Here is a 108226-nt window from a genome sequence, read left to right on the forward strand (position 1 = left end):
TTTTTTTTTTTTTTTTTTTTACTTTGTTAAAATGAGTAAGTAGGTAACCTACATAGATGATAGACCTATTTTGACAATTATATACATAAATAAATACATATACATATGCGCGCGCATATATATATATATATATATATATATATATATATATATATATATATATATATATATATTAAAAGCGCTTATAAATGTTATTAATTCCAGTAAAATTTTAGACTGTCATGCATTCATTATTGTAACTGTAATCACTTAAAATAAAGCAATTATATCAGAGTGAGTTCCCATGGCAATTTCATGTTATAGACATGAAACCTATCATTCCAAGGACAAAAAGTAAAATCTGCAAAGTTAATGTATGAGAATAAATAATTAAGCATTTTAATGCTAAGTGGTAGTAATAATTTATGATGTCGCCGCCCGGCTCCGACTAGCCAGCCGGACATTAGACTCATTTTGTTGTCTCATATCACTAATCACTATGTCGCACAACTCGCACGCGACAATTTTGTGGTATATCATTTTCTTACATGACAAAAAAATCCTTCTTCCTTCTGTTTTTTTTAGTACTACTGACTCAGTTATAATGTAGTAACTTTCTCAACCTACTGAAGCACAAAGAGTCAGCAGTTACCTCCACTGAGGCTCAAACCAATTCCGATCATCCATGTGAGAGTGTTAACTGGGATACCGGGTGCCACTAGACCACAAGGTCATTAGCATAAATTCTTATCTTATGATTCTAGACAATTAAAAATCACAATAAACAAACATAAATTATTCAAAACTGACAAATTCAATTAAAAAAGTTAATTAACTCTCTCTGTCAGAAAATAAATTTATAACTTTGTGATTACTCAGACTAAAGATTGTATTGTATGATTGTGTCACGAGGTAGCAATGAGAGTCATGCCATGTTTCAACTCTCCCACGTCGGCTGCAGACTTGGTCAAACCCAACAGTGGTTAGAATTCATCAATCATCACTCCTCTACTTTCTACATTTGGAATGCTAGCTAGCAAGCAAGCAAGCAAACGCAATCCCCATTTCTTCATCTTCAAGATTAATTTGTGCACCCAACACATACAAAACCTTCAAGTTTTCTTCATCATCATATCCCATCTCCCGCTTTTTCGCTGCCATCCATGATGTTTCGTCTGCTGTGTCGTTTCTATAAATCCATCGCACCCCGTTGTTGAATTCAAAAAGCACTTTGAATTTTCAATGGTCGTGTTTGAGTGGTGAAATTTCAGTTTTTTTTTGGTTGGAATGGCGGTTGAGCTCTGTTCGGAAGATTCGAGGTCGATAATCATGAGTCCGAGAATATCGTTTTCCGGGGATGTGTCGCCGGCCGAGGATGTTCCTGTGAATCAACGGAACATGCGAGTGAGTTCTTCATCGTCGAGCATAGATTTCGATTTTTGTGTTTTAGACTATGAATCCTCGTCGGCGGATGAGCTTTTCTTGGACGGCAAAATTCTCCCCATTGAGATCAAGAGAAGAAATTTAAGGCCGCCACCACCGCCGCCGACGGCGCCGGCGCCACCGCATCCTCATCCTCCGCTGCCGCAAGACGACGGCGCTGAAAGGAAGCAGAGTTCGAAGCCATGGAGATTCCGGCGGAGTTCCAGTTTGAGTTGTGGGAGTGGAGCTCTGTGCCCTTTGCCTCTCTTATCACGAAGCAATTCCACCGGATCTTCTTCTCCGATCACAAAGGAGAGTTTCAATTCAAAACCGCATTACAAGAAATTTTCTTCTTCCTCGATCAAACAGTCGCACTCTGTGATCTCTGCTACTCATTATCAAAAGCCTCCGGTGAAGAAATTCATGAGTAACGGTGGGATCAGGATAAACCCTGTCTTGAATATCCCGCCGGCGAGCCTCTTCGGTTTAAGCTCCATCTTTTCCGGTGGCAAGGATAAGAACAAGAAGAAGTTCTCATTGTTTCATTAATTTTTCTTTTTTCTTGCCCAGGGTTTGTCCAATTTTTGTTTCTTCAAGTGAGTTCTATCTCAAATTGCTGTATATATAAATTTGCATTGCACAAATTTTGCTTACAATATCAACAATCATCCTGAAAATTACAATAAAACACAAATACGACAATCCTTCTTCAAATTAGTCAGGACTGTTAACTTAGGTTTCAAATGTGAGCCAATCAGTTATAGGCATTGACAAATATAATGTAAACTAATTTACCTTTTTGTGATCCTTTGCAGGCTAGGGTTACAATAAGAAATTGTCCTGTATACATGTTCGAGTAATAGTTAAAGGTTTCCCTGTCACCCAAAATAATAATAATACACAAATTTAAAAATGTAAAGAAGAAAGAGACTTTACATCCATTCAATAATGTGACATTGAATGACAAAAAGAAAACAGAATCCATTTAATAGGCAATCAACATCAATGGTGAATAAACTACATAGAAATGGAAGGGGACAGGGGTTCATCTTTCAATGCTGATGTCTTCATCTTCTTGTCCACCAAACAAGATATTATAGCCCACCGCTTTACAGTAATGTATCCCCCCATCATTTTGGCTACCAAGTGCTCAGCAGTTACCCAAATGCTATAACCCATTAACCCTTGTTCAGGTAGGCCAGACTGTGCAAATGATGGGTGGTTCAGACACATGTTGTGACCACATATAATAAGTAGCAGTGGCTGAGGTTCATGATTAATTCCTTAAAAAATGCGTCGATAACATGCTGTGCTGATTTCTCTACATGTTGGATTTTCTTTCCCACCTCTCTTTCACATCAAGGCTGCAATTTTAGATACTCAAAAGATTAACAACAAAAAGATAAACCTAAGATAAATGCAGTAACTGTAAAAGCTCAATAATGGGAAAATGATCTGAAAGCAAGCAGCATATATAAGTCAACCGGAACCCTGCACCCCCACCCCGGGCCTCTATTTTGTTTCTCCTTTCCTACTACAAAAGGTATTTTCTTGATAGTACTGTCTAGTAGTTGATATCAAATACGCATTTCACTTTCTGGAGATTAGGTAATAACAAAATGAGCCAAGTCAATCTCGCAGGACTTCTATTTAGTGACCAGCAGTGAAATTTTGATGCAATGAAATCCAGACTTTCTGCAATTCTAGGGCTATATGCAATCGGAAAAGAATAGTTAAAGGAAATGATACCCCCAGTGCAATTTCTGGCGCTTGTTAGACTCGTTGTGTGACACTGTATTGTCTTGTTGTGAGGATGAAATATCAGCTGAACTGCTTGGAACCGCTAAATCTTCTGTTGGACCATCAACTTCTTCATTCATATGTTCTATACATTCTTTAGCATTGCCGTCTTTACCATGAGATTTGCCATGCCCATTCACATTTCCTGCCAAGATCATTCAGCATCTATAAGAATGAAACAGGCATACGTCTCCACTTTTACATAATCATAAATACAACCACAGTACAAACCTTTCCTTGAGTAATTTTTAGTTTTTGACCTTGATTTTATCTGTAAACGCCTTCGATGCAATTCCTAACAAATACAAGTACCACAGAACATAATGTCACTATAAACAAGTAAACAAAACAACAAAGGAAGCAGTAAACTACGAAACAGTGCAGCCAGGCAAAGCAGTGTTACTGTAGCATATGCACCCTTTGCACACAAATGACAATGCAATCAGTTTCTTCTTAAATAATTCCTCTTGAAAATTTTTAATTCTTTCTACAATATACATTTTTAATGAAAAATTAATGAAATAATTGCTATATTTTTATTTTTATTGTTACTATGCTATCTTTGATTGATGCACCAGAAACAAAAAGACCTGCAATGTCATTGAACAAGGAATTCCAGAAAAAAAGCTCAGTAATACACCTCTCAGTAAAATAAACTGACAAATATTCGATCAAATTCACAATCAAAAACAAATGTTTTTAAGTTATGCTTCTGACGTTAGATCAATTCTTAGGATTTACTAGTCCATAACACGTATATTTAGGTTAGATAGCAGAGGCACTTTGAGGATGAGAAGAAAGACATACTTGAAACTTAGAGAGCTGGTCGGAGGTGATGCCGGCAGTAGGCCTGAAATTGGGGCGTAGAGACGGTGCGGATGCTATCGCTGCCTCTCTTCTTTCGTCGTCTTCCTCCATTGCCCCCTCCCTCCGGTCGGAGAAATATTTATGCCCTAAATCCCAGTACTTCCCATTATTATCGTTCAGACCTTTGACGTGAATACGTGACCAATTGTATATTCCCGCGATATCACTTATTTTTTTTTTAATACTTAGGTGATCCAATTTTGCCATATTAATTCTAAATTAATAGTATTTCGCCCTCAAATTATTTTGTGAATCCCGATTTACTTTGCTAGGTGAATTCAGGTTCAAAATACACTAATTTACCTACTAAATGTTTACAATTTATATATTAAATGTTCACAATTTACATATTGAATTGTGAACATTCAGTATATAAAAAGTGAAAATTGTGATGGGCCTATTTTGCAATGTAGGCTCGGGTTTATGGGATAACTATTGGACTCCGCTCTTAAAGGTATTATTATAGAGGTGAATTGTGAATCGCACAATCAACCTATTGACCCACTAGTTAGACATTGGTCTTCATACACCCACAAATGATCCAATCTACACCTTTCATCATTCTAAGCTTTCATTTTCTTTTTCTTTTTTTTCAGTTCATATTTATAGTTGGATTCGAACCCTACATTGCCACCTTCAGTCGTGACACCAAGTTAAGCGAAGAACCAATACGCTAAAACTTGATTAATCCTACACTCTCAAAACTCTTATCCAAGAGCCACTAGGTAATAGCAAATCACTCTGATTGTCCCTAAGTTTCCACCCGTGCTTGTATACTTTGTACATAACGAGTCTTAGGGGTTGTGTGGTCATTCCCTGATTAGTCAATTTTTAAAAAAAGTATGAAATAAATAAAAATGGAGCATGATTATTGATTGGATATCTCAAGTCGTAATCACAGCCCATAAACAGACCATGCAAAAAGATTGGACATGTTGGCTTTGTTAAAAATGTTATTGGTTTAAGTAGGGCCAAGCCCATGTTGCATTTCTTCATTTATTTATTTATTTATTTTATTATTAGGATGGAAATAGGTCAGAGTGAGTCGGACTTTAAAAAAAAAATAGTTTTTTTTTTGAATACTACTAACTCTATTACAATACAATATCTGTTCATAACTACTAGCACAAAAGTGTGTATTGACTCCACTGAGGCTCGAACCCACCACCTCCCGTATAAAGGGAAGAGTTTGATGCCACTGGACCACAAGGTCCTTGGCAAAAAAAAAAAAAAAGAAGCTTTGGACTGCTATGAAAATTTAAATCTTGAATTTGTATATATGCTGTTGCTTGGAATCAAACTCTAGTGAATGGGTTAGAGGTTAGGACCATAACACCTTAACTAGGGGAATTTAGTGAACTCAAGGATGATGTCTTAAAAGGGAAGGAAGGGTGCCTATATAGTGCAGAGGGCCTGATGGAGTGATGGTTGACAAATGTATGGCATAAGTAGAACTTCCCGCTATCTTGAGCTCTTGGTACCTATTACTTTGCTTCCAGCGCACTTCCCATGCACAAATAGAGCTTCCCACTCTCTTGTATGCAAGAGATAGAGTGACTTTGTGGGTTGATACTTATTCTGTTATGTTAGGAAGGAGGACAACTGTCCCTACTGTAGATCTGCCCTATATATAATGAAAATTAAACAATTGAAGGTGGAGTCAAAACACAAATATTTAAAAGAGTGAAACAAACATAAGTTAATGTGTTGAGTAGTGTAGTGTAACACAGAAGGAAAGCAATTTAATCTTTTAATAAAGTGGTATAAATTAAGAATCTAAAATCCAAGCAGGCAGGCATCGTCAAAAAGTAAGTAAATGAGACAGATGAGATGAGAATAGTGGTCAACTTTTCATGTCTTTTTCCAACTGGCCTTCTCATCACAACCTTTCAAACTCCATCTCTTCTTTGCCCCCACCATTTCCATAAATTAAAGCAATGCTTTCATTTCAATTTTAATTAAAGTGCCCACCGCCATGTCTGTCTATATATATACAAAGATGACCAAGAATTCAAAATTAAGAAAAATGCAGTCACATTTTTGTAATTACAAAGATGCATTCGAAATGCTTATAGTGTATTCGTGGATATATAACTGATAGTGCAATCATGTGTGTACTATTAGTTATTCACAGATGCATTATTAAACGTTTTCAAATGTATCATCGTAATTATGGAAATAAATCTAACCACATTTTTTTCATTTCTTATTTAATTTTTAGTACTTGATAATTCTTAATGGACGGATGTCTACATGTTTTCCCAAAGCTACTAGTTCTCATGGAAATTATATATATGCGCGTGCGCGTGCTCTCACATGTATGGATCGTCATTTTTTTTATGTATCAGTCAATATTAGTGACATTTGTATTAAGTATAATTATGCATAATATGTTTGATTGCACCAGGTATTATGAAAATAAGTATTGACAATCCAAATAAACAAAACATGTCATATTAAGTATTAATATATAAAATATAAATCTACAATTCAATTATGAGTTTAAATTTTTAATTATGTCAAAACACATCTTTCAATGCATCAAATAACACTTTAGAAATTTCCATGCATGTATAGTGTGTGTGTTTTTGCCTTCTAGGTCGAAAAAACCTTACTATTCTTCTTCTTTGTTTTTGTAAGCATCATTACGTACATTTATAGATATGGTCTTCCATCTTTAATTTCTTGATAAAAATGTTCACTTTTTACCTTTAAAAAAAACGTATTATTAAGAAATTGGTCTGCATAATTAATAAAGAAATAAAAAGAAAAAATAGAAAAGAATATTTAGGTTTGAATAATGTAAATAATTAAGAACATGAAATTTAGTGCTAACAGCAAAGAGTAAAAACGAAGGCAAAGTGATTAGTGGTGATGTGATCCCCACCGCCGCTTAATATAATGCTTCCAGGAAACCACTGTCAAAATTCACGTCATGATTTCCTTTATTATTATTTTAAATTTTAGGCTTGTAATAATTATAAAATTGACTATTTTTTTTATACTAAAATCATTCATCATTGATAAATTTAATAAATGACTAAGATAATAAAATTCACAAACATGCTTTATTTTTTATACTAAAAGTAATACATTTAATTGGTTCTTTGTAATCACTGTTAGTTATTTAACGTAACAAGAAAAATGAGATACTATTAATTTGCTAAAGTGATAATATTTTGGATCTGAAGATCTATTATTGTCGCGATAAGGTAGATAAATATTAAAGTGGTCTTTCTTCTAAAGTAAAAATTTTTCTTCTTCTTTTTTTTTTCCATTGAATTTGAAAATTTTAAATTTGCAATACGGTGTAGCATGCCGCCAGTCTTAGATTATCCAAATTAATGATTATGAGTATACTACAAGTCTTTCTAAATATAGTATACATTAACACATTGCTAAGTCATTAATATTTAAAATAATAATTATTTACCATAATAGGCATGATTTTTTTTACCTTATAAAATTTTTAAATAATGGTTGAATTAGTTTTTTTCTTTGAACCAAGCACACAAAAACGTAATTGGATCCTTAAAATTTAATAAAATGTAATTGACACACTGAACAAGTCAAAATAGTGAAATTGAGTCATAAATGACATTCTCTCTAAGTTAACCTGTTGACGTAACGATTAAAGAAATTATTTTATTGATTTATTTTAGTATTTTTGAATACACAAAATTAAAAAGAAAAAAAAAAAGAGGAAAAACTCGAACCCTACCTCTTTCTTTAGTCTCCGCTAGAGATGAAATATGTAATTTGTTACATCTTGAAGATAAAGTATGCATTTCATCTCCAACCATAAACGAAAAGCAATTCAACAATTCAATAGTGAACATGTTACTCATTAATTAGCGGTAAATTTGTTATATTTTATTATTTAAAATTAGTTTAAAAAATTAAAAAATGGCAACGGTTAACATGTTACTCAGTAATTATTTTGACTAATTCAGTGAGTCAATTGTAATTATTTTCTAATTAGACATGTTACTCTATAATTATTTTGGCTAATACAATGAGTCAATTGTAATTCTTTTGAATTGAATAGCCCAATTACATTTTTGTGTACCGTTCTAATGTGATCCCTATTCTATAAATTTTAATAGTTATTATTATTATTATATATGATAGAACCAACTTGTCCGCAAATTAATCCTAAAAATTTCCAAGAAATTGAAGAAAATGTATGAGAATGAAATAAATAATGGCATATAAATAAATAATATATTAGTATTCCAAAAGTAATTTTGAAAGGTGGAATATATGTTTCCAGCGAGTGGGAAAAAAGCAAAAGAAGGAATATACGCAGTAATTAAATAAAATTTTTCAAATAAAAAATCTAAAAATACATTATTTTCTAAATATCCGTACAACTGTAGATTACTCAGGAATGGCCATGAGCACCGGCCGCCAAGCTCGCCTGAGCAATCGTTGCCGAAACGTCGCCGAAAGCGGCCGAAGCGAGCGGCTTCCGATTCGTCGCAACGACGACGCGCCGCCGCCGCCGCCGATGTTTCCGGACGGCTTTTCATCGGGGGACGGCGGAGAAGAAACGAACAAATCCTTCAGCTTATGCCTAACCGCCAGCTCCTTCCCCTCCCCTTGCGAATCGCTATCGGCGTCAAGCCGATCCGGCGAGCCGTTATCCCGGCGCGGGAGGCGGCGGCCGCTGCCGCCGCGACTGAGCAGCATGCGGAGCGTTTTCCGGCGACGGAGGTGGATTACCGGGCTGGTCGTAGGGCTCCGAGTCGGGCTTCCGGCGACTGCGCATTGAGTCGCTAACAGCTTGAATTTCTGGAGAGTCGCCATTTTGTTCGATCCGAGTTATGCGGCGTTGTTTACAATCGTTGAAATCGCGAACTCTCAGAGTATGAAGAAAATGATGAATTTGATTTTTCTCAGAAGCGAGATCTAGGCTTGAGTTGCGCCATGGAATTTCTCGGAGTAATACTGCAGTGGAAGAAGTGGAAATGTTATGAAGTTGAAAAAAAATGGAGAGAAAAGAGGGAAAAAGTGGAAGTTGAGAAAACGGGCCGTTCGGGTCTTATTGGGCTTTCATCCACCCCCTCACGCCTGACGCACCATTTCTACACGTGGCAACTGTACCCACTTTGAAATCAGTGCATATACTTTATTTTTTGAGTAATATACTTTATTTATTTATTTATTTTTATAATTCCGATTTCTCGACTTCATCATATTAATTTTGTCTTATAGCTAAAAATAAGCATCAATCAAATTCAAAGAGTAGTTCAAATAGCAGCGGAGGAAAAAACATCAGGATAATTCGAATTTAATTCCCACAAGTGACCATTCTTCTTGGACTAGTTTTTACTGGCCGTGATTAGACAGGAATTAAAACTTAAAGTTTGTCTTATAATCACAAGTATTCTTCTCTCTTGTATGTATTGTTTGTAGGGGTGTACATATGTCAAGATTTGATAGAAATTTTACTTATTCAAAGTACATTAATTATATTTGGAATGAAAAATGAGAGAATGTAAGCACGGGGAGGCGGAGAATAGGGGGAGGTGGGACCAAGATGGTGTACAACAAGGAAGTATTCAAATAACCATGAATTGTTATGTCTATGTTTGGTTAACAGGAAAGAATAATTGTACTCGAGAGGTTTTTTATTTATTAATTTATTATAATTTAAATTACGAGATAAACTTACAGAATTCAATCGATAATATATTAATAAAAATTAAATTCAAAATCTCCTGAAACAAGAATGATACAAAGTTCTGACTTTCAAATTTTGAAAATGCAGGTGTATGACTTTCATGATTTAACCCTAACATAAATGTCCGCGTATGTAAACCTATATTATTACACCTGTCACTTCCCACACTTTGATGATGACTTTCGCCTCACTATTTCCAATTTTAGAAAAAAAATTCTGTAAAACTATCAATAAACATGTCTGAAAGGTGGTGGAGCGGGTGGAAGATTATTCTTATATTCAAAATTTATGTGTTTATTTAATATCTTTTGGTCGTGTTCGTCACGTAAAATTTTTTTAGTATAATTTATTTCTTCTGTGTTTTGTGAGGTTATATAGATGAGGATTATCTGGTACACAATGCTTTGCATATCATTAAGACTTTTTTTTTTTGACAAAAAAAGTAAATATATTAATTCAAATCCGATGATATAGTATTACAAATGATGAGGGGAAGGTTCGTAAGCCATTTCAAGCAACCAGACAAAGAAATAGACTATCTAACTAACAGATAGGTCGCCTGATTTGTAGATCGCTTAGTGAACACTAGCAAAAAAAACTCATTAAATTTTTAATTTACAGGTTTTCTATGGTGGAGCAATTCCTTGCTCTGATTCATGCCTCTCCCTATTTTTCTGACAAAAAAAATGTTCAATCATATTTACATACAGAATTTATATTGTAAAAGCTCCAAATTTCAATAGCCTATCTATTATCTACGTATATAAAATGAGCCAAAAACAATACACATCATCGAGTAATGATAGTGGACCTAAAAAAGAATGAACCAAAAATAACATAACATATTACATATTGGGTTTAGATCCTAGCCGGCAAAGGACCACAGGGAGGTTAACCAGCCTATGGCAGACGGTTTCGAACTCAGGACCTCACGGCCGCGAGCGTCTTGGTCTTGCCACTCAGGCTGCCCTTACGGGCCATAACATATTACATATATATATATATATGGATAAAGACCTATTCACTGCCATTACCTTTGGGAGAACTGTCCCGAATAAGTCGATAAAAACTCGCCTGAATTAGTCTCGTCTTGCAATGGAAAATAAAGCAAAGTAGGGAAAAGATCCCTCACCAACTACAGCTTGTTGTAGAGCTGCCAATCCCTTTATCAGTAACACTTGAATCAGAAGAAGGGGGAGTAGTGGCATTACTCTTCAAACCAACATCACCACCCTGCACCACAACATCCAATACCTCCACCTTCTCTGGATTAAACTCTTCATCCTGTAGCCCCTTCAAAGCATCCACCACTTCTTGCATTGAAGGCCTCATGTCTCTATCACCTAGCAGGCATCTAAAGGCTAACTGTGCGACTTGCGTGATCATCCTCCTCACAGAACGGTTAGTCGTGAATCCGAGATTTTGATCAACGAGCTCGTGCAATGTGTCGTTTTGGACCTTGTTGACGGCCATGTTAGCCAAATTGATGTCGTGGCGATGCCTGCTAGTGTCCACAGCTTGTAACGATGAGATAAGCTCTACCAGGACCACCCCAAAGCTGTACACGTCGCTCTTTTCTGTTAGCTGGTAGACTTGATAGTACTCGGGGTCGACATAACCAGGGGTGCCCTGTGGGGCTGTTGACACATGTGTAACACCAATTGGGAATAACCTGGACAGCCCAAAATCCGCGACTTTCACATGAAAATCGTTGTCTAGGAGAATGTTATTGGTTTTAACATCGCGGTGTATGATATCAGATCTATGGAGATATGCCAATGCTTCAGCTGTCTCGATGGCAATATTCAACCGGATAGACCATGATAACACACCAGACTTTGCCCGTTTCCCATGGAGATGATCAGCCACTGTTCCATTAGGAATGTATTCATAAACAAGCAAAAGGTCCCGGCTTTGTCTCGATGTGCATCCATACAGTGTTACAAGGTTCTTATGGCGCAACCTGGTCAGGATCTCCACTTCATTCATGAACTGCTCCACACGTCTGAAATTGTTCTCGTACAAACGCTTCACTGCAACCTCCCGACCATCTTGGAGCTCTCCTAATTATTTTTATAAACAAGAGGGTTATATATCAGAGCTAAGATGAGAGCATCGAAAAGACAAGGAAGGTTTAGTGCTTATACCATAGTATACAGTTCCAAAGCCACCATCTCCTAGTTCTCTAGATTGGTCGAAGTTATTAGTAGCATCTTGCAGTTCAGCATAACTGAAGAGTTGAGCCCCAAAATAAAAGCTCTCAGTTCCAAAAACTGTCTGAGACCTTGAAGAATGATATGAAGGATCAGAGGGGCCATTGCTTGAAGGAGTTGGAAGATCAGTAGGGGGTGGTTGGTGTGCCTGTGCACCCCGCTGTTTTCTTCTCTGTCTATACAAGAACATTATCCATCCAATCCCGATGCCTGCAAGTACAGCACCGGCTATGCCAAGGCCTGAAAATGGAGCAAGAAAGAATTAGGTTTAGGCACTAACTAAGTCATAAATGTATCAGTTTGATTTGTCAATGCCAAGAATAAGGCAATACCTATACCCAGTGTTGTTTGTCTGCTATTATTGTTATCTGCAAGACAACAACCAAAATGATATGTCAGGAAATCTAAATATCAAAGCTAAGAAACATCGAAATTGCAACCATGCCAAAAAAAAAAAGAAAGAGAGACAAGTAAGAAAATTTAACAGAATTATAAAGACTTACTGTTTTTGTCGTTACAGGAGATTGAATGAGATCCATCAACACAATAGCATGCAAAGCGTGTTGATGATTGATTTGAACTCGAGCCACATCGCCCTCCAGATTGGGTGCACCTGTCACAGAAGGCATTATAAGCTGTCCATTGCAGTGAAAACCCGCTAGCAAGAGTTTCTCTAAGAACTTCACGAGGATCACCAGTAGGGCTGGCCAAGACCTGAGCACCTGTTTGATTAACTGTGGCCATGATACGGCTATCACATGTTATGCCTAGAGGGATGTCCACAACTCCAACCAGATAAAAACCAAAAGTTTTGGCACTGCTGCTGCAATTGAATTGATTGAGAAGTGGAATAACGTTTGGTACAGAGGAGCAATCATGAAAGATAGTGATGTTTTTATCGTCGGACACATAATTGAAGAGGTTAAAATCCAAATTGCTGTTTTGGGGATTTGTCAGACAGATATCTCTGTCTAAATCCTGCCTAGCAACTGTAATTCTCCTCTCAGAACTATCGATGCAGACAACTTTGTATTTTGTTGATTGAATACTGATAACCGGGGCGTCTTCACTATTGCAATCCAGTTCAAAACCAGGATAACCACAATATTCAGGCCGATCGCCTCCCCAGAAGGGATAGCTTATGTTTTCAATATTGGCACAGCGGAATGCCTTGCCACAGGCTACATATCTGTGATCATCTTCACAGAAGTACACAGGTATGTGGAGTAAAATGAAGCCTACAACAATCAAAATAAATGAATCTGTGGGAGTGTTTCGAGCCATCTTCTATCGGGAACGAGAGATAGACAGAGATGGCAGATAACTTAAAGGGTTTTATCAAATAGGAGATGTGAGCTTCAAAGAGACAGGCCAGTAGGTGCAGTTAGGCTCTCTTTTGTACATTTGTAAACACATAAGAAAAAATCTAGCAACCCTTGACTAAGGAGAGCCTCTTCATATTGGAAGCTTCTATTAGAAATAAGGGATTGTTGGCTTATGATCACACTATAAAAAATGGCCATGTCTTGTATTACACTTTATGGAACAAGAAAATGGGAGTTATAATCATTTACTAGCTAGGGTCACATTCACAAGGCAAGGCTGGCTCTGTTTACAAGGTGGGGTTTACCTTGTGCACAACCTTGAGTAGTGACTGTTGATTTCTCTCGTCACCCCAAAAAAAGGGACTTATGGATAATGGAATTTTAGGTCAGTCAAAGGATGTGGAATATGTATTTGGTTAGTCCACCAACCACTGTCACTTCTACCCAATAAACTTGGCACAAGAGGCACCGGCTATTGACTGCTATCAACTGATTACTTCAAATTAATCTAGAAAGCTCAATATGGTCCGAATCAATAAAATAGAGAGCAAAAATATCATAAATATGGCATTATGTATGACTTTGAGACCAACAAGGCAACAAATTTCCTGGCATTAGAGTCAATAGAGTAAAGAACCAAAATGGCATTGAGCATGACTGCAAAACCAACAAATTTCCTGGAATTTGACAGTCAAAAACAGGGAAAACCGAAACCCAATATTCACAATATTGTAAGAAAATAAATAGCTTCTTTAGTTTTTAATATGCAGGTTGAATATTCATTGTTGTGATACCTCACGAAATTCTACTCCAGCCTCTGAATGGGATTCTTCAGATGGATGACTTTGCATATGTTCCTGGCGAGAGACAAGTCTCGACTCTGATTATTATCATTTTTTTTCTTCCATTTTTTCTTCATTTCCTGATTAAGCTTTAGAGGTTAGGGTATATTTGTTGAACTAGCAAACAACTTTCCTCACAAATTGCTGCAAATTTATAAATAATGAATCGCAATAAACTCCTCAGCTGGAGTTTGAGAAAGTGAAATTTGCTAAAGAAATTACCTCCGGAAAATGATATTCATCACAGTCAGCTCGCCTCATTCGGCTGAGATAAAATTAGTGACAGAAAGCCGCAATATGAATTTTATCGTTGTGAATGTCCAGATTATAAAACCTTTCAAAAATGTTTGTTACTTATAAAAAAAATTAAGAAAAAAAATGTAACATTTTATGTTTTGATTGAAAGGTATTCAAAAAAAAAAAAAAACCTTTCAATCAAAACATAAAATGTTACATTTTTTTCTTAATTTTTTTTAAATAACAAACATTTTATTTCTAATTAGTATTATACTTTCAGCATAAAGATTACATTTTTAGATGTGCATATTAACTAAAAAAAAACCTCAAAATATATGGGGTTGGTTTTATTTGAGAGGGCCCAACATGAAATCAAATGATAAAATTAAATATAATAGATTGAAAATAAATGAAGAGAAAATAAAATAGATATTATTTTTCAAGTGAAGATCATAAGATGAAAATTGTTATTATTATTTTTTTGTAGTCGGTATTCTTTTCTCTTATTTTTAGTAATTGGCGTATATTTTTTTCTATCTTAATTTGCTGATCGGTATTTTTCTCTTCCACATTTCGGTGGTCGGTATATATTTTCTCCCACCTCTAGATAGTGGAATTTCTTGCAAAATTGGTCAACTTTCTTGCAAAGTGTGGTCGAATTTCTTGTAAAAGGCGTTTGAAATTATTGTAGAAGTCTTCAACTTCATAACATGCTTGCGCTAGGTGTTTTATTTTCTACTTTCTTACGTCGTTGACTTCGTGAGCCACAAGAAAGTAAGAGACTGAATGATAGATGAAGTACTAAGGCCTAGTCAGTCAGCTTGGAAGTGGTTGGTCGATCTTCATTCCTGGGAACTGATCAGACGGCTGGCCCTTGGCTGCAGCCTGCAGTTCAACGCGGGTGGCCTTCGAGGGCCCAAAAGCCATACAAATAATGTGAAAATCTACAATCAACTGTTCTAATGTCCGTGAGAATATGTTACTGGAATTTATTATCTATTGTAATTCTACTTACATATTCACACTGTAAAAAGGTTCATTGCTTGTGCTAGACACTTTAAGATTAGTTTCCTATCAAACACCTAGTCTTGTTGTATTACAAGATCGCAATCAGAGTTTACATAAAATGTTAATTTGTAGTGAATTATTTTTTAATTTTCATAAAATGTTAATTTGTAGTGAATTATTTTTGAATTTTTTTGTTTTATGAAGACTTGAATGGATCTCAGAAATATTTTTAAGGTACCAAGTTACCAACATAATACAATAATATTTCGTTATAAAAATACACGAAACGAACTCACTCTTTATTCAATGATCAAAAGAGCCAAACAAGGCATATTATTTCATACTCCGTATTATTCTATATTCATATATATGAACCGTACTGTATGTACAACACAATACATACAGTATTGGTATATATATAGAGAGATCAAATTAACAGGAGGGGACAGAGACGCCGCAAGAACTAGCGACCTTTCTAGCATTAGGAGAGTTTACATAGCGCGCCACTCTCGGATCTCGCGCGTAGCCGCACAGGCACCCCGTCTGCTGCTTCAGCTTGCTGCAACACGCCGCCGACGGCGCTTGGCCGGAGTTGATCGCGGCGGCGCAGGGGCGCAGCTCCGTCGCGGAGCACTGAGCCGCCTCCGTCACGCGCAGCTGCCCGATCAGCATCGCCGTCACGATCAAGTAGAGCGATAGGAAAGACCTTTCCCCCCTCTTCAGCATTTTAAATTAATTTTTTCCGATCGAAATCTAAAAGCCAGAGAGAAGATTATTGTTGAGATTTGTAGAATGAAATGTGTGTTGTGAGAAGTGAAATTTATAGGAGGAGGAAGAGGGAGAGATTGCGAGGTTCGGTCGATCGGTGGATGCACGAAGCAAAGTGGTTAGGAGAATCAAAATTTGCTAAAAATGGAAAGTGCCAAAATGGGATACTGATTGGCAGTAGTAGTTGGAAATTATTTTTGCGTTGGTGGTTGGTCACGGATGGGTCAACAGTGTGAACCGACAAAATTCAGTTAATAACATAACTTAATTAACCGAACTAAAATTTAACTCGTAATCAGTTAGTTAATTTATTAACATCTTTCTACAATCAACTAATGTTATAAACTAGTCAAACTTATTAACTCAATCAACTAACATCTTTTTACAATTAAATAGTCAAACCTACTAATCCAATCAGCTAATAGCTATTTAACATGATATAATAATTCTTTCAACTTCAAATTAATTCAATTACTCCATAATGTAATTATTTAAAGTTGTGTTAGTTCTTTCCAATGTTTCAAAAAAGATTATTTGGAACATGATTTCTACCAGGAACTGGATGCTGAGTAACCATTAAAAGGGCACGTGGCTCTTGGCAACATAAGACAGCACACAGACTCTAAAGAAGCTAACTTTGCCATGGATTCTACAACCTAATTTCTTAATAATTTGTCATTATCTCTTCTAATAACTCTCTGTGACTTAGAATTAGTCTTGCTTAAACTTGATAAATCTAGTAAAAGAAAGAGTGAAGACGACTCTTAGGGCTTTAATTCTTCATTATACTGTTTGAAGTGCGTGCAGAAGATGAGAGCAGAATGAGGGAAATCCAGGTTGAGCAGCAGACTGTGAGGTCTCATGGAGTTATAGTGGCAAGGTCACACATCACTGACTGGCTCATCTTAGTGCTACTTGTGGTGATTTTAGTTGTTCTCAATGTTATTCATCCCTTTTACCGTTTTGTTGGGAGGGATATGGTGGGTGATTTCAAGTACCCATTGAAGAACAACACTGTTCCTATCTGGGCTGTGCCTGTGAGTATAATATTACACAATATTTTACTGCCTCTCTGCTTCTACAATAAGTTTATGGCACTGATGAATTGAAGCTTTAATTTTGGGTATAGATTTATGCAGTTTTGCTGCCTATATTCATCTTTCTGCTGTTTTATTGTCACCGAAAAGATGTCTACGATCTTCACCATGCTGTACTAGGTAATGAAAACATGAAATCATTGTTGGAAAATTTCATTCTTAGTGGCTAATTTTTGTGGTACAAATATTTGTGGGTCAAATATTTTACACGCACAAAATGTGTAATAGGTGAATGAGAAATTGATTCTCAAAATATACCTATTTAATTGTACTGAATAGTGAAATTTGGCTGGCATAAAATCCGGTTATAGTGGTAATTAAATGCTATTGGAGTTATGTGCACCCATATTATAATATTGGTGTGCTTCTCAATGGATGGAACAAAGCTCTATGGAGGCTGCATTTAATTCCCACGCCGTTACTATTCTAAAGCCACCAAAGTTTGTTTATTAGAAAGAGCAAACCCTTGTTTGAATCTTTTGTCTTGGTGGAGAAAGTCTAAGCCTCTTAATTATGGCTTTTGTCTTATTATATTTGTTTAGTGGTGTACCCATTATGTATGTGTGGTATTTAATACCTCCCTTTGCTATCTGAAATGCAATACACAGAACACACTTACCTTTGTTTTTTCTCTCTGCTCAAAATTAATCCATTTTTCTTTCCTTCTTCTTCCTGAAAGAAAAACCAGAGTGCGAAAGAAAAAAATAGAGTGTTGTTCTTCTACCTCTTCTTACTCTAAGTGTTCAACCTTGTTGTTCTAGTTCGCCGGAAATAGTATAGGTTGAGTGCTCAACTATACTATTGTAATCCATTTTATCTTGGGAGACCGACACTACAACGCTTCTAGCACCCGTGGGAGGTAGCGAATCGGTTTTAAGGAAAGTGTGTAATACACGACTTGGATTTTTCTACTCTGTATTGTTATTTTCAGAATTTATTTCTTACGAATTTAACAGTGTTATTATTGTTATTATTGATGTACTGATTTATTGTATTGTTTTCTCTCACTTATTGTACTCTTCCTCTTCTACCTTTCTGTAGTCAGTAGATATTTTATTAACAATCATAACATGGACTTATGATTGTCTTAGCAGTTTTTAAGGTTGTGCTGTTGCAGGGGTGTTGTTCTCTGTTCTGGTGACTGGGGTGATTACAGATGCCGTAAAAGACGCGGTTGGTCGGCCCAGGCCGGACTTCTTTTGGCGTTGCTTTCCAGATGGGAATGACGTAAGTTTCCGGCCATCATCTATCTTATTCTTGCATTTCCAGATTAGTCACTGTTGTGATGCTTTAATTCCTAGGTTTATGATCGATGGGGAAACGTTGTATGCCATGGTGACGAGAATGTTGTCAGGGAAGGCCACAAGAGTTTTCCTAGCGCCCACACTTCCTGTAAGTTAAATCATAGTCTCTAAGTTGTGTACTGATTAAATTTGGTCTTGTGATTCTAGAAGGACATAAATTAGTTTAGATTGTTTATAAATTATCAGTTCAAATTAAGAAAGTCAATAAGTTACTCTACTCGAACTCTTGGAGCAATTGAATTTATAACTGTATGATTATCAAATCAATAAGTTGACCAACTTCATATGAATGCAGGGTCTTTCGCTGGTCTTGGGTTTCTGTCACTGTATTTAGCAGGGAAGATATGCGCATTTGACCGTAGGGGTCATGTGGCAAAACTCTGTGTAGTATGGCTTCCTCTTCTTTTTGCATCTCTGGTTGGGATTTCTCGGGTTGATGACTATTGGCACCACTGGCAAGATGTGTTTGCTGGAGGTTTACTAGGTTAGTTCGTCCTTTAATTTTGTAATATCACTTTGTAAGACAGAACACATCTTTCAATTTAGTCTATCTTTGCAGGTTTCGTAGTTGCCACATTTTGCTATTTGCAGTTCTTCCCGCCGCCATATCACGTTCAAGGTGTGTTGAATTGGTTGGTTCAACAATATTCTTGATCTTCATCGTATGATGTTTTATGAAACGGACATTTATTGGGAGGTTTTGTTTTGATTTGTTGTATATGTGAAGGTTGGGCAACTTATGCGAGATTTGGGGTGCGGGAGGACTCCCGTGGAACGAATACTGTGGCTAATGTTGCACTAAGCTCAGACAATAATGGTGTTGAGAATCAGCAGCAGAATGGTGCATTCATTGGGATGTGTTTGTCTACTAATAATTCTGGCACAAGAGTGGATGATGATGTGGAGTCTGGCAGGCGCTAGTTTTCACAATTTGTTTCTACTGCGCCAATCTTTGGTTTGTAGAGGACTAGAGGGGGGTATGGTGGGCTTAGCTTAGATTTTCATGTCTTAGAAGAGTTTGTACTTTGTACATATGATAATGTTACTTTTTAGTTTCATAAATACTTGTTGTAAAGTGACCAAAAAATCTGCTGTTGTGCACTAAAACCTTTTATCTTATTATTACTCTACCCCGTAAACGATCACAACAAGAAGGTAACTAGTCTGACTTTTATTTATTAAGAGTGGAATTGATAAAATTATAATTACTAAGTCAATAATATGATCAACTTGACTTGTCCTTGTTTTGAAAATACTTTGACTTATGAAAAAAGTTAAGTCAATAAGTGGAGCTGATTTAAATAAAAAAGATTAATAGACAATTTGTACACAAAGTCAAACTTAAAATTTTATAATTATTCAATCAACTACCTGAAAATTTTATAATTATTCAATCAACTACCTGATCAAAGACTAAGGCCTTACCAATGTTAGATTCAAATATGATTGTCAAATTTTAATTTCTAGTATTTTTAATTTTGCATCGAATAGTCCTATGTCGGAATAATGACTGTTTTCGCCTTCTTCAGTCCTTTAGTTAGTTGTGTGTTTTGTTACATTCATAGATCGAACTAATAATCTGCAGGTTGTTTATGCTTTAGCAGTTGTGTGTTTTGTTACATTCATAGATCGAACTAATAATCTGCAGGTTGTTTATACTTTAGCCAAAATTAAGAGAATCGGTCTATTTCTCTATGAGGTATGGTGATGTATCCCTACTTTTCTGAGCTCATTAATCTAAAATATGAATTCTTTTGCTTTAAAAAAAAAACGTAAAATATATTAGAATGGAAGATTAACAGCAATATCAATCCAAAAGTTCTTTAAAAATCTTTAAAAGAACAAAGCACGTTTTGTTAGTTTAGTTGACGCTTGACATGAGGCCTAACACGAATAAGATTCATACTTATGTCGTGGACTCGTGGGTTAATATAATCCACTTTGCAAGGAAATTATGATTCAAAAATTTACTTATTTAAATTTTTTTATAAATAAAATTAATGGTTAAAAATTACCGAGTATATTATTAAAAAAATTTAATTGGGATTTTTTAAATGACACTTATATTAATTTTTTTTTTACTATTTTAAAATGAATAAAATTATTACTTTAGATATGAAAATTAGGTACAACATAAATTCACCATATATGGTACAATGGTACGTGAATTCATTATTATAAATACGTAGATTTATTATTGTTGGTGTCATTTTCTACATATCTGCAATATTATTTTTATGTACTTACAATTTTATGTACCTAGAATATTATTTTTATGTAGTTAACTCGTCTATGATATAATTTGTGAATAAGATAGTATTGTGGTTATTATATTTGTTTATTTATAAGTAGGTCCAAGATGAAGAAAAATGTGGGCGTCGGCCAGGAGGAAACGTGGTTCTTAGGGAAAGAAGAAGCTAAGCGGCGGGCCCCTGGAGTTAGTTAAAGTTGTGACAGGGAAGCAACTTATTACCAAAAGCATGATGACAAACTTAACATAATCCATTCCCTCAAATCCCAATTTTCATCATCATTACTCCTCACTTAACCAGTCTAACCACATGCATTCTTCACTTCAATTCCAAACCTTCACCTTATTATCATCTATCCTTGTATCCCACGCTACTTTTTGCAGCCTCACCTGCAACCTAGCTTCCCATTTCCATACCTCACAAAATACACTATAGGCTGCGCCGTGACCACTTAGATGGTCGAGTTCAGTATCCTACCATCAAAACACAGTAGTGTTTACTGTTGTATAAGTAATACAAGGAAATAAAGTTACGTGAAAACAACTCCAATGAAGTTGGTCGAATAGTTGATTTGGTAATTAACTATGAGATTCCAAGTTTGAGTCCTCGTCGAGTTATTTATTGGCTTTCTTAGTTTGAGCTAGTCAATTATGTGCAATCTAGGCTGATTTATTTCCTTATGGTCTGTGTGTCATAAGGTGGACTTCACACAGAGTACACTTAAGTAGCAGATTGCACATAAGTTATAACTTTTAACATAATGATAAATGTTTGACATGCACATTCATCTAAGAAGTAACACATTACCAATTCAATTAATCTAATAATATAAATTATGAGCAATATTTTTATTTTCTCTTATTCATTAAATTATTTTGATTTTTGATTTTTGGTCGTATTTGTTGGAAATGTATATAAATTTTAAATATGAGAGAGGGGAAGGGACAAGTCCAAAAAAACGAAAAACTAAATTAATTGTCACGGGAACTCGGTACTCCCGTCACATCTTTTAGAAGAAGTCCAACCAACTCCTCGAGAGGATAAGGGAGGTATTGCACCTAAAACAAAGATCGAAAACATGTATAATGGCACAATAAAGATATGCCATGCAATGTAACTAAAATGGATACTATGTATTTTGTTTTGGCACATTAGAAAGCTAAGGGCTAAAGGAGGCCAAAAAAAAAAATGCATACTATACGTGTATAATACTCCGTATATAGTACATGCAGATGAGTGTAACCTACGATTATGTAGTAGAGTTTGTTAGGCGTAGAACATAACGGTTTTTGGATCCCAAACCCGAAAATTGAAAACCGGAAAGCAAGTTTCCCCGCCAAAAGAATTTTTTCAAACACTTGAGAAGTAAGCAAGTCTTCCCCACCGCACTCATCATATCATTTCTCAGGAATTCTATAAGAAGGTGATTGGATGTGTTTGCCGTAGACTCTGATTTGATCGTGTGGTTTTTGGCAATTCAAGCATCTTATCTTAATATTCCTCTCCTTTTAGGTTCACTCAGGAGATCGAGAATTTGAAGGAACTTCATCACAAAACTGAGTTTGCAGGTACAGTATGAATTCTCAGCTCAGATCCTTTATTGGTAACCGTGTGTTTATCAGATTCCATTTGTTGATTTTTTTCGATTGAATGAATTCATCGTCAATGCTTGCTTGCTTGATTGCTGCTTCAGTTTTGGTTGATTTTACTGTTGCGTATAGTATAATCGATTGCATTGAGTTTCTGTTCTGATCTCCTGTGCTTACATAATGCATGATTAGGTTTGGTGAATGTGTAGCGATGCTGATCTGATCTGCTCGATTTTAAGGCTACTGATTATCTGATTTTACTTTGATATTGATGTTTGTTCAAGTTTAGAATTCCTTGATTCGCATTGACGATAATTTTCGGATTTTCATTGATTAATTAGCTTCTTCAAATAGTTGGATCGAAATGCTGAAAGAGAGTTCTTCATCTAATGGCGTTAGAGCCAGCTCGAACTCCAGGTCCGCTGTTGGCCCCAACAACTTCTCCTCCGGCGGATCCTCATCACCGCACTACAATTGCAACCCGTTTCTATCACCCTCATCTCCGCGCCAGCTCGACTTAACCGACTATTCAACAAACTGTTACTCCTCGCTCTTCGCTCACAGCTGTAAATCTCCATCCGATACCTCATTCGACGACGCAGAAGCTATGGCCACTGAACGCCGACTTTTTCACGCCAGTTTCGTCCTGGAGTACCAGCAGCTCTACAATCGGTATACTCTGTGTCTCGCTCACCTTCAGGAGTCCCTCAAGGAAGTCAATGCTCTTCGCCAGGAGAACGAGTCTATCCGTCTCGCAAACGCCGATTTGGTCCAGCGTCTGAGTCTCCTTTCTCAGGCGACGATACAGAACTGTCTTCTCTCCGATTTCAGTCACCTAGGTATCGGAGTCCGAGCCTCCCCTATCCGTGACACTCTCACCACGGAATCAAAACCTCCGAACGTGAGGCCACCGCCGGGAGTCATGGAGCAACACCGGCTCGAAAGAAGGAATCAAGAGCAAATCCCGATTCCAAAGAGCATTTCCGTGCGCTCCAGCGGCTACCTGAAGATGAAAGCACAAGATGGATCCGCTGGTGGCCAGAGTAGCCACCGACTCAATACTCAACCTCTTGGCCAATCGGTGAGTCCAAATCAATCAATTTTCTATCCGATTCCCTATCTGCATTTCTCCACAGTTACGCCTGTTCAAAACAGTCCTCAAGTATCTCAAATTTTGGTTGAATTTTTATACTATCAGATCAATTATCCCTAATTTCTGCGTTTTTGTTAATCTGTTTGAGAAGCAGCAAAGAGTATATGTTCCTGGCGTAAAGAGGGAAGAGGAAGCACTGGAGTTCGAGGTGTACAACCAGGGGATGCTCAAGACAGAGCTATGCAACAAATGGCAAGAGACCGGCGAGTGTCCTTACGGTGAGAACTGCCAGTTTGCGCACGGCATAAAAGAACTCCGTCCGGTGATCAGGCATCCACGCTATAAAACAGAGGTCTGCCGCATGGTGCTCGCCGGCGACAACTGCCCTTACGGCCACCGTTGCCATTTCCGCCATTCTATCGCCGCCGACCAGGATCGACCCTCCTCAAACCATCTCCGTTGAGCCTACTTTCAAAAATGTTAGTGCCATAAATAGTCACTCCATTAATAAAAATCTCACGACGTGTTACAATCAATTGTTAAACTTATTGGTTTCATCACAAACGTCATAGTGAGATTTTTATTAATGAAAACAATCTTATTATCCTTTTACGTGCGTAATTCACCATTTCACCCCAGAATATAAATTCCAAGATGAACAGTGCAAAAGAAACAAAGGAAAAAATATGGGTATAAAGTTTCCTTTTTCAACAACCGTTTGTTGAATGCCAGCCAACCTTGAATTTCAGCTACACGCCAAGGAGTATTAGCGGCCCATACAAACTGTAAGCTGTTACATGTATAGACCTAGGAAATTTTTTATTCCATGTCATATTTTGTGAAATTTCACAGTACATTTTAATTATTAATACACCATATCCTGCATTACTGAAACAAGAAAAAAAAATGTACTTAGTAGTCCGTATTCCGTAATAACATAATGCATAACAATTACTGAATTTTCTGGACAAGATAGCTATAATTTATACAATTTTACGGCCCATTACAAATTTCAAAGGCCTATGAGTCTCTATAATGCAGGCCTTTCTTTTAAAAAATGGCTCTCCGCTCTGGCCCATAGCCACACCCCCAAACCCTCATGGTCGAAAAAATACATTCAGTGAACGTATCCAATGTGAATAGATTCAATTGTCCATTAATATTCATGGTTGTTCACAAACTCAACTAAAATAGTACGGTTGTCTTGACGACAATCATAGTTGCTCAAATTTTAATTTTGGACATTTGTATATAATAGAAAATTTTCAAATAAAAAAAAAGGTATTTGTATATATAGATCCACATAACGACTACTTGTTTGCCAAATTAGTGGCAACCTATTAAATATATAAGTTTGGATTCAATTATACCATTTCGTAAATTTAAAGGGTCGTTGTAATACAGGTCCAGTGAGGCTCGAACCCTCTCCCATCAACCATGTGGGAATGTAAACTAGAACACTGGGTGCCACTAGACCATAAGTTCTTTCACACATATTTACTTGATTTAAGAGATTTATTTTATCCTTCTTTTCATTAGGTTTTTTTTTAAAATCCAATTATTGCAGAAAATAATAAGTATATTTTTTTTAAACACCCATAATTTTTTACAAGGTACTATCTATTAGAAGTGTTTTCACATTACATATTTATAGGGGTGTGTAATCGGTTAACCGAATCGAACTTTGTATTACCGAATTAACCGTTTAAGTTAAAGTTGTAAATCTTTAAAAAAATACCTATAATAATAAATTCAATAAAAATAATACCTATAATAATAAATCTATAAGAAAATATACAAACACAATATCATATCAATACTACAAACATAAAAGCACAAATTATAAAGTTCAAACATCCATATATAAGCACTTATATATAGTATTTCGGTTAATTGTTCGATTAATTCGGTTAACTAACAGTTTCGAATCGAATTAACCGTTAATCGAAATTTTGCAAATTCTTTAACCATTAACCGAACCGAAGTTTTCAGTTAGAGAACGGTTACAGAAATTTTTTAGTTCGGTCGATTAACCAAACTTTAACCGAAGTTTGCACACCCCTACATATTTACATAGTAATTAGCCATAATAAGTATATTTCAAAGAGAAAATATTATAATGTGTCCTGATTTTGCTGATAGAAGAAAAGGAAATAAATAAATAAAAAATTGCGAATCACTTTCTTTTCTAAAACAATCCAAACATATCACATTACTAAAGCGAAAATAAAAAGAAAAAGGTGAAAATTCATATTTGGAGAACTTATGACATCTCGTAATTAATTTCTTACCTCAATTTTTTTTTATAAAAAAAAAAAAAAACGCACAACTCTTTACAAATATTTATAATGGTAACATATGTGCTATCACAATACATAGTAGTTGACTATAATATCAAATCTTTTAAAAATAGATCAGTCTCAGTATTGAGGTACCACCATACAATTTTGTTTTATCGATTAGATGCTTGGGAAATATTACTTCTACTTCTAAATTTTATTCCCAACTTTTACTCTTTCTTTCAAAATTTTACAATTAACATTTTTATTGAAACTTACTAGAAAAAAATAACTTATACCCAAGAGTAAAATTGAAAGAATATAAATAAAAAGTACATAGAGTAGAAATCCATATGAATAGTGATTCTCGTGATGCATCCTCTGACACGATTTGTTTGAAATTGACGTCTTAACAAAAACGTACTAATCAAGCATATTAATGTAGGCAAAAAACAAAAAAAGGGGACATTTTTCCAATACATTTGGCATCATGAGTTCATCAGTCATCACTTGAATACGACAATTTTTTTTAATCGGAAAATGACAAAATAAGTTGCATCTCTAAAGTCTAAATTGTCAAAAATCAGGCAAATAATTAATTCAGTTATTCAATTAATAGTGACCATCATATTGGGCTTGTTAGTGATGTGAGCATAAATATAATATGTGCAGTCCAACTATTAGTTTAGGCTTTTAGTTGAGATGGAGCACATGATTCAATTTGGTATCAGAGCCATGCAAAAGATTATGGGTCCGAATCTCCTCAAAAAGAGACTTCCACGTGTTGCGCTTGGAATCCACACACGTTGTTGGAATCCACACACGTTGAGGGAGTGTGTGACACTGTGCGTTGGAATCCACACACGTTGTTGGAATCCACACACGTTGAGGGAGTGTGTGACACTGTGCGTCCAACTATTAGCTTAGGCATTCAATTAGTGACTGATCTATCAAAATTGATTTGCTTCTTTTATTATTACTACTACTGTTGTCGTCATTATTGTCTTGTTATAAATTATTATTATTATTACTACTCTGATCTTATGGTTGCCATCATGATAGCTGCTATTTTTAAATAGCTGTTATTTTTAACATTTTGACAATGTCAAAGTGTCAAAATTTCCGTTTAATAATTCAACAGTGTGGTACAACAATCCACTGAATTTTCAAACATCTGGGATTAGCATTGGCCCTTGCTTTTTTACATTTCCCATCCGATGTGGGAACACATCATATGGGGAAGGGTTGGAAAGATGGGGAGTTCGACCCCCTCTTTCCTTTACACTTTTGATGTGAGATCAAATTAATATCACATTCGTATACTTTTTTTTTTGTTTTTTTTTAATAAAATAACGTTAGGCTCCTTTTTACTTTCCCATGCGATGTGAGAGGAAGGGTTGGAAAGATGGGGAGTTGAACTCCTTTTATAGAGGAGTTCAATCCCCTCGTTGCTTTACACTTTTGATGTGGGATCAAAATTGACCTCACGTCCATTTAATTTTTTTGTTTGTTTGTTTTTGTTTGTTTTTTAATAAAAGAGCATTAGGCACATTTTTACATTCTCCCACCGATGTAGGAACACATCAAAAGGGAAGGATTAGAAAGATAGGGAGTTCAATTCGCTCTTTATAAGCGATCTGCTAAAATGATGGGATGTAAAAAGACATCGGTAGGGGGAGCGTTCCACCTTAGTGAGAAACCTTTTCACTTTTGATGTGGGATCAAAATTGATTCCACGTTCGTTTGTTTATTATTATTATTATTGTCATTATTTTCTTGTTATAATTAATATTATTTTTATCTTGTTATGGAGTATTATTTATTTTTATTTTATTTACATAATTAAGTTAATAATAGTAGTATTATAGTTATAAATGTTTTTTTACATGTTAATCGTTAATCTAAACAGCTAATTTTATTGAGCATCTTTTTACAAATAACTGATACAATTCGCTGGTCAAACCTCTTAATACAATCCTTTATCTGTGAACCGCTTTTAGTGTACTCTCATTTCTTACTCTTTATTTCTCGATACAACAATTTATTATTACTTATTAGTCAGATGATCTACCTTTAGCTCACAAATGCTCCGTAAGGTCGGAATGTGAAAGACTTTTCGGTTGAGATCCAACTTTTTGAAGTAATAATAAAGGTAATGTGATGCCTCAAAAAGAATAATCCAATGGGGAAGCATAATTCACGTATTAGAAGGTAACAAATTCAACTCTTGCCAACATTCTCGAATAATGACTGTAAATTTCGCTCGTCAACCAAAAAGTAAAGATGATGTGAAAAAAATATATACTTTTCTGTTCTTAGTACACAATAAAAATTTTCTCTTTCTTTTAAATGATGAATGTAGTTGTAGTCAAACTCGAATCCTGCACTCACAATGACTACTCAAACTCGATTCCTGTGTAATACTAAAAAGAATTCTACCATTGTGGACCAAATTCAAACACGCAACGCATTCTCAAGAAACAAGGGGTTAGTAGCTTTCACCGCATCAAAAAATGGATATTTCATTACAATATATATTTATATATATATATATTAAATTAAAGAAAAGAAAAAAAAATGTGGACAAAATTCAACACACGACATTAGGTGTCAGTACAAAACCACCCATGCATTTATTTTCCGATCACCGGAGTCAGCAACTTCCGTTTTCCACCGCCGGCGAATCGCTCCCATTTAATAGCCTCTCCTGCGCCTTAGATTCCTGACACATACACACCAACAACAATTAATGAATATAACATAAATAAGACAATAATGGAGTGAAATAAAATTTATGAACCCATTCAATGTCTCTCATAAATTCATAATTTCTGACCTGTTTTTTCCAGTCGGTGAAGATGGTGATGAGTGCCAACACAACATTCTGAACCAACGACGCCAAATTCAACCCCATCCACAGCCCCATCCCTCTCAGATTCGTCATAAAACCCAGCATTCCAGCCGCCGGAGCTCCGACAAGATAATATGCACCGAGATTTACATATGCTCCCAAATGCTGCCACCCGCTCCCTCTGGCGACGCCGGAGAGCAGCCCCGATATGCCGTCGGAGACCAGCATGAGGCTGACCAGAGGAGTCATTCTTTTTATGTAATTCACCACCTCTGTTTCGTTGCTGAACGCATATCCCACCACACTCCTCAGGGACATGAGAACCACCGCCGCAATCGCCAGCTCTATCATCCCGATTATGGTCACCCCCCACACCGCCATTCTCGCTAATTCCGTGTTCCCCGCCCCCAGCTCATTCGAGATCCTGGTGCTGCAGATGAAAGTAATGATGGTTGATTGCTCTGATACCAAATTAAAAATGATTTACATACCATTCCTCGGATCTTTATCTATGAGACGAGTCAGGTCAAACTGAAATGTAATATTTTATTCATGATTTAATATTGCATTTGATATTATAAATATTATATTTTATCTCGACATGACCCGTCTCACCGATAAACAGCTCGTAAAATGGTTTCACACAATATTTTTACCATTGAAAATAGATACTGTTGGGTGCAGGGCGATTAAAGGCCAAATAGCACCAAGTGATTTCGAATTGTTTGGCGAAAGTTAGCAAACATTAAAAGGCCAAGTCCAGCAACTAGTGTCTCTAGAATGTGGTAGTCTATAACGAAATAAAATTGTGCCTTTGACACTAGCTATAACTTTTGGTGCAGCAATAACATTTAAGATTGGTTAGTGCTCGGAGGGGAACTGTTGGGCACCCAATGTTTCGAAAATATGTAGTGTGGCATACCAAATTAAAACAAAAACACCTTATTCATGGAATCATTTGTAGTTTATTATTGATTGCTCTGATACCAAATTGAAGACAAAAAACACTAGGAATTCATTTGTAGCTTACCTAGCACCAGCTCCAATCGAAAACGGGATGTAGAAGTGCAGTGAACAGATCATGAGGCTGCAGATACAGATTGTGAAAAGCCATGAGCAACTATGTGTATGTGTTCTTATTAATGGATGAAAGAATGGAAGTATTAGAGGGGGTTGAAGAAGAATACCATATGGAGAGCACAGAGGTCTCAACTTGAGGATTTGGCAAGAGACCACCAAGCAAGATGACAATTTCAAAAGTCCACCATTCAAGGCTGCAATCAATCATGTTCCAAACACATTAATCCCAAGGCCAAATCAACAAAACCGCGAGTTAAAATTTGGAAAACAAAAATTTCTTTTGGAGTTACCAAGCCATGCTCGCAGAAGGGACGGCCAAGCGGAAGAATTCCCCGACACGAGCAAACGAATCGTTCCACAAGCACACCCGAGACTTCTCACAGGCCGAAGAATACTTCACATACACAACAAGAAGAATCACATTGAACCAGTAGGACAACCCGATTGCCAGGGCTGGCCCTGCACTTCCCAAACCCGACCTGAACGATAACGCCCAGCAAACGGGAATATGGAAGCACAAAGACAACGCCGAGCTTAGCAGCATTGGAACAATCAAGCTCTGCATCTGCAAATAGCGCACCAGGCACTGGAGAATTGCATAAGGGAAAATGGCAGAAATGAGCCAAACTGAATATCTGCCAGCTTCTGCAGATATCAGGGGATCTTGGCCTACAAGGATTAGAAGTTTGTCCATGAAAACCCATAGAATTGAGATTGGAATTGCCACTACTGTGAGAGACATGATGGCCCCATAGGTATAAGTCCCTAGCTTGTGGTATTGCCCAGCCCCATATGCTTGCCCACACAGAGTTTCCAGGGCACTTGCCATTCCAAACTGTTCACCAAAACACCAAGAACCATTCAGTCATCACACATATCTTCTATGGATCAATTTTGATCATCTAAGAAAAACCATATTTTATAAGGTTGGTCAAGGCAAGTGGGCAAGTTGGGTCATGGCTGAAACAAAATCCAAACAAGATGCAAATATTTGGATAAATTCATAATCACTATTCGAGGGAATGCAAAAAAAACTCAATTTTGTGATTCTAGTCATCAAAGTACCGCAATAAAGTAAATCAATCTAGGACCACAATAAAGTAAACCAGTTTAGGTTGTACACAAGCTCAAACCATATTTCTAAGGTTGGTCAAGGCGATCATGACTTGTTTTTAGGACATGGTACTATGGTAGCAAGGTGGGTCATGTTTGAAACTAAACTCAAACAAGATGCAAATGTTTGGAGAAACTCGTAATCACTATTCGAGAGTGTACACGAGTAAACTTGATCCTGATCCGGTAATTCTAATCGACAAAGGATCACAAAAATGTAAATTAGTTTAGATTGTTCATAGCGGTTCCTCTCAAAACCTTTCCCTGAAGCCAAGAGGGTGGAACAAAGCATGGGCACTGGCCAGTTTCCCAGATTTAGAAACCTTTTTGTAACAAAAGCATAAATAAAGGCAAAAAAGTGAACCAAATGCAGCAAGAATGATGGCGATGGATTAAGAATGCTGAGAGGTGGGGAAGGCAAAATTAGTAGAGAGATAGAGGGGGGTTTACTTACAATGAGGCTGAAGCCGGTGACGTTGGTGAAAGAGGTGGCGACGGCGCCGCCGGAGAGGGAAAGCTCGCTGATATGCCCCAACATCATCGTCGACACAAATATAACCATTTGCTGGCAAACCGTAACCACCAACATGGGTATGGCTATGCGCGCCAGCTTCTTAAGCTCCGCGAAAAAAACATCCTTGGTCGTCACCGCCGACGGCCTCTTCTCCGACAACAATGGCACCTCCGCATCCATCTCCGGCAACAAAAAAAAAATTGAGTCTCTTCTCCCCCACCCGCTCTCTTTGACGAGAAGGGATGCGGAAAACAACGAGATATATAGGCGGAAAGGGCAGAGGACTATCACTTTCGAGGATTATTTTAATGGGGGATTTGTAATAAAAATTTTCTAGAAATTCTGCTCGAAAGTTGAAACTGTTGAATGATTGACTCGCCGTAGGAAATGGATCCAGACCCACTTATTATTAACCCTTTTCAAACACATTTGTTTTATAAATGTCCCCCGAGGCCGGCGTAGGCGTGATAGCGTGTCATTTGCGTGCTTTTGTGCCTGGACCCTGCACCCCCCATTTTCAACTCATATTCAATGTAACAACAATAAATTAGTATCATCCCGAACAGATTGTATTGAGCATAAATAATATATAAACATAAATGTGCAGTCTTGCTTGGGGTGCATCAAAGTAAATTGGTTTGCATACGTGAGGGGTGCCTTAAGCATAAATAATATATAAGTCTTGCTTGGAGTGCATCAAAGTAAATTGGTTTGCATACGTGAGGGGTGTCTTAAGCATAAATAATATATAAACATAAATGTGCAGTCTTGCTTGGAGTGCATCAAAGTAAATCCGTCCGCACACGTGAGGGGCGTCTTGAGCATAAATAATATATAAACATAAATGCAATCCAATTATCAGCTTAGCTAGTTGGACGAGTGGATAGAATAACAAATTTTTTTAATCAATTAAAAAAAATTCACCAACATAGGCAATTCAATTGATTATATAGGTGAAGTTTGGAAAGAAAGATCAAGATCCAAATCTCAACAACAGTAATGTGGGAGCAATCTCTCAAAATGAGGATCTCCCCTTCTAGAAAGATACTAAAAAAGAACAAATTTGTATCCCATATTAATTACTCCGTATAAGGTAAAAAACCGAATTTGTATCCCATATTAATTATAAGGTTTCTATCTTTATTATCTATCCATAATCAGCTATATTATCTATAACTACTTATATATATCTGGTCCCACTTATATCTATATGGACCCACATGGTAGCTCAGCTCATTTCCAAATGGAAGATTGCACCAAAAAACGGATAGAGTTTCAAACTTTTGTGTGGGTAATTGCATCCAAACATAATGCATTGGCTCTTCTACTTAAGAAATCATTGAGTCACCGTGATAATGAAGTAACTCCGCAATACTGGAATATCAGAGTGGGTGCCTTAGAAGGCTGAGAAGACATCTTGCCAATCAAAATTTCAAAAAAAATATAATAATAATAATTTAGAAATGTAATATCAAATTAAAATTATATGTTTGCAAGTTGTATTAGAAAATGTAGGAAAACCCCAACTTATTCTTGTGATATTAAAATTATATGCTTGTAAGTTGTATTAGAAAATGTAGGAAACCCCCAACTTATTCTTGTGATATTAAAATTATACGCTTGTAAGTTGTATTAGAAATTGTAGAAAAACCCCAACTTATTCTTGTTGAGATGCCTATAGTTAGTAGCTAGAAACTATTTATCAGATATATTGTGATAAAAATAATAAATTTATTAGTATAATTACAGATAATTATCAATTATATTCTGTACAACTTGTTATATCCATATATAGAGAAGCGTTCTAAGCTCGAGATAAACGTAACTACAAATCTAATTGATTTGTTTGAATACATCAATAGTTGATGGTTGTTGAAAAATAAAGACAAACAAAGCAGTGTCACTTTATATAAATATTACGAACTTCTAAATTTGTAATATTTATAAAATTGATCTCGTATTTTTTACTAAAACTTATAACCATTGATAAATTCTTATGGCAATTTTAATCCACCGTGTTACTAGGAACCCAATCATAGTTGTTCATCTAAAAATATTTAACGGATATCATAGGGTGCAACAATATAAAGTACGTTCAAAATTTTAGTAATAGTACTATGGAATGCGCTTAACAACATCATATATTCTTTTTTTCAGCCCCAAATATCAATGTCCCTCCATCAAGGTTTGGTTATGTGACCATCTATTTAGAAAGGTAATAGAAGTGTTATCATATTACATAATAATAATTGACATTTATGGTTGAAATTGATAGTATACACTTGTAATTTTTCTAAATCGTACTCCGTAATAGGTACTACAAGCTCAAACAAACTCCTACTAGGGTTATTAAAATTGCTACTGGTTAGATTTAAATTCAGCTAGCCTATCTACCATGTGGTAGTTGTTGTATTGAGCTCTCATTCGTGTATATGGTATATAAGTATATATGCATATAATTTGATTAAAATCAATATAAAATTTCATATGTTATGTAGTGTGATCACACATCTGTTATCATTTTAAATAGGTGGTCATAAGACGAACTTGGTGGTGTTTCAATATAAATTTTATTTTGTATGTATATTTATTTTAAATGTGCATTGTAAGAACTACAATGTGCATCCAATGATCCGTAAGAGTGTACTCAAGAGGCCGGTTGCACTTCACATATCACTTGGTGCACTTTGCATTATTGTTTAATGCATTTTGTAGTGTTGATCAATGCAATTTAGAGTTTGATATATTGATCAAAGTCTCATAACAATTTTTTTTTAGATTCCTTTATTTAGAGTCGTTGATCATTCCTAGATTGATGGTCAAAATGAGTTTATAGTTTTTACTTGAGTGGCAAATTTAACTTGGTCAAATACTTGTATATGTGTGCATTCGTATGAGAACCACTCTCCATGTGAGAATTTTGGACAAATTAAAATTGTCCATGCTGGATACTCCGAGTAGGGTACCCAATTGGACAGACCGAGTAGGATGCCTGATCAGGACCACTGGCCAGGCTCCGTAGGCGACGTGTAGTGGTAGCTGAGAAGGCATAAGAACTGGGAGGCCCATGCGAATGAGGTGCGAATACTTCCGAATCTTCTTGGAGATTTTAGGGCGAGGTTTTCCTCTTTAGGAAAAAGATCTCACAACTTAGGAAATGTGGCCTAATATACTTTAAGAGGGTTTCTTATACTCAAATTTGTTTTGTTCTTCCTTTCATTTTCTTTACAACTTGAGCATGTATACCCCCTGGCATGACAATGTAAGGGGTCGTCTGACCCCCGGTTTTGACGGCAATAATACTGTTTCCTTTTCGTTCATGTCTCTTTTCACCGTGTAACCCCTTTTCTTATTGGTTTACGGTTATATTAGCCTGCCGACCAGTAGCAGTAAAACCTATAGTCCATATAGTAGATCTAATGATTGAAAATAAAGTTTTTTTTTTTAAGTAGCAGGTCAATTTCATAAATATCATAAACTTTAAAATTTGTAATATTTATGGAAAAAACCTAATTTTTATTAAATTTTCTAGAAGGATAACTCAAATTTATTCATATAAAAATCAACATCTTTTCTTCTCTCACACTGTGGCTGGTGAGACTCGATTTCTAATCTTTTCTATCAAATTTTATCTATGTGACCAATTGAGTTTATCTCCAATTTACTAGTTGCGCATTTCTACTAATATTATTGAAACGGATGGGATATTATAGAGTTTGATAGGTTTATCCACATCTACATTCAATATTCAACTCGCTAGTGGTAAACTTTCACTAATTAAATTCACACCACATTTACTTGAAGTGGATACAAATTAAATAAGAGCTGCGGATTTGATAAAGTTCAAGTGGGGCCACGTTTGGGCGTGAGGACTATGCTTTCACATTGCATATGGATCACGATATCACGTGACCCCTGGCCACTTTCACCTACGCAGCCAAGTCCAAACCAGTACGGCTCCCGGTTTGTTACACTCTATACCGTATCAGAAACGGTTTTAATATAGGCCATAAGTTGGAGTTTTTCGCGGTTTTTTAGGAGTTTTTTTAAGTGTGATTAGGAAAGAAAAAATGAAAGAGAGAAAAAATATTTAAAACAAATTTAATTTAAAAAAAATAGAAAAGTAAGGTTGTCAGCTGCGCCTAAGGCGCGGCTGAGCGTGCAGTGCACGAGCGCAATTGGTGCCTCCCACACGAACAATAACGTATGTTTCTCTCTTCATTGGGATTCACTTTTATGCAATAACTTCATTCTTTGCAGAAGAACCCCAAAATCATCTCTCATACTTTCTCTCTCCAACATGGCATTGCATTTTGACGAAAACCCCAAATAATTTACTGATAGGGATGTTCTAATGCCATTTGCAGCGCAAGTGGTTTCGTTTAAACTATTCATGTAACTTTTTTTTTTCTGATTTATTACCGGTGTTGCAAAAATTCTACATAGACACTGATTAATAGGCGCGTAGGCGGCAGGCGCTGGCCGGTTGCATAGATTATCACCATAATTGGTGCTCTAGGCGGACGACTTTATTAGTTACCCAATTAAATAATTAAATAATTACATGAAGACAAACATTTATGACTTTCCTTTGAGGTAGAAAGGGACATATAACACTCTTAAGATCTCCAATGGTGAAAGAGCCATGTAGAACTCATGTTACAAGTAAGCTTTAGAGTGAATGAGCAGTCTTAAAACACTTCCACTCATTGTTCCCTTTTAGGTATTGATGTATTTGCACTACTAGCTAGAGACGTTTCAAAGTTCTACAATAATATATTCTATATAAAGATATTTTGAAAACATTTTGTATTTGAAAAAATTACAATTTTCATTTATATTCATTTTAAAATATAAAATACAAATTTAATAACTATATAAAAGAAATTTCTCATCACTAATACTTTTTGTGATGCGTATTACAATTTCTCTAATTGTAATATTCATGAAGAAAAATATGATAATTTTGATAAAAAATGTAATATTTTTTAAATCAAAATGTAATATTAAAGATTCAAGAGTTACGTGTGAGAAAAATTGTAATACTTATGATGAAAAATTTAATACTTATGAAAAATTCATACCCGTCTCATCCGTGAGACGATCTCATATGAGATTTCACTTTTAAAAAATTCAAATGTAGCTATACTATTTCACACACATACTTTTCAACTTAATAGGTATTTTTAAATATTATTTTTTTATTTACTTATTATTCTTTTTGAGTGTAAAATATATAAAATTTATCTTCTCACAATCGATTTCACTTGCTCCAAACTTTCTCAATAATTGAAGTACCATAATGTATTCATGTCCAACAACACAATAACATTTTCCTTAAAAAATTATTTATGGCCGCTCAACGAGGCGCCAGATCTTCAATCATTGCACTTATTGGAATTAATTATTAATGTTATTATAATATATTATATATACTGTACAGTAGATGAAATGAATCCAATAAAATTACGGCGATCGAATCCAACCATATAGGTAACTAGCTCTGAGATATTAATATTTAATTAATTAGTTAATAACGTATTAACAAATAGGGTCAGACAAATAAGGTAATTCCCACAGTAGGTCCAACTTCATTTTACATATATGTACTATATAAATATAATATTATATGTGGCGATTTACGAAAAGACATACCACGTTTGGCAGAAACAAAGTTAGATTAGCATTCATTAATTAGTTGCGGTGTTGTTTGTCTGTTTCCCACGTTCATTCAAATCATCTTCCCCATTCATTCACACGTTAGCTGCATGTGTTAATTCCTTATTCGTCCCATGCTTATGAATTCATTAGCCTTCAATCCTTTACGGGGCCGCGTTTGGTAGGAGCAACGTTTAGTAGGAAAGATGAAATTAACTGAGAAATGAATTTTAATTTTGGTTAAAAACATAATAAGGTGAAATTCAATTTATGATCTATTGTTTGGTTAGCAGGAATAGAATTGTAAGAAATTAAAATATAAGAAGTGAATAAAGACCAAAATATATTGTATAATAATACCATTATTACTATTACTGTTACTACTACTACTACTAATAATAATAATAATAATAATAATAATAATAATAATAATAAATGCAAAATCATAATTTACTATGAAATTTCATTTTCACAGCCTGTGTAATGAGAAAATGAAAGAGAAAAAAAAAAAAAGCCGATCGTCCTTTGAGAGTCTCCTGCAAATGTGTAGATATGGATTATATTAAAAAAGATATTACGGCAAGGAAAATGAATCAAAGATGAGAGAGAATAAAGAGATTTTTTTTAAAAGGTAATTTTATTATTTTTTAATTAACATATTTTTATAAGTCAATCACCTTGTGGTCTAGTGGCATTGGCTGACTCTTACTGTGCTTCAGTAGGTTAAGAAAATAGTTATGAACAGATACTACATTGAAACTGAGTCAGTAGTACTAAAAAATATATTTTTTTTATCATGTCAACAATTTGTCACACGCTATATTTAATTATTTACATTATTTATTTTGCCATGTCTGCAAACGAAATAGAAAATGAAGATAAACTTTGCATTAGTATTATTATTATTACTACTACTACTATTATTATTATTATTATTAGCTTCATTTTCACATTTTTATTGTTTTTTTCTTAAAAAAACACATGACTGCATGAGTCAACTTTTTAAAAAAAAATGCTAACTTTTCCTATATCTATCACACACACGAAATAGTTATTCACATAGTCATTCCCTTATGTGACAAGTTCAAATAGACTGACATTTGAAAAAAAAAAAAAAAAACTATTAGAACTTGACACATCATAAGAGCAATCCTAATATAAATTTTTTTACCTAATTTTTTCTTTAGATGGATGGGAGAGAGTGTGATGTGGACGGAAGAGAATGTTGGAGAAAAACGAAAATAAATTTGCAGAGAAATATATTTTTTGTGAGACCTACATGGAAAGAAATATAAATAATTAAAGAGTCTCGCTAGTAAGCACGTCGGGCACAATAATAAATAGTATTTTTATATTTTAAATATTTTTCTATGTTCTTTTATTTTTCTCCCTTTTTTTTTTCTTTCCCCTATCTCCCCCGTTGAAAAAAAAATTGACAAAATTTAGCAAGAAAAGTGACTAGCATTTCACTCCAGAAAAGTGCATTGCGCTATTTATCGGAGTTTTCCTTTTTTTTTTTTTTTTTTTGTTTTTTAACAAAATTTTCAATTTTTTAACCTTTTTTTTACATAATTAAAAAACTAAAAAAACACACATTTATGTTTTATCTGACCACGCTTAATTTTTTTTTNTTTTTTTTTTTTTTTTTTTTTTTTTGTTTTTTAACAAAATTTTCAATTTTTTAACCTTTTTTTTACATAATTAAAAAACTAAAAAAACACACATTTATGTTTTATCTGACCACGCTTAATTTTTTTTTTATTCCTTTTATTTTTCTTTTGAAAAATTTGTCAGTTTGCCACCAGCCGTCCGACATAAGTAGGTTACAGCTGTCAATTGGAAAAACAATGACAATAATTTTTTAGAGTAAAATATGTTCGCCAGGTAAGAAAACGTTTTCGTTTTACTTATCCTTTTTGTTTTTAGTTGTTATTTTCGCACAATGACTATTTTACTCAAAATAGATTACAATTCATTTTTTTTTAATTTTAGTTTTTGTTGTGATATTGTTATATTTAGTCATATATTTTTAAACTTTATCTTATCACATCATTCACTTTTATTTTATTGTCACAATTTTATATTCAAAATTTTAGCATTATACGATTTAATAAACAGGGTTGACATATAATTTTAAAATTCAATTAAAAAAGTTTATGAGATATGGAGAGAAATTACATGTTGGAGAAAGAAGTTTCAATGATTAAATTACGTGAAAGAATTTGTTGTTAAAGGTTGAATGCCAAAAAAATTAAATAAATAACTAATTGTAGTGAAAAAATCAAGGATGTAATGTGAAAATTAAAAGAATAAGACTGAATGTTACAATGTCGCAATAATTGATGACTGAAAGTAATATTTACTATTAAAATAATAACACAAAATCTATGGTGTAAGTCATGATTATGAACATGTGTAATTAGTAACATTCAGTTAAAGTAAGAGATGTTCACGATTTTCTATATGAATAGGATAAGAATTTGAAATATATAATCCATTAAAAGATAGACATAAGATCTAAAATGTAAACCATGAGTATGAGGCCCGAAAGAGTTGGAGAGTGAGTGAAGGTTCTTGTCACAAGTTCAATTTCTGGTAACACCATTTTCAATCGAACACTTCGCTCATGATTTTTTTAGTACTACTTCCCTGCTTTTTCTTTTTCCTTTTTTAAATATATTTTGTAAGTCAATTATACAAAAATAAGTTTAGCTAATGACTACACAAAAGTCACAGTGTAAGATATGATTATGAAAATTGCTAGTTAATCGTGCCTAACTTTTAAAAGTTACCATATGGTCAAAATTGGTATATGGATATGGCAAGGACTAGGGCGCGAGAAATAATACAAGGCATATATATATGACTTGTTGAATTTTTTTTAGGTATACAATATTGAACAAGTTTGGGTATATTAGGTAATGCTTATGGAGATGAGTTTCTCTCCTCAATTCCTCATATAAAAAATGTAAAGTAGTACATAAAATATAATGATTGAGGAAATAGTACATAATTAATGGTCTAGGTTATAGTTAGGAAGATGAGTGTTGAGTAACCAATTTTGCTTCAATCTAGAGATCACAATATGGTCCAAGTTAATTGTTTTGAAGATAGGATAATGAATAGGTTGGGGTGGGAAACATGGTTTTTTTTTTTTTTTGTTTTTTTTTTCACACACACAAAAAAAAAAATTAAGAGATTTTTTCATCAAATTATTATTATTTTTTATTTAAAAAAACATACTTTACCTTATTTGATTGATGAAGAATTTATTCTAATAGAAAATAAATTTCTTATCCGGAGAAATGAATTCTTTGTATTTCTTTGGTATTTTATTTTTCATAACTTTTGGAGAAAAATATATCATGAAATTATTACAATCAAATATTTTTATTCTGTAAAGACTTTTAAGTCTTTATATTAGGGTACTTTTAAATCTTATTTATTAAAGTAAGGTAGTTTCATATTTATTTTTAATATTATAATTTTTTTTTGTCATGCCAACATTGTATTACACAACTCTTTTTTTTTTCTTTTTTTTTTTAATTCTCATTGTACGTTGTTGAAAAATTTGACTTAAAATGACATTTACAAGTGTTTATTTTGTAGTATAATTTTTATTGGGGTCCACTTTTTATTTGAGTTGAATTAAAGTGGATTTTGGTTCTTCTAAGTGATAGTTTTAGCTTGATATATTATATGCACAAAATGAATGATAAGAAAATTAAATGAGAAATTAATTATCAATGTTGATAGGGAATAATCGTCAGATATATCTCCCCATATGCTCCGTATATCTGCTGGGGACCAGGTTATAGGTGCGTTTAGGGTGGTCACTAATTGCTTTTAGAGACATTCAATGGGTCCGTTGGGGGTGACGATAACGATACATGTGGAATAAAGAGTAGAACATATACTATAATTATTGACAAAATACACAAAATGAATGGTGTATGACATAACTACGTAGTTGAGAGGTGACAAAATTAATGGTGTATGTCATAGCTACGTAGTTGAGAGGTGACAAAATTAATGGTGTATGTCATAGCTACGTAGTTGAGAGGTGACAAAATTAATGGTGTATTGAGAGGTGAGAAAATTAATGGTGTATGTCATAGCTACGTAGTTGAGAGGTGAGTAGTCAATTTTTCTTAGTGGTGACAATGTGGTCCATGTGGATAAGATAAGCGCTCAATTGTTATACCATGATAGACCATGATCTATGGTCCATTTTGCATCGTGGACTTAGTTCAAAACGATATTTAATTTAGATTGTTTACTTGCATTTAATCTATTATGTACCTTTTATTTATTATCTGAAAGTACATAATATATTAATTGTAAGTATGCAATCTGAATATCGTTTTAGACCAAATTCACAATGTAAGGTACACTGATACATGGTATAATTTGCCGACAAGGACTAGGTTGTGAATGGGAAACAGTTTGTGAAATAACTTTTCCATAAACTATTTTTAGGTTTTACTATATATAGTTTATTCCTGTTAGTTAAGAAGCTAGTGAATATCAACTTCAATTTCAAATGATTTTCATCTCAGGACAGCCTGTAGTTGCTGGACAAATGGACAGATTTGGTATCAGTTTTAAGACCTAACTAATAATAGATGTACCACTATTCATTTTAATATCTTGTATTAATTTTACTTTTAGCCTCGAATATTGTCTGTTTTAATTTAAATAGCTTTTACTTTAATTTGGTTATCAACTCCGATCAACTTGTAAGAGATATTAAAAAGGAAAGAGTATTCTTTCATCAACAAATACTTACAATCCTGCAGAATCTTTTAGAATTTTTAAGTGATAGAAAAATGTGTAGTCACTATTTGAAAGTGTGTATTTAATAAATCGCACTTTGTGACCTTGACCGTCAAAGGACCACAAGGAGGTAAATCAATCTAGGTTGTCCATAACTAGCCATTTCAAACTATTAGATCAATAGGTTTCTCCGGTTAAGAATCAAACTTGTAGAACATTACAGTCTTGTATATGTTGTGCCAATATTTTGGCCATTTGATAGTTTTTTGTTTTTTATTATTTCCATTGGGAATTCAGAGTCCTCCTTACTATTAAATAAGAGAGGGTTTTATAATTTTGAATATAAACCCAACGATGAGAAATCCGAGTCATGTCCTTTTTTTTTGAGTCAACAATTTTCTCCACTAGGCTCGAACCCACTCCCCTCTATGTGGGAGTGTAAATCGGGTGCTACTAGACCACAAGGTCTTTGTCCAAGTCATGTCCTTAAAAGCCACTCCCCTCTATGTGGGGTGTAAACCGGCTGCTACTAGACCACAAAGTCTTTGGCCAAGTCATGTCCTTAAAAGCCACTCCCCTCTATGTGGGGTGTAAATCGGCTGCTACTAGACCACAAGGTCTTTAGCCAAGTCATGTCCTTAAAAGCCACTCCCCTCTATGTGGGGTGTAAACCGGCTGCTACTAGACCACAAGGTCTTTGGCCAAGTCATGTCCTTAAAAGTCACTCCCTTCTATGTGGGGGTGTAAACCGACTGCTACTAGATCACACAGTCTTTGGCAAAGTCATGTCCTTAAAAAGACCACAAGGTCTTTGGCCAAGTCATGTCCTTAAAAGCCACTCCCTTCTATGTGAGGGTGTAAACCGGCTGCTACTAAACCACAAGGTCTTTGGCAAAGTCATGTCCTTAAAACCAAGTTAAAACATATTTAACAGAAATATGCTAGAATCCAAATCCAACCCTCCCCTCGTCCCAACGGTTAGCACACTAAGTGGTAGGCGATAGAACCCTCAACCTCATGCTTAAAAGACAAAGTGTTGAACTACCACGCCAACCATGTTGGTTCATATGAAAATTCATTGGTATAAAATAATATACGATTTTTAGTGTTATTGTTGAACTTGTAAATAGAGTGGAATAAAACCTTGCACTTGTAAATAAATTGCAATTAACTTTTAGCAAGTTATCATTTACTATAACCCATTGACAACCATGTGGCTTTTAAATGATTTGGCATTGAGCTACACAGTATGTTTAAAATTGATGTGGTGTATCATTGAACTTGTAAATCGAGTCGAATAAAACACTGCACTTGTAAATAAATTACAATTAACTTTTAGCAAGTTATCATTTACTATAACCCATTGACTAGGCATGCCACATTGTCATGTGGCTTTTAAATGATTTGGCATAATAATAATAATAATAATAATAATAATAATTAAATGAAAAATATTAAAGACATTAGAACAATACCCTGGATAGGATTGGGTGAGCGTGGTGACTAGTGACCCACCAAAAAGATCGGCAAAATTATTAAATTCCAAATAATAATTCAGACCATGTCTGTAAGGAAGACAACCTCAAAAGCTCACAAAAGTATGCTTTGTTTGTTCCTTTGATTAATGGGAAATTTATGACCTTCTAATCTAAAGTTTTTGTCTGTCAAAAAAGTCACGAGATGATACGAGGTGCCCTTCATCATTGGTTCCTCTTTTCTTTTTGACTTGTCGTTTCCCTTCGTTGAATAACCGTGTCATATAAAATTTTAAGTTGAACGAATATCTAATCATTTTTTGAATAATGTTGTGGTACGTATTTTTGGCGTTATATGTATGTATAAATTTTTGAAATATATATTAAAAAATATGATGTCCTTATTTGCATTTTAAAAATGTATGATGCTTTGAGATTGATAATGTGAGTTTAGTTACTGAAAATATTTTTTAATATATTGTAACTAAATTTTCGAGAGACAAGATGTGAACTTGGCTCTTTACGGGTTTGCACCCAATAATATGTAATTTATGTTCTAATTTGTTACATTTGTAAAATTCTAAAGAGTGTTAAATTTTAGAATATGTGATAACTTGAGCTAAAAACATTAACATATTAATTTGATACAATTAAGTTAAATAGTCGGTTACCTAAAAGTAACCCATATAAATACAAATGCAATAACTAAATTAAATTAAATTATTTTTAAGAAAAGCATACGAAGAAGCCAGGGAAGACAAACTGACGGAAAAGTCATGAAGGTGACAAAGAAACAAAGAAGCCATGATTAACTACTCCATCTACGGCTTCTCTATAGACAAAGAAGTCGACTATTCTATTTTTTTTATTGCGAAATCTCTATACACTCTTAAACAACCTTTTCTCCCTTTCAAATCATCAATTATAGCTTAAATGATTTGAAAGGGAGAAAACATTGTTTAAGAGTGTCTAGAGACTTCGCAATAATAGCTTAATTAATCAAAGCTTAGGGCATCCTCAAATCAAATAATTTTCTTTGCTAAATAAGAATGAAAGTAAGAAAGGAAATTAAAATTGATGATTTGAAAAGGGAGAAAAGGTTGCTCCAATAATTTGACATAACAAAAAAAAAAAAGTTGATGAGTTGAACAGGAGAAAATGTTGTGGTAAGAGTGTGTAGTCACTTCTCAATAATTTGACATTTTAAAACATAAATAAATAGAATAATAAGTCAATAACCGGCTTCTTTGTCGACGAATAAGTCATCCATTTTCTCCATCCATTTTATTTTTTTTTTTTAGTTTTAGATTTAACTTATTTATTACGTCAATAATTTTTGATTGCTATTTAATTTGATGTATATTACATCAAGTTAATATTTTTAATTGTAACTTTTAAAAATTAAGTGACTTTATTATAAAAAGTTTAGGTGCTTAATCATTTTCTCTTTTAACGATATAATGTACAAATGATGATGATGGCCGGCACAATTATGCATGAGTTAACAAATTGGGTGAGAATTGATCGAGAATCAATTAATAAGTTGTACATTTGTTTCCATAACAGTATATTTGTGATTTTGTTCCTCATTCTTATTATCTGTCAACATTAGATGATGTGGAACAAGGACATGGATAACATGAGATGAGGTGTAACAGTGACGGGTGATCTAACAATAATAATTAGGGAAAATGACATTTTAACCTATGAATTATTTTACTTTTAGAAATTTAGTCCTTATAAGTTAATTTAAAAAAATTTAGTACTTTAATTATTTATAATGTTACACTTTTAGTCCATAGTGTTATACAATTATCAATCTTCAATACTATATGATGATATTTTTATCATATTAAATCAATATTAATCGTTAAAAATGACGTTCACATGAAATAATGAAACTATAACAATGGATATTGGTTCTAAATGACAAAAATATCATCATATGGTATTGGAGTTTGCTAACTGATGAGCTTGATAATTAATTAATAGAGACCGAATTCTCAAAAGTGTTATTTTTCCTATTAATTAATACTTGGCAAAATATCCAATGATACCATCTCGAGGATCCTAACATATGAGACGAGTAAGATTTTCATAAATATTACCGGTACATTTTTCATCATAAGTAATTCTTTAACTCTAATATTACATTTTGATTTAAATGTATTACATTTCACTCAAAAGCATCACATTTTTTCTTCACAAGTATTACACTCTCTCATAAGTAACCATCAATCAATATATCCTAATTAATTAGTATTACACTTTTTCTCGTAACAGTTGAACCCCTAAACATTATATTTTTTATTTAAATAAAAGTATTACACTTTTATTTATAAGTAACAAAAATTTTATTTTTAATTAATATACATTTTACATTAGTATTATATTATTATTTTGGTCCAACCCATCTCACGAACCATCTAACAGGCTCATCCTTAATGTAGATATGGAACATGCAACACACACTGCACCTACAATTACAATTGCATATTAGTCATTTTATCATTATCTAACGTGTCATCTTTTTATGCGAAGCATAGATACTTATATTTATTTTTTAATTATAGAAGTTAGGAAAAAAAAAAAAGTCAATAGTTTTTAATTTTTTTTTTAAAAAAAAGTAAATTTTATTTCGAAAGGACGAACAATTTAAGTTAGTTTTGCAGGGAATTGATGATATGTTGGTCCCTAATGCATGCATGCATGCATGCATGCATTTACTCCAGTCCTGAATCTCGAGTTGTCAACTTGTGATACGTTAATAAAAACAACAAGAATTGTTGTATTATTAGGAATTGATGATATGATGGTCTCACGGTTGTTTATATGCTCCTTTCAATGTAATAACTAATAATGATGCAAACTACTTGCAACACTTTGGTCCCCGGAAAAAAACAAAATTGAAAGAATTAGAATCATTTTTCATTAAAAAAACATAGATAAGATATAAAATACGAATTTAGGGTTATTGTTTTAATAATTATAAAATCTCAAGTTTGAGCCGGCCAGCTATGACAATTTAAGTTAGTTCACTTCTTTGTGGTATTTTTATCGGTTAGGGCACAAGGCGGAATTTACCCCGTGTACACACTCAGATAATGATTATGAATTTTTTTTCTTTACTATCCTCATGTAATGATTGTGAATTTTTCTAGTCACTCAAAAAATGAAATAGATAAGGTGCAAAATAAAAATTTCATTTCATTATTTAGTTTGTGAAACAAATATACTTTAAGAATTGTATTATTAAGGAATAGAAATTAACACGTTCTCTTAAAAAAAAAAAAGGAATAGAAATTAACACCATCTATAATTCTCTAATATAATAAATATTTTTGGTAGATGGATGGAGATGGTCCAGGAAACATAGATATCCAACCACTTTAGTTTTATTATGTGGTCCGATCTTGCAACATGCATATGCAACTGTATATTATTGAAAAAATAAGAATTATATTTCGTAAAAAAATGAAATAAATGTATTAAGAACGGTTTAAAACTCGTTGATTCTTTTAATAGTATGTCTTTTGGTTATGTTAGAAAATCGGAAAACCTCGTAGCTCATAAGCTTGCTAGAACTACGGGTTTCTCCAGCTGGCCATGGGGAGTGATTAAGGTTACTATCCCCATGCATTTCATGCATTGGTTACCTATTTGATTAATGAGATTCTTTGCGGTGATTAAAAAAAAAAGTATGAAAGGGATATATTTTAAGAATTTGATTATTAAGAAATAAAAATCAACACCATCTTAATCTCTATTGTAATAAACTATGGGTAGATGGATGGATAGATAATAGATGGTCCATGAGACACAAATACCCAACGACTTTAGTATTAGTAACTAGTAAGTGGTCCGATCAAGCTTGCCACATGCATATACAGGATAATGGAGGGGTAACGAACTCTCGTTTTGTGACCGCTAGAACTCAATCATGCATGTGTTATTATAGCTTACAATCTACCACTTGATCGAACTACTAATGTGGGCATCTATTATGGAAAGCTTTTGCCACCTTTTATGAATGGAAAAAAAAATTGATGAAATAGACCTCTAAACTTTACACCAATAGTCAATTAGACACATAAACTTTTTTTTTTAAGTCCAATTAAACTCTCAATCATGTTATTTTAATGCAACTAAATCCACCAATCGGTTTCAAACCTGTTATAGGCCGTCATTCTCGTTCCAACAAAAAATTCGACGAATCTCTGGCCACAACCACTTCTAATCGTCTTCTCCGCAAGAGTTTTTGGTCCCCTTCTTCGGGAATGGCCATTTATGGTCGCCTTCTCTGGATAAGGGGACATGTTCTGGTCCCTTTTTTATGGAGAAGGCTAGGCAACATGTTCTGGTCTCCATCTATGGAGAAGGCTACCATTTGGTCAATGATGATGTTTCCCGCTAAAATTTCTCTGGTCAACGGCAATAAATATAGTCAATGGTCTAATTTTACCGGCAACCTGTTGGTTACCGGTAAATTTGACATATTTAACAAAAAATAACATGTTTGATTGTTTAATTATACTTTTTTAATAAACTTAGGTACCTAATTGACTTTGGGTGTGAAGTTTAGTATTTGACCATTTTCCATTCACGAAATAGTTGTTTGTTTGTCTCTTAAAAAAAATAAAATTTTACAAGGAATATCAATGGTTACTATTCAAGAGTGTATAGTGGGTAAACCCCACTCTTAAGTAATAGTCTGCAAACCACGTACTAGAGTATGTAACCACACTATGAAGACCGTGTGCAATTAATTTGATTGCAAGCGGGTTTGCAAAAGTCAAACTGATGACCGTCTAAGTACAATAATTATATTTCACCAACTTGGCTACCACTTTCAAGGCAAAACAATTGATTTTTTCACATGGGAGGATATTGAAACAAAAACAAAAACGAATTTATGCAATGCACCCCTTGAATAGTAATATAATAGTAAATTTTTCATATCATCTAAGAAACAATTTTTTTTTAAAGACACTCAATTAAACTCCTATAATGCATTCTCTCCTAAAAAACAAGTTTCCAAATGCTTTTAATTACAAAAACGACTTCAATTCAAAATGCATTTTTGGGAATTTTCATGCATTTTTAAGAGGGAAACATATTCAAAATAAAAAAATGTTGCCTGTTAAAAGATTTCATGCATAATAAAATTTCATTTTAATTAGGTCAAATTAGAAGCACAAAATTCTTTATCCCTAATCAATAATGTTGATATATTTTCATTTTGTGACAATGACCATATATTTAAATTAGTTTGCATTGTCATCTGGTATAGGTACAGGTAGGTTGATGCAATCTGACTTTAAGAAGATTTTGGAAAAACCAATCTAAATCTAAATAAAATATAAAAATAATATCACAGCATTAAATGTGAATCATGTGATAGACGATAGCGTGTCAATCAAGCCAACACGTGGATGAAATGTTTTGGAAATACGAATCATGCACGGTGGCACCAATATATATCACTAACGTCTTTGTTGGGGAAATTACAGAATGCTAACCAACAAGAAAATTATAATAAAAAGTTAATTTCATTTGTGTCTCAAATTTATAGGTGACGGTATATTTTAAGTCATTTTTTATTATAACATTTACTTTGGTCTTATTATTGTAGCATGATCAATTTTGGTCTTTTAACAACAAAACGGTTTAAATATTATTAAATACAAAGGAATTTTGGTTTTCAATTATGGATGTTTCAAAAAAAAATAAGCATAAAAAATATAGTGGTTTAACATATTTTGTATAAAAAAAATTAAAATGTCTTTGTATTTAATGATATTTTGACAATTTTGTTGATGGGGGACTAAAAATGGTAATGCCACAACAATACTAGAACCAAATTATAATTTTATAATAAAAATGACTAAAAATGGATTGTCGCCTATAAATCTAAGACAAAAAATGAAATTAACTATAATAATAAATTATAGACAATTCTAATTAAGTTAGTCAGTATACGTATTAATCTTAATATCATATTTGGTTTATGGAATATATCATAAATAGAATAACATTCGTGAAAATAGACATAAAACATTGTTTGTTTTGACCATTTATTCATGGGAATAACATTATTAGAAATGAGCTATTTCCTTTGTAAAGGAATAGCCATTCTTAGGAGGACCCTTAGTATTAGCTATTTCCATGTTCACGAGAATAGCTTGTGTATTACAATACTAAAATATCATTTACATACATGCTTTTACAATCTGGAATACAAATCATGTTCTCTCCAAATTCATTCCGTGAACTAAACGTGCTTAATATTTTAAGTGTAAGTCTTTGAATGAGCTGCTTTATTAACTTTCTTATTTTGAATTGATCTGTTATGAACAATCTAAGTTAATTTATTTTCTCGTGATCTTTTGGTAACTATAATCATCAGACGGATTTTATTCGAAATATATTTTTAAATAACGATTTTAGACTTTCTAGTAAATCAAAGAAAATTATTTAAAAAAATGGTAATACAACAAGTTGAGCAACACTAGAATCTATTTGCCTAAAGTCGGTTGTTGATTATTATACCCCATTAGAAAAAAACTTACGCTGAAAAGCATGTTAAATTTATCTATTTGTAATTTATAACATGCGGCTTTCAAAAAAAAAATTTGATAACATGCGAAATTATTAAAAAAGAATACAAATAGAGAAATTAAATATAAACAAAAATAATGTTATTCCATTTCTAATTATGTAATCCGTCGACAAAACATGCGAATACTTAGGCTCACAGAGTCACAGTGATTAACATGTAATTGTAGATTTGTAGTGGCTAATTTATATGAAGATATTAATTAAGTTAGGGACGTAAATAACCTAAAGTAATGGTGTAATGAATATGAAATTAAATTTGTTTATATAAATATAGTTGTGTAATCTAATTATCAGCTTAGTTTTTTAGTTGAGATTGTTCACATACAATCTATTTTTGAATCATTTGATAACAAAATTATGGTCACAATTTATTTGTAATTTTGTGTAGTTGTATTTCATCAAAAGTAATATGTTTATACACGTTAGAGGACATGTTGAGCATTATATTATAATAGATGCGTGGCGGCAACTGCCAACAAGCGAGGCAGTAAAGTGTGCCCAGGTAGCAAGCCATATCGCTAGCTGGTGCCTGGTGGAAACGACATGAGCGCACGTGCTACCTACTCAATACTCCATATATGCTATTCCCAATTTTGAATGAATGCTCTGTCATCTTTCGTTTCAATGCTTATATCGGTGTAGCACAGTAGTAGTAACTAGCTAGTACTTTTTTTTTTTTTTTTTGAAAAGAAAGCTAGTATTTATTACGTAGTACTCCGTATTAAGTAGAGTTGACAATTTGTCCCGTTCCTAACCGAGACGAAGATGAAATTTTTTTTTGAGAAATAGAAACGGAGACGGGAAATATAAGTAATTCTTTAACGAGAATAAGGATACTCCTCTTAGCCCAGTTTCGTCCCCGAATAATTACAAATAATGTTAGTTCAGAATGAGATCGTAATTCAAAGAAAAGTATAGGAGAAATGTGTAACATTATTTTAATACTATATTTAAATGCAACAAATTTTTTAATTTTTTTTTGGAGTAGAGGAGGGATCCAACGATCTTCTACTAGTTGCGCCACAATCCCACGAATTGCAACAAATTTTTTATATTAAAAGTTGTAATACAATAAATATAGTCACGTCACAATGATATAACTTAGACTGAGATAACAAGTGTTGAATATTCATTTCCAGAAGGAGGTTTTAGCAAGGACGATTTGGGCACGCGTGAAAATGGTCGATCAGATGTGAACAATAAATGTGACCGCAGCAATAATACGTATTATTAATTAGAGGCTTCAAATGTCAAACCAAATCGCAATCTCATATTGTAAATGAAATAAAAAGAGGCCACAACAATGCATGACTCATTTTATATTGAGATTTTAACAACTAATCAATCCAAGTTGTTGCACACTGGAATTTCGTCAAAACAACCTGATATGTCGACAACTTGAGAGATCAATAATTTATATAGTTTTAACGTGTGCAATCCCTTAAAAAAAATTGTTAGAGTTGTTATTTATAAGTTTAGAGATATTACTGAATTTTTAATTAATCTTTGAATCTATAAATTAGTATTATTTTGACAGGATCGGGATGTTTCAATTCTATATTTGTTTGGTTCCATACTTCCATTAGTATTATATATTTGATTTTTGAGAAAGTCCTCAATCTCTATCTAAAATTGTACTATAGATGAAACCCATTTAATTTGTGACCTTACATAGCAAAGGATTTAAGGAGATAAATCAACCACAATTAGGTAAACTAGCTTAGGTTGTTCATAGGTGATCGGCTCAAACCAAAAACGTTAATAAGCAATTAGGTTGTCCATAGTTGACTGGGACAAACTAAGAAGACTAATAAACATCTTTCACGGGGAGTGAAACTTGAAATTATGTGGTTATCAAACTAACGATTTGGCTAATTTGATTTGGGTTATCCCAATTAGTATTGCATCTCCATCTGCAACTTTTTCTAGATGTTCTTGATGAGTTGGAGATGAGAGATGATAATTTGGAGAAGCGGAAATAGAGGAGAGATAAAAAATTATATTTGTAAGAACAATGACTTTTTGTGAAACCTATGAGAAATGATTATTTATCCCAAAAAGCTTTACCCCTCTTTGAGCACACAAGGCGTGTCCAGAGGGTACGGTAATCCCTTATTTAACATTGATTTTTTTTTTTCCCTTTCCACACATATTCTCTTTCTTTCATAGGCAAAATACCCTTCAAAAATTATAACTAATTAACTATTGAGATGTTGTTATGAGTTTAGTACGTGATTGACAGATCATACAAATTACTCCGTACTTTAATCAGTTAATTGAATTTGTAGGTATTTGTTTTCTGATTTTGTTAGGTTCAAACACGTGCATAACCTAACTAGCATGATTGGAATCATTAAGTCAACTAATCATTTTTTTTTGAGAATTAAGTCAACTAATCATAAACAGAAAAAGGCTGCACTGGAAAATTTGACGTTTAATTCAAGAAAAATGTGTTTCCAAAAAAAAAATTCAAGAAAAATGTATTTAATGCGCTGGAATACCGGATGTTCGAATATATTGTGCAAAGTATTTACGAAAATGTATACATGAATTTGCCAAGTACCTTGTTGTATAGTGGCATTAAACCATTCCCTTTATACGGGAGGTAGTGGGTTCGAGTCTTAGTGGAGGCAATTATTGACTCTTGCGCTTCAATAGGTTGGGAAATTTGTTATGAACAGAAATTGCATTGTAATAAAAATGTATACATGAATTTATTATAAAATAAGTTGTAGTGGTGGCCTTCCTCAATAGTAGAAGTTTTGGTGTGGTTTTTTTAGAAGTGTTTGTAAGTGTGATTAAGGAAGAGAAAATGGGTGGGGAATAAATAAGAAAAGGAAAAAATAAAATAAAATAATAAAACTGAAAAGAAAAATAAAAAAAATAAATGCATTTGCGCGTAGGGAGATCAATTTTAAATAAATATGGGCCCCACTGTTCTGACTAAAACCGATACCTTGCAAGAGGTATCACAATTTCCTCTCTCTTCCTCATTACTCCTCCACCTTATCATCATTTTCTTAAAATATGTGAAAGAACCTCTTATTGGGGAAGGCCTTAGGTAAAAAGTGTATTAGCTATTGATTACGAGACGGTTAATATTTCACCCACTCATAGCAGATCATAGTGTATAACAAATTTATAATTTTGTTATCAATTGGTGCCGCTATTATATATTGTCAAGGTTATCATTTTAAACTATAGCTACATTTGCATTTGTACAACTTGTGTTTTACACACCCAAGTATTTTACACTATAAGAAAGTTAGAAAGGTTGTCTTGGGACAAAAGGTGTAAAAACATCTTTCTAAGGGTGTGTTTGGTTCGCACATGGGAATCAGAATCGGAATGGGTATCAAATACTTGGTAATGGTAATGGGTTTTGGTGAAAGTATTTAACATGTTTGGTAATTGGGTGGAATGAGAATGATTATTAATAGTTGAGGAAGAAATGAGGAAGGGGGATGAAACCCTTATTTAATAAGGGTATGAGTTTTGTCATTAATGGGGTATTCCAAGTCCATAGTAGCATTCACAAAACCTATCAACCAAACACAAACAATCACTTTCATACCCATTCCTTATACCTAAACCCACCAACCAAACACACCCTAAGTGTCTATACATAAGTATTTTAAGGATATATATATATATGAGAAGAACATAGCTTCAAGTATAGTAGAATGAATGTCGATGGGAGTTCAAAGTACCAAAACAAGCAAGTTGGTTATGGAGGAGCATTGAGGTGAGCTAACAGTGAGTGGGTTGAGGGTTTCATCGCCAATACTGATTATGGGGAGGCAGCAGGGGTGGAAGCCAATGCCATTCCCAAGGATTTTGAATGGGCTTGGAACAGAGGCTTACGTGATGTTGAAATGCGACGCTAAAAACGTGATTAATTGGATTAAATAGAAAACCGAGCTCAGAAGGCCAGTGAGGGAGAGCATTGAGGAGATTCACAGATGGATTAATAAAAATTGGAGGATCACGATCCGGTGAGTCTACCAGGAACAAAACAAAGTAGCCGATGCTTTGACTACTTTGAAGGCTAATTTGAACACTGGGTGGCGTGACCTTGATACCCGCCCCGACGATTGAAAGGTAAGTTTTTACCGAGAGTGTCTAGTTAGTTGCTATTTTCCCGGGGTCCTCCTCCCGCTTGATCAAAAAAGTAAAGAAGAATAAAATCTTTGTGGGATGGATGGGTAATGGTTTGCATCTAATTACGGTATTCTAAGTGCTACAAATTTTGTAAATAATATATCGTTATTAAGTTATATACTCCGTACTTGGTATCATCCAATCATTAAGCATTGGGCAGCACACCTAGCCACACTATGAACCTCCTGGACGCAGCTAGCTAGCTTATCTGCCTGTATCATCCAATCACTAAGCATTGTGCAGCACACCTACTCACACTATGAACCCCTGGCAGCTAGTTTATCTGCCTATATATAGCATGATATCCACATGGTATCTATTTTAATTATTATTATTATGTTGGAATTAAAATATTATTTACATTCAGTTACGTACCTATAACAATTAACATATTATGTACGTTTACTTTATTTATCAGTATAAAATATGTTAACTGAAGATAAATAATATATTAACTGTGAATACATAATTTGAATATTGTTTTAAACCAAAACTCACAATGCAAAGTGGGCCTTAATCTATGATATAGTGTAATGACTTTAATTTGCCGATCAAGATATTCACTGTTTGCAAAGCCCATTTCAAAGCATTAGTTTTGGCCCACTAAAATTGATATCAATCTTTAATGGCCCATTAATGTTGGGCCACTGTAATTAGAATTGCAGAAATCTCCAACAGAGTAGTGGAAATGGAGGAATGTGTAAACATGGCAACGACTAAAATGGCGGGGATTAATACACGTGGCGGCTCTGCATCGTTTGAACTCGTCACCCGTGCACAATGTCACGCTTCCTCCGCTCATTGCAGGATCGCAACAGTCTCCTCCGCCGGAACCGCCGCCTCCTCTCCTTTCCAGTTTCCGATGCCGATAAAAGTCGGTCACTCTCACTCACACTTCCCAAATGCAATTCCAGCAAATATTACCCCTACAATCCATCATCTAAGGTTCGTCAATGGCTTCGCGGCGTCTCCTAGCTTCTCTCCTCCGCTCAAAACCGTCCTTCAAATGTCCACGGCTGAAGCCGCGGCCTCTCTCTCCTTCACCCGCCGGCCACGCGCTCCATCGCGTCGTGAGCTACGCTACCTCCGCGGCGGCGAAGGCGCCGGAACCGCGACCTTCTGGATCGCCGTCTGCCAAAAAGACCGGCGGTAAGATCACTGACGAGTTCACCGGCGCCGGCTCTGTTGGGAGCGTTTGTCAGGTTATCGGTGCCGTTGTTGATGTAAGATTTGATGACGGTTTGCCGCCGATCCTGACGGCGCTGGAGGTTATGGATAATCCGATAAGGTTGGTGCTGGAAGTGGCGCAGCATTTGGGAGAGAATATGGTGCGGACTATCGCTATGGATGGAACTGAAGGGCTTGTCCGGGGTCAAAGAGTCCTCAATACTGGCTCTCCAATAACTGTAATTCTTCTCTGTTTGGATTTGACTCCATTTCTGTCTTATATTTATTTCTCTATTGTGGCTTCATGTATGCGTAAAATTGTTTCAGTATTTCCAATCCCTTCTAATAAGTTTCTCCAATTTCAGGTGCCTGTTGGCAGGGCAACACTTGGCCGGATTATTAATGTCATTGGAGAGGCTATTGATGAGAAGGGTGACTTAAGTAAGAACATATGATATGTGAAATGTTGTTTTTTTCCGTGATGTTTCAGATGTGTTTTGTGTATGTCTTATTCTATTTCTAACTTTCACTGGAATTTTCACCTTATGAAGAAACGGATCACTATCTCCCAATTCACCGAGAAGCTCCAGCCTTTGTGGAACAAGCTACTGAACAACAGATCCTTGTAACTGGAATCAAGGTGGTACATATATGAACCATATGCTATGAAACAATTCGGATTATTGTTTATGTTGCTAGGGATTAGAGATTCTGGAAAGAATTTTTTCAAAACATTTTATAACCCCTAACTATTTGCAGACTATGATTTCTTCTAATTTTAAATCTTAAATTAATGGATGGGATGCTAATTCCATATCATAGAACTATTGGGAAGGAGTGTCTTATACCCCTTTACTGTTAACAGGTGGTTGATCTACTTGCTCCATATCAAAGAGGTGGGAAGATTGGGCTTTTTGGTGGTGCAGGTGTTGGGAAGACGGTGCTTATTATGGAGCTTATTAACAATGTGGCCAAGGCTCATGGTATGATGTTTAAGTTCACCATGAAATCATATTTTGTCAGAACTATTGCAATCTTTTATCTGTGTGTTTAAATTCTTAGTTCTTGCTTTGTTGATTCTCAGGTGGTTTCTCAGTGTTTGCTGGTGTGGGTGAACGTACACGTGAGGGTAATGATTTGTACAGAGAAATGATTGAGAGTGGTGTTATTAAGCTTGGGGACAAGCAGGTCCTTTTCTGTCTTTGCTTTGCTTTGCTTTGGAATACATATTTGCTCTAAGGTTCTTTAGCTCTCTAACCAGGGTTGATTTTGCTTTTCTATTTGGTGTAGAGTGAGAGCAAATGTGCTCTGGTATATGGTCAAATGAATGAACCCCCTGGTGCACGTGCTCGTGTTGGACTTACTGGGCTGACAGTTGCTGAACACTTTCGGGATGCTGAGGGCCAAGATGTGCTACTTTTCATTGACAATATTTTCCGGTTCACTCAAGTGAGCTACTTCCAAAGAAATCATCTTTATGTTCTCCACCCCAATTGCATATGAGTTTACTAATGTGGTTGTCCTTTTCCTCTTGCCATGACTTAGGCAAACTCTGAGGTATCTGCTTTACTGGGTCGCATCCCCTCTGCTGTTGGTTATCAACCAACTTTGGCTACTGACCTTGGAGGACTTCAAGAACGTATCACCACGACTAAGAAGGGGTCAATTACTTCCGTCCAAGCTATCTATGTTCCCGCTGATGACTTGACAGATCCAGCTCCTGCAACTACTTTTGCTCACCTTGATGCCACAACTGTGTTATCCCGACAGGTATTTAGCATTCATATTTTTTTTGGTAGACAATAGCAATTTGCCATGGCTTCTCTTCTCTTATGTCTAAATAATGCAGATTTCTGAGCTGGGTATCTATCCGGCTGTTGATCCTTTGGATTCAACTTCCCGCATGCTTTCTCCCCATATCCTAGGCGATGAACACTATAACACTGCAAGAGGAGTACAGAAGGTACTCCAAAACTACAAAAATCTGCAGGATATTATCGCCATCCTGGGAATGGACGAACTAAGTGAAGATGACAAACTCACTGTTGCTCGTGCACGAAAGATTCAAAGGTTTCTGAGCCAGCCTTTCCACGTGGCAGAAGTATTTACAGGCGCGCCTGGGAAGTATGTGGAGTTGAAAGAGAGCATAACAAGCTTCCAGGTACTTTAGAATTGCCCAAATCAAATCCTCCTTTACAAAAACAAAAACAAACAAAAAAATTCATTCAAATGTGTTGTGTGCAGGGTGTGCTGGATGGAAAGTATGATGACCTTTCGGAGCATTCATTTTACATGGTGGGAGGCATAGATGAGGTGATTGCCAAGGCTGAGAAGATTGCCAGGGAGTCCACCAGTGGTTGATCAGAGAGATCATGCTGCTACATTTTTGGTTTTCTTTTTTCTGGTTAAGCTGAGAACAGAAACTGGCCATATTTCTGTGGCTGCTATTTTTGAATTTCGATTATATTGCATTTCCACCTGATCATAAGATTTAATCAATTGTGTAAGAGTCGGCCCAGGCTGGATCGGATGAGGATTATTCTCTTCCATTATATATTATGTTGCTGATACCAATAATTGAAAATATGTTTGCCTTATTTTTATGCTACAAACTCTTTTCTTAGTCGAGTTAGTTTTATTATTATTATTATTATTATTATTATTATTATTATTATATATTTTAATGCAAAAACAAACAGCATTAATTAGAACTATTCGAAGTTATTACATTCAAGATAAAAGAGGGAGGGTTGCTCCACCAGGTCAAACAAAGAAATCAGCTCTCAAGCTAAAGCATGAGTACCACAAAATATTTTTAATGATTGAAAATAATTAGTTCATTCTTTTATATCATTAACCAAATAGGTTGGAATATTAGGTGATTTAAAGATAATGTTTTGATAAAAGAAATGCGTCCATTTCCAACACAATTCGGGCATAACCAAAATCCTCTCTTATCCTAAGAGCTTCAGCCTCTCTAACCTGGTATATTTGTTGGTTTGAAAATACAAAATTTCAAGTTTCATTCATGGTGAGAGTGGTTTATTAGCCTTCTTGATTTGAGTCAGCTAGCTTTGAATAATCTAAGTTGGTTTACTTATAAATTTTTGTTAGTTAAGATAAAAAAAATGAAAGTTTTGCCTCTAAATTATCATATTTTAACCCTTAAATATTATATATATATATATATATATATATATATATATATATTTGTATGTACACAGAGTAGTGCAGTAGAGTATATTATATTATTAGAATAGGAGATTGATTAATGAGTGTGAAAGCAGAGGTGCACATACATACTAAATACTATACGCAAGAGTGAGGTGTATCTTAACCAAAATTGTAGAGTTGTGACGGTGAGATTCTTCAACTGGGTTCCATGTTCCATATTATAGTTGTGGTGGCTTGGGAATTTGGAATTCCTCATTTTGCGTGAAGAACCAAATGATTAGTGACGCATCGCGCTCTGTAAAACTAATTAATATATATAATACATAATCCCATCACTATTATTATTTCTTAATCTCCACAGTACAGAATGAGAGAATGTGTGGCAAGAGATCTCGTGGGTCGTGACGCGGCAACCGCCTCGCGCGTAAATAAGTTTCCTTATTCGACCCGCATGTTACTTTTTTTTTTTTTTTTTTGCAAATAGACCCGCATGTTACCTAGTTCTTCAAATCTTTTAGCTTTTAACATTTTATATATGAAAACTTCAAAGCCCCACTCTTTAATTTGATCATGATAACTCAATTAAACACAGGAACTAGACATATATTTATTGCGCACAAAGAGATTACTCTCACACTGTCACTGGTGAGACTCGATTTCTGGTCTTTTTTTTTTCAACTTTACTTTTGTAACTAATAGTACTGTCCATAGAGAAATACAAAGAAACATGAAAATTGAACTATTTTGTCAAGTTCATTCGAACATTAATTTAGCATTTTGTCAAGTTCAACAATTTATTTGTTGTGAATCTTGTGATGCTATAATTATTTATTTATTTTACCAACTATGCAATGTTTTGTCACTCTTACTTTTGATTTTGTCAAAAACATTATGCAAAAAAGACATCTACAATTCAAAATTTCTACCAATTACAATAAAGTTTCAATTTTTTTTAAACATGTTAGTTAGAAGGATGGTTGTCAATACCCATACGAGTTAGTTGACTTCTTGATAATTTGTCTGAGCAATTAGTTTTAGATTCTAACTATATGTTTGAAAATTGTGTTAGTTTGTAATTATATAAATTGTAAGAAGAAAAATATATTGTGTGTCTAATTATTTTGATATAACAATAAATAAGGAATTATATGTTTCTAAATGCTTGTATTTTTAAATTTCTTTTTAAATGATAAAAATAGGATTAAAACAATTTGAATTGACTTGAATTATATAATTAAGAAAGTCAGAAATAGGATTAAAACAATTTGAATATATAATTGAGAAAATATAAATACAAATACAACCCTAGCCAAATTGATCGAAATTAGATTTCCATTGACTTGAACTTTCATAAGTCAAAGATTGCACCAAACGTGCGAATGATTTTTTACCTTTTAAATTCCCTTGAATGTTCGAACTTTCATGGCTACCAAATGCCCTCTAAGTGTTTGGCAATTGGTAGAATGGCTTATTGCATTAGCTTATTGGGACAATAAACCGAAATCTGAAAAGCTGAGAAGATTAGAGTTTTTGATTAACTAAATTGTTCTTAATAATGAAATTATCATTTTACTTTTGTCATCCCTAACATTTATATATCTCTTAGGTTGTTTATTGCTTTGCCTTTTTTTGTTACCGTAACAATAACAATAACAATGTTTTTTAAAATTTATTTCACTCATCCTTGTAGTAGTAATAATAATAATAATAATAATAATAATAATAATAATAATTATTATTATTATTATTATTATTATTATTATTATTATTATTATTATTATTATAAAAGCAATTTAAAAGTTAATAAATTAAAACAGTATGTATCATCCGTTTCTGATTTATTATACTAATAAATAATAATGCATCATCCATTTTGCTTTAAAAAAAAATAACAGAGTATGTTTATATCCTTAGAGATCATACGCATCCAATTAGCTAAAAGTACGGAGTTAATAATTACTAAAAAAATTTTTATAATCAACTAATACTTTTAGCTCATCAAACCAGCTAACCTAATCATTTATTAACTATCAGCTAGCGTAATCAGCTATATGTCATTTACTAAACACACTTTTCATAGAATTTTGTTTTAAAATAGTCTCAATTCTTTTTCACAAATCAAATAGTCATAGTTTTGGCATTCGGATCATGATCCTGCGAAGAACAACAAGACATGGGCTCCACACGCAATATAAGATTATAAGTTACCAAAAGAATGCGTTTTTCACTGGGGATTTCAAAAAAAAATGTAAACCCTTCCCTTTATACGGGGCGGTGGGTTCGAGCCTCAATGGAGGCAATACTAACTCTTGTGTTTTAACAGGTTGAGAAAGTAGTTGTGAACATATACTACATTGTAACAGAGTTAGTAGTATTAAAAAAAAAAAAAAAAAAAAAAAAAACAATGTAAACCCACACTTCCACGGTTCCACCGGACGCGGAGGCAGCACTCAACTAATCAACTTCCCACCTCCACCCCTTTTATTATTGTCAACTCCCCATCTCCCCTGTCAACCCATACCACATTTACAACTGGCTTGCCTTTTCAATTTCTTAATATTATCTCACCCCCCAAACACCCCTCTATATATCCCATCAAAACCACATCACTAACCATCCCCAACACAAAACTCTTGTTTGCCCACCTTTTCTACTCCTATTGCATTCTTGATTTCTCCTTCATTCCTCCTACATTTCCTTAGAGGTAAATCGCAAGTCATCGAAACAGTCTAACGAGATTGGCCTTAAAACTTTAGAATTTCTGTTCAAGAGTTTGCTTTTCTAGAGGAGATAAATCACGGGTTCTGGGCCCTTACATAAAAATCGCTAGAACAGGTAAATCGGGAGTTACACAAGCAGTCAGTCAGACTAATTCTAAACTCTCATAATTCCTGCTCAAAAATAGCCGGAAGAGATATCTTGGGTTCTATTGATTCTTTGTACGTTTTCTTGAAATGGGCAATTACGTTTCTTGCACCTTATCCGGGCCGGCAGGCAGGCACTCCAGCAAGGGTACAAAGGTAATTCTCCCCACCGGCGAAATACGCCATTTCTACGAGCCCACCAACGCGGCGGAGCTGATGCTGGAATCGCCGAACCACTTCGTTGTGAGCGCCAGGGGCTTACAGATGGGGCGGAGATTCTCCGCGCTCAACGCCGACGAAGATCTGGAGATGGGCGGCGTTTACGCCATGTTTCCCATGAAGCGGCTCAACTCCGCCGTCACCGCCGCGGATATGGGCGTTCTGTTCCTCGCCGCTAAAAGGGTGTCCCGTGGAAGTGTCAGAATACTGCCTGATCATCGGTTAATCAGAGACGGCGGCGACCAAGCTGGTGATTTGCCTAGGTTGAATTTGGATGAGTTGGAAGAGTTGTCGGCGCCGGAGTTCAAGCACCGGATGTCTATGTGCAGGTCGAAGAAGCCTATGTTAGAGACCATCGTGGAAGAACCAGTTTATTCCAGATGATCATTGGATTACTAATTCACTTTCTTTTTTTTTTGGGATTTTAGCAAAGAGGAAATTCAATTCATTCTTTAATTACTTTATTATAGTTTATACAGAGTAGATACTGGTGCCTTTTTTTTTTTTTTTTCCTGCACAAATTAATTGTCTAAAAATATGAAATTTACAGAGCAAGAATGTTTATTCACATACCTCTATAAAACTAGTATTTTGTAGGCAGGATGCGCGAAAATTTATGCCCAATATCAAAACATTAATAAATACAAATGATTAAAATTTATAATTCGAATTATATATACACAAATAATATATATATATATATATATATATATATATATATATATATATATATATATATATATATATATATATATATATATATTATACACACATATATGATTTACCATTCATAGAAATTTAATTAAAATATAATCAATCATTAAATTAATTATATAATGATTTTAATAAAATGATAGTTAAATAATAGAAAAAAGATATGGTAGATATAGGTGTATGGTAATAATGATGTAGTTAAAAGTAACGGTGTTATAACGGTGTAAGGGTAGTTTTGTATAATAAGAATGTAGTAGGGATAATTTTGTCTAGTTACATTGAAGTGTACAATATTTAAAGTAAAATGTATACATTTATTATCATACAAAAGGAGGGACATAAATCAAAGATATAACCTTGATTGAGACTTATTAAATTTTTAGATGTTTATTATTCTAACACATTGACAGAGTAAAATTTATTGTTAAATTTAACATCAAAACGATATTATTTTGAATCGTAACCCACATAATTATGTGGACCGTAATTTGCCAACAAATGACCAAAACAATTACTTTAATACATGATTATGGATGACTTCGCTCCTCCTCTATGATTGATGGACTAATCAGGCAATTCTTCGTTATTTTAAGAACAAAAATGCAATTAACCGAAAATAAGACAATTGGGTAATAAGTATCCAGCTCAATAATTGAGTCCGTCTTTTGGCCCAAAAGGAAAAGTTTGAAGGAGTTTTTATATCCATTGACATGTCCAGCCCAAAAAATAAAGTCCAATTTGCCCAATTGCAATTGTTATATCGTGGACCAAAATCTACATTACATATCGTAACTTTCATATGTGATGCTTTTAGTAGTGCTGGTTTTTTTTTGTGCAATTAAAAACAACTTTGAAACTACAAGTACATAATCTATTTATTACAGCTAATAAAATAAATATTTTAAGTCCACAATAAAAATTTGTTAATTTTCAACTAAATATCTTTTAAAATTATATCATAACCATGACACTTGTTCAAAACTGCATTTAAATATATGCAAACTAAATATAACCACAAAATTGTATTAATAAACAAGAAGTACGTAAGACTACTGAGCTAATAGCCTAATACAACAAGTTAAGCTGCATAAATTCAAAACATTAATTAACTTCATAAGGTATTGATATATATATATATCTAATTTATGAACTTCTAGCTTAAAATTTATTTACCTAAAGTTCATCTAAAATAAAAATATAATAATATTTGAACAGTTCTCTTTTCAGGAAAAAAAACAAACAAACAACAAAATAATAATAGACCATAGATAGTCAAGTAGCTTGTAATTCAATGATATCTCTGTGACTTCCAATAGCTCATCCAAATGGGAGATCACATTTCCGAACCCAAATACAAACAATAGACATTTTAAAATCTTTCGATATAATTAATGTTTAATAACTGGGTAAAATATATTAAATATAAATAGATCTAAATAGCAAGCAAATGTAAAGTTATGATTGTATAGTATAGATACGAATCTTGAAAAGGTCAACAATTAATATTAATTAAAATCATTCTTAATTAGGAGTTAATTAAGACAATAACGAGAGTTCTCAAGGGGTTGGTAGTTGACAAAAAAAAAAAAAAAACTAAAATTAATTTTTAAGAAAATTTCATGCACCAAAGAGACTATAGATGTATGAACTCACACTGTACCATTAAATAAGCATGACTATAAATACAGAAGGATACCCCAAAGTAAGGGATATCAGTACAACCGTAAATGCAGAAAATAAAGGCTAACCAAACAGACTAAGCCTATGTATAGATTTAATCTGTAACACGCCCCCGCAAGATGGCGGCACCATCAACGACGCCAATCTTGGAACGAAAAGCCAGAAACGGACGACGAGAGAGAGGCTTCGTAAGTAAGTCCGCCACTTGATCAGATGAGCGAATATGCTGAACCCGCAAGGAACCACCCTCAACACGCTCACGAACAAAGAAGTAGTCAAGGACAACATGTTTCATTCGAGAATGAAACACCGGATGTTTACAAACATAAACATCACTCATATTGTCAGCAAACAAAGTAGGTGGCTGAAGCAAGCGAACACTGAGCTCACGAAGAAGACTTTCAATCCAAATACCCTCAGCCGCGGCATTAGCAACATCACGAAATTCAGCCTCAGTAGAGGAGCGAGAAACAGACCGCTGACGAGCGAATTTCCAGGACACCACATTCGCCCCCAAAAAAACAACATACGCAGTAGTGGAACGCCCACCGCTGTCAAGGCTACCCCAGTCAGAGTCGGAGTAAATAGACAGACTCAACGACACACCACGCCTAAGGAACAACCCAAAATGCAAGGTCCCCTACAAATACCGAAAAATCCTCTTTACCGCCTGCCAATGGTGAATAGCAGGAGAATGCATGAATTGAGATAGGCGATTAACGGCAAACGCAATGTCCGGCCGAGTGAAACCCAAATACTGTAGGACACCAACCGCTCTACGATACAGACCACCATCAACCGTGGAGTCATTTGCAACCAGACCACTAGCGGCAGGTTCCATAGCGGTAGCTACGTCCTTCGCCTCCATCATCTGAAACTGCTCAAGAACATCAACAATATATTGAGACTGACTTAGAAAAAAACCATTGGGCGTAGAAATGACCTGCACTCCTAAGAAATGATGTAAGGCACCCATATCTTTCAAAGCAAACCTATCAGAAAGCTTGCGAATAAATCCACCAAGAAAAGCATTGTCATTACCCGTGATGACAATGTCATCAACATAGACTAGAAAGAACATAACAACATGACCCTCATGGTAAACAAATAATGACGTGTCAGCCACAGACCGAACACAACCACACTCCAATAGAAAAGTAGACAACGCCAAGTACCAAGCCCGAGGCGCTTGTTTAAGACCATATATAGCCTTCTTAAGACGACATACGTGATCAGGAAAGCGAGAATCAATAAAGCCTGCAGGCTGCTCCATATAAACCTGTTCAGACAACAAACCATTCAAAAAGGCATTATTTATGTCTAATTGACGAACAGACCAACCACTGGATAACGCAATAGTCAATATAATACGAACAGTAACCGGCTTAACAACCGGACTAAAAGTCTCAAAATAATCACGCCCTTCTTTTTGCAAAAAACCTTTGGCTACCAAATGTGCCTTGAATCGCTCTACCGAGCCATCAACTCGCCTCTTAACCCGGATATCCATTTGCAGTGAATCAGACGATGACTAGCACGTGGTACCAACTCCCACGTCCCCAATCGAACTAAAGCATCAAATTCATCACACATAGCCTGCCTCCACCTGTCATCACGCATAGCCTGGGTAACCGTACGAGGCTCAAGAGCGAGTGGCATGGGATGGACAGTTGTTATATTCACAAATTGGTCACCATAGTACCGGGAATTCGGTTTCCGTATCTGTGCTGGTCGGCCAGAAGCAGCCGGTAAATCAGGGGCAGTGGCTGGGGATACTGAAAGAATGGGAACGGAGGCGGCTGGCTGTTCAGCTGAACTGGACTCCGACACAGTGGGGCTAGAGGTGGTTCGGGAGAGATTAGGAGCGGGAGAGGAAGAGGGAGTATGATCAGATTTAGGGACTGCAGGAACAGACCTAGAAGAATTAGAGATATCATCCGAACTAGATGGTGAAACAACCGGTATAGACGGAGTAAGGACTGGCAAAACTGGAGGCAATGAGGGGGGAATAGAAGTTGAGGTTGAAGTAGTAGACACCGACCCCCTAGACAACCCCGACTCAAGAAAAGGAAAAACCCCATCCACAAATCGAACGTGTCGGGACAAATAGATACGACCGGATTGTGGGTCCAAACACTTGTAAGCCGACTGACTCAAAGAATACCCCAAAAATACACAAGGAATTGATTTTGGGTGGAGTTTAGTAGACACATAAGGTTTTAGCCACGGAAAACACAAGCACCCAAAAGGACGGATTTTAGACAAATTAGGATCGCGACCAAACAATTTTTGAAATGGAGACAAATTACCAAGTATAGGCGTAGGCATGCGGTTAATAAGATAAACGGCCGTTTGAAAGGCAAAAACCCAGTAGGATTGGTGCAACCCAGCAAAGTGAAGAAGGGACAAACCTGTCTCTACAATATGTCGATGATGCCTCTCAACTGGACCATTATGTCGAAGGGAAGAAGAAAAAAAAAAATTCAGAAGGATTTTTGACGGACAGAAAAAAAAATATTCCTAATTGGCTCTGATACCATATGGATATATGAACTCACACTGTACCATTAAACAAGCATGACTATAAATACAGAAGGATACCCCAAAGTAAGGGATATCAGTACAACCGTAAATGCAGAAAATAAAGGCTAACCAAACAGACTAAGCCTATGTATAGATTTAATCTGTAACAGAGACAAAACTGTGATAATTAAAAAATTAATTTAAAATTTTTTTGACAAGGAAAATTACAACCATTGTTTGATAGTGTGTATTCGATAAATCATACTTAGTAGTAGCTCGTAAATTACACTGGAAAGATTCTGTGTAGCAGACTGGATTAAGAGAATTGACAAGAATTAAATTAATATTTATCCACATCCAATTAATTACAATCATTATTGTGTAATGTTACTGGCAAATACAATTTATTAGAGAGTGAAATGAATAAAGATTGAAGTAAGATAAAGGCAGAAAGAACAGCCCAAAATAGTTAACCCAATATTCCCACCAACATTACAAACAAGTTGCAGTAATGCAGACATGGCCGCCATCTTCTTCTTGCGGGTGTGCTTGCAGCAGTCATTGATGGCAATATTGTAATTCCACCCAAACTCGCTCTCCAAACATCTCTCCAGTCTCTCCTTCACCCTCACTTCTTCTATTCTTTCCCTCAACACTCTCAAATTCGCATCCCTTATAGGCCCTCCCCTCCCTGCATATATAAAAGACCTTATAATCCAGTGACATAAATTTGTGCGAAAGATTGTGCCAGTTTCAATCAAATAATATCATACAGGTTTCTTAATTGTTCTTAGCTAGTTGTTTTAATCGTAACTTTTAACGATTGCATCATGCACCCCTAATTCTTCAAAAATTACAGTTTTAACCTTTAAAGAAATAAAACCGTTGACAATGAACAATTGAGAGACAAAAATGTATTTTCAAGTATATATATGTATGATGCTGTTGTGTTTATTACTGATTGCTGTATACACCCATAATTTTTCAAACAGTTTTAACCTATGAAGGAATAAAACCGCTAACAATGAACAATTGAGAGACAAAAATGTATTTTTAAGTATATGTACGATGCTGTTGTGTTCATTACCGCTTGCAGTATACACCCCTAATTCTTTAAAAAATTACAGTTTTAACCTTTAAAGAAATAAAACCGCTAACAATGAACAATTGAGAGACAAAAAATGTATTTTTAAGTATATATGTATGATGCTGTTGTGTTTATTACCTTCTTCTGATCTGTAGCTCCGAGCACGGATTTTGAGCGACGAACGGCGAGGTCGGGGCCTATTTCCGGCAGACGGCGGCGGTGAGGCTGTTGAGAGAGATATTGAACAAGAAGGTGGTGATGCCATGTGTCTCCCACGTTGAGAAAACGAATGTTAATTGGTTTAATTTGTGTTGGGAACCAGAAAGTGATGGAGAAGATTATATAGAGAAGCTAAGGATGAAGTTGAAGCGGTAGCAGCTGGAGAAAACGTTAGTGATGTGACATGTTAGGAAGTTTGGTCGAAGATCGAAGAATGTTATAGTGTTTGGTATGGCTCGTTAATAATAACGCAGGAGATAAATTGCAAACTGTTTTATAGTTTGGCTTTTGCTATTCAAACCCAAACTATTTTATTTTCTATACAAATAAAACACCTAACTATTCCACTTTAAAAAAAAACACTTAACTATTATTTCACCTTTACAAGAAAGTATATATTGTCTTTTTGCCAAAGACCTTGTGGTCAAGCGGCAGCCGATCTACATTCTTATATAGAAGGGAGTGGGTTTGAACCTTAGTGGAGTAATTTGTTGACTCTTTGTGCTTCAGTAGGCAAGAAGGAATGTTTTGTGTTTTTTACTTTCCCGGGTTAGTTCTAAGCCCATAAGACCCCGCCCTTAGACCCACTGCAAAGGTAAACTGTGAGTCACGCAATCAACCTACTAGTCAAATCATAGACTTCATGTGCGCACAAGACAACCAATTCAGGCCTTCCAACATCTTGTCCCTTTTTCCTATACATGTTTTTAGTGGGATCCTAATCTTACCCTCACCTTTAAAAAATGGGTGACAAGAAAAAATCACAACTACCTCATTATATATGTGCACTAGATAAATATTGTTCGTAAGTTATTTATTAAAAAAAATAAATGTCGAACCCAAATAAATTAGGTGGGTAGAACCGTCAAAACGGACTTAGTCCGTCGGGACTAGGTCATCTAGACCCGCGAAAAGGACGGGACGGGTTTTGATATTTTAGCCTCGTATTTTGGCAACTTGCCCCACCTAGACCGCGGGCTTGGCGGGGTGGTGGGGCTCCACCAAATATATAATAAAAATTATAAAAATAAATAAATGTTACAATTGCAAATTTACAATATTAAATTTGTTGTGTCAACTTGATTATATTACTAACACTTGTGTGTGTCTATATATATATATATATATATATATATATATATATATATATATTTCATTCAAATCCCGGATGCTATTAAAATGAGGAGTTATAATCTTTTCCTCTAAATGTACTTAATAATCAAAACATAGTCTCCCGACTAGAAATATTGAATTTTAGGCTTAAAAAGATTTTATAGACTTAAAAATAATTATAAAAGAGGACAAATTGGTGGTAAGTAGTAAGACTAATTCAATCCATTTGTCACCAGAAGATCAATGAGGACAAATGTTGTTGAATACTATATAGAATAGTTGATAATTGATGTCAAATAAAGAGAAATTAAATAATTAAAACATCAAATTAAAAGTAATGGGTTAAGTTCATATAAAATATATAGATAAATAGATATGGACAAAACATGATTTATATGTTGTTGCTTTGAAATTCAACTTCAAACCGCGTGGCCGCAGGCTGCAGCCTAATAATCCTTTTCAAGCATGCTCAACTTTTGTCTTCTCTAACCCTATCTTTCATCTTTGACTTCCAAAAAATATTGTGATGGATGAATATTAGTTTGTAATTTTAGATTTTAGTTTAAATTTATTTAAAGATATATGTTAAACATTAATATGGCAATATGTATCTATGTCGCTACTATTCAGATTCATCATATTAATTAAGAGTTAAGAGATGATAAAGACCAAAGATTAAATGGAAGGACTTGAGAAGCAGACAAAATCGACGACTTTAAACAACCATTTTCATTAAGGTTTTTTTTTAAAAAAAAAAAAAAACAATGCAATAAACTATAAATATATTACAGTTAAGTAGTAAATACTATCTCTTGCTAAAAAAATTCTCCATGTATGATCAAGAAGAAAAAGAAATGCATATTCACCTTCAATATTATTTATTTAAATATAATATAATATTCATAATAAATTAATTTAATTATAAATATATACAAGTATTACACTAATTCTTCATTATATTAAAGACAAAATTGCAATTAACCCTTAAATGAGACAAATGGGAAATAAGTATCCAGCCCAACAAATGTGGCACTGTGGCCCAAGAGGAAAAGTATAAAGAAGCTATCATCTGTTGGCATGTCTAGCCCAATAAATGAGGTCCAATCTGTCAAGTAGACCTTGAACAGCCCAACTAGAATTTTTCGGCAATTTATATCATGGACTAGGATCCACGTAGCATTGTGGACCTTTTAATAAAAATGATTAGGTACAGAATTCATACTTGTAAGATATAGAATTTCATAACATAAGAAACATCATTGTTATATTTTGTATAAAATAAAATTGTATTCTTTTTTATATCAATTTTACACATAATATAATATAATACAACTTCATTAAGAATGCTTTGAGTAGAGCGATTAAAATGGCAAATTATTCTAACTACATTATCTCTCTTTTAAAGGCATCCTTAACCAACCGTTATATAGAAAATTTCAACAAATTCATGAAAAAAAGAAAGAAAAAAAAGTACACACAATTCAAGGGACAACACGTGGAAAGATCGCATGGATGATGAGTCACTACGTGAATCGCACACGGAAATGGAAAAGGAAAAGAATCGACGGCTGTGATGAAATCAATCAAGGGGGATAGCTTGGAGGAGAAATCCCTATATAAAGAAACGCTAGGCCATCTCAAGTACCCTCCAACTATAAAAACCTAGTACCCTTCCCCCATCTGTCTCCTCAACGGAAAGGCTGCGCCTTATCTGTATATATATATATAGGTAATGCTTCGATTCTTCTCTTCTACTTCTTGCTTTTTAATACATTTTGATCGTGAAGCTCTTCTGTATTCTATGTTAGATCTTAGTCTTTTCCTGTTAATTCCAATGGATTAAGCATTTCGATCTGTGTCTATTAGATGTTTGTGAATTTGTATAATGAAAGACTGTTTCGATAATCTGAGATGTAGATGCGTCTAGTTACGAGGTTGATGATTTGATTGATTATGAGGTTTATGCTCTAGACTATAGCGGGATGATGCTGTTATATCACGGATGATTCTTCTGATCTGTTGTTGTGCTTTGTCTTGTTTGTTTTAAGTATTTGATATTGATAGATTCGGACTTAGAACTATCCAGAGACGAATTATACATTAAACGGAATTGAGTTTAAGTGACTAGTAATTAATTTTACATTCTTTGATTTGTATAGTATTTGTCTGCGTTGTAACTTGTAAAGATGGAAAAATGATAATTGAATGTTTAATTTGAACAGGATTTATCCAAGATGTATAGTTAGAAATATGCCAAATGAATGTTTATTTGTTGTGTGATTGTCAGGATTCAAGATGGATGATTCATTTCATTGATGATGCATTTAATAATCAATAAATGTTTTTTTTTCAATGAATTTTGATAGTACCTTATTAATTCCCGATTGAATTAAAAAGTATGAAAATTCCAAAAATTTTGAGTTGTAAAAAAGAACTAAAATATTGACTGTTAAAGCCTAATTTGATACCTCTGGACTCAAGTTATTATCCTTCTTGTTGCCTATCTACTCTTCCTTGGTTTTATTTGTATTTTGGTTTTTAACTCTTGTGCAGTTTTGCAGGTTGCATCTGCTTCTTGTCCAGTTCTTTGTGTTGTAGTGTGTTGAAGTTGAAGTTCCTTTTATGTCCGAACAAGCCATTCTCTATTTGGGGGTGATTGGGCTGCTTGGAAAATATTGCCCTAAGTCAAGAGAGAAGAGCCCTCATTTTTCTGATATGATTGAATGTATGCATCTTGAGCCATTTCAGGAGCATTTAGATTTTTCTGATCACATCAAGGCGCAACAAACCAGGATTTTTGTGCTGGAAAACCCCTTGAAAGCTTCTCCGTGTTGGAACCCATCTGCTACTTCCTGACATTTTTAGTATTTTGCATTGAAGTAAATATGGCTTTGCAGAATATAGGTGCCAGCAACAGTGATGATGCCTTCTACAGGTACAAGATGCCCAGGATGATTACCAAGATAGAGGGTCGTGGGAATGGCATCAAGACTAATATTGTGAACATGGTTGATATTGCCAAAGCTTTGGCTAGGCCACCTGCCTATACTACGAAATATTTTGGTTGTGAGCTTGGGGCACAATCAAAATTTGATGAAAAAACTGGTACTTCACTTGTCAATGGAGCTCATGACACTTCAAAACTTGCTGGTCTTCTTGAAAACTTCATTAAGAAGTATGTTCAGTGCTATGGGTGTGGAAACCCTGAAACAGAGGTCATTATTACAAAAAGTCAGATGATCCAACTGAAATGTGCTGCTTGTGGTTTTGTTTCTGATGTGGACATGAGGGACAAGCTTACTTCTTTTATTCTAAAGAATCCACCTGAAGCCAAAAAGAGCTCGAAGGATAAGAAGGCAATGAGGAGGGCTGAGAAGGAGCGACTGAAGGAAGGAGAGGCAGCTGATGAGGAGATGAAGAAGCTGAAGAAGGAAACAAAGAAAAAGGTTTCTTCCAAGGATGCTGCAGTGAAAACTAGCTCTAAAAAGAAACCTAGTGGTTTGGATGGTGATCATGCTTCCCCACCAAGAAACCATGTTAATGAGGAACAAGAGGATGATGATAACGATGATGACGATGTGATGTGGCAAACTGACACATCAATGGAAGCTGCACGCCAACGCATCCAAGAGCAGCTAAATGCGGTAACGGCTGATATGGTTATGCTTTCAACAGATGACACAGAGAAGCCCAAGACTAAGAAGGGTCATGGAAGTCCAAAAGCTGCTTCTCCACCATCTGAGGAGCATTCCAACGAAAAAGATGGCCTCTCCTCTCATGAGAGGCTTGTTGAGGAATTGAAGAACAATTTGAAGAAAGGAATCACTGCCAGCCAATTTCTATCTGTTCTAGGAGTACTCGCTGGGACTCCCCAAGAAGTCATGATTGCCTTGTATGAGTCGCTCTTGGATGGTGTTGACAAGGGGTATGCCAAGGCAATTGTCAAAAAGAAGGGCTATCTCGTTGCTGCCCTTTCTCAAAGTGAAGGGTCACAACTGTTTTTGCTGAAAGGGATTGAAGATTTCTGTGGAAAATCCAACCCTGCTGCCGTGAAAGAAATTGCATTGGTTTTGAAAGCGTTGTATGATGCTGATATTTTGGAGGAAGAATATATAGTTAAATGGTATAATGAAGGTCTTAAGGGCAACAAGGACTCTCCAGTTTGGAAGAATGCTAAACCTTTTATTGAATGGCTTCAAAGTGCGGAGTCTGAATCTGAGGAGGAATGATATCTTCAGCATTATCATCATATCAAGCGAAATGATATCATCATATCAAGCGATATAAATGTTGCTCCCGAATTATAGATTCCCCACTTTTTACCCACCTCATTTAGAGGTGTTATATGCTTTCTTTGTATTCCTGTTTCATGTGTCTGCCCTCGTTGCGTCTGGACATGCGATCTGGTTGTGTTTTATGAAATTTGGTCTTGTTTTGTGTTGTGGGTTCGTAGATTTGTTATATTGTTGCATGTGCTTCCTATATTAGTTGTTTCAGTCTACCAATATACGCATTTCCTTAAATACATGTCTTGTTACTTTGCTTGGGTTTGCTTTCACCTAAACTTTTATGTATCAAAAGAGAGGAAAAAAGATCATTCCATCGAGCCCTCTTGCTGAAACATTGAAGATCAAATAGCTAGTAAACAATCTGAGGATTATGAGGGGTGAGGAGTGGCTATACAATTTCTAGAACTGAAGAAGGTTAATAAGTCAATTAAGTCCCGGTTCAATGGTCAAGTGTCTTGTTTGTAGTTGCAGTTGTCAATGAACATGTACGAGGTGTGGCCGATGCTGTTGTAATGGTGGTGGTTCATTTCTTTCATCTGTCGTTGTAGTGTCGGAGTCACGAGCATCCTAAAACATACCAAAGAACGTACTATAAAGATCAATACGCTGTTCTTACTGTAGTCTACTATGTAGTTACCAAGTCAACAGCTAAACCTAAAAACTTGATTTGAATTCAATAATCTATAAAAAGTATTGCCTTGGAAGGAAGAACACTTCATACTTGGCTGGCCTGACGTTGAAGTCTATGCCTAATTGCCTGAAAAGCCTTCACGGTGATGTATATTGGCGTCAGAATTCCAATACTCAGCATCACTAACTGCAAAACATGTCAATAAAGTTTCACATGTTGCCTTTTACAATTGGCATAAATATTCTTTTCAAAGACCAAAATACATAACTTACATCAAGCAATGCGACGGAGTGATCTCCCACAACAGTAATGATAATTGGAAGAGTATGACGAAACATCAGAAGCATTGTAAACTGCATACACAACACAACATAATAGTTAATACCATGTGTGAATTGAAGGATACAAAACACCGCAGCAGATAAACAAAATACTATGTGGAGGGGAAGAAAGAGAGGGAGTACAGTTATGGCAACTAATCGACAGTATATCAAGCTTCTCGGAGCATGCTCTGAGTACTCATCAAAATCTGGGTCCATAGAATTGCGGTTTGTAGAAAACATTGCTCTGAATTCAAGATTGTTAAGCCCTTCCCTGGAAATCTCCCAATGTCCTCTGAAACCTCTGTTCAGATAACCACAAGAATGATACCAATCAGCAAGAGACCGAAAACCCTTCTAAGCCAATATAGGCATTATGTGTGTGTACCTCAAGTTCATTGGGATCCCACCGCAATGCAACAAAGGCGGTGGCACTGTATAACTCGGCTTGTATGGCTGCACACTCAAGTTCATACATACAAACACAAACTTAGACCAATCTTCACAATTAGTATTGGTTCAAACATGGGGAAAAAAAGCTTAGGAAAAGAGTAAAATCAAGCCAAAGACAAGACCATACCTGGCAGCAAATTTCACATACATTGTCACCCTTCTCATTACACCACTTCTGAACACATTCATGGTGGGCATACTACATATCAAGCGAGAGACAAAAGATCACGTTAAAGATGATTCATGTGCCTAAATCCAAGAAATATGGCATCCACTATAACAATTCGATCAAACAAACGAACTAACAACAAACCTAGCTAGCTACCTTTAGGCTTCCCCGGCAAGAGCAGGGTATGTCCATTCGACAATCTTCATCTTCGTCGTGGCAAATCCTACACTCTACCAATTCTGCCGGTGATGATGATCCTACATTAATGTCCATCCTATGGGAATTAAAATCAGTACTCATATCTTCACCCGGGGACGAGGAATGCTGCAACGAGTTTCTACACTGGATAGCCTCTTCAAGGCTGGATTCGGTCAGCAACCGGTCTACCAGTAACACAAAATGGTCTCCCATTCTTCAAACCAATACAGACTAGAAAACAGTGGTTTTCCAAAGGATTTTGGGAAAGAAAAACATACACTTATGTCAAATCTCTGTCAAATAACTCCTTCTATGAATGCTCAAAAGTCAAAAGTAACCCACAATTAACTCATCCTGCATCACAAACAGATGATATGTAAATTTGTTAATGCAAAAAGCTTGAAACCAATTAACCATAGTTACAAAAATATCAACCAAAATTAATGAAAAATCATATCATATAACTCAAACTTGACCATGGAGTACTAGAAAAGGAAAGCCTGCCAATGAATGAAGAGGTCTGAATCAAGTAGTTTAAATTGAGAAACTGTTTAGAACTTTTCCTTATGGCGACTCTTAAACTAACAAAAGTGAAAGAAAAAGGGATTGGCATCTAGGAGCTACAGTATCCGATGGATTAAAGAACAAAACTTTACATCAGAATCACATAAAAGGATGAAAAAGCAGCAATACCCAGACTTTTTCAAGGGACAAAAAATGCAAAAGAACCACAATTCTTTATGTCAACGAAAAAGGGAAATACAAGGGCAACCCCAACCAGGTTATCAAGGGTACAAGTTCAACTCCCAACGGGAATGGCCTATTTGCCTTGGCCTTCCTGGTGGTTTTTGCCAGATAGGGTCATAAGGCTATTAACCTGGTAGCTCGCAATGCTACAAGTTCACTCTCAACGGGAGCAGCTTTTTTGATAGTCTTTTGCCGACTAAAGTTATAAGGCGAGATTTACCTAGTGCATACCATCGGTAGTGACGGAAATACAACAAACAACAACGAATTGAAAGGTCAATGACTTGAAATTGTGCATGGGAAACAAGGAAAGTTGGAATAACTGATGAGAATGGATAATAATTAAGGGAAAGGAAGACTTACAAGAAAGGCATTGGTTTGGGATAACAGCATTGAAAGAGAAGGAATCTAGTGGAAGCCTAACCCAGGCTTCTACTCTTTCTTCCCCATTCCTTCCTTCTTCTGTGCATTACGTATCTATCACTGCGTTTCTCTTCTCAAGAAATATTATTGCATGCATGCATCTTTTGATGTTCATCTGACATTGCTATTTTTAATTATATCATATCGACTGTTGTGGCTCAAAATTATCAGAGCAAATGTATAAACACCCATTAAAGATGATAGTGAAAGAAGTATTGATGGCAATGGATACAATTGTTGAGCCAATCCGAGTTTCTGAGTCCTGACTTCTGTAACAAAATTAGGCAAAGATTTGCAAGCTGATGCTTGGGGAAGTGAATTCTAACATAGCAGCATCTTTAATGTTCATCGATACAACCATGAATAAAATAAAAATAAAGATTTAAAAAAAAAAAAAAACATTCGGGTCCAACATGATATGTGAATGTGGTAAATCATGATAATTTAGTTGTCCATTATATAAAAAAATTAATGTTTGGTATCCACAAAGAGCCCACCCTATAATTAAGGGTAATATAAATATTGTAGCTGTTAAGGCTCGATTTTAGCATTGTTCATAATCAGTCACCCATAAATTAACTGAACTACTCGTACGAATGAGAGTGACAAATTAGTGGATGAACAAGGTTCAATTGAAGTCCTCTAATATATATGTATAAGCTATAGACATTGTCACTATATCTATATATTTAACCATTATATTTTTAAAGTGCGAGTAATTACTTTTTTAATTTGAAGAGTAATTTGTTATTAAAGAAACCTTGATACAGCATTCCATACATACTTTATTATGATCTACTCTTTCCGTCTCATTTTGTGTATCCAGTTCGGTTAATGATGTTTGACTGAATTATTTATAATTTAATTTTTCATAATATTAAGTTTAGAGTTAGTATATGAAATTTATATATTTAGAAACTACATTAAAAATACTATTAAATACAAAAAATTAATTTTAAAAATTATAAGTAAATACTAATGAAAACCAGCAAATAATAAAGAATTAGTTTGACTAATAAATAGTAAGGATGACAAATAAAATGAAACAGAAGAACATAAGATATTATACCCAAAGATAGTGTATTCGTGCATCGCATGGATAACATGCTTAGTTATAATAATGAATCATGATCTATAATGCAATGTGGATCATGAAGTGAGAGTACGTAATTATGATGAGTCCAAACCTTCTGATCTATAACTGAGAGTAAATTTGGGGTTGAGAAAATGATAAATGTGGCCATTATCTGCTCTGTTCGAAGTTAAAATTCAATTCATTATTCTTCAATTCTTTGCGTTAATGGTAAATCTGTTCGAAATTAATTTCTTTTTCAATTTCCATTTCCATTAGTACTCATTTTTTGCCTCTCAGCAGCCCTTCTCATATTCCGTAACACTAAATCTTCGTACGCCTGAAACCTTTCAAGACTCTTCCACGGTCCATCTTCGTTCTCTTCCTTCCAACGCGGCGGCATAGGCGGAGTAGCGGCGGCGCGTCTTCTTTTAGCATACATGGAAGCTAATTCCTCTTCCTGTTTTCTCTTATGCTTCGCACGAATTTCTGCAATTTCCTCCCGCAGTTTCTTCCAGATACGTTCTTCTTCTTCTTCTTTTCCCGTTTTTTCATGATCTGACATCATCTCCGCTCTTTCGAGATCTGACATCATCTTCTCACGCTTCGCATCATTGGTAGACTTGCGTTTCGTCGTCCGACGGAGCAGATCGTCGAACTGTTTCCTGGCCTTCTCATCCTTGAGAATCTCGTAGGAGGCCTTCAGTTTCTGAAAGCAGGTTTGTGCATTAGGATCATTAGGTCTTTTGTCAGGATGTAACTCCAAAGCTTTTATACGGTAGGCTTTAGCTATCTCTTTATCGGAAAGTTTGGCTCCAACTTCGCCGGGGGGTAAACCTAAAACTGCATAATGATCGCAATTCATACTCAGAGACAGTTTTCCGACCGTTGATAATGTTGATTGTATGACTATTGAGGGAGAAAGGGAGAATCTAGAAAGAATATCGATATGGTTGCTGAATATAGTTTGTCCTCTCCTCGCGTATGGAATCTATTAATATATATTTTGGATTAGCAACCCTACCAGGAATAGGAATCCCAGATTGACTCATATTAGGAATCCTTGTTATATGGGAATAGGAAGCCCAATTCTACTTACATTATGAATAATAAATTATTTTTTTAAAAAAAAGTTATTATTACATTATTTAAGTTATAAGTCCTTATTGTTTTTTTTTTTTAAAGTTAAGTACTTATTACATTATGAATAATAAGTTCAATCCTAATTTTATAGTGGTCAGGAGACGAAGGTACCCGGCTGGCGAGTGTTTTTTAATATTTATTTTTAAACTTTGTAACTGCCACGTCAACAAATGTTCTTGTAAACAAGTCATTTTAGATTGAATTACATGAGTTTGTGTTGTTCAAGAATCTAATTGTATTTTTTTGAGTTCGATGACTAATTGCAATTTAGTGTGCAATTAAGTGACCTATTTGACCCTTAATCATGTTTATTTTTGTGGCAATTTGGTGGGATAATTGAAGCTTTGTTCATTATGTTGGTTGGAGATTAATTAGATTTGAATATGTATATATAAATATAAAATTTTAAAGAATAAGATTGTTGGACAAAAAAAAAAAACTTAAGTTAGCCTTTATATACATGTTTCAATTCAGTATTCTAATATGTAATGGGTTATTGGCGGGTGTTGCTAATGCTACTATATGTATTGTAGACTCTATAAGGATTTGGGGTACTTTAATGTTACAGAAATAATTGAAGCGCCAACACATGAACCATAATTTCTTTGCATAGGATTGACTATAATACCAAATTAAAGCATATGTTATGTCTCAACTAAAGCCTAAGCTGATAGTTGGATTACACATTTATATTCATATAACAGAAATATCATCAGATATAATCAAATACTCACTGTTTAGCTGTCTGCATATTATGGATTGAGTACAACATAGGTATATGCTAACAAGGGCATCTAATTAATAAGCTGAGCTTAAACATAAGAATACAGTAGTTTGAAGTAGATGATCACATACATTGACAGAGAAAACAATGCGAAAACATGTTGCCAGAAGAGAAGTGCTGAGGCTTCACTAACCGCGTAGCCTCTCAACCTCGCCACAGCTCCCAACAAGATGGCGCTCGGGCTTGTGTACTGCAGCAAAAGCACGAACCTGTACATCTGATCCGCGGGGATCAGAATGCTCATTCTATTGGCCAAGGCAACCACCCCGATTCCCACCAAGGGTAGCACGAGAAGTCTTGTGACAATGATGCCAACTGTGGTTCTAATGCCAAGTCTAGACTCGTTTGGACCCTCTGCCAGCATTCCCCCGAGAATCAGCATCACCGAAGGCACCATTGCTTGCGCCATTATGTCTAAACTGTCTGTGATGAAGGACAGGGGAGCATCATCCCCGTAAACGATGGATTTCAAGGAAGGAACCATTCCAACGATGAAAGCTAGTAGTGTTGCCAATGTTGGGGGCTGAAGGACGTGCTGGATTGGGGTTCGCTCAGCAACAACTCTTATTTTTCTCACCACCCGTGGCTCCACCAAGCACCTAATCGACTCCACGGTGCTCGGAGCCGCTTCCTCATCCAAACAACGAATCGACATTGGACCCTTTAAACCTACTTCCTCTGGGAACTCAAGTTCCTCAATTGAACTTTGTGAAATGCTCGAGACACTCGCAAAAGTCCTTGCTATGAAGGGCGTTTTGCAATGCTCGGTTTCCTTCTCTTCCATCCCAGGCCACTCAGCTTCCACAAGCAACGGCCTACTCAGATCACTCACAGGCGGTAATTGTTCTTGAATCTCAACGCCATCCTCCACAACATCATAGTAGTCCACCGGGGGCTCCATCATGTGATAAACAAGCGTATAAACCAGAATCACAGCAACCCACTGGGCAAAAGACACATATGACACCCCAGTGCTCTGGCAATCAGGACCAAAAAAATTATCATCGCTGTGGCACACCGAACCCACAATCGCGAGAGGAAGATTGCCCGTGTTCCCAAAACCCGTGGCAATCACAGTAAACCTAAGATACTCTGGTGGTGTCTTGCATATTTTTGCAACCAAATACCCCAATAAACAACCAATTGCAGTGCTAAGGATCACATTCACAGGTATGAACCACCAGTTTGTAAAATTCTGGAGAGTAATTGTCTCCCCTAGGTTAATAAATATGGTGCAGGGCAAGAACAAAGCAAATACAAGCTTGCTAAGCAGCCTAAAAGTGGCTTTGGGGACAAGTTTGGTTTTTGGGTGTGCAAGAATCAGGCCAATAACAGTCAAGCAAATCAATTTCAGCAATGGCAGAATAGCATCCAGTAAATACGCCCCATCATTCTTCACCAAACCCTTAGTTCCAGCAAATATCGATTCCATTTGAACAAGATTAAACCTTTACCAAATTAATTGAACAGTGTGCTTCAATAATCCCCCAACAGAACAGTTTGGTAATAAAATTCCCAGAAATTTTTCGCAAATCCACAACTTATTTATTCAAGAATCGCAGCACAGAGATAGAATAACAATCTCATGGATTGCTATACACACACACACAGAGAGTATAAACTTCAGCAAATACTCACAGTCTCACAGAATCTATTGAAGCAAAGGTGAAGTTGAAGGAGCCACTTTGTGTTTAAATGTTTGTTTCTTCATGAAAGCGTTTAAGGTTGCATCTGGGCAGTGGCGGCGGCGAGTCAGCGAGAGGGGGAAAGGCAAAATCCTCCGTAGTCCGTACGATGAAGAAAGATACGCTGTAGTATATGTAGGAATAAAGACAGAATATGACAATTCCTCTCACGTTAAACTCGCCCCCTTTTCCGTAGCAAATTATACGGTGACCTACGTACATAAGAATATATATATATAAAAGATAGCCCTAATCCTTATTATATTACAAATATTAATTATAGTCCTTGTTGAACTCTTTTATTGCTCAGTATTGAGTATTCTTTTTGTGTCTTCTTGATTCAGTTATTTTCTTGGATCGGTCTATGTGACTCAAGCTTAACTATTAAGTTTATGTAGGTACAATAATAAAAAATTTTCCAAAATTATTATTCTTATCATACTTCCTATCAACTATATCAATGTTCTAGTATTCTTTAAAACAATAATTTCTTAAATGGTTTCTAGGGATCTTCAATTCTACATTTACTCCATAAAACTCTTCTTGAATAGCTATTAGATGGAACTTGTTTTCTACCATTAATAAATACCTATAGGAGCCAGCGTTGTTTTCAGGTTCTTGTGAGAGGGCATTTTCGTCGTAAATGCGTTGACCACATTCAATGTTTAATATGAAAAACAGACATTTAGTTTGCAATAATAATGAATTGAATGTTAATCTCAATATCATTTAATTTAACTTTCTGTTTCAATGTCCCATTCCAGGAGTTAAGAAGGATACGGAAGAGAACGGAATTGTGATCTTAATTATGAAAGAACAAAAATATAGACCCGTGCACGTTTGTTGTGCGCGAAACGTGCACAACAACAAGTTTTCTTTATTTTTTTTTTTAAATCTTTCGGTCTCCAAGAATTTTATCTTACAAGATATCAAAATGTCTACTCTTACCTAATTACCTCATTTTCTATCATTCACCTCATTATAGGTTTCACAAAAAAATTTAAATATTACTAATATAGATGCTTTAATACTCGTAAAACTAAAATTGGTATTTGCAAAAATTAGGGTGTGTTTGATAGCCCGAAAAATGATTTTTAGAAATCATTTTCTGGACTTTTGGTGTTTGGCAGTGCCTAAAAAATGCAAGTCAACAACGGAAAACAATTTCCGTTGACCAAGAAAAATGAGGTCATTTTTCCGAAAAATGACTTCCGAACTTGACTTCAACAAATTTTTGACCAAAATGACCACATATGTTACTTTTTAAAAGAAATATTATTATTTTATATATTATTATTATTATTTTATATTTAAAAAAACAATTAAAATGTAAAATTATACAATTTAATTCATTTTTTAAAAAGTGAATCAAACACACAAAGACAGTTTTTCAGAATGCAAATGAAATTGGTTTCCAAAAAATATTCATTTTTTAAAAAATAATTTTCAGAAGTCATTTTCCTACTCTCGAAACGCACCATTAGTAAAGTGTGGTTTCCAGAAAAATCACAACCTTGATTTAACTTCAGAGAGGCAAGTGTGAACCCCCGAGTGTATTTTTTACCCCTAAAGCTAAGATATGAAAAACTGCACTAAAGCTACAATCAAAGGCAGCAGCGCTGATAGCGTAACCAGACGAAGCGCAGCATATGCAAGAATGACTAAATTTTCCCTTTTTGAGGACGATTTGGGAGCCGGACCCAGTACTCGCAGCCCGTCTCTTTCGCCCACGCCCAAGAAACGCAGAACCGTTCCGTCTAAACCTTCTCCTGAACCTGAGGAGATAGAAGCAGAAGACGAAGAGGAGGCGGAGGTGGAGGAAGGTGAAGGCGAAGAAGAAGAAGCAGAAGAGGACGATGAGGATGGGTTTGAGGAAATGGTGCCGGGATCCGAAGATTTTACGCAGACGGATCGGGGTTCAGAGGATCCGAGTGGGCAAGGATCGATTTGCGTGCAACTAACCGACCCGGATGTGTTGGATTGCCCTATCTGCTTCGATTCGCTTACCATTCCCGTATTTCAGGTCTCTGTACTTCTTTATCCTTCTCAATTGTGCTCATATATGTGTGTTTGCGTGAAAGATTGGAACATTTTCTTCGCAATTTTGTTGGGAGAAAAAAAAAACCCTAATTTTAGAATTGTCAAACCTGTAGGCAGGGCTTGTTAATTGAAGGAGTTATGTGCAACATTCAAAAGGGTTATTGAAGTATTAATATCCTTACAAAATGTTCTAATAGTAGGTAGTATCCACTTCTATGGATCCTTGATTGTCCTTGTGCCACTTCAAACCAGCTTAGGCTGAAATAGACTTATGCACCTTATGTAAAGATCCTAACTTTTTTGAGTAACGAGGAAACCTGCAGCCCCTATTCGCGGGTATAGGCTGGCTAAATCATGCATAGTGATCCTAGTCGGCAAAGGATTAGGGTTCAATATATGGGTTAGCCTATATGCCAGAGCTTATTTTTGTGTGATTTTTTTTGTACTTATATTTATTTGCTTTTAATGATTCCCTTATATCATTTCACACTGGTAAGGGAGGACTGCATATGGGGTTGAGACTTGAGAGGGAATTCTAACAATATATGGGAGTGTCTTAGTGTCAAATGCTATAGTGAACTCATTCTGATGCTTTTTTTAAGAAGCTTTGTGCAGCTATACTACTTTATTTTAATTATTTGCAATCCATGATCAATTGATCATACTCTGGCTGAATTTAAAGTGCTAATCTTTCATATGGCAATAGAATGCATTTTGCTCACATCCGTTTTATCTTTCTGGATGATAATATAGTGTGAGAATGGCCACGTGGCATGTGCATCTTGCTGCATTAATATTAGCAACAAATGTCCATCTTGCGCTTGGCCAATTGGGTATAACCGCTGCCGGGCTCTTGAGAAGGTTCTCGAGTCTGTGAAAGTCCGATGCCCAAATGCAAGGTATGGCTGCAAGGAGTCTCTCATTTATAGCAATCAAAACGAGCATCTGTCTACATGCATCTATGCTCCTTGTTCATGCCCTCTTCAAACCTGTAACTTCCTTGGCTTTTCGAGGGAAGTATATACCCACTTTAGTGCCCATTTATCTTCAGCTAAACGTTTTTCTTTCAACTCTCCTAAACTGATCTCTCTTAAGAACCACCAGCGGTTCGTATATCTTCAAGAGTGTACTACACGGACTATCTTTGTAGTCAACCATAACGATGACTGCAGTCTTGGCAGTGCGATCAATATAGTCTGCATTGCGCCCCGATCATCAATGAGAACTTTCTTTTACAAGCTAACAGCAAGGGATGGTGATTCCACTTTCGAACTGCAATCACTAGCGGAAAATGTCCCAGAGTGGTCACCGTTTACCCTTATGAAGATATTTCTTGTGGTTCCGAGTGATATTACTGAAACTCGAGAGCAGATCATGTTGGAAGTTTGCATATATGACAATTGACAAATAAAACTCCAGGAGGGCAGTCTGCATATGTACAAGGACAACATTGGTATTTAGCTAAACTGAACACAATTATTTTATATAATGTGTAGAGGACTGGATTGTTTTAGGTTGTTAATGTAATTTAACTGGTGTTGCTGGTCTTGCTTTATTTCTGATGCTGTTAATCTTCATGTCAAATAGAGATACTAGATTGACTAAATGTTGGCCGTGGACATGCATTCTATCTCCGCCCCCAGTGGGGTTTCGAGGACCAATCATTATTGCATGGACCATGGTCCACACAGTTGTGTGGACCAAAAATAAAAAGTACATTATTTTTGTACTGAAGGTACATTATATTTGTACTGTAGGTACATTATTTTAGGGTACATTATTTTTGTACTGAAGGTACATTATTTGATATATACTATCAAATAATGTATCTACAGTACAAAAATAATGTACCTTCAGTACAAAAATAATGTACTTTTTATTTTTGGTCCACACAGCTGTGTGGACCATGGTCCATGCAATAATTTGCCTTCGAGGACCGGGAAGTCCTTCCTTGACCCATTGTCATTCCTATGGTGCATCAGTGCATGTAGTATTTTTCTGAATTTATTACATGAAAAGTACAAATTACAAAATAAAAAATGGCACACACATAGGAAAGGTACATATGATTAATGGGTATAATCGATATTTTAGTTTAAAATTGAGTTGAGTAACCCAATTATAATATCCTCCTTAGAAATTCAATAACATATTTAACTCTTATACCTTTAAAAAATAACTCATTTCCCGAATATCATTTTACAAAAAAAAAAAGTTTTCAGGTTTCTGAAGTGATTCTAAAAACTACTCCGTATTTACCAAGGGTGCGTTTGGTTCGCACATGGGAATCGGAATGGGAATGGGTATCAAATACTTGGTAAGGGTAATGAGTTTTGGTAAAAGTATTTAGCATGTTTGGTAGTTGGGTGGAATGGGAATGATTATTAATAGTTGGGGAAGAAATGATGAAGGAAGATGAAACCCTTATTTAATAAGGGTATGGATTTTGCCATTAATGGGGTATTCCAAACCCATAGTAGCATTCACAAAACCTATCAACCAAACACTAACAATCACTTTGATACCAATACCTTATGCCTAAACCCCCCAACCAAACACACCCCAAGTGTTCACTCTAATAATCAACCATCTAAAAGTTAAGGTAAAAAAAATCATTTATTAAATTGAAGAAGGCTATAACCACGATCGGATATATCATCAGTATCTTCCTAGCTCCTATCACATAATGCACTACGTCTTTTCCATATTACCTAGACATGCATGGACACCAGGTGTCATTTTATCTCCACTTCAATTTACAGATGTTAAGGTAAGAATAACACACGTACACGTCGTCAACCCCGCACTTCACTAAACACGCTAATTTCTTTGATTCTTAATTGTTTCAATATGATGCTTCAACCAAATTAAACGCCTCAAAGTATCAATAATCTCCATACTTGAGAGTTCGATCTGAAGCTGCATGCCTAAGTAAGGAAACCAAAAATGAAAGAAATGAAGAAGTCATCAACTAATGCTACGATCAAAGGCAGCTGTAGCAAAAACAAAAGAAGCATAGCAGTAACCACTCGGTTTTCCCTTCGTGAAACACCCAAGAAACCCAGAACCACCCTTGTTTCATCTAAATCCCCTCCCCAACCTGCCCACGATCAGGATATTGAAGCAGAAGACGAAGAAGAAGAAGAAGACGACGATGACTTCGAGGCGGATGAGGAGGAAGAAGAAGAAGAAGAAGAAGAAGAAGAAGAGGAGGAGGAGGAAGAAGAACCCGAAAACGAAGCTGTTACAGGGGATGGGGTTTCAAAGGGTGTGATGAGTGGGAAAGGGAAAGGATCAATTTCTGCGACTCTAACCGACCCGGATGTCTTGGATTGCCCTATCTGCTTCTTGTCGCTTACCATCCCCCTCTTTCAGGTCTCTCTCTATACTTAATTGTTTATCCTTTCTTTGTTTAAGGAAACAGATCAGACAACTATTATCTGAAAGTGTGCACCAGGCCAGGTAAACCCCTGTCTGGGACAGGTAGTAAATCTCACCTGCCTATCATAGCCAGCAAAAAAATTACATTAGATTGTTAGACTATTTTGTATGGTTAGATTATTTGTATCTAACATTTTGCTCATATCTTTTTTCTTTTTTTTAATTGATAATGTAGTGTGAGAATGGCCACATTGCATGTGCATCTTGCTGCACTAAACTCATCAACAAATGCCCATCTTGCTCTTCCCCAATTGGATTCAACCGCTGTCGAGCTCTTGAGCAGGTTGTGGAGGCAGTGAAAGTCCCATGCCCAAATAACACCTACGGCTGCAAGGACTCTATCATATACAGCAAGCTTAGAGACCACGAGCCAACATGCATCCACACTCCTTGTTCATGCCCAAATCGAGCTTGTAAATTTCTCGGGTTTTCCAAGGAAGTATATACCCACTTTACTGACAAACACGTTCAAGCGAAACGCATTACTCTCAACTCTCCTAGACAGATTTCTCTAAAGAAAAAGCAGAGGTTTATATATCTTCAAGAGAAGAGTGGAGGGGTGATCTTTGTGGTGAACCATCATATACACAGTCTTGGCAGTGCTGTGAATGTAATATGCATTGCGCCCGGATCCTCGAAGAGGAGATTCCCTTACAAGCTTGTGGCAAAGGGCGAAGAGGAGACCTCTGTGATGAAGGGTACCAGTGGGGAGACTACGGCTATCAAACTCGAAGCCATGGCGGAGAATATTCCAAGGTGGGATCCATTGACACCTTTGAAGATATTTCTGCTGGTTCCGGGTGATGTTGTTAGTGATTCATGTGATCAGCTCAAGTTGGAAGTTTGCATTAAGGACTCATGATACTCAATGGACACATATGTGTGTCTAGGTTTCTTTTGTTTTTGTTGGGAGTTTGGTGTGTTGCTGACCATAACTCTATTGTATGTGTGTAGGTGGGGTTTTGGTTTGTAAATGTATTTGAACGGATGTTGCAGTTTTGGTACTGCTCAATGCCCCAATCCTACCTTGTAAATGGATTCTGCTGGCCGTACATAATATATAACAATGGATATACAATGCTTGATGATGTGGATGTAAGAGAAAGCATGAGAGAGAGTAAATGAGATCATTGCTATAGTACAGTAAATGGAGGAAAGAGAAAATTTTGAAACAACCAAAAGTCGTTGCGTGAGCTGCAACAAGGCACAGCGCGCCCAGGGCGCGTTAGTTGCGCCGGACAAAGCCTGAATTCTTTATTTTTTTTTTATAGTTTGATTTGTTTTATTTTTTTTTATAGTTTGATTTGTTTTGTTATTTTTTTTCTCCTCCACCTACTTTCTCTTTCCTAATAACACTTACGAAAACTCCTCAATTACCGTGAAATAAATTATGACATTTTTTTTTATTTATAAATAAAGACTTAAAGCAGTCTTTTACCTAGTGAGGCTCAAACCCGCTCCCATCATTCATATAAGAGTGTAAATCGGGACACTGGATGTACCACAATGTCTTTGGTAAATAAAACAGTACTTACTGTAAAGATAATGAAAAATGAACTAAACATTTAAAATGTAATTTTTTAATTTTTAACTAAACAGAAAACGATAGTTTTACAACATTTAGTCAAACATTAAAAAAAAAATTCAAAAAAACAATAATTTTCTATAACACATGTTTCATGTTTCCAAATGTACCCATAAATTTCATTCTTTTTTAAAATTATTTTCATTCTTTTTTAAAATTATTTTTTACAAACCAAACAGGTGGTAAGTGTCTAACATTTTATGGTAACGGAGCTTAAAAGGCGACATGATAGTTTTGATTGATGGAACAACACAATTGGTGAGATGATATAATCGGTGGTCTCCAATCATGACATATTTAGTGGATATTGAAGCTCCTTGAAGGTATAATTTATATTCCATAATTATATGATAATTACTATTTAATACCTTCATTTAATTTAATTTGTAACTGTTGTTATAATTGTCACGGCTATTTTGACCTGATTAATTATGTGAACTGAACCGCTAACTTATTTAGTTGTGTGCCTATAAATAAGGAATCTGTGAACGTTTCCTCCAACAGCCCAAAAATATGAAGAACTCAACTGATGCTACTACCATCAATGGCAGCAAAGCTAATAGCGTAAACAAAAGAAGCGTACCAGTAACTGCTCAGCTTTCCGGTCATGAAGCTCTACCTGGAGAAACCACAGCCATGGACGAAATGGCGCCGGTAAACGAAGACGTTACGGGGACGAATGATAGGGTTTCAGAGGGTATGAGTGAGAAAAGATCGATTTCTGTGACTCTAACCGATCCGGATGTTTTGGATTGCCCTATCTGCTTCATTTCGCTTACCATTCCCGTGTTTCAGGTCTCTGCACTTCTTCATCATTCTCATATTTTACTCACATCCATTTTTTCCCCAAACTAAACTGCCAAATAAGCTAATCAACCCATCAAACATTGACACATTTTTCCATTTTTTTTTTAGTATTATTTGATCATATTACTTATATAGTATGTACTCAGTCGCATTATATGGTCCACATCGACTCCACAAGAGATTGCGGAGTGGTATTTTAAGTTGGGGTCAAACCTCCACTCATGAGCTAGTTTTTGTGAGTTTTGTGGTGGAGTTAGGGTCTTGGATCGTGTGTCGTATCAGTACTCAGTCTCCTTTCATTGCTATAGCAGACTAGGGTTTTTTTTTTTTTATTTATTTGCGTGGCCTTGTACTGGTAAATAAGTGAGTCACTATCAAAGTATAAATAAACTGCGAATTAAAGAGGAAAGAAATGCAAAAAACCTAATTTTTGGCTAATATAATTACAAATACATTTTTGAGGCCCTGCTGTTGCACATATTGCACGCCCTAAAATCCGACCCTGTAGTAGACTGAAATGTTTTAAACTCAAATTACTCACTGATTTAGTTACACAATTTATAAATTTAGCGACCTATTTGATATTATTTTCTCTTTTTGAATGATGATGCAGTGTGAGAATGGGCACATAGCATGTGCATCTTGCTCCACTAAGATTTCCAGCTGTCCATCTTGCTCTTGCCCAATTGGAAACAACCGCTGTCGAGCTCTCGAGAAGGTTCTAGAATCAGTGGAAGTTCCATGCCCAAATGCAAGGTACGGCTGCAATGCTTCTCTCAGTTACAGCAACCTCAGAGAGCACGAGCCTCTTTGCATCTATACTCCTTGTTCATGTCCTCTTCGAACTTGTCATTTTCTTGGGTTTTCCAACGACCTATATGCCCACTTTAGCACCGCCCATAATTCAGCCAAAGCCATTGATTTATATTCCCCTAAATCGATCTCTCTCAAGAAAACCCAGAGGTTCCTATACCTTCGGGAGAGGACTGAAGGGATCATCTTTGTGGTCAACCATCATGGGCGCAGTCTTGGCAGTGCTGTGAATGTGATTTGCATTGCACCTAGATCGTCAGCCAGAAGGTTCCATTACGAACTTGTGGCAATGGGTGGGGAGACCACTATGAAAATGGACTCGGTGGCTGAAAACATCCCAAGCTGGAATCAATTTTCACCTTTGAGGATGTTTCTTCTGATTCCCAGAGATATTACTGGTTCTTGTGGTGAGCTCAGGTTGGAAGTTTGCATTAAGGACCGGTAGAAACGCCAGTGTTTAATTGCAAGTTTTAAGAATGTAAGAATTTAATTGAGTTTTCATGTATGTTTCAGGAGCAGTAGTGCAAGTATGACTCATGAAATCAAAGTAATGAGCATAAAGAAAATTAATTTACAATTGTCTTTTATTTTAGATTGTGTATATTACTTATTGATAAACAAATTATTTTAGTATTAATTAATTATACTAGTTTTTACATGCCGTGATTGATTTAATGTTTAAATATTTAAATAAGTAATTCAAAGTATATATCAATGCAATGCAAGATTACATAGGAAAAGTTTATTATAGTTAACATTAAAATTAATGTTTTGCATTTTTTTAAAAACAAATCTAAGGTTGTGTTTGGTTGGCATGTTTAGCTATCAGGAATGGGTATCAAAGTCATTGTTATTGTTTGGTTGACAGGTTTTTAGAACACTACTATGGATTTTGATTACCCCATTAATTGCAAAATCTATTCTCTTTTTTTTTTTTTTTTTTTGGGTNTTTTTTTTTTTTTTTTTTTGGGTGCTTCGGAGGGGTCAAAGACCCCGAGGATTAGTAGATTCTTCTAGCCGCAATGCTCTTAGCATCACGTTCAAGCAAGTTCTTGACTTCATCGGGCGGGGAGATCAACAGTGTAGTACCCCATTGGTTGTCTTGGCCTAAATTAGCCAGCCTGTCTGCACATTGATTCCCTTCTCTGAAGACATGGTTGATATCACAAGCTTGGAATTGGCGCATGAGGTCTCTGCAGTCTTCCACAAGCGTATCAGTTTCAGGCGAGGACCAAGTTTCTTTTCCCAGGGCCTGAACCTGAACCATCGAAAGAGCAAAATTCATTCTCTAATAAAATAAGGGTGCGTTTGGTTCGCACATGGGAATCGGAATCGGAATGGGTATCAAATACTTGGTAAGGGTAATGGGTTTTGGTGAAAGTATTTAGCATGTTTGGTAGTTGGGTGGAATGGGAATGATTATTAATAGTTGGGGAAGAAATGATGAAGGAAGATGAAACCCTTATTTAATAAGGGTATGGGTTTTGCCATTAATGGGGTATTCCAAACCCATAGTAGCATTCACAAAACCTATCAACCAAACACTAACAATCACTTTGATACCCATACCTTATGCCTAAACCCCCCAACCAAACACACCCTAAGATTTTCATTTTCCTTATATCCTCATCTTTTTCAACTATTAATAATCATTCTCATTCAACCATACTACCAAACATGCAAAATACTTTCACCAAAACTCATTACTATTACCAAGTATTTGATACTCATTCCAATTCCGATTCCCACGTGCGAACCAAACACAATCATAATGTTTATTGTAGTTAGTATGATACTTCGTATTAGATAGCCAATACTATTTTTTATTGGAATTAATCTAAATTTTGTTAATTTATTTTTAGATAGATTTGTCATTGTTTTCGTCTTCATTGTTTGTTTGCTTCTTTTTGTTGGTAGTGTCTTATATACAATTGAGTTACTAGTGCTAATAGGATTGTTGTTTCAATTTCATAGTTATATTGGATTTAAACTAGTCATACAATTGAGTTACTAGTGCTAACAGGTTTGCTCCGAATTAGCTATATACGTCGAGAAAAACATAACAAAGGAAATTACTAACCTACACCCCTATTAGATGACTTTTTAACAAATTTTTAAACAATGACAAAAAGTGACACCGACACACTAAGTGATAATCAATTTTGATAATTTTTTGGATATAAACAGTAAGAATACCACTATAAAAATAGGATAAAAAAGAGAATTAACTGAATAAACATCTTACTCTTTTTGTTTTGTTTTGTTTTTGTTTTTGTTGTTTTTTTGGTTTTGTTTTTACTTTATTGAGTAGTATGTAAAGAAATCAAAGTATAAAAGAAACCGGTTTAACAAAAAAAATACGGCTTGTTCAAAAAAAAAAAAAAAAAAAACGGTTAACGGGCCGTGCAATGGTATGCATTATGCAAGTTGGAGAGGTACAACCCTAATATGCACAAAATGCTGAAAGACCGCAAAGCCTGAAACGGCGGCAAGCCAGCAACGACGGCGACGGAACGCACTTTCTCTCTGTCGATCAGGCATTACACAACGAGCATGAACTTCATTTACTGAAATTCTGCCGGAACCCTAAAATTATCACACTCGCCAAGCTGGAGTCTCCTACACCTGATCTCAACCATAAAGCTTCTTCTCCTCACCCGACAATGGTTTCGTTTCATAACTCCTGAATTTTCACTTTCTTCACTTTCTATTGTAATTTTCTTTTGATGGATTTATGGCGAATTTAATGAATTATATCGCGGAGGGAGTATGAGAATTCTCTTCATGAAATCTCCAGTTATTATTTGCTCTTTGCCTCTGTGTATATATGTTGTGTTAGTTTAATAACGGTTCATGATCTAATGCAAATAACATTTGAGATAAATTTATGATACACAAAGAAGAAGTGTTTGATTATTTTTTATTATTTTGGAGTAACGAAATGTAGTAAATACCTGTTTACAGCTTTACCTTTAATTTGAGCAACAAACAGCATGCAATGTATTAAAGAAGTAGAAAAATGCTACTCCGTTTACTAGTATTTATCCATTTTGTGGGTGTAAATGGACATAAGCTTACCTGTTTATATATTTTGCTCAAACTCTTAAGGTGCCAAGTGAAGGAGATGATTCTGTAATGGGAAAGAGAAAGAATGGAGATCAGAGTGAGGCTGAAGGGAGCAAGAAAAAGAATAAAAAAGTAGAGTATACTCGTCCTGCTTGTTCTTGGGTGCATTTTAGGTAACACGTTCATCAGTTGAATTCGAGATGCTTTTTCATATTTCCTTCTGTTTTCATGCTCTAGATAATGGTGCCGCCATACTAACTTTTGAAATAATGTTAGCCGCGAGTTTATCAAAGAGTACAGTGCTTCACACCCTGAATCTTCTGGCTTGAAAGCTGTAAGCAATTGTGGCTTATCAATAAACTATAAGATGACTATGTTTCTCTTTTACGTTTTCATTATGGTAGTCTTTCTAAAGGAATGAAATGCTCGTCTGTAATACCTGTCTGTATACAGGCCACGAAAGCAGCATCAGATGCTTGGAAGCTGATGAGCCCTGAAGAGAAAGCAAAATACACTACTCGTGCCCGTGAAGTGTGGGATGAATACTTGAGCACTGCACCTGCTCGTGCTCCTAAGCCAAGAAAACAGGTTGTTATTTATTTGTTTATCCTTTAGTTCCCTTTTAAGGGGGAGGGTTTGACATAGTCACCACACAGGAGGTAACAGGGAAGAAGTGAAAGCATCAAATATCCAGGAACCAGAGAATTCTCTATTTAAAACAGAACATTACTTGCAGTCAAGGAAAACAGTATAAATATACGTGGAAATGTCACCATAGTTGTGGACTAAAATTGAAATTAACTCTATAGAGAATGTAAACTAATCTTAAACTACTAATCAGTCCCAATACAGCCAGGATAACTTAAAACCAACCCCATGCCTACTGGGACCCAGCAACCCTCTCAGTATCTAGCTCCTATCCTTCAAAGGCATCCATACACCTTGGTAAAAACTGCAGGCCTTTTCAACAATTTAAAGTGTCTTTTTGTGTTGGCACTTTTTTACCCTTTACTTTCAGCTGATATAGACACATATCAGGCCTTAGAGAACATAAAGATCTAAATTAAATGCCTTCACTGGACACTTTCTACTTCTTTGTGTATGCGTGTGAGGGTTTTTTTTTTTCTTCAATCATCGCCTCTTTCATATCACCCCCTGGCATGGTTAGCTAGTTTTTTATTTTCTGTCACTCAAATATGTTTATTATCATTAGTTACTTTTATTCATATGAATGTTGGGTAAAATTCTGTGCAGAGTAAATTAGTGACAAGATGCTCCCCTGGCCGTTTATTACATGTGTTACAACGGCTCTCATCTGACCAGAAGGCTTCTGTAAAGAGCATGGGGTTTGGGAGTATTCTCGGTCTGAGATGTCGGACACTTCGGCGGAGTTTGTGTCTTTGGCTGTTGGAAAGATTTAATACAGTAAGATGCACATTAGAAATTTGTGGTGAGAGGGTTCCTTTAACTCCACGGGATGTGGAACTTGTTATGGGATTAGCTGCTAGTGGGGAAGATGTAGTTAATTCAGGACCTGATGAATCAATTATAGAACTGCGTAAGAAGTACAATGCAACAAATCGTGGGATTTCTGTGCGCCTGTTGGAGGAGCAGCTGACATCTCCAGATGCAGGAGAAGATTTCAAGAGATCTTTTGTGCTTTATGTATTGGGAACTTTATTGTGCCCTACTGCAAGATTGGACGTCAGTCCTTCATTTCTCCATTTCTTGACAAATATGGATGTGATCCATCAATACAACTGGGGAAAATTCTTGCTTGATCGGTTAGTAAGGGAGGTCTCTCGCTATCGTCAAGGAAAGCAACGTGCAGTTGGGGGCTGTCTTCTGTTTCTCCAGGTTAGTATCTATTAACTCACATTCTCTATCCACTATAAAAAGTTGACATTTATATTGATGTTTCAATGGGTTACAGCTCTTTTACTATGAGAGCATCGCTGTCAGAGCAGCATATGAATTAGCCCCAGTGGCTTTTCCCTGTTTATTCTCATGGGGCGAAGAGGAAATTACTGAGAGAGAAAAGCTAGAAAAAGAGATTGGAGGTTATGGGCTAGGCGAGGTAACAATTTTAGTTTGATTTATGATAATGCTGTATTTTCAGATTATTCAATATCAATGTTCTAATGCAGTGTGTCTGCAAGGAAAGAGGGCTTGGGATGGGTTCAATGGGATACCAGGCACTGACCAATTGTGATGCACTAAGACTTATGGAGCCAATGAATGAGGTTTGTTCTGAACACATCAATGGGATTAGACATTTAAAACAGATCATGCAACTTGGATTCTAATGTATTAAACTAGTAATCCTCCCAGGCTCAACTACTTCCATATTGCTGTAAAATAGAATTATATCTGTACTCCTTAAGTTCTTAAAAAAGAAGCACTATGTGCATTTCGTATTCTGGGCTTATTTCATCATCATGTCATCATGTGTATTATTGGTAAAGCTTATCTAATATGATTATTTTCAGTATAAATTAAATAATTTATTTTTACATGTTTAGTGAAGATTATTATGAAATAAAATCATGGATAGCCAAAGTATTAATCATAAGCTTTGCTAAATGAAGCTGATATATCTCATTTGTTTAGTTTTTGCTAGATTTTGTTCATTTATTAGGTGTGTTAATGACGTGGAAATGTTTACTTGGTAGGATATGGATAATCAAGCAAATGAAGATATCCTTGCAGATGAGGTATTTATTTATCCTTCATGTTGTAACCTAGGTTTATTAACTAAAATAGACCTTGATATCCTTACAATGTCTCATTTATCAGCTTGATTTTAGTGACCCGCTGCCTGGTTGTATTGCTATGACAAGTTATTTACATGAATGCATTGCTGATATCTTTCCTCAGGAAAATGTGCACATTAATGGCGATGAAGGGCTTCTTGGTGAGAATATTGTGGCTGCTAATTCCAATCAAGCACCTTGTGGAAACGTGAAATATGGATGCATAGCAACCATGGATTATGTGAATAGGAAAGACCATGAAGAGTCCTGCGCCTATGCACCATGTGTATGCCCCATTAGGAATTGCGATTTTATGGACTCGTCAATACAGCTGTCACATCATTTCAGCAGCAGACACTGGGATTCAGGGAGACGCTTCCAATACGATTGTCCTATACGCGTGAGTGTGGGCAAGAACGAACCTTTCCTTGTACTGCAAGCGGAACAAGATGGCATGTTGTTTCTTCTCTCCAGGGGAACTGAATCTATTGGGCATAGGGTGATGGTTACCAGCATCCGCCCAAGCAACACAAAAAGCCATTACTCATACGATCTCGTCTCAGAAAAAGGAAGCAGCTCTCTGAGGCTGAAATCATTCGCCCAGAATTTTCCAGGCAGGATTGAAGCCGGGTTTACACCACAGGATTTGGATTTCCTTCTCGTCCCATTTTCATACGCGAATCCTTCCGGGAAACTTGAATTAGAGGTCTGTATATGGAGTTCTGCAGATGTAAACCCCATTCAGGCTGTGCCTTGTGTGTGAGCAGGAAATGTGGCATGCTGGAGAGGATAACTGTTACCTTACCTTAGACTAATGATTGGAGTAACTAACGGCAATATAGAGGTTATGATCCCTTCTGGTTGAGGCACTGACTACTGAGTTCAATGGCTATGTTGTTTTTGAGATACGAAAAACAACATAGGCAAGGAGCTGGATGGATATATACATATGATATATTAGTAGTATTGTTTACTTGTAAACCAATCTTTATCTTCACTAATAATAGGCAAGGGTCCTCCTTGAAATATTTGTATTTACTTTAATTCATTCCATTCCATATTTGCATTTAATAATAAAGTAAAATAGAGGAGAGAAAAAGACGCTAATCATTATTAATATTAAAAAAACAAACGAACTAAATGTGCCTCAAAATTAATTTGATTAAACTATAATCAGATTTGTTTTACAGATTAATGGGTGTTAGTAAATAGTTGCTGATTGTAAAAAAAATATTTGATAAATTAGTTGATAATTTATTATTGCAAAATGACTTTATTAAAAAGCTTATCGAAAAAAGGCTAAATATGAAAAGGTTTTTGTTTACATTTCTACCCTTCTCTTTCGGATTGACAAAAATAAGAACGGACGAAAAAAACAAAGCGCGGCCGCGGAAGAGTAAGAAAGAGGATGATGCTATCGTCGTCGGTGATGATACGGCGGTTCTTCTGCTTCAGCGCCGCATCTTCTTCTTATTCTACTACTACTTGTGCAGTGAAGTCCATTTCCAAGAAGAACCGAGTTGTGTTCTTAGGTTCCCCTCAGGTAGACGCCACTACCCCATTATCCTGTTCCATGCATCTCAGTATTTGCAGATAGATGATATCACTGGTAATGCATCTCACAGGTATCTATACCAGTTCTCGATGCTTTATTCGATGCATCAGCCGTCCCTGACTCCTCATTTGAGGTATTATTGGTTACACACTTATATTTCTCAGTTTTATACTGGTAGTTTAATTTAATTCGAAATAATGTTTATCTAAGATTCGAATTTACAGTGAATATCACGAACTATGCTGGAATTCTCTAACCAATTTTGCTTATGTTCCACTCGGCACATTTTCTGGCTGTTCGCTTATATCAATTTTGATTCGTTACACTTTTTACCGACTTCTAGGTTGGTTGTGTATCTGAGTCAATGATGCCTTGTGGTATTTATCAATGCCGCGTGAAATTCCTGTAGTCTTAACTTCTAGTTTGATGTTAACTGCTGGATGTGTTAAAATAAGTAGTACCTCATCAATTTATTTCGTTCGGACATAGTTATGAACATGTTGTTCATGAATTGAGAGTTTTAGTATTGAAGATTGTGTAAAAAGTGAAATTGGGGGATATTGGTGCTCAGGTTACAGCAATTGTCACTCAGCCTCCTTCTGGAAGAGATAGAGGAAGGAAAATTATGCCTTCACCAGTTGCACAGCATGCTCTTGAACGAGGCTTTGCATCTGATTTGATTTTCACGCCTGTGAAAGCTGGTGAGGTAATTTTGATTTTCAATGTGTTTTGCAAGCATGTAATCTCTTTTTGATGATGTAAAATTTGTACTGAGTTTTCTATTACTCTGCTTTCCCTTATTGATAAGTGTTAGATCTCATAGTATGCCTTGGATGATGAAGATTCTTTTTCATTTAGCAATTGATAGTACTAGATTTTACGAGGACATCGTATAAGGTAAGTGTCTTTATTTCAGGAACCCTTTCTTTCAAACCTTAAATCTTTGGAGCCTGAACTTTGTGTCACTGCTGCTTACGGGAACATTTTGCCAACAAAGTTTCTAAACATTCCATCAAAGGGTGAGTCAAAATTGCTTTCTATTACTGTACTATGGAGTATTTTGTAAATTTAGCTACTCATTGAGTCATTTCCTGAGTTCCTCTATGAAACATTCCTAGTGTTACACTTCTGTTTCTTTAATTGAGACTTGAATGCGGATGTTTTCCAACACAGAAGCTCTTTTTATGGGGGTGGTGCCGTGGTGTGTGGCTCTAGTCTCTAAGGGAGGAATAGTGGATTTGAACTCATAACTCGTTCTCCCCTTGTCATTGGCCAACTTTAGAGCATGACTTCCTAACTAGAATACAAGCTAATGCCATAACATAACTCTTGAAGGACATATTTTGGCTGCTTTCAATTGATTCCAACAATGAATATAAATCTCTTTCACAGAAGATTGGGAACATGCAATAGTTTGTTTGGTGAAACAATGCTTACCTAGTACATAGATATTTATTACCTTTCACAGTTAAAACTCACTTTTCATTTTCCATGGGTGTTCCTGTGGAGCTCCTCTGATATGGTGAATGAATTGTCTCCATGATTTAAATACTTTACTAGCTTTTGCTTTTGTAAAAACTACTTTGATTTTCCTATGGTTGGAGCCAAAGAATGGCTAGGGGTTTTCTCCACTTTTCATTTGCTACATTCTGAAAATGTTGCTTCATAGACATGACTTCATTGAAGTCCTTATCTAGATCCAGGATGAGCCCCATTATGTTAAAAATTCCTGACAATGGCTCGCTCTTGTCAGTTCAAAAACTTTTTACTCTTAATGATGAGTGGCATTTCAGGCATCTTAAGTATTGCTGATTCATGATAGAGATGGTCCTAAAACGAAATAGAAAGTGTAGTTAGTAAAGGAAAAAGAAAAAAAATTGGCAATAAAGCATTAAAGCCTACATTGATAGGGTTTCAATTGACTATCTTAGTATCTAATTTACTTTCAGACATGATGCTTTTCTTATATGATTGGTAACTATCTCCAAGTTTACCCATTTATTCAATTTCGAGAAAAAGAGCTATTGAATATTTTACAATGCTTGTATGTCTTTTGCAACTACCCAATATTGTTTTTTGGTTTGACCAATCTTGTAATTATCTTTTAGGAACTGTCAATGTACACCCAAGTTTGCTGCCTTTATACCGTGGTGCTGCCCCTGTTCAAAGAGCACTGCAGGTTCATTCCTCATGAATATTTAATGACAGTATCTAAATGTATTTGTATTTTAGATTTAGTTTTTAATTGTAGATTTTGAATATTATTTCTTCAGGATGGTGTGAAGGAAACAGGGGTATCATTAGCATATACTGTCCGCCAACTTGATGCTGGACCAGTTATTGCCTGTGAAAAAGTGGAAATTGATGATAAAATAAAGGTCTCATGATTTTATCTCTCTTTTCCTGTGTTTCCCCCTTTTTCTTTGCATTATGAATCTGAAACCTATTTCCACTCTGTGATGCTGAATTTTTGTCCAATGTTGAAAAGTAACAGTGATTAACTTTAATGAGATCTTTTTCCTTCCTGTTTGGGGTGTGACAAACCTGTTCTTTGTTATGGGATCTTTTGAATTAGAGGATCGTTCAGTAAACTTCAATTATTCTTGCATATTACTAACATTATCTAAACAATTACTCCATAAGTTTTACCAAAATTCATTTTTTTGAGTTAATTTTTTTTTCTAGACTAATGATTTAAATTTCTTTTTGCAGGCTCCAGAATTACTTGAGCTGCTCTTTGCTCTAGGTCACTTTCTTTATATTTGTTTCTTATTCGTGCTTTTTATAAGTTGGCACCTGATGATAAGCATTCATTTTCTTTTGATTTATTGCTATTTCAAAGTGAAGCTTTCAGATATACAGTTGACAATCCCTGGACTAAATTATTACAAAATTTTGTATTTTTAATATTTAACATTCTATACGGTCTTTCTCAAAGCATTGCTACCAGATGTTAATAAGCAGCTCTGAAATGTTGATCTATGATAATATGTAGGGTCCAAACTTCTAATCCAAGAGCTTCCCTCAATTTTTGATGGGTCAGCTAGGGTAAAAGCACATGCCCAAGATGACTCTATGGCTACCCTGGCTCCAAAGGTATATAACCTATTAGTGGAATTAGTTACAATGATGGGAAGTCACTGCAAAAGCAAGAAAAGCTTTATGAACAGAGTAACTTTATAAATATTTATTTGAGAATTTAATATATCTGTATGCATGATTTACATATTAGAGCTGCTATCTTCAAGTTGAGTGTGATGTCTGAATGTGGTGCTTGTAAAATTCTTCGGGTTACATAGATGTAAGATGGTTAGGTGATTTTTGGCTTGTCCTGCAGATAAGTCCTGACGAGTCATGGCTATCCTTTGATGAAGAAGCAATAGTCCTTCACAACAAGGTATGCTCATAATTTTTCTTTTGATTGCCGAGTAATCAATGACATGCTATCCTAGCTTTTAGGTTCGAGCGTTTGCAGGGTGGCCCGGAACTCGAGCCAGACTTGCGGTCATTGATTCGAAAAGTAATCAGAATAGCATTGTAGAACTGAAAATCATCACCACGAGGGTTTACAACAGCAGAATAGCTCAGGATGGTGAAGCCGATGACCTGTTCTTCAGTAAAGGATCACTGATAGTTCCATGTGGTGGGGGCACAGCACTTGAAGTGAGGAATCTTGTCCTTTCTCTTTTCAATTCCTGTTACAAATTGTGCTTGGTATTTAACATTGGTGGTAGACTTGTATCTTTAACTGCAACCATCAATTTTACATTCAGGTACTGGAAGTTCAGCTCCCAGGCAAAAAAGCGGTAAATGCAACTGCATTTTGGAATGGTTTGCGAGGCCAAAGACTTAAGAAGGTCCAATTACAGAGCAGCTCATGCACATAATAAAGATGCACAGTTGGTTAAAAACACATTGTAAGTTCTTATTGCACTCACTCTGAAGTCTAACCTGATGAGAATTTTCTCCCTTTTGTTGTGAAAAAAAGTCTGATATGGTTTTCAAATATGCTATAGAAAGCAACTGGAACATGCAAATTGAAAGCTTGCAAAGGAAATTATGCTGATTTGTTTTGACCACAAAACAAGTTTTGGGAAGTTTTGGACGTGGGAACGTTTTCAAAACAAGGAAGCAGAACCGTTAAGAGTTTTTGTGCATCATAATTTATTGATATTGTCTGTCTGTTTTATTATTTTATCTTATGTTGTCTAAGAATGCACCGAAATGATGAGTATATGCGCAAATGGGGGCATAAAGTCCAACCAAAAAACTGAAAGCAATTGGTGGAGCGAAGGATAGAATCAGACGACACAACACAATTATTGAATCGATTGGCATATAATTAAATGGATTAAAGCAAACCCCACACCCACTTAATGAAAATGAAAGCAAACACAAAAGTACTTTACAACATATATCCCAATATTCATACATCCATTTTCTTAAATAATAATAATACCCAAAAGCATTGTTGGGTACTCATGATTTCACGGCACATTAGCCTTCTTTGTGGGTTCCATTTTTCTTTAAATTATTTTATATTTTTTTTCAATGCACAGTATTCTTTTCTTCACTAGATATTTTATTAGTACATTTGAACATAGTAATCTAACCCTCTTATAGGGTTTTAGAATTCAATGGCAGATATAGATAACAATTTATATTATACCTTTAATGATCTAATTTTTGACTCTGTTTGGGATATCTAGTATAAAAGTTTGCAAGTTGAAAGTTTAAAAATTACTAGTTACTATCTTATTTCAAAACCTATTTCGGATAGTGTTTTAAAATAAACTATTATTTTAAGTTCCTTATGTTTTACCAAATATAGCTAACTTATTTGTAATTTATAAAATAAGCTATAAGCTCTATCATGAACATTTATCTACTTTTGAAGCAATATCAAGACTTTCAAAGTGGGCTAGCCAGACATGATATGTTTTCTTCATAGTGCACATAGTGAAATCAATAGTTGTGCTAATTGAATGGCTGATTTATATGGTGAGTCAAAACTTGGTTGACATATTTCTAAATCACCTCTTGAAGGGATCCAATAATCTCTAGTGATTATGTTGAAATGACTTGGTTTCGGTGCCGTGATCAATTATTTTTCAGACTACCCAATTAAATGTTTAAAAATGAAAGAGTAGGGCAAATGCGTTATATAGTTGGGCTCCAAAATAAAATTAGCCATCGAAAGTTAAAAGTCCCACAAATCACCTTATTATAAACCACTCCAACTAGCAATAGGTGTCAAAGACCCACCACCCACCGCCCCAACACACACCCAAAATTCTTGTCTTTGATCTCTTCTTAAGCTCTCTCTTCATCTCACCATCTTAGCTTGTTTGCTTTGCTTGCCACCCAAGAGAGAGAGAGAGGTGAAAATGGGAGCTCTGGATTATCTCTCAAACTTCTGCACTATCACCACCAGAAGAAAGAAAAGGAAACCAATGCAGGTACGCTAATTAATTTCTATGTCGTATTATATATGTTTGTGATTTTAATTAGTGGTTATTATGCTAGACGTACTAGATCTTCATATATACGCTTGGGTTTCCTTCTTTCGCAGACAGTTGAGATAAAGGTGAAAATGGACTGTGATGGGTGTGAAAGAAGAGTCAAGAGTGCTGTCAAAAACATGAAAGGTGCAGTTAGTGGTTTTTACTTTTTACCGTAACACACACTCTCTCTATGCTATATATGTGTGTATATATATATCACCAGCCACCAGGCCAGGTCCCTTATCAACTTTTGATCCCATGCATATACTTTGCGCGCAAACTTAAAGAGGAAAACCGAAAACATGTTCATACACACATACATATTTGTCCATTTAATTGAAAGCCTTGTTTTCTTGTTCTTGATGAAAATTAAATGAATTAAAAATTCTTGTCATCTCTGGAGTGAATAAGAAACCCTGATTTTCTAGTTTAGCACGAATTGTATTTGTATCCTGCCAGATAAAACTAATATAATTGGACTTTGGTCAAACCCCATTTGTATCGGAGGAATTGAAGTTGTGAGACAACACTTTTGAAACAGTTATTTCCGAACGAAATTGGGTTAATTTGATTATGTAAGATTTAGGTACAGGTGCAATATAAATTTTTTTAAAAATTATTATGTCTCTCTCTTTTTTTTTTTTTTTTAAATGTTTTTTTCTTTTCGATAAACGACAGCATAGATTAGTTATATAATTATATATCCGACAAGGTTTCTAATTAGGTATGTAAATAATGTATGGTAAATTTGAGTGGTTAGGTGTGAAAAGTGTGGAGGTGAACAGGAAACAAAGCAGGGTGACAGTGAGTGGGTTCATAGATCCAAACAAGGTACTTCGGAAGGTAAAGAGCACCGGAAAAAGGGCAGAAATGTGGCCATACGTACCCTACAACCTCGTCTACTATCCTTACGCGTCTCAGGCGTACGATAAGAGGGCGCCTTCTGGTTATGTTAAGAATGTTCCGCAGGCACTGCCTCCGCCTAATGCCGCTGAAGAACGCATCACTTACATGTTCAGCGACGACAACCCTAACGCTTGTTCCATTATGTAATCTCACCTTGCATTGCATGCATGGGAGTAATGAAGCTACCTTAGCAGCTAGACCATGGTTTTTTTTTTCACCAGAGAAATCTGCAACCACTATACCTCCACCAATAGTGGCATTTGGCAAGATTTCCCATAGCTTCTATCTCCTCCACTTGTTACTTATTATTGTATGTTTGTAATGCAGAACTTTTTAAAAATATTTAGGTGTTTTTGTTCTTTCCTTATACACAATTTTTAAAATTGTTTTATATAATGTTACCTAAAAAGCATTTATCTTGGAAGTGAAAAAAGAAAAAAAAAAAAACAAGTTGAGCAGCTAATAGAATTACAAAAAGCAACATTTAAATATAATTTTTTGTCATGATTACTTTGTATTTAAAAAATGTTTGAAATTTTTTTAATCGTATTTCGTGTTATTTGATATTATTATTTTTTAGTATTATTAAATTTAAATTTAAATTTTTCATATAGGAACCTATTTTTTTTTTAAAATTTCGCCCGGGGCCTCTAAAATATTTGGAATAATTCTATTCAATAGGTCGAAAAAGTAGCTATGGACAGATACTACATTGTAACAGGGTCAGTAGTACTCAAAAAAATCACTAATAACTAATTAAATAATAAATACCAATTACTACAAATCAATTTAAAATAAAATACATTTAAACTTACAGTTATACATTCTAATAGTTTATGTTTTCATTACCATCTTTAGTTTGATGCTGAACATACATGTGTTGTGGCCAATGAGTTGATTAATGGCTGTTTAACTTTTTTTTTATATTCTAAAAAAAAAAAAAAACTTTTTTTGACTGAATTGAAAGAAAAAGAAAAGAAAGAAAAAACTTTTTGACTCGAAGTTCAATAAGTAACAATGAATATAAGTGCTCTTCAGAAGCTTCTTCAACTTTCCAGTGTTGTAAATGCTACTATACAGTATAGACTGCCTTTCCTATTTTGCCACCATGATTGAGAATCATTCCTGCATCTATGCCTACAACTTAGTTAGTCATTTGTACTAATCAATCCTCGGATGACATGTAAACACCATTTTTACTTTCTGCTCAAAAAAGTTACATTCCCACGCAAAAGCCCAACAGAGCATCTGGGAGGATGTAAATTATGATAGCTCAGTTATTTTGAAAAGTTGCTCTCACATCTCACATTACCACTGGTGAGACTCGATCCTGATCTTTCTTTTCAAATTATATTAAATTTCACCCGTGTGACCAACTGAGCTGTCCATGCGGGCACAATAACCATTTACTTCCCATCTCACTGCCTAAATATATTTTGTGGATTCCTATTTATGCTAAAAGTTTATAGTGTTGATCGACACAGGTATCACTTGTACCAATATAAGTCATAATTTTTTAAAAAAAGGATTTAGCTTCAAGCCCCACACCTTGCACACAAGACCGGAGCCAAACTTCAACCTCAGACTAAAATGGTAGAGCTCATATCTAAATTATCTATGGTGGGGTTCAACTCTCCACCCTCTGCAAAAAAGAGTTTCAAATGCATTTGCTCAGCTACTAGACCACTACCCGGGGGCTAGGCTTGTCGGTTTCAAGTTTCAAACCTCAAGGTTCTATGCTTCATTTTATGTAGGAGTTATCTATTGGCTTTCTTAGTTAGAGACCGTAAAGAATAGACAACCTATGCTAGTTTATCTTTTTGTAGTCTTTTACCCACTAGAGTTACGGGACAAACTTTACTCAAACACACCTTTAATTAGCCGCGCTTGATTTTCCCCTCAATCAAAATATAATAGTTATATGTATGAATCAATACATTAAAGTTTTCTTTAATTATAAACTCATCATTAAGCCATATCATTATCTTCTTCTACCATACTACAATCACCATCAACGTACCACTCATTATTGACTTTTTCGCCCTTATCTTTACTACAATATAAATTGCTCACAATCTCAATGAATATTGAGTCATAATTGCGATGAAGAATATCAATATCTACTTTAGTAGCTTATTAGCTAGATAGTGCACTTTATGGTGGTTGCAATCTAGTAAAGTTTATGGCATGCCAGATGTGCAATTACTTAAATATATATCCAAGAGTTAATATCATTTTTATAAATCTTGTCATAACTACTTTCTCAATTTACTGAAACACAAAGAGTGAATACCGCCTCTACTAGACTCGAATACATGATTATCTCCCATAATGCTACTAACTATTAATTTAATTACTTTTGATCTTTTTTTTCTTTTTTTTTTTTCTTAAATTTTAATCAACCAAATCTAATCCAAAATATTCACATATGAGAAAGGCCAGATTTTGATAAAAGTGATAACATTTCAAATATTTTGAACTAAATTTAATCAAATATGGATGAAGCATTAGAGTCCACCTTTGTGACCCCTAGTCGAGAAAGTACAACTCTTACTTATATATAACCAATAATTCAAATAAAAAAGATTAACATACAATTCATATAAAGAGTTAAATTTAAAACTTTATAGTTATTGTTAAATCAATTGTTCGATAACTCCGCATATAGTTGCTTCTCAGGGTGTGTTCGGTTGGTGGGTTTAGGCATAAGGTATGGGTATCAAAGTGATTGTTATTATTTAGTTGATAGGTTTTTATAATACTACTATGGGTTTGGAATACCCATTAATTGGAAAACTCATACCTTAATGAAATAAGGGTTTCATTCCCCTTCCTCCTTTCTTTCCCAACTATTAATAATCATTCTCATTCCACCCTACTACCAAATATGCAAAATACTTTCACCAAAACTCATTAACCTTACCAAGTATTTGATACCCATACCGATTCCGATTCTCATGTGCGAACCAAACACACCCTCATTGTCAAAGCTGTTTCCATAATTTTTGGCTTTCTCTACTGGATGAGGCAAAACCGGCAATATATAATTACTGTGAATAGAATTATTTTACATATCGGATCTTATCCTAAATCTTGGCTTTGCCACCGTATTTACCTGTACCCACTAACTCGATCGGAATCCAATTATCCAAATAAAGTAATATCCATGGTGTATTATTGTTATTTTTAATCGGGAATATTATAAACCTACTCTAATCAATACTTTTATGCCAAAAATGTCTTATATCATACTATCTCATATGAGACGTGTAAAATTTTTAGTTAAAATGTAATACTTTTTTATAAATCAATAAAAAATATTACACGTCGAGACAACTTTAGACCATACTTACTTTTTACACAACTGTAATGTAATCAAATGACATTCATTTCATACTTCTAAAACCATTATGGCATGCAATGGGAGCATTTGGTTCACCGAATGTGATATTACTTTAGATAATAGGATTACCCCGTGAAAGGTAATGTGAGATTTTGAGATGTAAGAAAATATTTAGTTTGGAGTGTGGAAATATAGTATTACCTTTTTTGGTTAAGGATAATATTTCTTGTTATATAGATCAATTTATCAATAAATATATAAATATAAATATAAATATAAATATATTTATATATTTATTTATATGTATATAATTTATAGATGTGCGTATAAATGTATAATTAAACATACACTATTCTATTTAACTTATTTACATTATATTACTTACACATACACTATTCTAATAAAATATATTTAGCTCTCGCCTCTTAGAAACATAAATACCAATACTTTCAATTAGTTGAGTTTTTTCCCCTTCATAACCTTAGGGAGTGTGAGCACATGTATATGAACAAAATCATGTGATAACTAATAGTTTTGTGAGAACGTGCAGATTAATGTCGTTCATCCATTTAGAATTATCAAGGTCTGAAATTAAGGGAAAATACTATGATATTTTGTAACTATGACGGTGCATTTAAAAATTCTGATAGTGTATCTGCGGACAACTGACAGTGCACCCATATATGTGCACTGTTAGTTATCCACGAATACACTATTAAACATTTTCAAATGCGTTGTTGTAATCACACAAATTAAATATTATCATTTTTTTTATTTATTTTTAATTAATTTTCAGTCATTAATTATCCTAAACTAACGTATGAGATTACCCTCCACATTTTTATAGGACTAGTGGACTACTAGTTTTCATTTTAACTGTGATTTTTTATAGTACACATTTGAAGCTCAAAAAGGAATCAATGTAACTAACCATGCATAAATCAAGTGCAACTAAACGCGTCGCCGACAATAATGCGAATAATTAAATACTACGTAGAATTTTGATCGAATAGAATATAAAGTGACATTAATGTACATTTTTTTAGTAATACTATTGAGTAGAACATGCTCATAATAGAAGATCATGAGTTTAATTCTTGTCAACACTTTTTTGGTCGAGTCTTCTTAGTGCTATTTACATCTCCTGCCGCAGAGATAATATTTATTTTCAAATAGTGGTGGAAAAAACAATAGAATGGAAATTAAGACTAAAAAGTCGTTGAGTATTATATAAAATATGACGTAAGCCATAGATAATAAATTAAAGCAAGCTTTATGATAATCTTGCTACTTTTATTTTTGTTTTTGGAATACTGTTGACCCTATTACATGTAGTATCTGTCCATATACTTTCTCAAAGTACTGAAGCCCAACAAAGTGGCTTGACCACAAAGCCTTTGGCACAACGAAGTTGTCGCATAAAGCAACAATATTTATGTTGTGACGGTCCAACTACGAAACTTTCATTGCTTTTGCTTATTTTACGCTAATTCAATCGTATAATTTAACAATGTGTGCATATATATACACACACAAGCATAAAATCGAACCATGAGCCGGTGTCTGTATTAAGAACATCCTTGCCCCATGTCGCCGCACCAAACATAATATATGCACTAAACTCCAAGGGAAAGACGTGTTTTTTCCAATAATTCTCACTAAACTCCAATTCCTATATATATATATATATATATATATATATATATATATATATATATATATATATATATAT

General features: G+C 35.1%; 19 protein-coding genes across 27 annotated transcripts; 11 read left to right on the top strand and 8 right to left on the bottom strand.

Moving 5' to 3' along the window:
- The first annotated feature begins 982 nt into the window (after positions 1-982).
- On the top strand, positions 983-2045 carry LOC115998401. Its single transcript, XM_031237976.1, has one exon. It carries the CDS (start codon positions 1267-1269, stop codon positions 1948-1950), a length of 684 nt encoding a protein of 227 aa, XP_031093836.1. The 5' UTR covers positions 983-1266; the 3' UTR covers positions 1951-2045.
- A 133-nt stretch (positions 2046-2178) lies between these two features.
- On the bottom strand, positions 2179-4194 carry LOC115998402. The gene is made up of 4 exons (XM_031237977.1): positions 4009-4194; positions 3433-3496; positions 3151-3346; positions 2179-2765 (listed from the first exon to the last, which is right to left on the bottom strand). Exons 1-4 carry the CDS (start codon positions 4117-4119, stop codon positions 2723-2725), a joined length of 414 nt encoding a protein of 137 aa, XP_031093837.1. The 5' UTR covers positions 4120-4194; the 3' UTR covers positions 2179-2722.
- A 4079-nt stretch (positions 4195-8273) lies between these two features.
- On the bottom strand, positions 8274-9068 carry LOC116000177. The gene has a single exon (XM_031240210.1). The coding sequence runs from the start codon at positions 8875-8877 to the stop codon at positions 8449-8451; it is 429 nt and encodes a 142-aa protein (XP_031096070.1). The 5' UTR covers positions 8878-9068; the 3' UTR covers positions 8274-8448.
- A 1700-nt stretch (positions 9069-10768) lies between these two features.
- Positions 10769-13251, bottom strand: LOC115998816 (LEAF RUST 10 DISEASE-RESISTANCE LOCUS RECEPTOR-LIKE PROTEIN KINASE-like 1.4). The gene is made up of 4 exons (XM_031238474.1): positions 12471-13251; positions 12300-12335; positions 11902-12207; positions 10769-11817 (listed from the first exon to the last, which is right to left on the bottom strand). Exons 1-4 carry the CDS (start codon positions 13249-13251, stop codon positions 10883-10885), a joined length of 2058 nt encoding a protein of 685 aa, XP_031094334.1. The 3' UTR covers positions 10769-10882.
- Positions 13252-16884: 3633 nt separating this feature from the next.
- On the top strand, positions 16885-19683 carry LOC115999736 (putative lipid phosphate phosphatase 3, chloroplastic). Its single transcript, XM_031239636.1, has 7 exons — positions 16885-17184; positions 17277-17364; positions 18362-18471; positions 18546-18636; positions 18844-19032; positions 19108-19167; positions 19276-19683. The coding sequence occupies exons 1-7, from the start codon at positions 16969-16971 to the stop codon at positions 19467-19469; spliced, it is 948 nt and encodes a 315-aa protein (XP_031095496.1). The 5' UTR covers positions 16885-16968; the 3' UTR covers positions 19470-19683.
- A 2578-nt stretch (positions 19684-22261) lies between these two features.
- Positions 22262-24090, top strand: LOC116000224 (zinc finger CCCH domain-containing protein 14-like). Of its 3 annotated transcripts, none has more exons than XM_031240255.1 (3): positions 22262-22368; positions 22731-23470; positions 23634-24090. In XM_031240255.1, exons 2-3 carry the CDS (start codon positions 22754-22756, stop codon positions 23943-23945), a joined length of 1029 nt encoding a protein of 342 aa, XP_031096115.1. In that variant the 5' UTR covers positions 22262-22368; positions 22731-22753; the 3' UTR covers positions 23946-24090. The 3 variants fall into 3 exon arrangements, with proteins under 3 accessions (XP_031096115.1, XP_031096117.1, XP_031096116.1); XM_031240257.1 differs by having other exon boundaries at positions 23637-24090; XM_031240256.1 differs by having other exon boundaries at positions 22329-22368; positions 22744-23470.
- Positions 24091-28050: 3960 nt separating this feature from the next.
- On the bottom strand, positions 28051-31687 carry LOC115997911 (protein DETOXIFICATION 14-like). Its single transcript, XM_031237330.1, has 6 exons — positions 31260-31687; positions 29983-30527; positions 29800-29886; positions 29643-29699; positions 28598-29042; positions 28051-28483 (listed from the first exon to the last, which is right to left on the bottom strand). The coding sequence occupies exons 1-6, from the start codon at positions 31497-31499 to the stop codon at positions 28415-28417; spliced, it is 1443 nt and encodes a 480-aa protein (XP_031093190.1). The 5' UTR covers positions 31500-31687; the 3' UTR covers positions 28051-28414.
- Positions 31688-54815: 23128 nt separating this feature from the next.
- Positions 54816-57766, top strand: LOC116000037 (ATP synthase subunit beta, mitochondrial-like). The gene is made up of 9 exons (XM_031240037.1): positions 54816-55413; positions 55540-55615; positions 55726-55814; positions 56040-56157; positions 56259-56362; positions 56465-56623; positions 56720-56944; positions 57024-57335; positions 57419-57766. The coding sequence occupies exons 1-9, from the start codon at positions 54961-54963 to the stop codon at positions 57533-57535; spliced, it is 1653 nt and encodes a 550-aa protein (XP_031095897.1). The 5' UTR covers positions 54816-54960; the 3' UTR covers positions 57536-57766.
- Positions 57767-61302: 3536 nt separating this feature from the next.
- LOC115998817 lies at positions 61303-61815 on the top strand. Its single transcript, XM_031238476.1, has one exon. The coding sequence runs from the start codon at positions 61303-61305 to the stop codon at positions 61813-61815; it is 513 nt and encodes a 170-aa protein (XP_031094336.1).
- A 4849-nt stretch (positions 61816-66664) lies between these two features.
- On the bottom strand, positions 66665-67812 carry LOC116000395. The gene is made up of 2 exons (XM_031240475.1): positions 67574-67812; positions 66665-67039 (listed from the first exon to the last, which is right to left on the bottom strand). The coding sequence occupies exons 1-2, from the start codon at positions 67698-67700 to the stop codon at positions 66756-66758; spliced, it is 411 nt and encodes a 136-aa protein (XP_031096335.1). The 5' UTR covers positions 67701-67812; the 3' UTR covers positions 66665-66755.
- Positions 67813-70352: 2540 nt separating this feature from the next.
- On the top strand, positions 70353-73290 carry LOC115998943 (eukaryotic translation initiation factor 5-like). 2 transcript variants are annotated; one of them, XM_031238611.1, is made up of 2 exons: positions 70353-70496; positions 71329-73290. In XM_031238611.1, the coding sequence occupies exon 2, from the start codon at positions 71653-71655 to the stop codon at positions 72994-72996; it is 1344 nt and encodes a 447-aa protein (XP_031094471.1). In that variant the 5' UTR covers positions 70353-70496; positions 71329-71652; the 3' UTR covers positions 72997-73290. The 2 variants fall into 2 exon arrangements, with proteins under 2 accessions (XP_031094471.1, XP_031094472.1); XM_031238612.1 differs by having other exon boundaries at positions 70407-70496; positions 71321-73290.
- A 74-nt stretch (positions 73291-73364) lies between these two features.
- Positions 73365-75829, bottom strand: LOC115998944. Of its 6 annotated transcripts, none has more exons than XM_031238618.1 (9): positions 75795-75808; positions 75106-75181; positions 74786-75012; positions 74588-74659; positions 74396-74463; positions 74152-74311; positions 73960-74040; positions 73778-73873; positions 73365-73623 (listed from the first exon to the last, which is right to left on the bottom strand). In XM_031238618.1, exons 3-9 carry the CDS (start codon positions 74927-74929, stop codon positions 73531-73533), a joined length of 714 nt encoding a protein of 237 aa, XP_031094478.1. In that variant the 5' UTR covers positions 74930-75012; positions 75106-75181; positions 75795-75808; the 3' UTR covers positions 73365-73530. The 6 variants fall into 6 exon arrangements, with proteins under 6 accessions (XP_031094478.1, XP_031094477.1, XP_031094479.1 ...); XM_031238617.1 differs by lacking the exon at positions 75795-75808 and adding an exon at positions 75304-75545; XM_031238619.1 differs by lacking the exon at positions 75795-75808 and adding an exon at positions 75293-75545 and having other exon boundaries at positions 74786-74886.
- Positions 75830-77328: 1499 nt separating this feature from the next.
- On the bottom strand, positions 77329-77934 carry LOC115998818 (dnaJ homolog subfamily C member 17-like). Its single transcript, XM_031238477.1, has one exon. It carries the CDS (start codon positions 77932-77934, stop codon positions 77329-77331), a length of 606 nt encoding a protein of 201 aa, XP_031094337.1.
- Positions 77935-78886: 952 nt separating this feature from the next.
- On the bottom strand, positions 78887-80871 carry LOC115997883 (protein PIN-LIKES 2-like). Its single transcript, XM_031237304.1, has one exon. It carries the CDS (start codon positions 80426-80428, stop codon positions 79025-79027), a length of 1404 nt encoding a protein of 467 aa, XP_031093164.1. The 5' UTR covers positions 80429-80871; the 3' UTR covers positions 78887-79024.
- Positions 80872-82245: 1374 nt separating this feature from the next.
- On the top strand, positions 82246-84313 carry LOC116000405 (E3 ubiquitin-protein ligase SINA-like 7). The gene is made up of 2 exons (XM_031240485.1): positions 82246-82704; positions 83475-84313. The coding sequence occupies exons 1-2, from the start codon at positions 82261-82263 to the stop codon at positions 84123-84125; spliced, it is 1095 nt and encodes a 364-aa protein (XP_031096345.1). The 5' UTR covers positions 82246-82260; the 3' UTR covers positions 84126-84313.
- Positions 84314-85326: 1013 nt separating this feature from the next.
- Positions 85327-89861, top strand: LOC115998819. Its single transcript, XM_031238478.1, has 5 exons — positions 85327-86096; positions 86338-87021; positions 87117-87257; positions 88252-88542; positions 89168-89861. The coding sequence occupies exons 1-5, from the start codon at positions 85668-85670 to the stop codon at positions 89810-89812; spliced, it is 2190 nt and encodes a 729-aa protein (XP_031094338.1). The 5' UTR covers positions 85327-85667; the 3' UTR covers positions 89813-89861.
- A 1895-nt stretch (positions 89862-91756) lies between these two features.
- LOC115999972 lies at positions 91757-96230 on the top strand. The gene is made up of 9 exons (XM_031239954.1): positions 91757-92033; positions 92476-92606; positions 92710-92767; positions 92887-93021; positions 93688-94290; positions 94367-94510; positions 94581-94676; positions 95106-95147; positions 95311-96230. The coding sequence occupies exons 1-9, from the start codon at positions 92031-92033 to the stop codon at positions 95947-95949; spliced, it is 1851 nt and encodes a 616-aa protein (XP_031095814.1). The 5' UTR covers positions 91757-92030; the 3' UTR covers positions 95950-96230.
- A 323-nt stretch (positions 96231-96553) lies between these two features.
- Positions 96554-101011, top strand: LOC115998538 (methionyl-tRNA formyltransferase). The gene is made up of 12 exons (XM_031238129.1): positions 96554-96729; positions 96812-96874; positions 97313-97447; positions 97658-97760; positions 98850-98920; positions 99015-99119; positions 99454-99487; positions 99737-99837; positions 100079-100138; positions 100201-100404; positions 100515-100658; positions 100758-101011. The coding sequence occupies exons 1-11, from the start codon at positions 96595-96597 to the stop codon at positions 100626-100628; spliced, it is 1125 nt and encodes a 374-aa protein (XP_031093989.1). The 5' UTR covers positions 96554-96594; the 3' UTR covers positions 100629-100658; positions 100758-101011.
- An 859-nt stretch (positions 101012-101870) lies between these two features.
- LOC116000000 (heavy metal-associated isoprenylated plant protein 21) lies at positions 101871-103501 on the top strand. The gene is made up of 3 exons (XM_031239989.1): positions 101871-102200; positions 102314-102389; positions 103006-103501. The coding sequence occupies exons 1-3, from the start codon at positions 102129-102131 to the stop codon at positions 103296-103298; spliced, it is 441 nt and encodes a 146-aa protein (XP_031095849.1). The 5' UTR covers positions 101871-102128; the 3' UTR covers positions 103299-103501.
- Positions 103502-108226: the final 4725 nt, after the last annotated feature.

Source organism: Ipomoea triloba, chromosome 12, assembly GCF_003576645.1.
Source record: "Ipomoea triloba cultivar NCNSP0323 chromosome 12, ASM357664v1".
Classification (NCBI taxonomy): Eukaryota; Viridiplantae; Streptophyta; class Magnoliopsida; order Solanales; family Convolvulaceae; genus Ipomoea; species Ipomoea triloba.

What these genes read in the sequence shown, in the direction of transcription:
- LOC116000224 (XM_031240255.1), top strand. Translation starts at nt 22,754, where the DNA reads ATGCTGAAAGAGAGTTCTTCATCTAATGGCGTTAGAGCCAGCTCGAAC. An exon ending in CTCAACCTCTTGGCCAATCG is followed by an intron (nt 23,471 to 23,633) that starts GTGAGTCCAAAT and finishes CTGTTTGAGAAG; the next exon opens with CAGCAAAGAGTATATGTTCC.
- LOC115998944 (XM_031238613.1), bottom strand. Translation starts at nt 75,040, where the DNA reads ATGGGAGACCATTTTGTGTTACTGGTAGACCGGTTGCTGACCGAATCC. An exon ending in GTCGATTAGTTGCCATAACT is followed by an intron (nt 74,041 to 74,151) that starts GTACTCCCTCTC and finishes TTGTGTATGCAG; the next exon opens with TTTACAATGCTTCTGATGTT. An exon ending in TTCAACGTCAGGCCAGCCAA is followed by an intron (nt 73,624 to 73,777) that starts GTATGAAGTGTT and finishes GGTATGTTTTAG; the next exon opens with GATGCTCGTGACTCCGACAC.
- LOC115998538 (XM_031238129.1), top strand. Translation starts at nt 96,595, where the DNA reads ATGATGCTATCGTCGTCGGTGATGATACGGCGGTTCTTCTGCTTCAGC. An exon ending in TGTTCTTAGGTTCCCCTCAG is followed by an intron (nt 96,730 to 96,811) that starts GTAGACGCCACT and finishes TGCATCTCACAG; the next exon opens with GTATCTATACCAGTTCTCGA. An exon ending in TCTAAACATTCCATCAAAGG is followed by an intron (nt 97,761 to 98,849) that starts GTGAGTCAAAAT and finishes ATTATCTTTTAG; the next exon opens with GAACTGTCAATGTACACCCA.
- LOC115999736 (XM_031239636.1), top strand. Translation starts at nt 16,969, where the DNA reads ATGAGGGAAATCCAGGTTGAGCAGCAGACTGTGAGGTCTCATGGAGTT. An exon ending in TCCTAGCGCCCACACTTCCT is followed by an intron (nt 18,637 to 18,843) that starts GTAAGTTAAATC and finishes ATATGAATGCAG; the next exon opens with GGTCTTTCGCTGGTCTTGGG. An exon ending in GCCGCCATATCACGTTCAAG is followed by an intron (nt 19,168 to 19,275) that starts GTGTGTTGAATT and finishes GTATATGTGAAG; the next exon opens with GTTGGGCAACTTATGCGAGA.
- LOC116000395 (XM_031240475.1), bottom strand. Translation starts at nt 67,700, where the DNA reads ATGGCATCACCACCTTCTTGTTCAATATCTCTCTCAACAGCCTCACCG. An exon ending in GAGCTACAGATCAGAAGAAG is followed by an intron (nt 67,040 to 67,573) that starts GTAATAAACACA and finishes TTATATATGCAG; the next exon opens with GGAGGGGAGGGCCTATAAGG.
- LOC115998402 (XM_031237977.1), bottom strand. Translation starts at nt 4,119, where the DNA reads ATGGAGGAAGACGACGAAAGAAGAGAGGCAGCGATAGCATCCGCACCG. An exon ending in ACCAGCTCTCTAAGTTTCAA is followed by an intron (nt 3,497 to 4,008) that starts GTATGTCTTTCT and finishes TGTATTTGTTAG; the next exon opens with GAATTGCATCGAAGGCGTTT. An exon ending in TAAAAATTACTCAAGGAAAG is followed by an intron (nt 3,347 to 3,432) that starts GTTTGTACTGTG and finishes TGATCTTGGCAG; the next exon opens with GAAATGTGAATGGGCATGGC.
- LOC116000177 (XM_031240210.1), bottom strand. Translation starts at nt 8,877, where the DNA reads ATGGCGACTCTCCAGAAATTCAAGCTGTTAGCGACTCAATGCGCAGTC.
- LOC116000037 (XM_031240037.1), top strand. Translation starts at nt 54,961, where the DNA reads ATGGCTTCGCGGCGTCTCCTAGCTTCTCTCCTCCGCTCAAAACCGTCC. An exon ending in TCCTTGTAACTGGAATCAAG is followed by an intron (nt 55,815 to 56,039) that starts GTGGTACATATA and finishes TACTGTTAACAG; the next exon opens with GTGGTTGATCTACTTGCTCC. An exon ending in AGAGCATAACAAGCTTCCAG is followed by an intron (nt 57,336 to 57,418) that starts GTACTTTAGAAT and finishes TGTTGTGTGCAG; the next exon opens with GGTGTGCTGGATGGAAAGTA.
- LOC116000000 (XM_031239989.1), top strand. Translation starts at nt 102,129, where the DNA reads ATGGGAGCTCTGGATTATCTCTCAAACTTCTGCACTATCACCACCAGA. An exon ending in AGAAAAGGAAACCAATGCAG is followed by an intron (nt 102,201 to 102,313) that starts GTACGCTAATTA and finishes CTTCTTTCGCAG; the next exon opens with ACAGTTGAGATAAAGGTGAA. An exon ending in TGCTGTCAAAAACATGAAAG is followed by an intron (nt 102,390 to 103,005) that starts GTGCAGTTAGTG and finishes TTGAGTGGTTAG; the next exon opens with GTGTGAAAAGTGTGGAGGTG.
- LOC115997883 (XM_031237304.1), bottom strand. Translation starts at nt 80,428, where the DNA reads ATGGAATCGATATTTGCTGGAACTAAGGGTTTGGTGAAGAATGATGGG.
- LOC115998401 (XM_031237976.1), top strand. Translation starts at nt 1,267, where the DNA reads ATGGCGGTTGAGCTCTGTTCGGAAGATTCGAGGTCGATAATCATGAGT.
- LOC115998816 (XM_031238474.1), bottom strand. Translation starts at nt 13,251, where the DNA reads ATGGCTCGAAACACTCCCACAGATTCATTTATTTTGATTGTTGTAGGC. An exon ending in CTCCTGTAACGACAAAAACA is followed by an intron (nt 12,336 to 12,470) that starts GTAAGTCTTTAT and finishes GTTGTCTTGCAG; the next exon opens with ATAACAATAATAGCAGACAA. An exon ending in CTTTGGAACTGTATACTATG is followed by an intron (nt 11,818 to 11,901) that starts GTATAAGCACTA and finishes AAAAATAATTAG; the next exon opens with GAGAGCTCCAAGATGGTCGG.
- LOC115998943 (XM_031238611.1), top strand. Translation starts at nt 71,653, where the DNA reads ATGGCTTTGCAGAATATAGGTGCCAGCAACAGTGATGATGCCTTCTAC.
- LOC115998817 (XM_031238476.1), top strand. Translation starts at nt 61,303, where the DNA reads ATGGGCAATTACGTTTCTTGCACCTTATCCGGGCCGGCAGGCAGGCAC.
- LOC115997911 (XM_031237330.1), bottom strand. Translation starts at nt 31,499, where the DNA reads ATGGATGCGGAGGTGCCATTGTTGTCGGAGAAGAGGCCGTCGGCGGTG. An exon ending in TCACCGGCTTCAGCCTCATT is followed by an intron (nt 30,528 to 31,259) that starts GTAAGTAAACCC and finishes TTTGGTGAACAG; the next exon opens with TTTGGAATGGCAAGTGCCCT. An exon ending in TCACCGACTGGAAAAAACAG is followed by an intron (nt 28,484 to 28,597) that starts GTCAGAAATTAT and finishes TGTATGTGTCAG; the next exon opens with GAATCTAAGGCGCAGGAGAG.
- LOC115999972 (XM_031239954.1), top strand. An exon ending in TGTTCTTGGGTGCATTTTAG is followed by an intron (nt 92,607 to 92,709) that starts GTAACACGTTCA and finishes AAATAATGTTAG; the next exon opens with CCGCGAGTTTATCAAAGAGT. An exon ending in CTCCTAAGCCAAGAAAACAG is followed by an intron (nt 93,022 to 93,687) that starts GTTGTTATTTAT and finishes AATTCTGTGCAG; the next exon opens with AGTAAATTAGTGACAAGATG.
- LOC116000405 (XM_031240485.1), top strand. Translation starts at nt 82,261, where the DNA reads ATGAAAAACTGCACTAAAGCTACAATCAAAGGCAGCAGCGCTGATAGC. An exon ending in TTACCATTCCCGTATTTCAG is followed by an intron (nt 82,705 to 83,474) that starts GTCTCTGTACTT and finishes ATGATAATATAG; the next exon opens with TGTGAGAATGGCCACGTGGC.
- LOC115998818 (XM_031238477.1), bottom strand. Translation starts at nt 77,934, where the DNA reads ATGAATTGCGATCATTATGCAGTTTTAGGTTTACCCCCCGGCGAAGTT.
- LOC115998819 (XM_031238478.1), top strand. Translation starts at nt 85,668, where the DNA reads ATGAAAGAAATGAAGAAGTCATCAACTAATGCTACGATCAAAGGCAGC. An exon ending in AAGTTTGCATTAAGGACTCA is followed by an intron (nt 87,022 to 87,116) that starts TGATACTCAATG and finishes GTATGTGTGTAG; the next exon opens with GTGGGGTTTTGGTTTGTAAA. An exon ending in TTACCATTCCCGTGTTTCAG is followed by an intron (nt 88,543 to 89,167) that starts GTCTCTGCACTT and finishes ATGATGATGCAG; the next exon opens with TGTGAGAATGGGCACATAGC.